This window comes from Pan troglodytes, chromosome 20 (assembly GCF_028858775.2).
Source record: "Pan troglodytes isolate AG18354 chromosome 20, NHGRI_mPanTro3-v2.0_pri, whole genome shotgun sequence".
Taxonomy (NCBI): Eukaryota; Metazoa; Chordata; class Mammalia; order Primates; family Hominidae; genus Pan; species Pan troglodytes.
In genome coordinates, this window is record NC_072418.2 from 46,060,950 (window position 1) to 46,205,128 (window position 144,179).

Genomic DNA, 144,179 nt, shown 5'->3' on the forward strand with positions numbered 1-144,179 from the left:
TTTGTGAGAAAATGGGGATAATAGATACCCCTGAGCCATTCTGGAGACATGTTTGGATGCCAGCCCAGTTATGTGAATATAGGAGAAAAAAGCTTTGAGCTTTTGGCACTAAGGTGCTACATAAATATTATTAGCAAGCTGCTGAGATTTTATCTTTGGAAACTAACAAGCATTTCTCCTCTAAAGCCTCATATCTTTAGCACCTGGACACATGTTCCTGATAGCTCTGTCTTTACAGAAATCCCCTTGGCTCCACAAGGATACAGATAGTGCTTTGCTGAGAGAGTCACTACCGCACACTCAGATGAAAGGTATTCATTCTGCTTGGCAGAGTCATCGGTAGAGTAGCTGCTGATCCCAGCAAGGTATGGTTGGTGATGGGAAGGGATTAGATTAGGAAGAAAAGGGATCCTCTCGTTCTCTCACTGAGAGGACTGTAAACCTGCAGAAGCACAACAGTGAGTGGACTACGTGTAAGTGCCAATGGGCAAAGACGATAGTGCACACGTTACAGGTTGGTGAGAGATGATGCCACTCAGACCTGAGTGCACTGTGGAACTCTCTTGAATTCCCTCTGCAAATGGGTTGCCCCTGGATGTATAGAGTTATTCTACAGGAGTCCTGCTCCTAACTCATCAGAAACGTAATGACCTCTGTTGATCTCAAAGGCATTTTCTTCTGTTAAAAGTATTCTCCATTCAGCAATATGGAGAAAGATCATTTGTGAAAATAAAATAGAGGTGTCTGATGGTAGTGGGGGTGGGGGGTGTAATTTCCTCCCTATGTGAGTAGCATTAAGTTCACTCTTAATTTTTTTCTTCATTTCTGTAATTGGAGACTGATTTATCAAGAGGATATAGAATTCAGTGGCTAATTCCATTAAATGCTTAAAGAATAAAATAAAAGTAGAATTCAAAAGGCTTACTCCTGATTAGTTTTCAAGATGTGTCTAGGCACAGGAAGTTAAAAATAATACCACAGTGAATGCTCTGACCCAGTGCTAACAAAAGCTTCCTTTTTCTGGTGAGACTTGGCATAGAAAATCACACATGTCATTCAGCAGTCCTGAAAAAAGATGACTGAGATTTGGACTGGTTTTCCAGGGAATAAAATTGAGTGACTTTTTAAGAAGTTATACTCCTAGAATCTGGGATCTAATCAACCCAATATCAACTTCAAGGGAATAGGCCAACAACCAAAGATGAAACTAGAAGACAAATAATTAGAATAGCAAGCATAGGTTGGTTTTCCATGCTATGATTCTGCAGCAAATGTGGTAATTTGGGAATACTGATTTGGGGAATCTCTTGTCATGGGAATAAGTTGTGTTTTGTCAGCTTTGCTGAGTGTCTCCGGTGAGCTAAAAGTGATTAAAACAGAGTGCTGGCCCTGGTATGTAAGCTGTAATCTATACTCCATATCTACCACTAGCCATTTTGAAGGAGGAGAGTTCCCTGATCTACCTCACGGGATGTGCAACGGGCGTGTGGCTCACCCGCTTAGTCGCTCAAACACCTGATGGGAGATGGAGCACACAGATGGGCAGGTGTAGGGGCTGGAGTGAGTGCTATGGGCTCCAGCCTGGCGGTACTGTCTGGGGGAGGGGTGGTGCCTGCAGCCCAAGTGTTACAATGCTCTTTTAGTCTTGCTGTCTGCAAATGGCTTAAGTGTTAACCAGCTCAATAGACCTTCTGCCATTTCACAAGGGCAGAGGGCCAGTGTGACAGCTTTCTGTATTCCCAGCTTTTGCCCAGTATCTCCGAAGAATCGGGTCACACACACAGGCTTGAAGGATGAATGTGGGGTTTTATTGAATGGTGGAGGTGGCTCTCAGCAGGATGGATGGGGAGCTGGAAGGGGGAATGGAGTGAGAAGATGATCTTCCCCTGGAGTTTGGTCATCCAGCAGCCAATCTCCCCTCTGACCACCCCCAGTTTAACTCCTGGCATTCACACGTTCCTTCCCTTCTCTCTTTCTCTGCTGTGTCATCTGCCATTTGTCTGCTTGTCTCCTCATCTCCTCATCTGCTTCTGGAGCCTGGGGTTTGGGATTTATATGGGTACAGGATAGGGGGACATGGCAGGGAAGAAGGCAACTTTTCCCACTTAGGGCCATGGGTCTCCAGGCTTGAGGGTAGGGCCTTTGCTGGGGAACTACCTTCTTTACCCAGTATTTCCCTGTCTCCTGTCCATATCAATTTCATGAATGTGTGGTCACAACATGAACCCAGAATTTGGAGGTTGGAAAGTAGGAGTGAATGTGCTCAATCTACTAGGGTGCCAATTCATAGCATCCAATATGGTAATGATGAATTAGCAATAGAATCTTTTGGTAGAGGCAGACTTAGTGAATCTTCAAATGTGGCAGGATTTTAAAATGAATCGAGTACTATCTCTCAGTCAATACAAATACCTCCACCACTCCCCAGTTCCTAATTCAAGGGTTATATTTTCAGTAACTTTATGTATTCAAAACTGTATTAGATGCTAGAAATACAAAGATGAGTAAGACATTATTAATCTCTGTCCCTAAAAAGATGAAAACTAGTGTGGAAGAAAGCCAAAAAATTAGAGATTAATCTTATCTAGAAAATTCTAGAAACAGGATGAAGCACAACAGAGGAGTATTTTAGGCAACCTCAAGGCATTTAACCCAACCTGGAGCCTTTACTTAGGTTAGAATATGGCCAGGAACAGGAAGTCAAGATTCAACAAATTGCAACACTGCAATGATAACTAACATCACTTTTTAATAGTGTTTATAGTGTTTTCTAATACGAAATCAAAATCTGTCTTTGGATAACTTTTACTCACTCCCTGGTCTTGTTTCTTTTCTCTGGGATGACACAGAATATATGGAATTCACTCTTACTCTGCTTAATACTGAGAAAGCAAAAATTAAATAAGGCATTCCAAATTCTTGTCTGTATAGGGGCCAAGGGAAAGCTTCCCCTTCACCCTCTGAAGGTTTGCTTATAACGAACTGACAAAAGGAAGATTCACAGGAGAAAAAGCTTAAATATTTATTTGATCACAGTTGTATATGACATGAGAGCCTTTAGAATGAAGGCCAAAAGATACAGGGGAAACCGTCCATTTTTATGCCTAGGTTCAACAAAGTATGGACAGCTATGTAGAAATAGGGTTGGATTCTTCTTGGCCTCTCTGAACAGTGCTTCTTCCTTCTGGGTGTGGGGAAAATTCACCATATTCCTTAGGTCCCCTCAAAGGCCCCTCTATTCACTCTTTTCAGGAAGGGCAAGAGGACCAATGAATAACCAACTTTCTGGAAAGGGGGGTCTTAAGACCTACAGTCAAACAAAGTAGGTCAGATCATTTCTTCTTTTGTTTTCTCTTTTCAAGAGGCAGGGTCTGATTCTGTCAACCAGGGTGAAGTTCAGGGGCCTGATCCATGGTACACCACAGCCTCAAATTCCTGGACTCAAGCAATCTGCCAGTCTCAGCCTCTCAAGTATGTAGGACTACAGGTGCGTGCCAACATGCCACACTAATTTTTAAAAATTTTTGCAGAGATGGAGTCTTGCAATGTTACTCAGGCTGGTCTTAAACTCCTGGGCTCAAGCAATCCTCCTGCCTTGGCCTTCCAAAGTTTTGAAATTACAGATTTGAGCCACCGCACCCAACCCAGATAATTTCTGTATGGCCAGCTTTTACGCAGAAATGTAGAGGGAAAATTAGAGTCCAATTTTTAGGTTTTATGGCTGGCTTTGGGGAAAAGGGGTTCTGATTTCTAGTACCCATCAGGGGGAAGAGGGATTCTCGTTTCTAAGGTGCCTCCAGGGAGAATGGGACTCAGAGACAGGAGGACAGAAGAAGCTCAGAGAGAAAGTTTTGCTTCTGAGGCTCTTTCAGAATGATTGCTTGAGCTCAGGAGTTCCATACCAGCCTGGGTAACATTTCAAGACTCCATCTCTACAAAAAATTTTGAAAAAATAGCCTGGCACATGGCATGTACCTGCAGTCCTAGCTACTTGAGAGGCTAAGGTGGGAGGATTGCTTGAGGTCAGGAGTTTAAGGTGTGGTGAACTTTCTGAGGCTTTGATTTTGGGGTATTGCTTTCTGAGCCTTAGACCTAGAACAAGCATTCAGGTCATGGGGGAAGTTCATACGAGAATCTCTATTTTTTAACTATCAAACTGTGACTCCCACATTGGCCACTTGGGGATGCTGTCACTCATAGGCCTGTCATACACCTTTGGTGGGTAGGGACAGGAAAAGAGATTGAGTTGCATAAGATAAAGTCCTCCCCACCCCACCCATTTCAATAATAGGATCCACATTTATCATATGCCGATCTGAGACCCTTCCTGAACTTCACGATTCATACAGTGTTAGAGAGTGGTCTATACCTTTCTCCATGACCTCCAGCCCACACGAGGTTCAGTGACCCTAATGCCTTGGAGGCCAGGATGCTGTGATTGAGATGAGAGCAGGGGTAAGGAGGGTCTTTTCTCTGCTCATGGAGCACTGGAAGGAAGTATCTTTTTGGGTGCTGGACAGTGGGGAGGTCAAGACTGTGGGCAGAGGAACACTGGAGCCAATGTTGGGGAATAATTCTCGTGCAAGCAAAGATGTGGTGTTTGGCTGGTCACAACCCCAGACCTTGAGACTCCAGTTCCACAGGGGTCCAGGATATTGTTTCCATGTACAAGATCCATCTGTGAGAATCCAGCACTTTCCACCACCTGCCGTGGTATGTCTGTGGTCCCATGCACCATCACCTTGGGCTTCAACTTCTGCAATGACCCCCTAATTGATAACCTGGCTCTTGAGTTGACCTTACAGCAAACATTCTTTTTGAAGAAAAGTCACAGGACTTCACCCCACTGGCCGAAACCCTCCACTATTAGCTGCCACTGCACACAGAGTCAAAGCCTAAGGCATTGAACTTACACATTTTCATGTTATATTATTGCATAGATGTTATTAGTTTCTGAGTAGCCAGGAGAGCATTTTTTCTGAAATTAAACATATCGAATGCACCACATTCTTTAGGTCCCCTCAAAGGCCCTTCTATTCCCTCTATTTCAGGAAGGGTGAGGGAACTGGTGAATAAACAAAGGTCCTTGCTTTAAAGGCTGTTATGACCATAAAGTCTGTGTATTTCACAGCGCATGACAGCAGCATCCTGAGATATTATTTATTGTCAAACTTCTCTCCTCAGGCCACACATCCCACTGCTATGGGGAATGGGACTGAGCAAATTGCAAGTTCTTGGTTCTATGTTCCAGTTGCAATCTTGCTTTCAGTTTTCCTGCTGTTAAAACAGCTTTTGCTGGTAGGACTGTGGGAAGTGAGAATAGATTTCCTTTTACCTGCTGTGCATCAGCAGAAAAAACAAGTCTTTCTTTTCTCCTGGCAGCTGAGATTTCTCAGAGTTCTTCCTAGAATTGGATGTTATATATGATCTACTTTACTCATGCCCACCTGCATACACACCAAAGCCTGATGAGTGGTACAAACCCACCCAATGTTTTCCCCCAAAACAGAAGTCACATGAGCCCATGTGGAACTGTCAGAGGTGTTTGAACCAGAGCAACTGCATCTTGAATAGGAGCAGGGTAAAATGAGGCTGAGACCTACCGCGCTGCATTCCCAGACAGTTAACGCATTCTAAGTCATAGGATGAGATAGGAGGTCGGCACAAGATACAGGTCATAAAGACCTTGCTGATAAAACAGGTTGCAGTAAAGAAGGTGGCTAAAACCCTCCAAAACCAAGATGGCCACAAGAGTGACCTCCGGTGGTCCTCATTGCTACACTCCCACCAGCGCCATGACAGTTTACAAATGCCGTGGCAACGTCAGAAAACTACCCTATATGGTCTAAAAAGGGGAGGCATGAATAATCCACACCTTGTTTAGCATATTGTCAAGAAGTAACCATAAAATGGGCAAGCAGCAGCCCTTGGGGCTGCTCTGTCTATGGAGTAGCCATTCTTTCATTCCTTTACTTTCTTAATAAACTTGCTTTCACTTTATGGACTCGACCTGAATTCTTTCTTGGTGAGATCCAAGAACCCTCTCTTGGGGTCTGGATCTGGACCCCTTTCCAGTAAAAGAACTATTCATTTTATCTTTTGGTCATCACCAAGCAAACACAATTATAAATAAGGAAAATAATACATGATTGTAATTTTACTCATAATCCCAAATGTCTCTCATGACCAGCACACCTTTGGTGTATTGGGTCTAAATCAAAGAAAAATTCGAGGAGTTGAATGAACAACGTTTTGATATCATAACGCACTTTGCAGAAAACCAACTGTTGCAAAAAGCTAAAGAAACAAAAATTCATTGTTTATAGATCAGGCCATGTGTTTTTCATTTCTGCAATGGTGATGTAGTTGATTCCTATGGAACACAATGAGAGTGTGGTCTTCTCCTTTGAGATTGTGTTTATTGATAAATGCAAAAATGCTAATGAATGCTAACTTGCTGGTTCTCCATGGCCTTCCTTCCTCCCGCCATTTCCAAGAAGGATGCAGTATCTGTCAGAGGCATTTGAACCAGAGTGGCTCCATCTTGGGTGAGGGCTAGGAAAATGAGGCTTGAACTTGCTGGTCGGCATTCCCAGAAAGTTAGGTGTTCCTAGCCTCTAGATGTTTACAGTTAAGGGAATAGACTGATAATGTTCACTAAACAGACCCAGAATTGGGAGTGTGCTATTGTTTCTGGAACATCACATATAAGTAAAGGAGGGATTTCCTCTTCTGACCAAGAAGGAATAACATAGACTGGCTTAACTCTCGTACCTGAAATAACCAGAAAAACAAACAAAATATATGAAAGGGTGGTTTTATGACTCTGGAAATAAGGCAATGAAGGACAGTGCTCCCTGAGAGCCAGGAAACTAACAAGGTGAACACCATGTTTGGCACAGCTGACTGCCTTGACAGGGCTGTAGGGCACACAACCCACTCTGGGGAAAGAACCATCTGAAATAGAGAAAATAGTGCATGGTGCTCACACAGGGCTGGAAAGAGTGCCTGTTTCCACCAGCCAGACTGAATAAAACCTTGTAATTCATAAGGCATTTGGCTAGACTACTCAGAAAGGTCTTGTGTGAATAGTGGGGAATATTTAGCTCCAGGCTGAGTCCTGCTCTGAAACTCCCTAATGATTCACAATAGCAAGGCTCCAACGTTGCCAATTGTCTCCAAGTAACTTAACCCAAACTGAGCAGATCGCTCAAAAGTATTTGCAGGAATATAAAAATATCTGGCATCCTAAAAAGAAGACTCACAGTGTTTGGCATCCAGTCAAAAATGTCTAGGCATGCAAAGAAGCAGGAAAAAATGATACATAATATAAGAAACTCATCAACAGACACTGACTAAGAATGGATGTATATGTGAGATCTTATTTTTGGTCTCAAGATTTTGCTGCTTGTTTGCTTCTTGAAGTCTCATGGTTTTAGGTTTTATATACAGGTCTATGGTCTATCTTGAGTAACATTAGGATGCGTGTATGTTTATTTGTAAGTATTATTTGTAGGCATAAACCGAAGTTCATTTTTTTTGCATATGAATATCCAGTTGTTCCAGCACCATTTGCTGAAAAGACTATCCTTTTTTCACTGAACTGTTTTGTACCTTTGCCAAAATCATTTGTGCATATATATGTGAGTCTATGCTGTTCCACTGATCTACTTGTCTATCTTTATGCCAATACCACACTGTCTTGATTACTGCAGCTTTCTAACACAGCTTGAAATCAAATAGCATTTGTCTTTCAACTTTGTTCTATTTTTCAAAGTTAAACATCTTAACATTATTAAGTCTTCCAACATGTGCCCAATGTATATCTCCCCATTTATTTATGTCTCCTTTTATTTCTCTCAAGAATTTTTTGCAGTTCTCAGAGTACGAGTCTTATACATATCTTCTCACATTTATTTTGAAATATTTCATATTTCTGAAGCTATTGAAAATAGTTTTGATTCTTCATTGTTAGTATATAAAACAGTACATGGTTTTTGTATATTAAGCTTGTGTCCTGTCACTTTGCTAAACTCAATTAATAATAGTTCAAGTAGCTTTTTTGTATATTCAATTGGATTTTTGTTTATGTTGTCTAGGCATAAAGATGGCTTTACCACCTCCTTTCTAATCTGAGTGCCTTCTATTAATTTTTGTTCTCTTACTGCACCGGTTCCGATCTCTTGTAAAATGTTGAATAGAATGGGGAGAGTGGGCATTTCTATTTTGTTCCTAAACTTAAAGAAAAGTGTTAAGATTTTACCATTAACAAGAATTTTAGATTTTTAGTAGATGCCCTTATCAGGTTGGCTGAAGGAGTTCCTTTCTATTCTTAGTCTGCTGTAGGGTTTAATAAGGGCTGGAGTTTGGGTTTTTTAAAAATGCTTTTTCTACATCTACTAAGATGATCACTTTTTTTTGTTTTTGTTTTTCCATTTTTTTAGTTTGACAATATTGTGGGTAACACTGATTAGTCTTCAAATGTTTTGAAACAATATTATGTTTCAGATTACTTCTTACTTCTGTGACATAACCTAGCCTTCTCTCTCTCTCTCATTTTTTTTTTTTTTTTTGAGATGGGGTCTTGCTCTGTCGCCCAGGCTGGAGAGCAGTGGTGCGATCTCAGCTCACTGCAAGGTCCGCCTTTCTGGTTCACGCCATTCTCCTACCTCAGCCTCCCTAGTAGCAGGTACTACAGGCGCTCGCCACTTCGCCTGGCAACTTTTTTTTTTTTTTTTTTGTATTTTTAGTAGAGACGGGGTTTCACCATGTTAGCCAGGATGGTCTCGATCTCCTGACCTCATGATCCACCGGCCTCGGCTTCCCAAAATGCCGGGATTACAGGCGTGAGCCACTGTGCCCGGCCGACATAACCTAGCCTTCTTTGTCTGAGTGTGTGTGCATGATTAAATAGATCACAGTATCACATTGTGCCAGGACCCACATGGCTGCAATGTATTCTTTTACCAGCAGAGTAGCACCTGAATCTGAGCAACGCCTCAGAGGCAATGGAACTGAACAGGAGTGAATCTGCCCAGGCATGAAGGGCTCCCTTACAAAACAGTGTGATTGCAGTTTGTGTTCTCGGGTGTAATTACCTAGGAGGATTTCTTCAGTCTTCCGTAAGGAGGAAGACAGTGTTCCCCACTACTCAGAGAACTGTTGTAGGTGTTCTTACAGCTTTTTGAAAAACTGAGAGCTGTGGCCAGGCTGTCAGAACATGTCCTCTTCTTTTGGGCATATTCAGGATTTACTTACTGGTCTGTTCACACTGATAGAAGTTACTCTTCTCTGTCTGCTATATAGATTAACACCACTCACTGGAACTTCCATTTCCCAAAATTCCAATTCTGTCTTAAAATCTTTTCTAAGCATGGCTTCTCTCTACATATTTGGCGCACCCTTCAGTGATTACAAAGATACTCCAAGGTCCTGCCATGATACTGAACAAAATTCAATTGTCGCAAAAGTGATCAAGAAGGCAGCAAAGGGTTATCATTGTGGGGATGTAGTACAACCTCCCAGCTGTGAAGCCTTGCACACATCACTGCATATATCTCTGCTTGACTTTTCTGAACCTGAATTACTCGGTGAACAGGGTACCTTGTAGTTTGAATGACCCTCAAGCTCTCAGAACTTCTCCAACTGTAAAGCGCCCTATTCTAAGGGAGAACTGTATTTGTTAACTCCAGGGAGACAAGCTTGTCACTTCAGCCTTCCCCTTATTTAAAAAAGGTAATTTGTGCTGATTCTCCAGTACAAAGCGCTTAAGTCAATTCATCATAGAAAGACCATTAGGTGTAAAGTGATAAATATACTATGTCAACTTTGAAAATGTATTTAGCACTTTTCACTGTAAAAACTTGAGATTTCACAGGTCAGCAAAGAGAGGCTTTTGTTTAATTGTTTTGCATCATCAGATATCAATCTGTAGGGTAGGGGACATCTCATTTAGGGAAACATGAAAGGGAAGGTAGGCACACCTCACTTTACAGAAATTTCTGCTGAAGCCCTAAATTAGTGCGTTGGTCTCCCCCATAAGCCTTCTGGCTTTTAGAGAGCAGAGACTGCTTACTCTTATATTAAACTGGGGAAGGTGTTCTATATTGCATAACCTCTCAGAAGTATAAATGTGTATTGTTTCTCTTTATCTCGACCTTCCAAGGGCCCCAGCAGCCTGCCCAAGGCTTCACTATCCTTGCAACAATCATGGCACGGTAGTGATGGGAAGAAAAGCTGCAGGCTCAGTGCTCCTTGCCTACAGGGAATGGTGCTGATTCTTGTTGCAAAGCAGACCCATTATCAGAGGCCCATCAAATCACACCATTCCTTTCCCTGCTGTCTCTTGGGCCTGCAATGACAAAGACATGGCAGAAATGCCACTATCCCTGCTCCTTTGCTTTGGCCAGATGCCACTGATGGATCGTTCAATTCTTCCCTGCAGAATCGTGCCCTCAGATCCTTCTGACAGTGTGCCAGATATCCAGCATCACCTTTGCAGTTTGGGAAGTGGCACCCATCATCCACCCAGCGTGCCTTTCTTGATTTTGTCCATGGTGCTGAGATTCTGTGTGGCCCCCATGCGGTTGGTCTCATTTCATGGGTCTCCATCCAGGGTGATGCGCAACCTCCTGCCACCTGAGAACATTTGGTAATATCTAGAGGCATTGCTGGTTTCCACCATTGGGAGCAGGTGCAACTGGCATCTAGTGGGAAGAGGCCAGGGATGATACTGCACATCCCATGTTGCATAGACCCCATCCTGCAGCCAAGAATGATCTTGTTAAGTGTCAGTAGTGCTGATGGTGCACAGACGATGTCCCACAGCAAAGAATAATCTTTTTAAATGTCAATAGCATCAAGGTTGGGGAACCCTGGTGTGTCTGACAAGGAAACGTGCGATTCTCTCTCCTCTAGGATTGGATTCTGTCCCATGGTGCTGTCTACAATGACTGGGATTTTGATACCTAAATCTTCCCTTAGGAAGAAATCTTTCCTCAGGAAACTTAATTATCCTGCCAATGCTCACCAGCTGGAGTTTGACTTCATATTTTTAGTGGTTTCCTGGAAACCTCTCATTGCATTCCCTCAGGTATCCATGATACCCAAACCATGCACATGTGTGACACACTGTGTTTAGCTTGCACAGCGTCTCATGCCAGAACCATTCCCGGCAGATTCAGCTCATTCTCCCATCGCAGCCCTGCTCCCCTATGTCCGCTTACCAGCAGGTCTCCCAGCTGAGCCTGCTGCTCCAGGATTAAACTGTGGCCATGAGCCAACACTGAAAAGTGCCACCTGCAGAAGTTGGCTCAAGTGCTGCCTGCTAACAACCGAATAAGTAAACCTTTGCTGCAGAACCTACCATGTACACAGGTGTCTTCTAATATTTCTCTGATTTTTCTGAGCTTATCCTAAGATAACTTTTTCACACTTCATTTGCAAAGCAGGAAGACATATATATGTGTGTGTGTGTGTGTGTGTATGCACACATATATATGAGAATATAGAGAGAATATATGTAAAGGAGAATACATATAAAGAGAATATATAATATATATGGAATATATCCTATATATTTAGAATATATAGGCTATAGTTATTCTATATATTGACTATAAACTACATTATAGTCTATATATAGACTATAGACTACATTATAGTCTATATATAGACTATAGACTACATTATAGTCTTATATAGACTATACATAGAATATATTATTTTCTATATATAGAGTATATTTTTCTATATATAGTTTATATAGATTATATATAGACTATATTATTCTATATGTAGTTTATATAGATTATATATAGACTATATTATTCTATATATAGTTTATATATATTTTATATAAAGTTTATATACTGTTTATATATCGTCTAAACTATGTTATTCTACATATGGTTTATATATAGAATGATATAGTCTGTATATTGTCCTAGCAAACTCATAGACTTTATTATTATTTGATATATAGTCTAGTACAGATAGACAATATTATCATTCAATAAAATATATAGATATATACAAGATACATAGTCTAGACTATACATCAAATGATAATATAGTCTTTCTGTACTACTATATATAGTCTATATATAGAATAATAATATAGTCTATATATTGCAAGGAGGAAGATAATGGCTTGTTTTTTATCCGGGGTGAAACTCATAAACATGTATTACTGAGTACAGATATCTCAATAGAGACAAGAAAATTCAAATTATTGGCAAGGTACTGTACATAATTGTATCCAAAAATATCAGGCTGTTTTGCATCCTAGCCAAGTTACTCTGCCCAGTCTCAAGATCACAAAGGCCAAGTTACGTGATCACTAAAGGTGGCATGAGAGGCTCCGACTCATCCAGGGAGTAAGAGAGTGAAGTCAGCAGTGGGAATGTGGGAGCAGCTGGTCTGTGTAAAGATGTTCTGGGGAAAAACTGGGTCAGGCTTAGAAGACAAGGGAAGTGGTACCAGAGAAATAAGCTTGACTGGAACGAGGCAGCAACAGAGGCATTGATGGAGCTCAGTTCTAGAGTTGTGGGAACTAAAAGGTACTCCGCTCGGCCAGCCACCAAATGAAATGGCTAAAAAGGGCTGCTTGAAATGTACAAACCACGTGACTGGGAAGATTTCATAAGCATCTATCCGTATGGGTTTGCCCCGACTGACATAAGAAAGTGCCACAGACCGGGCCGCTTACCACAGACATTGACTCTCTCGCAGTCCTGGAGGCTGGAAATCTGAGACAAGGTGTGAGCGGGGCTGGTTCCTCCTGAGGCCTCTCTCCTGGGCGTGGAGATGCTGTCTTCTCCCTGTGTCCTCACATGGTGGTCCCTCTCTGCGTAGGTCTATGTCCTCATCTCCCCTTCTTTTAAGGACACCAGTCCTGTTGGATTAGGGCCCACTCTAGTGACATTGTTTTACCTTAATCCAATTTTGTCCATTCTGCAGCCCTAGGGCCACATGCAGCCCAGGATAGCTTTGAATGTTGCTCAACACAAATTCGTACTTTTTTAAAACAGGAGATTTATACACGGACCTGATTTTTCGCTGATCAGCTATTGTTAGTGTATTTTATGTTTGGCCCAAACAATTCTTCTTCTTCCATTGTGGCCCAGGGAAGCCAAAAGATTGGACTCCTTTGCCTTAATCACTTCTTTAAAGGCCCTACCTACAAATACAGTCACATTCTGAGGTCTTGGGGACTAGCACTTCAATGTATGGTATGGGTGAGGGGGCCTCGACTCAGCTCATAACAGCAGACTTCTAATGGTGGTTCTCAGTCTTTATTTTGAGGAAAGTGGTCGCTTAAATAATGACATATGGAAAAGATACAATTTAAGTAATAGAGACTTCCCAGGCAAACCCCATGTAAGGGGAGGAATCGAACGTATCAAGGGCATTCCCCAAGCCCAAGGTGATAGAGGTGAGAAATGCTCACTTATTAGTGCCAATTTCAATCTCCTGATAGATTTTCATTTAGTATGCTGTAAAAGAAAATATCCCTGCAGACACTGGCACTTGAGGGATTACAGTGGTGGGGAGAAATTCCCTTATTTATTTGTGGAATTTAATGAAACATTTCACAGTCCACCTTCTGGGGATAACCTGTTCATTGCAATGGAGTAAATCAATAGCCTTCATTTAGATTCTTAACTGGCAATTTGATCTCATTCACTTTAACCAACACTCATCGGCTGGAGGAATGATGGAGACTGGGAGCAGGCTCCTAAAAAGGGTCTTGAAAATGTTATTTCAAGAAAGATTAATTTTGAGGCATTGAGAGTTTCAGAAAGGTTCACATTTTTTTTCTAAAGCTCTTCTAAGCCAATCTTAAATGAATCCTCAGAGGACTATTTCTGTGGGTATGTGTCTTCTTGTGTGTGTGTGCATGTGCATGTGTGTGTCTTGCCCCATTTCAGTTCTCCATCCCCATGCTGAGGAGGCTGGAGGATTCAGAATGCAGAATTAGGTGCATTAAAAAAAAATCATTATGTCAGTCCTCACCAAAACACTGGCTATTTCTATCATTCCTTCTCATTTTACTCTGCTATAGGAATCTAAGTAAATCATGTTTAGGAAATACCAAGACCTACCAGGGGTTTTAGATTCATGGCGGCCAACACAACCTAGTATTGATAGCCCATGTAAATGTTTGCCATCCAGATGACAAGAATAACGACAAGAGAAAACTAACATGACCTGCCCCATGGTGTGCTAGATCCACATCTCTTGGGGAATGTTTTGAAGCAAGTTAATACAAGCTACTTGATAAAAGGCTTCCATGATGAAATGAGATTGGGGAAGCTGAGTTAAACAAAATCAAAGTGTTCTGTGTTGGACGCTTCTCGAATCCTTAACCATGCTGAAAAGCTTAGAGTATTTCCAGGAGAATAGCATAGCACCCCGCATCCCAGACCTGCACAGCCCCTGCTCAGGCCATCTTGTGGGATGAACAGTATGCAAAACACACATTCTGGAACAGGCTTGAGGAGAGGGGAGGCCACTCTCTAGCTTGGGCACAGTTCTGCTCTGGCACACACTGACAAGGTGACACTGGGTGACTGATTTAGTCCCTCTGTAAATGGCCCTTCCTCATATGCGAGAGGCCATGGAACGTTGGCCTCTCAGGCGTTACTGGCTCTAACATTATTTTGCCAAAAATAAAATAATTAGGGTGGATGTGTTATAGGAAAGGGGTCTGTATACAGACCCCAAGAGAGGGTTCTTGGATCTCGCCAAGAAAGAATTCAGGTCGAGTCCGTAAAGTGAAAGCAAGTTTATTAAGAAAGTAAAGGAATAAAAGAATGGCTACTCCATAGACAGAGCAGCCGCAAGGGCTGCTGCTTGCCCATTTTTATGGTTATTTCTTGACGATATGCTAAACAAGAGGTGGATTATTCATACCTCCCCTTTTTAATCCATATAGGGTAACTTTCTGATGTTGCCATGGCATTAGTAAACTGTCATGGCGCTGGTGGGAAGGTAGTAGTGAGGATGACTAGAGGTCACTCCCGTTGTCTTCTTGGTTTTGGTGGAGTTCCACTGGCTTCTGTGCAACCTGTTTTATCAGCAAGGTCTTTATGACCTGCATCTTGTGCCGACCTCCTGTCTCATCCTGTGACTTAGAATGCCTTAAGTGTCTGGGAATGCAGCCCAGTAGGTCTCAGCCTCATTTTACCCAGCCTTTACTCAAGATGGAGTTGCTCTTGTTCAAATGTCTCTGACAGATGTAATAGGTAACGCTCAGAAACTGGCATCAGAGGCAATGCAACCTGAACAGAACTGGCTGACATATATCTCTGGGTATAAAGAAAGTCTCAGCTTTAACCTGAGATGTAATGATGAGTGTCCCTAAAGCTTCCTTCACCCTTCCATGCTAAACTCGCTCCACTGTTCCATCATCTGCTTTGAAGCCACAAGGACAGCCAGTTAGGCCTTTGTCATCATCACTTTTAACTTTTGTTTAACTTTTAACAAAGATTGGCCTTTTTAAAGGCTCAATTATATTTAAAAAAAAAACAAAACAAAACTTCCTGCCACTTACGCAGTCCATTGATTTTAAACAAAGTTGGCAATGCAAGTCAATGGGAAAAGAATAGTCTTTTTCAACACAGGGAATTGGAAAAACTGGATACCTATATGGATAAAAATGAACTTTGATCCCTTACTCCATACTCTGCACAAGCATTAAATTAAGATTAACTGAGATTTGACCTGAAAGTAAAATCTAAAATTGTGAAGCTTTTACAATAAAACAAAGGTAGACAAACACTCCTTCTACAAATACCTGGCACTAAACATTAAAAAATCATAAATTGTGCTTCATCAAAAATACATCTGCTCTTCAAGATAGATGAAAAGGCAATTCACTGACTTTGAAACCAAGTATTTGTGTTCAGAATACGTAAAGGAATCCTAAAACTCAACATAAAAAGACAAAAATAAAACAAAAACACATGCAAAAAATAAAAAAAAATAGAAAATGAGCAAATTATTTGGACAAAAAGCTCCCAAAAAAGGAAATGCAAATAGCTAGCAATCACAGGAAAAGATGCTCAATATTATTAGTTATCAAGGAAATAAAAAGTAAAACCATGAGATACTCATACACATTAGAATGGCTACAGTTAAAACGAATGACAATACTAAGTTTTGATGAAGATGTGGAGCAATTGGAATGCTCATGTATTGAGGTGAGAATATAAAATGGTGCAACCACTTTTCGTAACTAACCTATGGCTCAACAATTCCACTTATAGATATATACCAAAGAGATATGAAAGCATATATTCATCCACACAAAGACCTGAACACAGATATTCATTGTAGCATTATTCATGATAACTTCAAATGGAGCAGAACCCAAATGCTTACCAAAGGATAAATGGATAAACATACTGTTACATATTCATATAATGACATACTACTAACAGATAAAAAAAGGAATAACTATTGTTACCTGCAACGGAAACACATATAAATCTCAGAAATAGTATGTTGTTAAATAGGCCAGATACCAAATAGAATATGTTGCATGATTCCAGTTATATAAAGTTCTAGAAGAGATAACATGAAAGCCATGGTAATAAGAACAGCACTTGCCTGAAGTTTTGGGGTTTGGTGATATGAGGAAATTTTCTGGAGTGATGGAAATATTCTTTATCTTTATTAGGATGATGTTTTCACAGGTGAATATATTTGTGTAAATTCATCAGAATATATAAAGGATCCTACAACTCAAAATAGAATTTTAAAAAACCACAAAAAGTTATTGTGATGGTTAATATTGAGTGTCAACTTGATTGGATTGAAAGGATATAAGTATTGCTCCTGGGTGTGTCTATGAGGGTATTGTCAAAGAAGATTAATATTTGAGTCAGTGGACTGGGAGAGGCAGCCCCTTCCTCAGTTTGGGTGTGCACCATCTAATCAGCTGCCAGCGTGGTAGGATAAACGCAGGCAGAGGAACGGGAAAGGACTAGACTGGTTTGGTCTTCTGGCCTACATCTTTCTCCCAGCTGGATGCTTCCTGCCCTCGAAAATCAGACTCCAAGTTCTTCAACTCTGGGACTCGGACCTTTGAACACAGACTGAAGGCTGCACTGTCGGCTTCCCTACTTTTGAGGCTTTGGGACTTGGACTGACTTCCTGGATCCTCAGCTTGCAGATGGCCTATTGTGGGACCTCACCTTGTGATCATGTGAGTCAGTGCTCCTTAACAAACTCCCCTTTATATATACATCTATCCTACTACTTCTGTCGCTCTAGAGAACCTTGAGTAATATGATTATGCATTTTTATTAATGTAAATTATGCCTTAATTAACAATAAATATCTTCTCAACCCCCAAAAAGAGACTTTCTGTCTGAAACTTGAGAATAAGTCTAAAGTTTTCATTTAATAATGAATTTGTAAAAGACAGGAAAATTGATTTTGGCATTAATTTGTTCAAAAAATATCTGTTGCGCATGTCCTATGTGGCAGGGGCTGAGTGTGGGGTGTGGAGTGGGTGAATGTAATGAACATATAGTTCCTGGCTCCCTAGAGCTTATGGTCTAGGGGTTGGAGAGAATTGGTACATTGGGATTTTACAGGGGGTGCCAAAGGTGGTGATGACAAAGTTCAGGGAAGAAAAACTGGAGTGGAGGGAGGGCATCAACATGGATGCTGAACCAAGCCAATGTACTGCTAAGAGTGAGGTGGAAAGTATCATGCGAACCCCAGAGCTTCAATTGTCAATACGTATTGGGGTGTGACCAGCAGATTGATAGAAGACAGCAAAGACAGAGGGGTAAATGCCAATAGAGCAGAATAGCATGACTTGTCAAGAGACAGGACTTTTCAAGGTGAAAGGAAGGGAGATGGTCCTGAAGCAGCAGTCATGTCTATGACCCAACCAAGCCCTAAGCGATGACAGATAGGAACAGAGTCAGGGTCCTCAGAGGACAACTTAGTTTTAATTAAGGACAGAAGTTGAGAAGAATATTTTAAGAAACATTTGAGGGCCTATTACAGTTTGTTGGCTATGGGTTAGGGTAGGGTGGAAGAGAGAGATTTGGAATAAAGGGTATGGATGGGACAAGACAAAGCAGGGCACCAGCCCTACCTTGGACCTTTCCTTAACTTGAGAAAGTCATGTCCATGTTGATTCAGCGAATCTGACTCAGGTATTATGTAACTTGAAATTGAACCATCCCAACTGATATAAGTGGTGATACTGAGTAACACAAATGTGCTTTCTGGATTCACACATGCACTTTTTTTACATGAAAAGTTCAAACTTCTATGTGGAGATTTTTTTCAACAGTATCCTCAAGAAGTATTCATCATGCAACTCTTTCTAGGAAAGGTATTTTAAAAAGAAGAAAAATGTCATTTCTGGCCCCAGAATGTCAAGACACACATCTCTGAGAGATTTAGTTCTAATTATTATTGCAGAGTCTTGTGGGTGTTTCTTACAATTTTAATTTTTACAAAAAACAAATCTGTCCATCCATGCATCTATGTATGTATGTATATATGTATGTATCTATCTTCATCATCATCATAATTATCCATCTATGATCTATCTATTGTGTATCTATCTAATAATCTACCTATGCAGAACTGCAAAATTCACAGGACTGGCCCATACTGCCCTCTGCTCCCCACTTTGTCTGAACTTCAAAATGAAGTTTCTGGACACAGGGCTATGAAATGCAAAATGAAACAGCTCATGTCCAATGCTCTGACACTCTGCTGCTCATGAAAACCTGCAACATCCAACTGAGTTTTTCATTTTTAATATCAGCAGGTCTAGTTCTCTATCTTCATAGAGAGTTATTTTTAATTTTATTAGGGGATAAATTCTTTTTTTAATAAAGAAATTATTAGGTATCAAAGTACCACAATCTCTTTATGGATCCAACTAGATTATGTGTATGGGCAAAGTATTTTCAACTTAAGAATAACATTCCTGTTTCTTCAACACTATTTTGAAAGTTTGGATGAAGGGATATTAACTTCCTTAAGACAAAACAGACTCACAGTTGAAAACTACTCACCTTCTCTATAGAAGTTGCTTAATTAATATCAATGATTTTTATTGAATTGGAACAAAATAGACTATAACTTTTTATAAGATACATATGGGTTTGTTACTAAATATTATTAAAATGAATATAATGCTATAATATTCTTATTTTGAGGTAATACATATATAGTCTGCAAAAATTAGGTTTCCTGGTGTCATTAACCACTTATGCAATTATTTTTCTGAAATGAATACACATGCCGTACATGCAGTTTTGCCTGATCCAAGTTTTAAAACAAAGTATATTGGAATCTTGGAACTAAAAATGAGAAAATCAGTGTCCCCTTGATGTCAATTTCAGTTTCAACTACACTTCCTATTTTATTTTTAATCGGCTACTTACATTATCTCCACATTGTCACAGTTGATGGTATTTGTTTTCTTCTCTGTGACCATAATTTGCACAGATTTCACCATAATGCATCCTTAAAGATTACAAGAAATCTTTTAGACACAGCTCCTCTCAGTTGCTGAGGATCCAACCTTTACTCATTTGTTTTCTTCATGAATATATATTTCCTGAGTTGTATGTTTGTACATAGCTATTTGTAGCCTTTGAAGTTTATGGAAGTTTGTTTGGTTGCATTCTTGGGGCACATTTTCTTTCCCTGAGGACTGTTAAGGTTAGGATATTTGATCCTTCCAAAGCTCATGTTGAAATTTAGTCCCCAATATTGGAGGCTGGGCCTAATACAAGGTGTTTGGGTCATGGGGACAGATCCCTCCCATTGAATAGATTAATGTCCTCTCCTGATGGTGAATGAATTCTTCCTCTATTAGTTCCTGCAAGACCTGCTTCTTAAAAGAGTGAGCCACCTCCCGGTTTCTCTCTTCCTTCCTCTCTCATGTAATCTCTGCACATACTGGCTTCCCCTCCTCTTCTGCCATGAGTGGGAGCAGGCTGTGGCCATCACCAGATGACGATGCCCAATTTTGAACTTTCCAGCCACCAGAATCACAAGCCAAATCATCTCCTTTCCTTTATAAATTATCCCGCCTCAGGTACTCTTTATAGCAACGCAAAAGGGACAAGGACTTTTTATATCTTGCCCCACTGTCTTCTAGCATTTCATCTGTCACATAAACAAATCTTAGCCTCCTAGGTTTTTTTTTCTGAATATCCACAGAATTCTTTCCATAACTTCAAATACCAGGAATTTATTGGGGTATTTGTTAATTATTCAATATAAACACAGCCTTGTAATTCTTGGGCTATTTCTGTCTGCAGATTCAAATTTCATTGTATTTCAGGAATTTCACCTTGAACTGTATCTTTGAAAATTTGTTTTCATGTTCCATTCATTTTTTAACCCATGCAAGGCATTTAGTGTTATAGATATTTGATCTCTTCCCTACCACCCCCTCCCATCCCCCTCTTTTTCTCTATCTCTGTCTTCCATCTTTTACTTTTTGTTCTTTTCCATCTCACATGCTCATTTTTTCTTCTCAAAACCATCCTTTGAATTCCTTCAGTGGTGTCTCATCTCCCTTTTGCTGCTTCTATCATGACCTTTGATTTTGGTCTCTTTTTATGTCTCTCTCTCTCTCAGATTCTGAGGCTCTGCCTATTCTGTTTTTATTCTCATTTGTTTCTAATTTGTTTCCAAGACTCTGTCTACTCCCTTTTCATTCTCATTTATTACTAATTTATTTCTGAGGCTTTACCCATTCACTTTTCATTCCCGTCTAACCTAATGTATTATCAGTTCTTCCTTAAAGCCTTATATTGCTTCTTTAAATTCTCATTTCAGAGAAACAATATTGTCTTTAACTGATTCCTTAGAAATAACTTTGTTCATGGTTTTTGGCTCCGTTGTGGTATATAATCTTTCCAGGTGTTATCATCATAAATCATGTTCTGTTCTTTTTTTTCATTTCAGCATCATTTTAAAGGCCCCCAGCTGGCTCTACCCTTTTTAAGTAGCATTGTTCCTCATCTTTTTGGACTAGAATTTTGGGCAAAGTTCTGGGGAAAGAGGAAGAGGAATGTGCTAAACAAATGGGAAGATTGGGTTTCAATCTGTTATCTCTAGGATTTTTCTCAGCTGGACTTGGCCTGTGGGTTATCTGGTCCAGCATAGCAGGACATCTTCCAGGCTCACAAGGAGGCTGTGCATTTTACAGAACATTTTAATGTGATTATTTTACCTTGACTTATCTTCACCAGGCAGCTTTGGGCAAAGACGGCCAGGTAGCTTTTATCTTATTGACTCTTCCTTCTATCCTATGCCATGATTGAAACATGATGTAGGCTTCCAAAACCAGGCCATGAACCTTGATCTTAACTTTCTAAGCATGGGATAGACACATTTCCTTTCAATGTGTGCCACCCATCCACTTTGGATAACTACGAGCTGGGTCCACTCTGCCTGAGTCACACATAGAAAGACACCTTCTCTTGGATTTCCCAAATACCTCCATCCACTTCTCATACACTTGGTTATCTTCCTGCATCTACTGTGATCCAGGGTTATAGGGGATCTGTAGCTTCATCAAAGATAACATTTGTTTGTTTCTTCTTCTCTTGTTTGCTTTGGATTGGTTTCATAAAGGAAATTAGACAAAAATATACTTACACTACCATTTGAAAAGAAAAGATAAATTCCTTCTTTCAAATTCATTCCTTTTTGTTTCTTTCCAGTGAATCTCATGGGGTGAGGGGAGGACTGAAGAGAATGTCCCATCTACTCAAATCCAAAAAGTCACAGGTATAAGGCACAGAAAATTTTACCAGTATAATGATGGCAGTTTTAATGCTATATAAGGACAGACTATGCAAAAATGCTATTAATGAGGATGAGGAGCTATAGGAACAAACCTGATGAGGAACTGTAATTCTATTAGAGGGATGTATATAGCCATCATTTTTTTCTTTAATCCAAAACAATTAGATTGCTTATATCGACAGCCACACTGAATTCTAAGCTATTTGCTTGAAATGCACCAGAGGATGCAGATATATATATATCCTTTTACCTTAGTTTCCATTTTATTCTTTCCCTCCCATTTTACCAGTGCTATAGAGTATATTTTTCCCACTTGAGCTCAACATGTTGTTGTGCAGAAAGCCTTCTCTTGGGAGTTCCCAAAATGTTGGCCCAGATGAGTGCAGCAGACATTTGGCCTAGGTGAGCCTAGCAGGTATTTACGTGAAATATTAGGGAGCATCCATCTGGGCTATGTGACTTAGGTTGGCAATACACGAAAGAGGATTGCGATTTGTTGTATAAATCACCCTCAGAGCCCCCAACAGTGAACACATAGGGGGTTCTTTTCATTTTCATGATGCTTAATATAATCTTTAAAAATAATTAAAATTAGGTGAAGTGTGTAGATTTCTGAGAGATTACAGAAAGACACTAGTTTTGATACCTCTTGCTTGTAGCATTTGACTGACATAAACAAACTAAAAGGTTTAAAAAGAACAGGGATTCTCCCCATTAGTATAGTGCAATGGGTAGGAGAAAAAAGTTCAAAATTGATAAATAGACCAATATTATTCTCAAAACTCATACCATTGTGATTGGGAAGAAATGAATACATATTACTTAGTCACTTCATGTTACTATATACTTATATTAAAACAACAAAAAGGAAATTATAGGAAAAAAAGTCATAAATTTAAAGGATGGAAGAAAATCCTAGGTTTACTCAGAGCTCAAGATCCCATTGGGATGAATATTGTTCTTTCCTTGGATTGTTCCTTCATTTCATTCATTTACTTATGTATGCATTTATTTATTTAGAGATAGGGTCTATTTCTGTATTTCTGTATTTCTGTATTTATTTATTTATTCATGGAGTGTTACTCTGTTGCCCAGGCTGGAGTATAGTGGCACAATCATAGCTCACTGCAGCTTTGAACTCCTGGGCTCAAGTGATGCTCCTGCATCAGCCTCCTGAGTAGCTGGGACTACAGGTGTTTGCGACCATGCCCCACTAATTTTTAAGTTTTTTTGTATTGATTGGGTCTCCCTATGTTGCCCAGGCTGGCCTTAAACCTTTCAGCTCAGCGATCTTCTGCCCTGGCCTCCCAAAGTGCTAGGATTACAGGTGTGTCCCTTCATTTCTAATGAAGGAAGGTTTTCCTTTGAATATCTCACAACAGATATTTTTAAAAGAAAGGCAGATTTGAAGCAACCATCAACAAGGTTTATTTGAAAATTAATCTGATATTTACAAGTGCATTATGTAACAGAAATGTTACAGACTGAATTGTGCCACACCTACCCCAAAACTCTTATGTTGAAATCCTAACACCCAGTACCTGGAATGTGATTGTATTTGGAGATGGGTCATTAAGGAGGAAATTAAAGTAAAATGAGGTCACATGGGTGGGCCCTAATCCAATAGGACTGGTGTACTTATAAGTAGAGGAGATGAGGACACAGACACACACAGAGAGACGACCCTGTGAGGATGCAGGGAGAAGACACCATCTACAAGCCCAGGAGAGGGGCCTCAGGAGGCATCATCCCTGCTGACACCTTGATCTCAGACCTCTAGCTTCTAGAACTGTAAGAATAATTTCTGCTGTTTAAGCATTCGCATATGTGGGACTTTGTTATGGCTGCCTGAGCAGCCTAATGGGAGTGCAAAGACTTTCTTTAAATAATGTATAACAATGTTGGCTTGGAAATGACTATCCAGTGTTGAGTTCAAAACTTTATCTTTATGGGTGCTGCTATGAGTAAGTGTCTAATTTGGGGGCATAATAGTGACATTCTTCGGGAGAAATGCAGACTCCGATCACTGCAGAAAATGGCACAGAATAATGTTTAAAAATGCCCTCCAGGCCATAACATGGTTGGGTTAGGAGGAGGAATACTAACCATTCCCATCCTAAAACACAGAATTTTGGGTTTCTTTCATGAGTTCGTCACCTCTGACCTTCATAGGTAAGGGACCATCACACAGACATCTGCCATTTTCATATAACACTGTATCCAAACAAAGGCTGAAAATTCAGCATGGAGGAACTCTTCCAGCACCCGTGGTCAGCCCCTTGGCCTGCAACCCCACCCTGGGCAGTGGTGTGGGGGTGGGATTCTTTATGAACTTGGCCCCCAATTCTGCCTCCCCTGGAAAGCTGGACCCACACAACATCACCCTCATATGCAGACCCTCATGTGTGGGCACCTGTGCCTACCCGGAGCTGGTTCAGGACAGGATACTCCCATCCAATCTGTGCCCACCATAGAAAAGAGCCAGCCAAGTGCCTGCTACTACAGGGCTCTTCACACATGGAAAAGCTGCCCTGGGGAAGTGTCCCAGGAAAGGGCAGGGGGACAAAAAAAGGTCACAGTGATTTGCCTCCAGACACTGGACACTCTTCCCTGGAGAGTACAGGGCATGCTCCTCTCCAAACCTGATCTTGCTACATTTGTGCTGCCCACAGTAGGGGCTCCACTGAGTTTTCAAAGAAGACAGCAGGCCCTGAATTGTGCAAGGAAAATAAGTGCTTGAATTTTGTAGCATGCATGCAGTGTTCTACTTTTAAGAATGCTACTGGGCTCCTCTGATATTCAAGAAAGGCCCCCAACAGCTCAGATGGTAGTTTTCTAATCCTGTCTTCCCACATGCACATTTACCTCCTCCGCCCAAGAACTGAATAACAGACATGAGTGCTCGGGACATTATGCTGTCTACTGTCATCCCCTTCCTGAGACCTCCTCTCCAAATCTCTTGACAACCCTCTTCTTACCTCCCTGTTTCTTTCTGGCCTGTTACACTCAACCTCTCCAGTGTCCTAACAAGTACCCGCTCAAACCTACTTCCTCTCCTGCTGTGCTTCTTCTTCAAAAGTGCTTTGCTTCTCATCCTCCCCTTCTTTCCTTGCGCTCTTCCCTGCTTCCCTCTTCAAAGCACTTCTCAGCTACAAATGAGAAGGAAGCGATCTGATTAAACAGTTGATGAGCAGAGTCACGTTCTGAGGAGATTTGCATTTTTAAGAGGAGATTAATGACCACATCTGACAATGTGACCCTGGAATCTTATGCAGAGTGACAGGGGAGTGGGGATGAGCTCCGTTCAGGGCAGGAAGCGAGAGTTTGGATCTGAAGTACTTTTCAGATGCTGAAGTCATAGGAGCTTGCAGTTGCTTCCTGGGCAGAGCCATAAACAAACATCTCTTCTGCTGAGTGGGGGCTGAGAAGATAGAGGGAACGGTGACCCAGGAGCTCTGGAATTATCTGTCTGTGTTAAAGTTGCAGGACTACACAAATTTAACTGAAAAAAACTATGCTTTTCGTCCACCTGGCTGACCTCTTAGCCTGCTCTCCTCTTATTGTTCCCTCAAAGGCATCATTTTTTGAAAGAGAAATTTAAACTCTGTCCATCTCATCCCCTTTGGAAGAAAGTTAAGATTCCTTTCTGAGCTCTTTCATCATCTGGAGTTTAAAAGCTTCCCCTCCTCTGTCAACTCTCTTTGAATCCCTCATGTCACACCAAACTTCAAAAGAGACAAATACTTTTGCATGACTCCCTGCAGGCTCTGTTTTGCCCTGTAGTGACAGCCCTTCCTGATTGGAAAAACTTCTCAAGCTTTCTACATTCATGATCTCCACTTCTTCAGTGCAACCTTCTCCAGTTTGTCTCTGATCTCCAATGGTCCCTGCATTAATCCTGTCCAAGCCACAGGCGACCCTCATATCATCTCAGCTTCTACTTCCCAGTCTCTCTCTCTCTTTTTTTTTTTTTTTTTGAGACAGGGGTCTCACTCTGTTGCCCAGGTTGGTCTCAAACTGTTGGGCTCAAAAGATCCTCCGCCGTCATCTTCCTGAGTAGCTGGTAGGGGTGTGAGCCCTTCTGCTTGGTCTCCAGTCCTTTGCTTTTCTTTTTTGACCTACACAACATTCGGTGGTTGACGTCCATGTTCATGTAATAGTCTTCTCTGGCTTCTCAGGGCCACCATGCATTCCCTTCTCCCTCTTTTCATTTATTATCTTTTCATCTAGTAAGACCCATCTTCCCCTAAAGATGTATATTTTCCTCAAAGCAAGGATTGGCTTACCTTCACAAACTGAGTCTCCAATGACAACATAAACTGAAGTGCAATAGAAGTCATGGACAGATGTGAGCTCTTCTTCTACTTCCTGTGTCCTCTGCTGGTTCTTCTCACCAACATCACATCCTGCTAAGTAAGCAAGTGATGTTAAGTTAGAAAATGGACTGAGTCCAGTAATTCATTTGGCATGCTCCAAAATCCTTACCTGAGATCTATCTACTCTCCAAATTATACTTGTTAGAAATACAGGAAGATCCTTTTCACATGAGCTAATTAGGGCGAATACATGTAAGTGTTGGTAAGAAGTACTAGAAACACTGGAATTTGTGAGATTTCATTGAAGAACCAACTTCCACCCAGCCCTTCACATTGTTCTCTTTTGGTAGTTTCTTGTCATTTCCTCCTTTTATTAGCAATAGAGCTGCTGTGAACATGCATGTACAAGTTTCTGGGTGGACATATGTTTTCTTTTTTTGGGGGGGGTAGATATGAAAGAGTAGAATTGCTGGGTTATATGATGAATCTGTGTTCTAACTTTTCAGAAACTGGACTTCTACTCCTTCCTGATTTCACCTTCCACACCATTTCTTTAGTGAGGCCCACTCCTTGGCCTTACAAGACCTGAATTAAATTAGGTGCCCAGAGCCGTTCTGTCATCGACTCTGTTCTTTCCCTTGCTAGCCTGTGTAATAATTGGCAATCAGACCTTTACGTGAGCAATGGTTTCATATGTCTCCCCAACTATATTACAAGTTCCACGGGAGGCAGAGCTATGTCTATCTCCTTGACCTCTGTATCTGCAATGCCTGGCAGAGGGCTGTGAACACAGGTCACCCTCCATAAACACTGGGAGACAAACAAGGGAGTCAGTAGAGTTAGTTTTTTGCTTTTTTACCCCCAGAACTCTTAGAATATGATTTGAGCTTTTCCTTCAAGGAAGTCCTGGGGCAGGTGATCATTCGTAGATGACGTGAGGGAGTGCACAGCACATGAGTTTGCAGGAAAATGTAAACCCCACGTTGAAATTTGATTCCCAATGTTGGAGATGGGGATTTACGGGGAATGTTTGGGTCATGGGGGCGGATCCCTCATGAATGGCTTGGTGCTGCCCTCATGGTAATGAGTGGGTTCTCTATTCAATCCTGCAAGAGCTGATTGTTAGAAAGAGCCTGGCACCTTCCTCTCCTCTTTCTCTTTCTCCTGCTTCTTCTCTCACCATGTCATCTGTGCACACAACAGCTCCCCTTCCCGTTCCACCATGAGTGGAAGCTCCCTGAGGCGTCACCAGAAGCAGATGCTGGTGCAATGCTTCTTGTACAGCCTGCAGAACTGTGAGCCAAATAAACGTTTTCTTTATAAATTATCCAGCCTCACTCAGGTATTCCTTTATAGCAATGCAAAACTGACTAAGACAGGGTATCAGGAGACCTAGCTTTGCCTGAATCTGAGAACTTCATCAGGACTCTTGGAACAATTTAGCCCACAGGTCCAAGGCTGATTTTTGTCACAGTGAAGTTCAGGTAGTAAGAATTCTCACTGGTGGCTGTTGAGGGTGGTGGTGGTGGGGATGGGTCATATGGAGAATTAGCAGTGGGAGATTAGAAATTAAAGTGGATAAAGGGAAGAATTAAAAGTCAAAAACAGTGTGAGGGAGGAAAGCAATGGATATAACATCTCAGATCTTTATCCTTGAGAGGACTTAAAAAATCTACTTAATAATAATCAGATGCTATTCTATAAGAACTTTGAGACTAGATGTGATGACTTGTAGGAACCTGCACTGGGGCTGAAAATGCATGCAAATCTGGCTGACTCAGCTCCAGTCTTAACTGGCTCATAACTTGCTTCATAAACATGACTCTATGTTAGCAAGGAAATGAGAGAGAATAGCAGCACATCACAAAGGCATGAAAAGTATTTGCAAAGCAGCAGTTCCCAAAAATGACATTTTGCAGTGTTTTCCAGAAGCAGATTCAGAAAACTGAAGACCAAAGTAATGAGGGAGCCATCTCATGCCTAGATGAGCAGAAGCATACCAAAGGCTTAGTATTTCCCCAAGTAGTAGGCACCTCAAACTTATTTAAGGAAAATACTCTTCTTGATGAAACAGATACTGCAGTTGAAGCAGGAATGTGTTTGGTGTGCTGCCTTAAATAGCATGGGTAGATGTTCAAACATGTTAGGACTCACTGGCCCTAGGAAAGACCCACAAGTATCTGGTCTACACCAAGAAAGTGACAATGTAACACCAAACACCTTTTCTTGTCTAATTACCAAGAAAAGTATTTCTTTCCCAATGGTGGAAGACAATAATGTTGGGAATGATGAAGTTTTCTGGAGTGTGAAGTGGATATGTCTTATAAGTTTAATCCACAGCTTCACCACTTCATAAGTGGATAATCGAATTGTGCCTCAGTTTCCTCAGACTTGGGGATATTAAGAGTACCCTCAGTCACCACAAGGTGGGTACCAACATAAGAAAAGGGTGTAGCAAAATCCCAGGGGCACATGTTCTTAAAGTGCCTAGTGTGGGATTAGAATGACAAGTGGTAGATGACCTACTTGTGCAGAAATTGAGAGTTATTTTGTGATTTTCAGATGATCATGTGTGCTTTCCATATGCTGTCCAGACTGGGGGTGCTGCAGCTAGAAAGGGAAGGAGGTTTCCATATTTCCTGAGACTGGAGTCACATCCTCTCACCAATGCACTCACCTGCTGACTAACCAGTGTACTTCTGGGAATTGCAAATGCATGAAATGGCACCCATTCTAGACTAGTCACGGCACTGTTGGTGATGGCCACAGACCGGGAACGACTCTGATGTTTATCCGTAGGGAACTAGGTCATGAGCCATGATCCACATCATGGATACTGTGCAGCTGTGGCAAAGAATGAGGTATCCTTCTGTCTGTGAACCGGGAAAGGTTTCCAAGATACACCACACCACAGTGAGAAAAATAAGAAGCAGAACAATGCATGGTGTGCTACCTCTTACATTACAAAGGAGGAAATGTAAAATTAATTTACAAATGGCCAATAAGCACATATAAAGATGCTCAACATCACTAATCATTAGGAAAATAAAAATCATGGCTACAGTGAGATACCACCTTACATCCATTACGATGGTTGTTCTCAAAAAAGAAGAGAAAAACAGAAAAGAAAAGTGTTGGCGAGGAGGAATTGGAATGCTTGTGTAGTGTTTGTGGGTATGTAATATGGTGCAACCACTGTGGTCGTTTCTCAAAAAATTAATCATAGACTTACCACAAGATGCAGCAATTCGGCTTCTGGTGTATTCCAAAAAGAATGGAAAGCAGGGGCCCCAGCAGATATTTGCATGTCTTTGTTCATAGCAGCATTATTCACAATAGCTAAAAGTTGGAAACAAGCCCAGTGTCCATCCATCTGTGAATGAATAAACAAAACGTGGTCTATACGTACAAACGAATGGGATTCAGCCATAACAGGAAGGGTGGTTCTGATGCGTGCTTCAACGTGAATAAGTCTTGAGCTCTTTCTGCTAAGTGAAATAATCAGACTCAAAAAGACAAATATTGCATGATTCCACTTAACAGAGGTGCCTAACGTCATGAAATGCATAGACAGAAAATGAAAAGGTGGTTGTCAGTGGCTGGAGGGAGGAAGAGGAGTTGGTATTTAATGGGTACAGAATTCCAGTTGGGGAATATGAAAAAGTTCTGGGTGGGGATGGACAGTGGTGGTGGTTGAACAACAACCTAAATGTACTTCCTGCCACTGGATATACACTTAAAAGTGGTTAAAATGGGCCAGGCGAGGTGGCTCATGTCTAATCCCAGGACGTTGGGAGGTCAAGGCAGGCAGATCACGAGGTCAGGAGATCGAGACCATCCTGGCTAACATGATGAAATCCCCTCTCTACTAAAAATAGAAAAAATTAGCTGGGCGTGGTGGCATGCACCTGTAGTCCCAGCTACTCAGGAGGCTGAAACAGGAGAATCGGTTGAACCCAGGAGGTGAAGGTTGCAGTGAGCTGAGATCACCCCATTGCATTCCAGGCTGGGTGACAGAACGAGGCCCCTTCTCAAAAAAAAAAAAGAAAAGAAAGAAAAAGAAAAGAAAAAAAGTGGTTAAAATGGTGATTTCTATGTTATATATATTTTACCATAATTTACAATAATTCCTATTGTTTTGCGTAAAACAGCTGTAGAAAGCTTTGCAGGTCATGAACAGCAGAGCTGGCCACTGAGGCTGGTGTGGGGCTAGGACCTGGGTGCACAGGGAACAGGTATGAGACACAGGCTCTTCATGCCGGCACACATATACGGATACACACAGATGCAAATTTCTGAGCCATCTAAATACAACACCTATTCAAAAAATTAAACAGAAAAAGGAAATGTAATGGAGCTAAAGGATAAGGGTAGGTGGGTGGCTGCTCAGGAGGACTGTGGAGGCCACATCACCCAAACTTTGAGGCCTCTCTTAGCAGCTGGAGCACATCCGGGAACTTGGGAACTCTGGAAAGACGAGCAGGAGAGGGCCATGGCCAGAGGAGGCCTGAAAAAGATCATCTCTGACACAGAGAAGAAGCTGGCTCGGATGCTGCTGGCCCCTGTGGAGGCAGGGAGACCCGGGGAGACAACTGTGTTCATTCAAGGAGGAATGGGTGGTGATGCAAACCTAGGTGGAGGCCACAGGTTGCAGAAGACAGGACACAGCAGAGAGAGATGTAGGACATGGAAAGGACAGAAAGGAGTGATCACCGGACGTAAAGGGGCAAGGAAACTGGAAGCATGAGAGCATCTGCTGGGCATCCGGCTGAGGGGTCATGTGCCCAGGGTGCCCTTCCCTAAGGGAGAACCCAGGACAGGAACAGATTCAGAAAAAACCTCCCAGCTCACTCCAGCAAGAAACAGAAAAGGGACAGGTTAAAGGACAGGGTAGGAAGGTCACCAAGCTCCATTGGCCCTCATGAAGCCGGCTTGGAGGCCACAGGGCCCAGGGCGAGGACCAAACCACAGGCACAGGACAGCTCCGGTCAAGACATTCTGGCTACCGCAGGAGGCAGAAACCACACCCTGCACCCTGCACTGCTGAGGCTGGCCCTGGGGTCCAGAAGCTTCTACACCAGAAGCTTCTGTCCCCCATCCCTACTCAAAAAATTAAAACAAAAACAAAAAGCAAATCGGTGCCATGCACCCTCTGCTTCCTGGTGCTGTTCAGGATCCTGAGTCTTTCACGGGAGCACCTGATGGGGAAAGCCTGGACCCGTGTTGGTGTCCCTCCTGCAAGGAGTGCTGGGAAAATGAACTTTCCGGCTTCCTCCTTGGGAAGGCAGAACATTCCCCATGTGTACTGGTGGCATTTAAAAACTGCAGGGCAGCCAGAGAACATGCACCGTGTTCCACCAGGAGAGTTTCCGGCGGGATGTCCCGGTGCAGATGCCCGGCCCAAGGTGGGTATTTGAGCTGAGGAACTGAGAAGCTGTTTTCTGCCTAGAGTTAGAGATCCGAGAGGCATCAGCACATGGAAGGGAGGGAAGCTACGATGCCTCGAGGGTGGGAGATCAGATGAACCAGGAGAGGCAGGGCCCGGGAGGAACCCCGGGGAGCAGCCTCCTTTAAAGCCTGGGGGAAGTAGCTTCAGAGAAGGTGGGGTAGCTTGGGTGGGGGGTGCTGGAAAAATATAATTAAGAAACAAATTTCTGCTCATCCCAGAAACCCCCATCACATCCATAGAAGTAAAAGAAACCTGTCCTATGATTAAGCATTAAGCCAAAATGTGATGCAATCTGCTGAGAGATGACAAAGTCAGAAATAAATCCCACTTTGGATCCAGCCAAGCAGGTGCAACCCGTTACACACATGGTCTCCAGATACACGGTGACTAGTTTCCAGTTCAAAGGACTCAATGGCACCATTTGTCACACATAGTTCATCCTAAATTCACCTAGTAACTGGGTTGATTCTCTGTGTGGTTAATTGGCTTTATCCACAGGAAAAACAAACCTCTCATCTATGACAGGAGGTAGTTTTGCAACTGGGAGTGAGATGCCCCCAGAACTGAGGTTCCTTCCTTCTCACAGAAACTGGGAGACAGGGGCGCTTTCTGCCCGGATGCCTGCCTTTCAAAGAGAGGTCTCCTATGGCCTTGAGGAGGACAGTTCTGGGTTGTGAGGCAGGCAAGATGCTTATGTATGCTTTAGAAAGCTTTATATATATCTTCAAGGGATAGAGAAAGAATTTTCAATTACACCTCTTCTAAAAAATAAATGCTCTCAAAGTCCAGCCTAGGCAACATAGCAAGATCCAATCTCCACACACACAATAATAATAATCAATTTGCTGGGCATAGTGGGGTGTGCGTGTAGTCCCAGCTACTCAGGAGGCTAAGGAGGGAGGATCACCTGAGCCCAGGAAGTTAAGGCTGCAGTAAGCTTGGATGGCACCACTGCACTCCAGCCTGGGTGACAGAGGGAGGCTCTGTCAATAAATGAATGAATGAATAAATGAATGAATAGAAAATGCTCTGAGCGAAAAGAGGAGAGTCTCTTTATCTTTTTGCAACAGGCTAAACAAAATTTTTAAAAATGTATATTTGCCTCACAGAGATTATTCCAGGAAAAGAAATGGCCCTCAGTGTCAAAGGATGCAAAACTAACCTGTGAGTTCCTGGCAGGTTTAGCAATAAAGGAGGATGTTGCTGATCTCAGTACAAGCAATGTTAGAGAAAGGGGAAGATGGAAGTGGATGAGGACCAGTGAGTGGAAGGCGACAAATGGAAGCAAAGAAACCCATCCAGACCATTGAAAGTGCTTGAGTGAGAAGAAAGAGGCAGTGGAGGGAATGGAAGCCCGAGGAAGTCATTTTTTGCAATAGGGGGCCTCAGAGCACGTGTAGGGTGCGGGGCAGAGCCCATGCAGAGGGGCTGTGGAAGGCTGGCAGGGTGCAGGTGGCCCCACTCTCTGTCACCCTGAGGAGTATGTGGTCAGAGTTAAAGCTCAGTCTGTTTCTGGGATCAGGTAAGAGGTCAGCGTCCGGAGAAGAGAGGCGGATCTTCAGATCCTGCAGACCTCCACCGCGCCCTCTGTCCCTCTCGACTGCTTTTTCTCCATCTCCATTGTCTGGCTCACATTCCTGTCACGTCTTCCTTTCTCCCTACCCCTCTTTTCTCTTTTCTCCTCTCTTTTTCTTAACCCTTATACCTTTGGAAGTCCCACTAATAGAATTTAAACAGCTTTTCAAGTTGGTTTTTTGTTCCCAGAAATTGACTTTAGACTCTCCATGAATAATGTGGAAATCAAACGAGTATAAGTTGATTCATGTCTCTGCAAATGAACAAATAAAATCTATATTCCAATGCTTTCTTTTTCCAGAGTAGCCCACATTTGATTTTTTTTTTAATTACTGTCACTTGCAATAGATTTTTAAATCTTGTAAACTGGTTACACAAGTACCATGGGGCCAAAGACTTACTTCCTGTAAGAGGAAACCAGCCTTGACTAGCCTCATGCTGGCTTTGAAGAAGTAAAATCAGGGGTTGATGAATTTGCATAGGGTAAATACCAAAGATCGAAAGTAAACAATAGGTGGTAGAGGGAATACCCAAAATTATAAAAAAAGAAACTGTTTAAGCCACAATAGAATTATCGTAGAAATAAACCACGGTCCTTCCTGCTAAAATATTCCACTTAGAATTGTAAAATATTCTTCTCAATAACTCCTGAAAGAGCCTATTAAGAAATTAATGAGGCTGGGCATGGTGGCTCACACCTCTAATTCCAGCACTTTTGGAGGCTGAGATGGGTGGATCACTTGAGGTTAGGAGTTTGAGACCAGCCTGGCCAATATGGTGAAACCCCGTCTCAACTAAAAATACAAAAATTACCCAGGCATGGTGGCAGTCACTTGTAATCCCAACTACTCGGGAGGCTGAGGCAAGAGAATTGCTTGAACCCAGGAGGTGGAGGTTGCAGTGAGCCAAGATGGCAGCACTGCACTCCATCCTGGATGACAGAGTTAAACTCCATCTCAACCAAAAAAAAAAAAAAAAAGAAAAGAAAAGAAACTAACAAATGTAAGAGCGTCTATGTTCCAAATCCGGTGTATTATTTTATGCAGCCTTTCACAAGCTCTAAAAGATTCACCGTGCAGAACTGGAGGTTCTAGAGAAAGACCACGCTTCCTCCTACAGGTAACTCTTGATTCAGGAAGCAGCTCTTGTCTTATCCCTGGGTTTAGTGGAATTCAAATACCTGACCATAGGACACCAAGGGCTTTGGGACCTGAAAGGCACATCATGTCCTGGTGACATCTGAGTTACCTGGGGCATGCACAGCAAGCCTCCAGCATCCCAGGGAGAGCTGTGTATGGGGTCAGGCTCAAGCAGGTCCCAGGGCACCAGTGACCCAATGGGTGACTCAGACTCCCATGGCACCTGCTCCTTCTGTTTCTCCCTCCACCATATATATGTGCTCATGGGAAACGCTGTGAACTCTTACAGAGGAGGAAAGTGCATGGACTTCCAGTTTCTAGAACTGTGATACAATAAACTCCTGTTGCTTATCTACTCCTCTACAGTATTTTGTCATGGCAGCCCTAGCAAACTACTACAGGGACTGTGAGGGTTAAGATGACACCAAGCATCAAATGCCATTCCCTGTTCCAACACTGAGGCCATTCCACAGCCTCTGAATGACAAGACAGGCCTTCAAAATCAAGACTACCTGGCTAGGTAAGAAGTACTTTAGTCACACCACTTCTGAACTTTCTCGCCTACCTGCAGGGAAGGAATTTTTACCATTTTCAAATGAGGACACTGAAGCCCAGAGAAGTGATGCTATTTCCTGATGGATAAGAGGTGATATATTTCAGTCCTCAGACCAACTCTGAAGTAGCAAGGTTGTAGTCTTAAGAGTCAAACTTGGCTGGGCATGATGGTTCAAGCCTGTAATCCCAGCAATTTGAGAGGCCAAGGCGGGTGGATCACCTGAGGTAAGGAGTTCGAGACCAGCCTGGCCAACATGGTGAAACCCTGTCTCTACTAAAAATACAAAATTTAGCCGGGTGTGGTGGTGTGTGCCTGTAATCCCAGCTACTTGGGAGGCTGAGACAGGAGAATCACTTGAACCCAGGAGGCAGAAGTTGCAGTGAGCCGAGATTGTGCCATTGCACTCCAGCCTGGGGGACAAGAGCGAGACTTCATCTCAAAAAAAAAAAAAAAAAAAGAATCAACCTTGAGCCAGGCATGGTGGCTCATGCCTGTAATCTCAGCACTTTGGGATGCCGATGAAGTCAGGAGTTTGAGACCAGCTGGGCAACATGCTAATACCCTGTCTCTACCAAAAATTAAAAAATTAGCTGGGTATGGTGGCTCATGCCTGTAATCCCAGCTATTTGGGAGGCTGAGGCACAAGGATGGCGTGAACCCAATAGATGGAGCTTGCAGTGAGCCAAGATTGTGCCATTGCACTCCAGTCTGGAGTGCAAAAAAAAAAAAAAAATCCATCTCAAAAAACAACACAAAAAGAATAAATATGTGGCTTCATGACTGTATATTACTGGGCTTCTGACCTAGACTAAAAGATCAGGGAAGACTTTCCTGAAGAGAAAGTGACCTATGATGGGCCCACTGTACTCCAGCCTGGGCAACGTAATTAGGCTCTGTCTCAAGAAAAACATGCAGAATAAAACCACAAAAAGATACCACTACAGAACTATTAGAATGGCTAAGATTAAAAAGAGTGACCACGCCAAGTGTTGGCAAGGATGGGGAGGCACTGGAATGTTCATGCTGCTGGTGGGGATGTAAGATGGTACAACTGCTATGGAAAGCAGTCTGGCAGCCTCTAAAAATTTCAGCATACACCCACCATGCAACTCGGCAATTCCATTGCATTCCCACATTTTTAGTTAAAGGAAAATCAAGTGGAATGATCTTTAAAGCATTTTTGCCTGACAAATAGATGAAATGTGGGTAGTAGCCCAACACCCCCTGGTCAGTCTATACAGGGCATATGTGGCCTCGTGGCCCCCAGGAAATATGGCTCTTTCCACAAGTGCTGAGTCCACTCTCTCCATCAATCGTAAGATGTTAGTTCCACAGCACTGCCAGCACTGGGCTTTGTCTATTTCTTTCTTTCTTTGTCATTTTTGAGAGGGGGTCTTGCTCTGTCAACCAGGCTGAAGTGTAATGATGCAATGTTGGTGGTAGTAGCTCCCATTTCATTTCTAATTGATCTTATTTGGCTCTTCTCTCTTCTTTTCTTGGTTAATCTTGCTAATGGTCTATCAATTTTATTTATTTTTCCCAAAAATCAGCTTTACATTTTATTTATATTTTGTATTATTTTGTTTCAATTTCATTTAGTTGTACTCTGATGTTGGTTATTTTCTTTCTTCTGCTGGGTTTGGGTTTGGTGTGTTCTTGTTTCTTGAGTTTCTAGAAATGTAACCTTAGATTGTCTATTTCTGCTCTTTCAGGTTTTTTGATGTAGGCATTTAAGGCTATAAACTTTTAGCATGCTCTTTGCTGTATTCCAGAGATTTTGATAGGGTGCGTCTCTATTGTTCAGTTCGAAGAATTTTTAAATTTCCATCTTGATTTCATATTTGACCCAATGATCATTCAGGAGCAAGTTATTTAATTTCCATGTGTTTGCATGGTTTTGAAGGTTCCTTTTGGAGTTGATTTCCAGTTTTATTCTACTGTTGTCTGAGAGAGTACTTCATATAATTTTAATTTTCTTAAATGTATTGAGACTTGTTTTGTGGCCTATCATATGGCCTATCTTGAAGAAAGTTCCATGTGCTGATGAATAGAATGTCTATTTTGTGGTTGTTGGGTAGAATATTCTGTAAATATCTCTTAAGTCTATTTGCTCTAGGGCATAGTTTAAATCCATTGTTTCTTCCTTGACTTTCTGTCTTGATGAACTGTCTAGTGCTGTCAGTGGAGTACTGAAGTCCCTCACCATTATTGTGTTACTGTCTATCTCATTTCTTAGGTCTAGTAGTAATAGCTATATAAATTTGGGAGCTCCAATGTTAGGTGCATATATATTTAGGATTGTGATATTTTCCTGTTGGACAAGTCCTTTTATTATTATATAATGTCCCTCTTTGTCTTTTTTAAGTGCTATTGCTTTAAAGTTAGTTTTTTTGATATAAGAATAGTTACTCCTGCTCACTTTTGTGGCCATTTGCATGGGGTATCTTTTTCTACCCTTTTACCTTAAGTTTATGTGACACTTCATGGTTAGGGGAGTCTCTTGAGGGCAGCAGTTACTTCCTTGGTGAATTATTATCAATTCTGCAATTCTGTATCTTTTAAGTGGAGCATTTAGGCCACTTACATTCAATGTTAGTATTGAGATGTGAGGTACTGTTCCATTCATCCTGCTATTTGTTGCCTGAATACCTTGGTTTTATTCATTTATTTATTGTATTTTTGTTTTATAGGTCCTGTGAGATTCATGCTCAAAGAGGTTCTGTTTTGATGTGTTTCCAGGATTTGTTTCAAGATTTGGAGCTCCTTTTAGCAGTTATTGTAGTGCTGGCTTGGTAGTGGCAAATTCTCTCAGCATTGGTTTGTCTGAAGAAACTGTTATCTTTCCTTTATTTATGAACTTTAGTTTTGCTGGATACAAAATTCTTGACTGTTAATTTTTTTTTTTTTTTTTTTTTTTTCTGAGACGGAGTCTTGCTCTGTCACCCAGGCTGGAGTGCAGTGGTGGGATCTCGGCTCACTGCAACCTCCACCTCCTGGATTCATGCCATTCTCCTGCCTCAGCCTCCGGAGTAGCTGGGACTACAGGCACCTGCCACCAGGCCCGGCTAATTGTTTTTGTATTTTTAGTAAAGACGGGGTTTCACCATGTTAGCCAGGATGGTCTTGATCTCCTGACCTTGTGATCCGCCCACCTCAGCCTCCCAAAGTGCTGGGACTACAGGAGTGAGCCACCGCGCCTGGCCTGATAATTTTTTTTTTAAGGAGGCAGCAAATGGGTATGCATGGTCATTTCAAGTGTTCTTCCCTTATTGAAGATTACTAAAATCACGTGTTGAAAAACATTTGGGATTATTTACTTAATTGATGAGTACTCATTTATTTTTACATTAATTTGATACCACATATAAGCAATATATAAACATGGGTAGGGACATATACATATGTGATATGTGATACAACATAGAACATATACATGTGCACATAAAGATAGAGGGAGACAGAAATACTTCAGAATTTTGATTTTAAAACTTTATGCATGAACCCAAAAAACTCACTGTTAAAAAAAAGACAGCTGGATTTAAATTGTGCATTTGTAAATAGAAAAAGATAACATTTATCTGAGGAAGTCCTTGCTGAGTTTTAGAGAAAGTAGATAGTAAATTTACATCTCAAAGCACACGCACACAGAGAGAGAGAGAGAGAGAGAGAAGGAATTTGGGTGTGCTCAAGGAAGATTAAAAGTAGATGCCAAGGTAACACAAAAATGATAGAAATTTATAACAGCATTTTATAAGGAGACCAGTTTTATTTACATACATAGCTTTTATTTTGGTCTCTGTTTTCCAACTGTACTCCAGGAAACACACTACACAGGCTCCCTTTTTAAGTGCTGGTGGGCCACTGCACATGCAGACAGCCCACTTTAAGGGAAGAATCAGGGGAGAAGAGATGCAGACCCCAGAATTACGCTAACATAAAAAAACCTAAGTCAAAGGTCAAACCACACACTTGAAATCTCATTGCCTGTTTCACCCTGTTTTCAGTGTACTTTACTTTCTTTAATTTCTGCTCTAAAGCTTTTAAATAAACTTTCACTCTTGCTCTAAAATTTGCCTAAGTCTCTTCTTCTGCCTTATGACACTTAGTTGAATTCTTTCTTCTGAAGAAGCAAGAATTGAGGCTGCTGCAGACTTGTATAGATTTGCTGCCATTAATATACTTTAGTGCCATTCTACATGATAGAATATATGTATTCTTATATTTATACATATATATATGTAATATATGTATTCATAGAGGCCTTGAATCTACATTCTTGCTTCAGTTTATGTAAACAATCCAGGTATAAGACTAAAACTTATTTTGGAAATACATTGGTCCCATATGATTTCTATTTCATAAAAATGGGAGACAGGAGGGGGAAAATTATTTTTCAGAAGAAAACAACAAAACAACGGCTATTAAATTTGTTCATTTTTAAAAAAATGTTGTTATTTACCTACAATTTGGACTGAATCCTAAATTTTTTCCTGGCTACAAATTTCAAAACTAATGGTTTCAGAATTTTCTTCCATTTTTCTTCCATTTTGGTATATTATAAATTAAAACTGTGCTTTTTAAATTTTTATCTTTTTTACATTACACTTTTAAGTTCTGGGATACATGTGCAGAACCTGCAGGTTTGTTACATAGGTATACACGTGCCATGGTGTTTTGCTGCACCCATTAACCCATCATCTACATTAGGTATTTCTCCTAATGCTATAACTCCTCTAGTCCCCCACCCCTCAACAGGTCCCAGTGTGTGATATTCCCCTCCCTGTATCCATGTGTTCTCATTGTTCAACTCCCACTTATGAGTGAGTACATGCGGTGTTTGGTTTTCTGTTCCTGTGTTAGTTTGCTGAGAATGGTGGTTTCCAGCTTCATCCATGTCCCTGCAAAGGATATGAACTCATCCTTTTTTATGCCTGCATTGAATTCCATGGTGTATATGTACCACATTTTCTTTATCCAGTCTATCATTGATAGGCATTTGGGTTGGTTCCAAGTCTTTGCTATTGTGAATAGTGCTGCAATAAACATATGTGTGCGTGTGTCTTTATAGTAGAATGACCTATAATCCTTTGGGTATATACCCAGTAATGGGATTACTGGGTCAAATGATATTTCTTGTTCTAGTTCCTTGAGGAATCACCACACTGCCTTTCACAATGGTTGAACTAATTTACACTCCCATCAACAGTGTAAAAGCATTCCTGTTTCTCCACATCCTCTCCAGCATCTGTTATTTCCTGATCTTTTAATGATCACCATTCTAACTGGCATGAGATGGTATCTCATTGTGGTTTTGATTTGCATTTCTCTAATGACCAGTGATGATGAGCTTTTTTTCGTATGTTTGTTGGTCACATAAATGTCTTATTTTGAGAAGTGTCTGTTCATGTGCTTCGCCCACTTTTTGATGGGCTTGTTTGGTTTTTTTTTTCTTGTAAATTTGTTTAAGTTTCTTGTAGATTCTGGATATTAGCCTTCTGTCAGATGGATAGATTAAACCTTGCAAGCTGAAACTCAACAATTTATGTAAACTTCTGGAGAACTCACAGCAACTTACATATAAACAACCCTTGTGCCTGCTGATGTGTGGACTACAGAAAAGGTACACATGAACACTGTATTCAGACTGCAATTTAGAGCAAGGTTGTGTCTCTAAAAGAAAAAAAAAGGAAAGGAAAAGAACGGGGTAAGCAGGAAAGCCAAAGATCTCGGGCATCTCCAGATGATTGCCTGAACAAATTGTTTTTTCTTGCCTTCAAAACCTTTCAAGATGTATATATCTTTGTAAAAGAAAGACATGCCAATTGTAACTTTAAGTGAGCAATCAAAATCCAACTCCTAAAACTGAAGTATTTTAACTCTCATTCTGATAATATTTATTTTCTGAGGCAAAGAAGAAAGACAAGATTAGATCAATTGTTTCTCTGCCCACTCCATCTCTTCCAACCTGCCTTCTCCCCTTTAATCAAATGTATAAATACTAAGCCTCCTGAAATCTCTTCAGAGAAAACACAAGCCACAGAGATTTTTTGCTACTCATGTTTTCCCAGGGTGCACTCTCAAGCTCTGGCTCAATAAAACTCAATTGGTCAAGACCCTTACCTCAGTCAGTCATTCTGGATATCCACCATGAGTCCTGAAAAGCCCTTCAGTAATCTATTGCCTGCCTAGGTGATGTGTACCCAGGTGAGTCAGGTCTTCATGAGTCAAACACTCATCTTCCTTTTCTGTCTTTCCCAACCCTACCACTCAGTGCTGTGTGCTCTGATCTGACCCCAGCTCCCAGGTTGTTTGTATTGGTCTAAGAAAGCAAGACCAGGAGGGGCAGGTTGAGAAGGAAGCAAGAGGCCAACAGCCATGGAAAGTGGCAGGTGGGGCTGTCATTGCTCAAAGCCACACACCCTGGGTGCATTTTATGAATTTTTCTGGATTCATAATCTTTTCCCTGTGTGTCTATCTAGAAAATCACCCTCCTCCTACTTTCCTCTCATTACACTTTCTGTTTCAAGTGCACTCGTTTATGGCCAGAGAATGGCCATGCAAATAGTTGACAATAGAATTAAAAATGACTTTTTGTGAGATTTGGAACTTGGCCTTTCTTTTTTCCAAAAGAGATTGAGGTTTCTAAAAGCTAGCTTTTATGCACAGCTGTGCAGTTTTGAGTGTAGTTTTAGGGAACAGGTGCATAAGTGAAGGGTGAGACAGAAAACTAAATGCTGGCTGTTTGTCAAATCCTGAAAATAATTTTTGAAGGTGGATATCATTCAGGAGACCTTGTAAATCTTAGAGTGTCCTCTTACCAGACGAAATGGAGGATGAGGTTGAATTATGGAGTTAGGTGACAGTGGGTACATACTTCTCTGCCTCAGTTTTTTTTTTTAATCTGTAAAAATGGGGATGGAGGCACTTGGGGTATTTTGTGAGGAGTGTAGTTACCTGGAAAGCTCTCAGGATAGTGCCTGGTGCATAGTGAGTGCTGCATCTGTGTGAGCTATTATAATTATGGGAATAGACAAAGGTGCTGTTATGCCCAGACTGTTAGTTCCCCAAAGAAGACCACCAGAGTCCAGAGTCAAAGCCAAGCGGCAAGGATCTTTACTACAAGTTCGAACCTGGTCCCTCCATTCCACAGCATACAAGAGGGCCCTGAACAATGCGAGTGTTTGCTTTTTATAGCCTGAAAGTTACAGGGGAACAAAGGAATTCTTTTGGTTCCCGCTCTTTCAGTAAAACTTTGAATGGCTGTCCCCTTATCGGAGACTTTCCTGGTGGTGTTTGTACTGGGCTCAGGAAGTTTGAGAGATATATGGCGATATGTGGTGGGATGGGAGGATGGGATGTGTTTGTACTGGGCTTGTTTGTTTTGAGCCCGGGGCTGAGGAATGTGCCCGGCTCCTTTCATTCCCCCCTTTCTTTTCAGGTATTTTTTAGAGCCAATCTTGGGTCTTATAAGTCTGATTCTGTTTCAGCGTTTACAGGTTGGTATTGGGCTCTGAGGACCATGAGTTGTACAGTGTTAAACCTTTCTTTAATGAAACGCAAAATTTTGTTAACAACACAAGGTCCTACGGTAAGCAGAAATAGTAGACTCAGCAGGGGTCCAAGGAAGGGGGCTAACAGAGAAAACATAGATGAGTTCCACCATTGGTCTGCAGCTGAAGCAAACTGCCGTGTTCTTACTTCTGTGCTTAACTTGCGTAACTGTTGGACCCGGTCTTCCACGAGCCCTTATTCATTTATGTAGAAACAACAGTCTTCCTTCAGAAACATACACGTTCCCCCTTTTTCAGCAGTGAGTAGGTCTAAGGCCCTCCGGTTCTGCAAGGTTACCTGTGCTAGGGACGTGAGCTGCCGCTGGAGGGAGGCAAGGGACTCAGCTGACTCCTCCATAGCAACGGCAAATTGTTGGTACAGCTTGTTACTTTCTATGAGGGTGTGACCTAGGGTTCCCCCAGCCAGTCCGGCCGCCATGAAGGATGCAGTGAGGGAGATTCCTGCAATGAGGGGGAGAAATATGGCTCGTGCAGGTCTCGGTCTAGGGTCTGGGTGAATAACAGCACTAGTCCAGTTACCGGTATACCCTAGGAACTCGCCGGCAGTAAGTAGAGTTAACCGGGGAACTAATGTGACAGGAAGACACAGTAGGTTGGTAACAGAGGGGCTTGATAGGTTTTTAGATAATGTTCCATTACACCAGAAGAATATGCCTGACAGAGCCCTTAAGGTGATGTTAGGGGGCGTTGCAGTGATGTTGCAGAGGCTGGAATTAGTTCCTGAGAAACAGTAGGGAAACTTTTCTTGACTGGGGTTTAGGTATAGTGGCACGTTAGGGATAGGGGCATATGAGAGGTTTCGGTGGTTGTTAGCTTGGGCAGAGGTGGAGGATCCCCATGGCAGGGGGACAGCGGTTAGCGGTGGACACCCTAGAGTGGCACACAGAAAGCAGCCAGACAGGCTGTGAAGTCCTGTAAGGTTGGCAAGTTCTAATCCTTCTTGCAATAATTTTAACCCGGAAAAAGGACATAAATCTTGTGTCAGGCGGTTTTCTTGTCGCTGGATATTTCCATGGACCAGGGGCCGTACCTGCACTAGACCCTGCCACAGATAGAGGTGACTGCTAGGCCATGTGGAGGCGGAGGAGTAGTATACAGCCCCGTGTTGAGGCGTGGTCCAGCGGGAGTTCCAGGGGTCTCTAACTATCCATGTATATGAAAGGTCTCTATCTCGTCTGCGATGGAAGGGCCATCTGGGACCTATCTGTTCTTTTCCACCCCACCATTGGTATTTATGGATGTTACAATAGTTATAAGGGCAGCCGGCACTTTGGTGCCACCAATAGTGCTTACAGTTGTATTCAGTCTGATCATACTCGAAGCATATTATTGGTGCCACTGGTTTGGCTACTGGGAAATCGGTAAAATTTAGTAAAATTGGGCTATTGCACCCTGAGGAGGGGCAATCTGCACTGGCCACTAGTTTCCCGGGCTTATGAGGTTGCCCAGGGTGGGTTTGGTTTTCATAAAGCCAGAATCTCCAGACAAAGGGATTAGGAGCTGGCTTTATGTTTTCCCCAGCGGCCACTAGGGCAACCAATGTTAGAGTTAGACTACCTAACTGCATGTTTGCAGTGAGCTATGCTGCCGGCGCAGGGTGAGTTTTAAGGGGTTGTTCTTAGCTCTGTCCACAGTCCACGTGTCCGGTGCTTCAGCTGCCGCCGTGATTGGCCCCAGAAGGTCGGAGGTTGGGTCCACTGGCTTGACGTGGGTGTAGTGGATCCACGACGCAATGCCTTCTACCTTCAGGGCGGTGGGTGTGGTCAGGAGTACTTGGAGTGGTCTTTTCCACCTGGGCTCTAGGGTCTCTTGTCGGTGTCACTTAACCAGGACCCAGTCTCCCGGCTGGTACGGATGGGGTGTCGGTGGGGGACTGGTCTCATATAGCTCTTTCAGCTTGGGCCAGATTTCTTGGTGAATTTTCTGTAAGGCTTGTAAGGAAAATAAGAATTCAGAGACATTTTCTGTTTCAGACTTAAGCAGGTCATCTTTTAAGCTAGGAACCAGGGGTGGAGGTCTGCCATACGTGATTTCATACGGGGTAAGGCCCAGTTTGTAAGGGGTATTATGGGCCCGGAACAGAGCATAGGGGAGAAGGACTACCCAATTAGCGCCAGTCTCTATAGTCAATTTAGTTAAGGTCTCTTTTAAGGTCCGATTCATCCTTTCTACCTGTCCTGAACTCTGGGGCCTGTAAGCGCAATGTAGTTTCCAATTTGCCCTAAGGATGGAAGCCAAGTCCTGACTTACCTTAGCGACGAAAGCGGGCCCATTATCTGACCCTATCTGGATGGGGAAGCCATACCTGGGAAGGATATCTTCCAGAATTTTCTTTGCTACGACCTGAGCAGTTTCTCTTTTGGTTGGGAATGCTTCAGTCCACCCTGAAAAAGTATCTACAAAGACAAGTAAGTACCGGTACCCGTACTTTCCTGGCTTTATTTCAGTAAAATCTACTTCCCAGTAGATACCGGGCCTGGTTCCCCTGAGCCTTGTTTCTGTTGCAGCTTGAGATTGGGGGTATGCGTTGTTAAGCTGGCAGACTTTGCAACTTGTCACGATACTGCTGGCCGTCTCAGCTATATGTCTGATTTTGAGCTTGGAGCATCTGATCAGGTCTATCATCTGCCGGGCCCCCAGGTGGGTGGTTCGGTGGATGTGTTCTAACACCTGTTGTCCTAATTTTTCTGGTAGGATGGTTTGGTCATTAGTATCAGTCCACCACCCATTCTGGATTTGTTTCAGGGGAAGTTTGTCAATCCACTGGAGATCTTGTTCTGAATATTCAGGGAAATATGGCAAGTCCCGGGGGCCCGGGTCAGGGAGCTGGAGTGCAAGGAGTCGGCTGGGAGCCTTCGCCACATTCCTTGCAGTTTGGTCTGCCAGAAAGTTGCCTTGAGCAGTTGGAGTAGTTAGTTTCTGATGCCCTGGGCAATGTACAATGGCGAATTTTTCTGGCCTCCATAGGGCTGTTAGCAGGGCTAGGATCTCTTGCTTGTTTTTTATCTCTTTTCCTTCAGCCGTCAGTAACCCTCGCTCCCTGTAAATGGCCCCATGTATATGCGCTGTTGCAAAAGCATATCGGCTGTCTGTATATACTGTCAGCTTTTTCCCCGCCCCTAAGGTAAGGGCTTGGGTGAGCGCTATCAGTTCGGCCTTCTGGGCCGATGTCCCCGGGGGCAGGGGTTCCGCCCAGATTACCTCAGTCTCTGAAGTTACTGCCGCTCCAGCGTACCTCTGGCCTTGATGCATGAAGCTGCTCCCATCAGTGAACCAGACGAGGTCGGCGTCAGGAAGTGGGCGGTCCTGCAGGTCTTCTCGAACTCTGTGCACCTGAGCTAGTATCTTGGTGCAGTCATGGAGTGGGGTGTCTAGGTCCGGGTTGGGCAGCAGCGAGGCAGGGTTTAAGGTCGTTGGGGGCAGGAAAATTATCCTGAGAGGATTTAGTAGTAGTCCTTGGTAGTGGGTGAGCTGGGCGTTACTCATCCATCGATTAGGTGGCTGTTTGAGTACACCTTCGATGGCATGTGGAGTAATGACCCGCAATTCTTGCCCCATGACAAGTTTATCAGCATCTTGCACCATCAGAGCTGTGGCCGCAATCATTTGGAGACAAGGGGGCCACCCGGCAGCTACTGGGTCTAACTTCTTCGACAGGTAGGCAACTGGCCTCCGCCAGGGGCCTAAGTTCTGAGTTATTACCGCCTTGGCGACACCCTTATTCTCATCCACGTATAAGTGGAAGGGCTTGGTAACATCAGGTAGTCCTAGTGCAGGCGCGGAGAGTAGGGCGGTTTTAATCTGTTGGAAGGCCAACTCAGCTTCGTCTGTCCAATTAAATGGCTGTTGCCCCCGTGTTGCCTGATACAAGGGTTTAGCCAGTTCTGCGAACCCAGGTATCCATAGTCTGCAAAATCCTGCCGACCCCAGGAATTCTCTCACTTGTCGGGTGGATTGTGGCCTGGGGATCTGCAGAACAGTTTGTTTCCGGGCATCTGTTAGCCAGCGCTGCCCTCCCTTAAGCAGGTACCCTAGATATGTTACCTCTGGCTTACAGATTTGAGCTTTCTTTGCCGAGGCTCGGTAGCCTAGATTCCCCAGAGCTTGTAAGAGACCCTTGGTCCCTTGGATGCAAGCTTCTTGGGTCTCAGCAGCAATTAGGAGGACATCAACATACTGTAGTAAAATTATTTCAGGGTGTTTACGTCGGTACTCACCCAGGTCTTCATGGAGGGCCTCATCGAACAGGGTAGGAGAGTTTTTGAATCCCTGCGGCAGCCTGGTCCATGTCAGTTGGCCACTTATGCCCCTATCAGGGTCATTCCACTCGAAGGTGAAGAGCTTTTGGCTCTGAGGGGCTAAAGGCAAACTGAAGAAAGCATCTTTCAAATCTAAAACAGTGTACCATTGATGTTTAGGGTTTAAGGTACTTAGGAGGATATACGGGTTAGGTACAGTTGGATGTATGTCCACAACCCTGTTGTTGATTTCTCTTAAGTCTTGTACAGGTCTGTATTCTCCACTATTAGGTTTTCGTACCGGCAACAATGGAGTATTCCAGGGTGAGTGACATGGGCGAAGGACCCCTTGGTCAAGGAGCCGGCAGATATGTGGGGCAATCCCTTTCTTGGCCTCTAGGGGCATCGGGTATTGGCGTACCCGCACGGGGTCTGTCCCAGGCTTAAGTTCAATATATAAGGCAGGACGGTGTTTTGCTAGACCTAAGCCCCCCGTTTCCGCCCATGCTTCTGGATATTGCTGGAGCCAGGTTGCTATGTCCTGGTCAGGGGCCGCTTTCTCCTGGTGGAGCCGGTACTCATCTTCTAGGTTTATAGTCAGGACAGACACGGGTCAATTGTGGGAGTTGGTCACGACGGGCCCCTCAGGGAGGAAATGGATCTGTGCTCCCATTTTAGTTAGCAGGTCTCTCCCCAATAGGGGACAGGGGCTCTCAGGGATGACCAGGAAAGAATGGGTTACATTCTTGGCTCCGAGGTTTACTGTTCTTTGTGTTGTCCATGGGTATTTCTTAACTCCTGTGGCCCCTTGTACCCACGAGGATTTGGAGGATAATTTCCCATTAGTTTTAACTAAGACCGAGTGCTGTGCTCCCATATCAACCAAGAACTGGACTGGGGACCCCTCCACTTGCAAAGTTACCCTAGGTTCGGGGAGGGGGTCTGAACCCCGTCTTCCCTAGTCTTCATCTTGAGTGACTAGTACGGGTGTAGACCTAGGGGGTCCGGGTCCCTGTCCTCGTGGTTTCTTTTTGGGGCAGTCTCTTACCCAGTGGCCAGCCCCCTTACAATAGGCACATTGGTCTTTGCTCAGATTATCATGCCGGGGGGGCCACCTAGGTTGGGTGTACTCTGGCTGTAGATGCTCTTTCTGTACCACTGCTGCCAGGACCTTGGTCATTTTTTCAGTGGCCTTAAATTGTTTTTCCTCTGGAGTATCTCTGTTATTGTAAACCTGCTGGGCTATCTGAAGGAGGTCCTGAATCCGCTTTCCCTCCAAGTCTTCTAATTTCTGGAGTTTTCTCTTAATATCTGGGGCTGCCTGATTTACGAAAGACATTACAACAGCTGCCTGACTTCCTGGAGCCTCTGGATCTATGGGGGTGTACTGTCTAAAAGCTTCCATTAATCTTTCTAAGTAGGTAGCTGGGCTCTCTGTCTTTCCCTGCAGAATAGAATATACTTTAGCCAAATTAGTGGGCTTGCGAGCAGCTGCCCGGAGACCTGCCATTAGAGTCTGGCGATAAAGGTGTAGCCGTCCCCTACCTTCTGCCGTGTTGTAGTCCCACGCCGGCCTGGTCAGAGGAAAGGTTGCGTTTATGAGGTCGGGGTTGGCAGTCGGTTGACCGTCGTCCCCCAGGACCAGCTTTCTAGCTTCTATCTGTATTCTTTCTCGCTCTTCCGTGGTGAACAAGATTCGGAGGAGCTGCTGACAATCATCCCAAGTGGGCTGGTGGGTGAACATGACACTATCTAGTAAAGCCAGTAAATCTTTGGGGTTGTCTGAAAACCGAGCACTCTGAGTCTTCCAGTTATACAGATCACTGGTGGAGAATGGCCAGTACTGGAGCCTGGGGATTCCTGTGTCATCCGGGGGTCCTATTTCCCAAAGGGGTAAAGCCACCGTGGAGTCAGGCGGCTGAGGGGGGCTAGTCCGCGAAGTGCGCCCTCGCGTCCTCCCCGCTGGCCCTTCAAAGTTACTTTCCCTTTCAGCGGGCCCGTGTGTGCCGGCCGCCTCCCGTCCGCCTGCTCCCTCCCGCAGCTCAGCCAGGGGGGCTGGGGCCTGGGGCCCGGAGGGGTATGGAGGGGGTTCTGTGAACAGTGGGTCCCTGCTCTCAGGTAGAACAGGATGGTGGGGGGGGCAGTTGGTTGCTTGGATTTTAGTGGTCGAGCAACCAGTGCCTTACAGGGTTCAGAGGCCAATTGGAAAGGGGACAGCCAAGGAGGCGGGTTCTCAACAAGGTCCTGCCATATGAGGATATATGGGATTTGATCTAAGTGGCCCGCACGCCCAGGTAGGAAAATCTTGGACTTTACCCTAGTGATGACAGCAAGTTGGAAGGTCCCTTCGGGCGGCCACCCCACATCAAAGGCAGGCCATTCGGAGTGACACAGAGTAATTAGCTTTCCTTTCCTGATTTCTATACCAAGATCATGGCCCCTTGCTCTAACTTCTTTGAAATTACTCATAAGGAGAGATAGAGGAGTGCTCTGGGTATTACCCATCCTGTAATAATTTGTAGTCTCTTCCTGTAAAGGAATGTGGGTTTGAATCCCTGTGAAGGAAATCTGATCTGACTTATTAATGATATCTAATCGCAGGCGCACTTTGGCAGCCCTGGTCAGAGTTAGCTGCCTGGATTGCAGTCGCGCTGGGGCAGCCCAGATTAGAGACAGCTGCTGCCCGCCAAACCGGGGCAGTTCAGATCGCAAGCGCACACCGGAAGCCCGGGTCAGAGTTAGCTGCCTGGATCGTGGTCACGCTGGGGCAGCCCAGATTAGAGACAGCTGCTGCCCGCCAAACTGGGGCAGTTCAGATCGCAAGCACGCACCAGAAGCCCAGGTCAGAGTTAGCTTCCTGGATCGCGGTCGCGCTGGGGCAGCCCAGATTAGAGACAGCTGCTGCCCGCCAAACCGGGGCAGTTCAGATCGCAAGCGCGCACTGGAAGCCCGGGTCAGAGTTAGCTGCCTGGATCACGGTCGCGCTGGGGCAGCCCAGATTAGAGACAGCTGCTGCCCGCCAAACCGGGGCAGTTCAGATCGCAAGCGCGCACCAGAAGCCCGGGTCAGAGTTAGCTGCCTAGATTGCGATCACGCTGGGGAAGCCCATATCAGAGACGGCTGCTGCCCGCCAAACCGGGGCAGCTCAGATCAGAGACAGCTGCTGCCCACCAAACCAGGGCAGCTCAGATCAGAGACAGCTGCTGCCCGCCCAACCGGGCAGCTCAGATCAGAGACAGCTGCTGCGTGCCAAACTGGGGCAGCTCAGATCAGAGACAGCTGCTGCCCGCCAAACCGGGGCAGCTCAGATCGCAATATAGATCAGATGAGAGCCAGGGGACATCTCCCACCGGTCTCCACTGGCCGTCCTATAGCACGTCCGCCAGGACTGTGCCAGCTACAGTTTCAGACCTCGCGAGTCACAGATTCGGATTCAGAACAGACACAGACAGACAAACGGAGACGAGCCAGCTCACCTATCAGTAGATCGATCCTAGCAGATCCATTGACCAGGGGTCTGGTGGGCTTGGGGAATCCTGGACGAGCCCCCAGATGTTATGCCCAGACCGTTAGTTCCCCAAAGAAGACCACCAGAGTCCAGAGTCAAAGCCAAGCGGCAAGGATCTTTACTACAAGTTCGAACCTGGTCCCTCCATTCCACAGCATACAAGAGGGCCCTGAACAATGCGAGTGTTTGCTTTTTATAGCCTGAAAGTTACAGGGGAACAAAGGAATTCTTTTGGTTCCCGCTCTTTCAGTAAAACTTTGAACGGCTGTCCCCTTATCGGAGACTTTCCTGGTGGTGTTTGTACTGGGCTCAGGAAGTTTGAGAGATATATGGTGATATGTGGTGGGATGGGAGGATGGGATGTGTTTGTACTGGGCTTGTTTGTTTTGAGCCTGGGGCTGAGGAATGTGCCCGGCTCCTTTCAGTGCCACCCTGGCCATCCAGAGTGGGGAGGTATTTTCCTTTCAGGGTCCAGGCAGGCCAGCTGGAGATGAAGCTGATTAGTTGGGAAGCTTAACTTCCAGGAGTGGAAGAATTTAGGAGGAGTAAACAGAATGCACAACATTCTGTAAACATTCCTTTACCCAACAGTAGGAATATTCAGAGTGGGTGTGGCTTCCATGGCAATCATTATCTCCTGGGAATCTAAGAATGTGTCCTAGAGTCAGATGGCTTTGATGTAAGCCAAACCCAGAAATGGGCTTCAGGGCTGCCTTGCACATAGCATTCATTCATCTTGAAAAAGGAAAGCATTCATCTTGCTAAAGGAATCCCCTCTTCTGGCCCAGGCCATTATTTTTGTTTTTGTACTATCCTAATTTTTAAGGTATAAGGAGAAAGACCGAAGAATAAAATAATGAGGTACATGTATGAAATAACAGGGTAGAATTGAGACTGGTACGTGTAAGTTAAGAGAAATTGTGTATAAATTTTGTGTGAACAGAAAAAGGATTTCTTGTTGCAAACAGACCTCTCCATATAAATAATACCCATTGCCTTTAGTGGATAGCAGACGGCATCACAAGAACGTTCCAGCAGAATCATGAGAGAATGGGTAGTGTGGCTTCTTTAATTGGCACATTAGACTGAGTAAGTTACTGAAGAGAAAGGAGTTGAAGGAGAAGATGGGTGAGGGCAAGAAAAATGGGAAGGTGAAAGGAAAGGACTGAAAGGAATGTGACTAATGTCTCACACATGTTAATTTACTCTTCCACTGTCATTTTCTGATGCAGTAAGAGTCAGCCTTACACTGCAGATGAGGAAAGAGGCTGAGGGAGGTCAAATGAGTAGCCCAGGGTCATCCAGCCACTTCATAGCAGAGCTAGTGTGTTTCACTGTGGTTTGTGCAGACAGAAAAGTGAGACGTGGAAGGAAGGCAAAACATTTTTGCTGTGGGTGATGTTTATGAAAGTGAGCTGTTTCACTGCCACTGCACTCCAGCCTGGGCGACAGAGCGAGACTCCGTCTCAAAAAAAAAAAAAAAAAAAAAAAAAAAAAAAAAGAAAGTGAGCTGTATGAGGCAGAATAATGGCCTCTTAAAAAGTCCACATCCGGGCCAGGCACGGTGGCTCACGCCTGTAATCCTAGCACTTTGGGAGGCTGAGACGGGCAGATCACGAGGTCACCAGTTCGAGATCAGCCTGACCAACATGGTGAAACCCCGTTTCTACTAAAATGTAAAAACTAGCTGGGCGTGGTGTCGGGTGCCTGTAATGCCAGCTACTTGGGAGGCTGAGGCAGGAGAATCATTTGAACCTGCGAGGCTGAGATTGTAGTGGGCCAAGATTGTGCCACTGCACTCCAGCTGGGGCAACATGAGGGAAACTCTGTCTCAAAAAAAAAAAAAAATCCACATCCTAACTCTTGGAACACATGCATTTACTTTTCTTGGCAAAAACACTGTTCAAAGGTGATGAAGTTGAGTACCTTGAGATGGAAACCTTATTCTGGCTTATCTGTGTGGCTCCCAGTGTCATCATAAGGGTCCTTTTAGTGAAAGAGAAAGGCAGGAGGGTCAGGGTGAGAATGATGCAGCCTGAGAGACTCCACTGGCCATTGCTTTCTGTGAACATGTGTGATAAGACAAAATTACAACGAATTTAGTAATAGATGTAATTGGCTTTTATTTTTGATTTATGATTTGGGGCAGCTCTCCCTCTACAGATGCCTCAGCATCCCAAGTAGCTGGGACTATATTGCGGGATCTGGCCAGCAGCCTGCAATGCAACAGGGCTCTTTCTTCGTTCCCAGGCAGATCGGCAGGTTGAGAAATAAAAGACACAGACAAGATAGTGAAAGCTGGGTCCAGGGGGGTCACTGCCTTCTGATCCTGCGATGCTGCCAATGCACTGGATATACCAGCATTTATTATTAAGTTTAGTGAGAGTGGCGGTAGGTTAGTGAGGGATTTAGTGTCATTTATATGCTCTCCGTAAGGGTCACATTCCATTCCCAGAGCTATGGACATCTGCTTTTCTGGGATGGGAATCTTGGTGATGTGAAACCTCCCTGACTGCATGTCTATTCATAGGCTCTCTGCAGGGGGAAGCACATCACGTGCTGTTGGCTCATTCTGGCAGTCTAACCTTGCATTTGTCTTTTCACAATCCTGCATGCAATTTTGTGTTTACAATAATCAGGTGTATTTCATCTTTTATTCCATAGCAATAGTTTAAGGGGGGTCTTCCTACATCTCTCCCTTTTCTCTGATTTAAATGAACCATAGCAATCATAGCTTGGCACTGATCACGATTGGATTGAAGAGTATTTTTTCCAATTTTACACATGAACAATAAACCAATAGCACAAATTATACACAGAACAAAATTAACGATTGTGGATCCTCCCAAAGATTTTACCTATTGAATGGGGTTGAGATTAGATAACCCCTCAGAGACACTGTCTAAAACTTCAGCACTGGGTAAAGCAGTTAAGTGTGCTTGAGAGGCTTCAAAAATCTGTTCTTTCAGCTTGCTTATGCCTAAACTTAAATTATCTTCACTTCCTTGTAAATGGGATTTTACTGATTCCCAATTGTGAACAGACTCATTATATTGGAACGGAGTTATACAAAAATCAGAAGTATTCCAATCACGGTGCATTTGTAATCTATGTTCTAAACTCATAATTCTATCTCCCATCCATATAACAGAAGCACATCCCGCGCTGTAGGTACATTCTGGCAGCCCAACCTGGCATTGTCTTTACACAATCCTGCATGCGATTTTGTGTTTACAATAATCAGGAGCATTTCATCTTTTATTCCATAGCGATAGTTTCAGGGGGTCTCCCTACAGGACTACAGGTGCACGCCACCATACCCGGCTAATTTTTGTATTTTTAGTAGAGACAGGGTTTCACTATATTGACCAGGCTGATCTTGAACTCCTGACCTTGTGATCTGCCTGCCTTGGCCTCCCAAAGTGCTGGGATTACAGATGTGGGCCACTGCACCCAGCCCATAAATCAAACATTTCTTTGAGTTTTTGTAATTCCAGCCCAAGAGAAACCATTTGATATTTGAAGAATGGCTGCACACAAACATTTGCACACAAATAAAAACATCTGTAGATTGCACCACACGAGGGAGACTACCAGTATGACTATCAGGAGGAAAATATCAAGAGTTTGGAATATGCACCTTAGGCAAGATGTAAACCAACTACAACAGGATAGATCAAAGAAGAAGCCAGAAGAGTCTAGTCATTTTAACCAGGCAGCACATTTATTGATTTTTACAACTGAGTCTCTATAACACCGGATGTATTTATCTATGTGCAACAAGAAAGGTCAGAAACTGCACAGGCTCCCAAATGTTCAGGTGGTAGAGAGCAATTCTATCATCTAGCATTGCATGTCTATGTTAAATTAAAACAGGCAGTGAGAATAGGCAAGTATAGAAGTGGAAGCCTAAAAAAAACTCCATATATTTGAGGAAAAAGTTGTGTTACAGATGCAGCTAACGTCAGCCTTTGGGTGGATTAAAGGATCTCTTGTTATGTAAAAATGTGTGGGCCAGGTGTGGTGGCTCATGCCTGTAATCCCAGTACTTTGGGAGGCTGAGGCATGCGGATCACCTGAGGTCGGGAGTTTGAGACCAGTCTGACCAACATGGAGACACCCTGTCTCTACTGAAAATACAAAATTAGGTGGGCATGGTGGTGCATGCCTGTAATCCCAGTTACTCGGGAGGCTGAAGCAGGAGAATCACTTGAACACAGGAGGCGGAGGTTGCGGTGAGCCAAGATTGTGACATTGCACTCCAGCATGGGCAACAAGAGCGAAACTCCATCTTATAAAAAAAAAAAGTGTGGTTGACATGATATATCTGACACTGTTAACTTACTCTCAGAGGCTACTTCTTGTGAAATCCTAAGTACAGCATTATTCTGGGAAGCAAAGGAGACAAGCATTAGCAAGGACAAATTCAGAGAGGTAAGAGTCTCATCATGAGTGACAGTCTTGTTCTGACATCTTCAGAAAAGCTGTCCACAGTGTAAAGTCATCATCTTGTCGTGGTTTGCAGTTTGAGTGTCTCTAAGTTATGGTGTTGAACATTTAGTGAGCTCTTAGTGGCCCACACCTCAGACATGAGGGTTTTCCCATGAAATTTACATTGAGTTGTCCACCTCCAACTTATATGGCTTCAGGAACAGAGCTGCTCTTGTTCTTAATGATTTCATTGGAGAAAATTGAATTGGAAGAACTAAAAGAATTCAGGGTCCAGTCCAGTCTACCAGTGGATTATAAATACTCAAAGATAATGAACAGTGGTTCAATCTGGTAACAGGTGTACTACAGTTTTTCTTTTCAACATAGTTTTTCTGTCTATAGGAGTCTCTATTTTTACCAAAGATAATTCCAGTAGGATGAATTTGCTTGCAAAATAGGTTGAGTCTCACCGAACTTGCCCAGATTTTTTACCTAAGTGTGGCAAGAGTAGCAATGGACCATAGAGGCTCTTTTTAAATTTCTCTTTGCTAGAAGTTTTTAATAAGAATCTCAGATGAAACTTCCAAAAACCTCTTGAAACTAGGAAGCCAAACCAAGGCCCACTTCAGACTTTGCCTGCATTCCCTATGGGTTTATTCTATGTATATTCTCAAATATAACATCCCAGTCAAAGCCTTGGTAATATAACCAATGTTTTCAAATGTGTCCTGTTATAAAGAGAGCAGATCCTTACTGAACTTGTGCAAATAACTTTATTACCATAAACATATGAATACTCATGAATAGTTTCCCAATTCTGGGGCACTCAGAGAACAAAAGCAAATGTTTCAATTTTTGTTTACAAAAGTATACTTTACCAATTGCTGAAGAAAAAAAGTTCATAAATCTGGAGAATAAAACATTCAAAGAATCAGCACATTTTCAAATAGGAAATTATGAAAACATTATGCTTTTGATTATTTAGTCCAATAACATTGAGTTTTTTTCTTCTTTGTCTTGAATTTCATGAAGGTATCAGCCTGTTCATTAAAATTTTGAAAGCCCTTAGTCCAGTGGTATGATCTTGAAGTTATCAGGAGCTTGTATTCAAGAGTCCTTGTCAGAGTCTTTTCCATAAATCTCCTTGAAGAAAAAGCAATTTTGGACTGTAGCTGATTGTAAGTAGTTTGAGGAAGAATCAAAGCAACTGTCTCGGAATGACAAAGATTTAAACTGACTATGGTTAAAAATCTAATGAGAACTTATTATGGTAAAGACACAGCTCACATAGAAATCCGGTTACTTCTGTGGCATATGACACTATGATAACATATTTGATTTCCAGAAATTTCATATAATTTTTAGAATACTCATTAAAAAAAATTTTTTTTTTGAAATGGAGTCTCACTCTGTCACCCAGGCTGGAGTGCAGTGATGCGATCTCAGTTCACTGCAAGCTCTGCCTCCCGGGTTCATGCCATTCTCCTGCCTCAGCCTCCTGAGTAGCTGGGACTACAGGTGCCTGCCACCACGCCGGGCAAATTTTGTTTTTGCATTTTTAGTAGAGACGGGGTTTCACCATGTTAGCCAGGATGGTCTCGATCTCCTGACATCGTGATCTGCTCACCTCGGCCTCCCAAACTGCTGGGATTGCAGGCATGAGCCATCGCGCCCAGCGTAGAATACTCATATTAACATTCCCATAAATATTATTTAGACAAGGTTTAGCCTCACTTATCCCTTATTTGAAAATGTTTTCTACACAATTTAATATATCAAATAAGGTGGTTTTTCCATTCAGCTTCTGTTTCTCAAGAGGATTACTGAGTTCTTGGTGTAGCCCATTCATAAATAGGGCCAAAAAAGTATAGTCTTATGTATGTTGAAAAAGGTCCTTAGGTAATTCCAGTACTTTTAGCTGAAAATCATTGATTTAGTTTTAAGTTCTACCTATTGCAACAGGAGTTCTCCATCCTTGTTACATGTTAGTAGTGTCAGGGAAGACTTAAAAATTACCAATGCCTGGGTCCCTCTCCAGACCTTTGAACTGGAACTAATGGGTGGGGCTTGAGCATCCACTTTTAGAAATGTTTTCCAGTGATTCCAATGTGTAGCTGTATTTCCCATCAGATTTCTCTGATTTCTTGTGGCATTCTATTTTTTCTATTTTGGTATCATGATTATTTTCAGGTCTCATTTCCTGTCTTAGGCTTTATGTCTCCTGGGGTAGGGACCTTGCCTTCTTCATTTCTGTATGTTTTTTGAACACATGAACTGGTCATCAGGAAAAGATCTCAACCACACATAGGTTGTGTCCTGAGTCTCAGGTTCACATGTTAATCCTAAAGTCTTCGTTCTCCACGAGGTCAGATGTTGCTTGTGATGAAGGGTGTGGTTAAGTCTGCAGTGCAGATGGTGGAAGGGATTTCACTGTTTTTAGACATAGCATTGGAACTAAGAATTTTATGTCTATATGGGTGAAGGGGCAGGGATGTGTAGGAAGACAGTTCTAATTAGGATGAAGGAATTATACTGGGAAGTAGAGGTAAAGGAAGTGAGAAGCCTTAGTAAATAGAAGAAATGTGAACTTATCAAACAGGCTAGTGTATAGCCCTGGAGATTCTTGATTCAGTGAATTAACTAGATTTTAGAAAGGTAATGAGGCAGTCATATGCAAGGAAGATTTCAAAGTCTGGAGACAAGAAGTCAAGCAATACTTTGAGAAGTGGTTGAGCTTTATGGGAGTGTAGAGAATTACAGTATTGAGAGATGTTAAAAATAATGAAGAGGGTTTCACCATGTGAAATTGTGTTTCTCATTTGAATCTGAGAAACAAATGAGCAGAGGCTGGAGATAATTATGTCTAAAAGACAGTGGGGTACAGGGAGCATAAAGGCCAGGGAGAAAGGGAACTGCAGGAATTAGTGCTGAGAAGCAGGAGTTTAGTGGAGGAAGGAGGAGATGCAGTCCCAGATACAGGCAAATAAGTCTTTTCCCTCTCCCAAGCATGGCAGTCAGCCCTGCAGGAACCAGGATAAGAGGAAAGGCCATCATACCTGCCAGTCTTCCTGAAATACAGAAATGACATCACGGCTGCTATATTGGAGTAAAGAAAGGAAGACGTCCTATTCCTGGAGGAGCTGTCATGGAAAGAAAAGAAAAGAAGGAATGAAGGTGATGTTATTTTACATGGGGGAGCGTCAGGAACAGGCATGTAGCATGAGGTACTCTATAATTGTTTCTTCAAGGACTACATTATTCCTCTTGGACAATTGATGGGAGATGATTATATTCTTGCAGTTTTTTTTCCCTCTCACCATACTTCTAGGTTGGTGATCAGTCCTCTGTCAATTCTCTACTGCACTCAGATATTTGGAAGGCTTTCAGACATAAGAAAGGCTGATTGCTATTTTCTATGTCATTAGAACTTGCCACCTTTTCACGGTTGCATCTTTTTCTCAGTGTCTCTGTTGTGGCAGTCATGAATGAGACCCTGCCAGGTCTCCATGGCAGGGAGCTGATTGACAGAAGGCCCAGGTCAGTGCATTTCAAATTCATCACCTCCTTTGCACAGAAAGCTTCTTTCCCACAGGCTCCCAGGAAGGGCGTGAAAGCAAGCCTAGTTCTCTGAGGCTCTCTTTAACTCTAAAGGGTGACTGGTTGGAGGACTCCCCATCAGACTTGCAAAAACTCTTAGAACTGCATTGGTACCTAAAACTTCTTTCTCTTTCTTTTTCACAGGAATCAGCTCTGCATAGTGGTCTGTGGGTTCTCCCATACTACCTTCATGCCTGCCCCACATTCCCTCACAGGTGTCTTCCCTGATAAATTATCTTGTATGTCTAATCCCATCTTGGATGCATCTCAGTTGGTAAAAACTAACATATCAGGCTTGATTCTTTGCACTTAGCTTTTTTTCCTTCTCTCCCACAGTAACCATGTCCTAGTGTTTTATGTGTTACCTCTTTTTCCATATATATGGAAAAAGGTAGGTACTGTTGACGGGCATTTCCTATGTGCCAGGCCCTGTGCTAAATATTTTACCTGTATCTCATTTAATCCACACAATAACCCTGTCAGGTAGAAATTATTTCCACTTTGCTGATGAAAAGACAGAAGCTTATCATGGTGTAAAAATTTTCCTGGTGTCATATGGCTAGTGACAGGTGGATCTGAGATTTGATTCTAGGACTATTTGACCTCAAGGCTAATGATGATGGTAGTAATATAGCAGCTGACATTGGATCCTCTGTGTGGCATCTTGTTTCATTGATTGCATTAAACCTTTAAAAGAATGGTATGAAGAAAGCACACTCATTGCAATTTTCAGGTGAGGAATCAGAGGTTCAGAGAAGTTGAGTCTTGTGCAAGAAATTTATAACTGTAAACTCTTACATTAAAAAAGAAGAAAGATCTCAGGTCAACAACCTACTTTAATACTTCAGGATATGAAAGAAGAACAAACTAAACCCAAGCACAGAGAATGAGGGAAATAATAAGGATTAGAGTGGACATAAATAAAATGGAGAATGGAAAAAGAATAGATGAAATTAATGAAACCAAAAGTTGATTCTTCAAAATAAAATCAACAAAATTGACAACCATTAACTAGATTGACTAAGAAAAAAAGAGAAAAGTTTAAAATTACTCAAATCAGAAATGAAAATGGACTCTGAGCATGGTGGGTCATGTTTTAATCCTAGCACTTTGGGAGGTCACAGCAGAAGGATTTCTTGAGACCAGGTGTTTGGACCAGCATAGGTAACCTGGGGAGATGCTGTCTCTACAAAAAAATAAAAAACCAATTAACTGGGCATGTTGACATGAACCTGTAGTCATAGCATCTTGGGAGGCTGAAGAAGGAGAACTGCTTGAGCCCAGGAGGTTGAGGCTGCATTGAGCCATAATCACACCACTGTATTCCATCCTAAACTGGCCTACATAGTGAGAACCTGTCCCTCTCTTCAAAAAAAAAAAGAAAGAAAGAAAGAAAGAAAAATGAAGTGATTACTACAAATTCTAATAAAATAATGATTATGAAAGTACTATAAATAATTTTATGCCAATAAATTGGATAACCTAGATGAAATAGACAAAATCCTAGAAACACACAAAAATATGAATATAACTATAATCAGTAATAAGATTGAATCAATAAAAGCAGTTGATGAAATTCAATATTTTTTCATAATGAAAACATCCTAAGAATGGAAGGAAACCACCTCAACATAAAGGCAATATGTGAAAAACCCAATGCTAGCATCATACTCAACTGAGAAAGACTGAAAGCTTTCCCTGTATGAGCAGGAACAAGACAAGGATGCCTGCTTTTGACACTTTTATTCAACGTAGTATTGAAAGGTCTAGTCAGAAAAATTAGGCAAGAATTGAAAAAAAGACATTCAAATTGGAAGGAAGGAGTAAAATTATTTCTGTTTACAGATAACTTGAACTTATATGTAGAAAATCCTAAAGGTGGAACAAACCAATTAGAATTAATAAATAAATTCAGTAATGTTGCACAATACAAAATCAACATTCAAACATCAGTTGTATTTCAATACACTAACCATGAACAATCTGAAGGGAAATTAAGAAAAATAATTTCAATTTATATTAACATCAAAAAGAATAAAATATTTAGGAATAAGTTTAACAAAGGAGGTGAAATAATTATACTTGATATCTATAAAATATTGCTGAAAGAAATGAAAGAAGACATCAGTAAATTGAAAGACATTTTGTTTTCATGAATTGGAAGACTCAGTATTGTTAGGAGGACAGTGCTGCCCAAAGTGAGCTGCAGATTCAATACAATTCCTGTCAGAATCTCAGTGACATTTTTGCAGAAAAAGAAAAATCTGTCCTAAAATTTATATTGCATCTCATGACTCTAAATAGACACATAGCTTTGAAGAGGAAGAATGAAGCTGGAGGACTCACACTTCCTGATTTCAGCATTTACTACAAAGCCCCAGTAATCAATACAGTGTGGTACTGGCATAAAGGAGGACATAGAAATTCATGAAATATCATAGCCCAGAAAGAAATGCTTGCATATATGGCCAAATGATTTTCATGGAGTGTTCCAAGATCATTCAATGGGGAACGGACAGTGTTCTCACCAAATGATATTGGGAAAGCTGGATATCCAAGGGCAAGAGAGTGGAACCTTTACCTAACACCATGTATAAAAATTAACCCACAATAGATCAAAGATCTAAATGTAAAAGTAAAAATTACACAACTCTTAGAAGAAAAGCTTCATGATACTGGATTTCACAATGATTTCTTGGTTGTAACAACAAAAGCATAGGCAACAAATAAAATGGATTAGTTGGACTTCACAAAAATCAAAACCTATTATATATTAAAGAACATTATCAAGAAAGTAAAAAGGCAACCCATGAAATGATAAAAATATTTGCAAATTATATGCGTGATAAGAAATTAATTTCCAGAATACATGAAAAGCTACAAGTCAACAACAGCAATCATCCAAAAACCCAATTAAAAAATGAACAAAGGACTAAAATAGAGTTTTCTCCAAGGAAGATATACAAATATCCAATAAGCCCATGCAAAGTTCCTCAGCATCACGAATACTTAGAGATATGCAAATCAAAACCACAATGTCACACCACCTCACACACTTTAGGATGGCTTTGATAAACAACAACAATGACAGCAACACAAAATAACAGGTGTTTTCAAGTAGATGGAAAAATTGGAGCTCTAGTGCATTGCTGATGGGAATGGGAAATGTTATAGCCACTGTAAAAAGTGGTGTGGCTGTTTCTCAAAAAATTAAACAATAAATTACCATTTGATCCATCAATTCCACTTCTGGACATACTCCCCATAGAATTGAAAGAAATTTGAACAAATATTTGTGCACTGATGTTCAGAGAAGCATTACTCACACTAGCCAAAAAATGGAAACAACTGAAAAGTCCATTGAAAGATAAGTGGCTAGGCAAATGAGGTGTATCTACAATTAAAATGTTATTCAACCTTAACAAGGAATAAAATTCCAATACATCGTGCAAAATGGATGAACTTTAAAGATATTATGCTAACTGAAATAAGCCAGACACAAAAGGTTAATTATCATATAATTCCATTTATAAAAGATAGTTAGAATAGCCAGTTACATAGAGACAGAATGTAGAATGGTGGGTGCTAAGGGTCATGGGAGAAGGAGTGAGTTACTGTTTATTGGGTACAGAGGTTTAATATGGTAAGAGGAAAAAGTTCTGGAAATGGATAGTGTGATGGTTACACAACACTAAATTGCACACTTAGAAATAGTTAATGGTAAGTCTTATATTAGATATATATAAAGTATCTGGTAGTCTTACCCTCTCTATAATTACACACTTTTTGGCACTGCCCCTTTCCTGCCATGCGGAGCCCCAGGGGTGAATCTCTCTATTTCTCCAGCTCTGCATCAGTCACTATCCTCCGTGCTGTGTCCCACGTGCTGTGCCCACAGCCTCATACAACCGGTGACTTCAGAGCCAGGATGCAGCTCAGGAGTCTGCCCTGAGGCTCCCTCTCTTCTTATTTCCCTGCAGCCTGGCCTGGGGGAGGCTTGGCTTCAACTGGCAGCTCGATTTAGCCAAATTCAGGACAGGCCACCAGGGCTCTTCCTCCACACATGCTGGTCCCACCCCAGGTGGAGTCAGGCAGGGCCAGTCACCAGAGGAGCCCGGAGCAGAGCAGGAAGCAGAGTCTGAGCTGCTCCTCCCTCACCCAAGGGGCTTCCTCCTCTCATTTGGGGGAAAAGTGTGAGCTTGTTTCAAAGCCTCAGATGTTCCTTGTAGGTCATGGAATAGGTACAAGGAAACAAAGACGTGGCAGAAGGGGATGTGTTGGTGACATCGAGAAGCAACTTGATCTTGAGGGCTCTCCTTCTCATCCCTCTCTGAAGTCTCTTCTACCACATAGGGCTCAGGGCTGATAAAGCCCCCTCCCTAACTTTCTTAGGCCAGACACAAGGTCAGCCATGAGAAAACAGAAAAACAAGGAGAAGAGAGTCTGTAGAGACAAATTGGGAGGGTTCAGGAGGAGAATTTGGGATTTGCTTGTGCCCATGGGACAGAGGCTGGGAATAAAAATGTTTTCCTAACTCTTCTCTGAAAGCCAGATAGACTCCACCTAAAACCCTATTGCCAAGGATGCTGGGATCCACTTACCAGAGACTTCGACTGTCATGGATTTGGAGCTTTCCTTGCCAGTGGCTGAGTTATGAACAGAGCAAGCATAGAGCCCTCTATGCTTTGTAGTAATTTGGGAGATGGAGAGCTTTTGTCCTGATAGCTGAAACTTCCCATTAATTGTCCAAGAATACTGTGCCGGTGGGTTAGAGTCCGCGAAGCAGGACAAGTCGAGGTTTTGTCCTGAACGGTAATAGGTGAATGAAGGGTAAATTCTGGGGAGGTCTGGACCATCTGGAGCAAAGAGAATAAAGCCACAGGTGATGTCATCCAAGGGAAGGGGATGCTCCTGGTCTCTTAAAGGGACACAGTGACCCTCTGAGCCAAGGCACACCCTCAAGTCCCAGCCAAACCCCCTCTATGTTCACTGAGCTGAAGCCTGAGGTATTCACCTGTTTCTCCCATCACAAGCTATGGGCACCAAGTCTCCCATGACAAGAGCGTCCCCTCCCCTTATATTCTTGGTTAAGGCTGTGCCTACCCAGGATTTCCCAGGGCAGGGAGTCATGGCCGGCTCGGATGTCCAGAAGTAAAGGTGTCTGTACTTGGACCGGAGAAAGACTGAGAGGACTGGCTTGTGGTCATTTAGATTTAAGCTGGTGTCCTGGCCCACAGAGGAACAAAAGATACTCACAGAGGACATTCAGGGTGACTGGGTCACTGCGCATGCCACCATCTCCATCCCGTATTTCACATTCATAGGGTCCTGTTTCATTTCTCGTGACACTGGGTAGAATGAGGATCCTGTTTTCAATGGGTCGCTTTACCCTGGGACTGACCGGGAGGCTCTGACCATTTAGCCACCACGTGTAGGTGTAGTTCTCACTCTTAGGTTCACAGGTGAAGGCTAAGACATCCTTATTCTCCCTGGGTTTTGAGTTGTTGATGGTGATGTAAGGCTTGGGCAGCTTCACTGTGTGGATAACAGAGAGAAGATTGTCCTGTGTGGCACCTTTGATTCCTCCACAGGCATACTTCAATCAGAGTTGGCATCTCTCACCTGTCAACTCACCAGAGTCCTTGAAAGCCAATAGCTGATGCGTGTGTCACAAGATAGGTGCATGATGATCTAAGGGCTCAAAGACTGTGAGGCCACCTGCTCTGTTTTAGGGAAGCACAGACTTTCTCAAGTGTCAATTGAGCAGCAATGTTGGGTCATGGACAGACACATCAGTGGCAGTCACAGCCCCTTGTACCCCTCCCAGTCCCTCCCTAATCAGTTGACTGGCTGGCTCACCTTGGGTTCCTTACCTGGAATGTGCAACTGCTGGGCCCCTTCCAAATTCCATCCTACTTTGTCCCCCTATATGTGATTTCTTTGCAGCTCCCATTTCCAAGGACATTCTAGAGATGAGTAATAATGGGACTTCCCATGGTCCTGAAACCCTGAAGATACTGAGCAGTCTGGCCTGGGACTGGATGTTTCAGCAGAAATAACACAGGAGAGACCAGAGTCAAGCCTGGAGGTCTGTTCAGTCATCAGCCAGTGGAGGCAGAAAGTGGGGCAGTTTTTTGCAGGTGTTTCATGATGACTTACTTGACCCAGTGACCTCTAAAGATAGAGCAGAGTGCAAGGAATGATCTAGAAAGAGTGAAGGGGACACGCAAGAGCTGGTGGCTTTGGAGCAGAACCATGTTTCCTGGCCTGGGTTCTTTAAGTTTCTTCTCCTTCTGCAGAGGGCAGGTGAGGACCATGTGGATCTTTCCAGAAATATATGTGGACATTTGCAAATGCAGAACTGATTGGTAGAAAGGGTGGGAATGAACTGCTGGAAATCTTGTCCTCATGGACCATGTGTGTTTGATGGATATGAGACAAATTTGAAGAGAAGTTTTGGGAATATTTTCTTTCACTGGACATTCTACTCTCTGATTCCATGGATTTGACTACTCTAGGGACCTCATGTAAGTGGATTCCAGAGTGAATATGAGAAGAGACCACTGTTTGCCAGGAGCTGGGAGTGGGGAGAATCAGAAATTGTTCATGGGTGTGCAGTTTCAGTTATGCAAGGTGGGGAGGTTCTAGAGATCGGCTGTAGAGCTTGATGCCTATAGTTCACACAGATTGAGTATTTCTTATGCATAAGACTTAGGACAAAAAGTGTTTTGGATTTCTGAAATTTTTTGATTCTGAAATATTTGTCATATACTTACTGGTTTAGCATCCCAAATCTGAAAGATTCAAAATCTAAAATGCTCCAGTGAGCATTTCTTTTCAGCATCAGATTAGTGGGCAAAAGTGGGAGGCGATAGGCCAAATATATTCCTGCCCCTTTTTTTTTTAATCTCACCATGTTTCTACCATGGTGATTAGTTTTCAATCAACTCCACACTGGCCATGCTGCACTCGTATGTTTTTGAAGGCTTTTGGATGTGAGAAAGGCTAATTGCTGTCTTCTATGTCATGAGAACTTTAAACATTTTCATGGTTGCATCTTTTTCTCAGTGTTTGTGTTGTGGCAGTCATTAATAAGAGCCTGTCAGGTCAGATTTAAGACAGAGTTTTCTAATTCTGCAAAAAATGTTACTGGGATTCTGGTAGGGGTTGCATTGAACCTGGAACTTGCTTTGGGTAGTGTCTTTCTAACAATATTGATTCTTGCAATCCTGAAAATGAAATGCCTTTCCATATATTGATATCATCTTTAATTCCTTTCAGCAATGTTTTGTAGTTTTCAGGGTATAATTATTTGACCTTTTTGGTTAAACTTACTCCAAAATATTTTATTCCTTTTGATGTTAATGTGAATTGAAATTCTTTTCTCAATTTCCTTTCAGATTGTCCATTGTCAGTGTATAGTCTAAAGAATGATCTAGAAAGAGTGAAGGGGACAGGCAAAAGCTGGTGGTTTTGGAGCAGAAACATATTCCCTGTCCTGGGTTTTTGATTTTCCCTCTCCCTTTGCAGAGGGCAGGTGGCTCTTCCCTGATAGCTAGATAGACTTCACTGGAAAACATATTGCCAATGCTCCAAGGATCCACTTACCAGGGACTATGATCCTCTTGATTATGAGATTTATTCCATCAGTGGCTGAGTTATGGATGAAACAGACATAGATCCCTCGATATGTTTTGGTGATTTGGGGAATAAAGCACACTTGTGCTGATTGCTGGAACTTCCCATCAATCAGCCAAGAATGCTCTGCCAGTGGGTGAGAGTCTGTGAGGCAGGAGAGCTTGGGGAATTCCCCTGTATGGTAACAGGTGTATGAGGAAGAAATGGTGGGGGCATCCAGGCCATCTGGAGCAAAGAGAATAAAGTCACAGGTGACATTGTCAGAGGGCAGGGAAAATCCTGGTCTGTGGAAGGGCCACAGTGACCCTGTGAGCCAAGTCGCAACACTGAAGTCCCAGCCAAGTCCCCGCTGTGTTCACTGATCTGGAGCCTGAGACCTTCACCTGTTTCTCCCATCACAAGCTGTGGAACCTGAGTCTCCCATGAGAGGAGCAGCCTGTTTTCTCCTATTGTGGATCAAGCCTAGGCCTACTCTGTTTTGCCTGGGGCAGAAAGTCATGGCCAGCTTTGATGTCCAGGGGTAAAGGTCTCTGTACTTGGACCTGAGAGGGACTGAGAGGCCTGGCCTCTGGCCATGTGTATTTGGGATGGCAGCCTGGCTCACAGAGGAACAGAGGATACTCACGGAGGAGATTCAGGGTGACAGGGTCACTGCGGCTGGCACTCACTGGGTTCCGTATTTCACATTCATAGGGTCCTGCAATATACTTTGTGACACCCAATAGAAAGAGGGTCCTGTTGGTTTCAGACAGCTGCAACCTGTGAGTCATAGGGAGGCTTTGACCATTCATCCACCACAGGTAGCTTGTGTCTGGAGCCACAGGATCACAGGTTAAGATCACAGCCTCCATGCCCTCCCTGGGGTTTAAGTTGCTGCTAGAAATGGAGGGCTTGGGAGTCTCCACTGTGCAGAAAACAGAGAGAAGATTGCCCTGTGTGGCACCTTTGATTCCTCCAAAGGCATTTTTCAATCAGAGTTGGCATTTCCCACCTCTCAGCCCACCCAAGTCCTTAAAAGCCCATGGCAGGTGTGTGTGTTACAAGACAGACGCATGGCAATCTGAGGGCTCAGAGATTGTGAGGCTGCCTGCTTTATGTGGGAGAAGTACAGTCTTTCTCAAGTGTGAATTGAGCAGCAGCATTGGGTCATGGAAAGACATAGGACCAGCAGTCACAGCCCCTGGTGCCTCTCTGAGTCCCTCCATCTCCAACTGTCTGCCTGGCCCACCTTGTGGTCCTCACTTGGAGCATGCAGTGCTGGAATCTTCTTAGTTTCAGTCTTATTTTGCCCCCCAAGGTATGTTTTCTCTGCAGCTTCCCTTGCCAAGGACATCCTAGAGATGGATGATGGAACTTCCCATTGTCTTTAAACCCTTTGGGTACTGGAAAGCCTGGCCTGGGACTGGGTACTTCAGCAGAAATAACACAGGGGAGACCAGAGTCAAGCCTGGAGGTCAGTTCAGTTATCAGGCAGTGGAGCCACAAGGTGGGGCAGTTTTCCCAGGTGTCTCATAGTGAGTGACTTGAGCCAGTGACTTCTAAAGATAGAGCAGAGTCCAAGGAATGACCTACAAAGAGTGAAGGGGACAGGCAAGAGCTGATAGCTTTGGACCAAGACCACCTTGTAGAGGGCAGGTGAGGACCATGTGGATCTTTCTAGAAATACATGTGGATGTTTGCAAATGCAGCACTGACTGTTGGAAAGGGTAATCATGAACTGATGATGGAAGTCTGGCCCTCATGGACCATATGCATTTGGTGGATATTATACCAATATTTGGGAAGAAGTCTTGCAGATACTTTCTCTCATTAGACATTCTACTCTCTGATTCTGAGTTTGACTACTCTATGTACCTCATATCAGTGGATTCCAGAGTGAATCAGAGAGTAGAATAGTAGTTTGCAGGAACTGGGATCAGGGGAATAGGGCGTTGTTCCATGGGTGTGCGGTTTCAGTTATGCAGGACGAGGAGGTTCTAGAGATCTCCTGTACAGCCTCGTGCCTATAGTTCATACAGATAAAGTGCTCCTTATGCAGAAAGCTTAAATCCAAGTGTTTTGGATTTCTAATTTTGTTTTGTTTTGTTTTGGAATATTTGCCGTATATGTACTGGTTTAGCATCCCAAATCTGAAAAATTTTAAATCCAAAATGCGCCAGTGAGCACTTCTTTTTAGCATCACATCAGTGGTCAGAAGGGTTGAGTTTTGAGCATTTCAGATTGTGGATTTCTGGATTTCCGATGCTCAATTTGGAATGCTGTAATTTTCCCATAAAAAGTTGTCAGGAGTTTAGACCTCATGTTATGTTCTGGCTCTAGTAACAAAAAAAATTTTGGAGGAAACATTAAAATGTTTTCATAAGTGGAAATTTTTACTGATGATCCAAACATCTAAGATCAATTGCTGGTAGTAGTATTTCTCTTGAGACCAAAATAAGGTTTAGGTGTGCCGTGAATTCCGGCAGGATCACATTATGCTCAAAGAAAGATGCCAAAGGTGATTTGAAATTAGCAGCTCCTTAAGTAGAGAGAGTCCCGTTAAAAGGACAGAACTGGTCAGTGTCTCAATTACATAAAGGGAGGAAGGATGCCAAATTAAAAGAAGTGATGTGTGTTATGTTAGTAAATATAGAAAGAACTCCCTGCTTCTAATTTCTGTGCAGAGTTAGGAAAAATGGGGAGGACCCCAAAACAGGTATGTGAAATGCTTTCTTCATTTTCTCTTAAGCTCACGAAACACCACTAAAGTTTAATTTTGTGTGAATTAGGAAGAATCTAAGTGAGATGACAATGGCTCGTGTGTCTCCCCACATGCACAACTCCAACTTATGAAAATGGCATCATCATGAGGAAACAGTTTTATGTGGCACAGGCAGTAAAACCATTAGATAGCACACACCTGGCCACCTCCAACTGGTCCCCAAAACCACCAATATTCACATTACGTGTATCTGACAGCCTTTGCAGTTGTCCACAACTACAAAATTTAAAAATTGCTATTGCCAAAACAAAATATTAAATGTGAAGTTGAATGTGTTGTTCCACTTTTTTTCCCCCACTCTTCTTGAACTTTCCTTTTTCAGTTTTGGAAGTTTCTATTGACACATCCTCAAGCTAGAGATCCTTTCCCCAGCTATGTGCAGTCTACCAGTAAGCATCAAAAGCATTCTTCATTTCTCTAACAGCATTTTTTTTTCTGAGACAGAGTCTCTCTCTTTCACCCAGGCTGGAGTGCAGTGGCATGATCTCAGCTCACTGCAAGCTCCACCTCCTGGGTTCACGCCATTCTCCTGGCTCGGCCTACCAAGTAGTTGAGACTACAAGCATCCGCCACCATGCCCAGCTAATTTTTTGTATTTTTAGTAGAGACGGGGTTTCAACATGTTAGCCAGGATGGTCTCCATCTTCTGACCTTGTGCCCGCCTCGGCCTCCCAAAGTCCTGGGATTATAGGCATGAGCCACTGTGCCCAGCCATCTCTGAGGGATTTTAATGAGTTGCTGACTTTTGAGTTTGTTCAACTTTTTACTTACTGTTAGAACCCAGTGACAAATTTCAAGCTTGTTAAATGCCTGACAGGAAGCCAGAAGTCTCTAAGAAGTGACAGGAGAATGTGAGCTCCATAGTAGTTTGAGGATGGAGTCACAAGTGAAACAGTTGAAATGAGTCCATGGGCGCTGGGGACTGCAGGCCTGTCCAGCCTCTGACACCCTGGTGAGTCAGTCCAGACATTACAACAGTGACAGCAAAGTAGCATGTCTGACTCCATCTGGCATCTAGTCTCAGGCTGGCTATCCTCACTCATTCCTGGGCATAGGCCAGGCTAACCTTGGGAGGAATTTAGTTTATGGTTTGACTTTGAAGCAAGAATCACAAAACTTCCTCCATGAAACTAACACCCTTACTTTGCCCAGGGACGGCCTTTGTCAAACTAGTAAAAGACCATGAGATTAAGATTATAGGAGGGAACTGAATTCTGCTAAAATGTTGGCACAGTTTCTATAATCCCTGACTGCTCCAATGTCGTTTGGCCAGAGTTTACATAATTTGTAACTAATTGCTCCTATAGATAACATCACTATTGTAGAACGTGAGATTGGTCTTTTGAGATGTTTCTCATTCTTTTGCATTCTGGCAACCGGCTGACCTCATCCATACCTATGACTAATGGCTCAGCCAGTCATATGGTCCCTACCTGGAGGCAGATTCTAGCACAAACAGATCATTTCCCTCTGCCCACATGATTCCATCACCAAACAATCAGCAGAACTAATTTTTTAGTCCTGTGACCCTGAAACTATCCTTGAAAATCTCTAACCCCTGATCCACTGGGGAGGCTGATTTGAGTAGTAATAAACCTCTGTCCTCCTGTTTGGCAGACTTGGAGTCATTAAAATCTTTCATGACTAGAAACCAACATTTCAATAATTTTTGTGTGTGTGTGTGTGTGCAGGAGGCCAGAACAACTTACCTGGAAATTATGAGTGGATGGAGGAACTGCCTATCCCTGTCCCATTGTCTTGTCCACAGGTCAGCCTCACAAAGGGAAAGAGCCCTGGATGGGAATACAGTGGAAGCTCATTCTCTTAGTGACCTGGGGACATTGGCTCGAGATGAAGCCTGGCAGGAGTGGCGACTCCAGGTGATTTCTGTGCCTTTCCTATTTCCTGGGAGGTGGGCCAGGCCACAGTGTTAGCGGGAAGGGAACCGAACAGCCAGCCTAGTTAGAGGCAGTGTCTGGGGAAGGCCTAGGGGTGGGGGAAGAAGCTATGCAGGACAGGGCTTGCCAGTCAGAATGAAGTGGGAGGAAGATGAGGGACACAGAGAAGCAGAGAGAGGCAGAGACACCATGGCAGTGAGCAGTGAGGGCTACACTGACTTCAGAGACCCCAGGGACCACGTGCCCCAGTTCCACAGTCCAGGACAAAGGAGCCCTGAGAACCCTCTGGTGGCCAAAGAGCTTCAGAGTTACATGAGATGGGGTGGCTTTAGGGGCAAGAGGTAGTGGGGGGATGAAACATGGGTGTCAGCCTCTGAAGGACAAGGGACAGGTGTGGCTAGAACCTCCTAGGATTCTGCATCCAACATCCAGTCCCTAAGAGGTTTTGGATCATTCATTTCTTCATTCCATTCCTTCATTTGTTATGTGAGAGCTCCCGAGTGTGTCTCTCTCACTGGGCCTGTGCTGGAGCAGGGTCTGAGTGGGGAAAGAAAACAAAGTCCTCTCCTTGATCCTTTCATGACAGTGACATGGGCACTTTGGGAAACACAGGATTTCAGGTTCAGTGATGGGGGGTTAAGATCTGAGGGGGAGGCCTGGACATTTTTTTTGCACTGACTCTGACAGTTGAGGCAGGTGATTTAGTTCTGGAGTATAGACTAATCAGCTGACCATTTGCTCTCACTCCTCTGAGGTTTGGATGCCTAAGAAGAGAGGATTTGAGCCAATAAATGACTATGGGGTCCTTGGAACCCAGTAAGCCCTCACTTCTGGTGGAGAAGATGGGCCTGTGGCTGCAGACAGACCTCATGTGACCCTGATCTCCCCTTTGGGTTTGTGTGACTCTGGTTCCATGACTGTGCCTTCCTGTGCCTCAGTTTTCTCTCAATCAAATAAGCTAAGTGGCAAATGGACTGTGGCTTTTCATGCTATCTGTGAATAAATGTTAAATGATTCACAGTCACCTGACCTAATGCTTGGCACAGTGGAGGTTTCACACAAGCAGCATTTATTATTAATTTGCTTCCATGAGAAAGCACCTTTACGTCAGATCCCTGTGGACAAGCTGCTACCAGGTACATCTTCTCTCTTCTGTTTCTGCTTCTGGGGACATTAGACTTTCTATGGACTGTCCTAAGCCTCCTAAGGCAGTTGGCTGATGTCCTACAAAGCTTGTCTTTCTGTCCTCTCCACTCTGAGTGTCAGGTGAAGAAAGCTCTGTCTTTGCCCAGATGAGGCTCTGAGGACTGAGCCCTGGCTGGTGAGCAGCTCCAGGAGACACAGTCCTCAGACAGCTGGTAAATTCTTGGTCCCAGTAAGGCCTGCCCAAGAAGCCACAACCCAGCACTGGCACAGGCTCCTCAGCTTAACTGGAGCAAGGATTTAGGGACAGAGGTCTGGGGTTGAGGCTTCTAGGGCTGAGCTTCTGTGAGGATATCTCAGGGGGTCCTTCAGGCCAAGCCCTACTCAGTTCTCCAGGGTCTTTCTCAGGGTCAAATTTATGAAGAGGGCATGAGGTGCTTGGCTGAGACTGATCTCCTCCTGCTGAGTCCCCCCATCAGACTGTCCTTCCTCTGCAGCAAGTGTCTGCAGGGTCTGGATGCAGGAATGGAATTTTGATCTGTTGAAATTTGTCTCCTCTGTGTGTGTCCTGCACTAAATGCCAAAACCCCAGCATGGGACATAGTGCAGAGAGGGACACAGGCACAGTCCAGGCCTGACAATCCTGTGTGTGTGAAGTAGAAGTGACCCCTGTCCCGCAAAACCCAGGGATCATGTGGAATCACTTACGGTATAAGTTGAAGGTGAAATATCCAGTTACTCCTCTAGTCCTATCACCTCGCTTTATGATGTGTAAGGTGTAGGATCCTGCATCCTCCCGGGTGACATTCTGGATCAGCAGGGATGCATTGGAATATACTGTTTCTCGTCCAGTGTATGCAGGCCCATATATATTTATTTGACCGTCTACTACATATGATGTAATGTAATGGTAGAGGTCCATCAGTTGTCCTTTGTACCAGATGTAGCCAGCTAGATTCTGGGGCAAATTGTGGACAAGTAGAAGAACATCCTTCCCCTCAGACACTTTGGGTGGCAGGGCTTCAATCGTGACTTGGGCAGTGGTAGGCAGGTTCCAGAAGTTTAAAAGTGATGCTAGGAGGTGGAGAAAGCACCAGTCAATATTGAGACCTGTGTATTGGGGTGAAAAGATGGAGCCCTGGGTCCTGAGAAGGTCTCTTCAATCCTCAGCCTTGAAGACACACACACACACAAACACACACACACACAAAAGGTGCATGTTAGTTTGTATGTGTGTATGTGTGTGTGTCCTACTGTCCTACTAGGTCAAGGTCAGTAGCATGACCCCTATTCCTTCAACACTTCTGACCTTGGCATTTTTGTTTGGAATCCTCTTCCCCAGGGGTCTGCACGCCCCCCCCCCCCCACACTGCCCTCAGGTCCTGCTTACATCAGGGCATCCTTAGACTTCTTTCCTGACACCTCCTTCAGAGACCCTGGGTCTTCCCTTTCTGACCTTTCCCTGCTCTGCTCCCTCCAGGGTTCTTGTCAACACCTGACCTCACATTCTAGATCTCTTTGCATGTCTGTCTTCCTCCCCATGACAGCGTGAGCTCTGTGAGGACAGGGACTTTTGTGATCTTCGTTGCACCCCAGTGCCTGGAACAGGCTGCAGACTCCTGTAGATGTGAGAGTTCTCAGGGCCCTCCACACCCTTGGTGTTTTATTTTCCCCCAATTGTTGAGGATTTTGCTGAGGACAGTGTTTCATGTCCTGCTTATACTTTTATTAGAAGTGTCATCTGATATAGTTATTATTATCATTTTTCAAAATGTGGTGGCCCCTGATGATTAATCAGGAAAACAGAACACTTAAGATTTTCCTACCTCTTACCAATTCCAGCTCAATGTGACTTTCCAGTTTTGACCTCTGTCCCTCTCTGGTGTATTTTGCCCTATCCAGGCTCCAACAGAGCCTTCTTTCCTTTTTTTTCTTTTTTCTTTTTTTTCTTTTTATTTTTTTGAGGCAGAGTCTCGTACTGTCACCCAGGCTGGCGTGCAGTGGTGCTATCTCGGCTCGCTGCAACTTCTGCCTCCTGGGTTCATGTGATTTTCCTGCGTCAGCCTCCAGAGTAGCTAGGATTCCAGGAGCACACCACCATACCTGGTTAATTTTTTGTATTTTTACTAGAGACAGGGCTTCACTGTGTTGGCAGGACTGACCTTGAACTCCCGATCTCGTGATCCACCCACCTCGGCTTCCCAAAGTGCTGGCTTCTTTCATTTTTTAGAACCCCATCCTCTCCAGGAGACCCCATCCAGTCACTCTGCTTCCTCCTCCTGTCCACTCCCAGGAAGTTCTCTCCTCACCTGTGAGCAGGAGCCCCTTCCAGGTGATGCGCTGTGTGCAGGGAGGGGCTGAGAGGGGCCCCATGGTCTCTGTGCCTGCGTGTTCTCCTCTGTGGAGATGAGCCTAGGATCCAGAAACTTCCTGAGCAGGGCTGTCAGGTGTGCTGTCCTTCCTCCTTCTGTGCTGAGCCTCTCTCCAGGGCAGGAGCACTTCTCAGGCTCATGGGTGGGGTCAGGCCCAGAGCACCTCTCTGTCCCCTCCTCTCTCAGTCCTGCCTCCTTGTCCCTCCTTCTGTTTTTCCTTTTGTCTGTTTTTCAGGTCCCTGGGAATTGTGGAGGCCTCTGAATTTTTCAGCACTGATTCTTTCACCAAACCTCAACCACACTTTGTGCAGACACACACACACAGAAGAGACACACACAGACCCACACAGTCACACACATACCCCGCAGGTTGGGCAAGCAGAGTCCTGGGCCTCAGCCTCCTGCTGTCCCCATGGCTCTGGGTCGGGGTGCGCATTCACGCCCTTTGCCCTCTTTCATCCCCATCTGGCTCTCCCCTTCAGTGCAGGAGGCTGAAGCTGCAACGGGTCCCTGTCACAGTGAGGCCCCATTGTGCTGTGGGTGAGCTGTGTGTTGCCTGGTGAGAGGGACCCTTCCTTTCTCTAATCGTGTCTAGCTTGGCTGCAGCTTCCAAGGATGGACATTCAGGACCTGGGTGTCCCAGAGGAAACTGTCCTTCCTGGAAGTGTGCAGGGTGAATCTCTCATGCCTCTTGGGAGGAGAGGCCTGTGCTGGTTGCTCAGTGGGGACTGTGAGTCCCATAGTCAAGAGGACAGTTCTTGGTCACTCTATGGCTCCCTGGGGTCTGGCGGCTGAGCTGGAGCTCATGGTTTCTCATGTTCTTCCTGACCATCTTTGATGTCCTCTCTTCTCTGCCCAGCTGACTGTCCTGTGGTCACCACACCTTCCCCGTGGTGGTGCAGGAGGAAGTGGGGAGTTACCCAGGAACCCCGCGGGACATGGCTCGTTGAGACGCAGGAGGGGGAGCCTGGGACAGAGCAGGGGTTCAGAGCTGGAGAGATTCATCCCGACTTACTCCGTGGCCATGATGGGCTCAGCCCTCCATGTGCTGACATACCCAGGGGTCTGTCCTGAAGATTTTGACCTGGCCAAGCTGCTCTCTGTAGAGGAGGAACAGGCCTTGGCCAGAGATCCTGTCTGGAGGGAAGTTGCTCACACCTGAGAGGGCGGGTGGGGGTGAGTTGTGTTCTGGGAGCAAAGAGCAATAACACCCCCCTTCTCCCCGCAAGCACACAAGAGAGGTCTGTCTTCCCAAGGGACAGCTGGTGGTAGGTGGCCACATCCCGGATGGTGCCTGTGTGTGACCATCACACGCTCTCTGGGCCCCCTGGGCTGCAGCGGGCAGGCAGGTCACAGGGTGCCTGGCTGATTCCCGGGGAGGCTGTGGGCCCTCAGGCAGCCGCTGTTCTGTGTCAGCACTAGGCTTGGCCTGGGATGCCCCAGAGAACAGGACAGATGGAGCAGGGGCGGGCATTTAGGGAGCAGTGACAGAAAGAGTTGATAAGGATGGAGGGAGGTCACGAGGGGAAAGAGCTCAGCGTGGCGTCGCGTGCACCAGCGCTGCCCTGGGAGATGCCTTTAGCTGGGCCCAGGGAAGGAGCAGGTGTGTGGAGCTGGAGCTACCTACAGAGGGAGTGGTGTTAGGTTGGCGGCCGCCAGGTCAGAGAGGAGCTGACAGAGTCCGTGTGGGGAGCATGGAGGGCGCTGAGGACTTGAGCCGAAGTGACTCTGGTGAGGGTGGACACTGCTGGGCTGTGGGTTCCGCTGAGGAACGTTGGCATCCCCTGGGAAGGCTCCAGGCTGGGAGGGACTCTGTCGCCCTCTGGTGGACAGGGAGGGAAGTGTGAACGGCAGCAATCCCAGGCCAGGCTGCATGTTTTATTCCACATGGATCTGCACACTTCACACGAGTCACACTTATGTTATGTTACAGCTCCTTCACCTTCCAGCCCCGTAAGTCCCAGTCTCTGTGGCTCTACGTTCACTGTTCTCCCTCTTTCACAATCAGATGTCCCAAATGCAGATTTTTGTCACCTTCTGTGAGTTTGTGTTTGTGTGCAGTAGGCGGCACTGTGTATACCCTGGGGGCAGTGATGTCTGGGGCTGAGCAGTGCACGTGGGCTTGGAAGCAGAAGAGGGAGCAGCAGGATGGGAAGACCAATATCAGGGGGGCAGGGACAAGTCATTTTCATTTTCTCACTCCCAGGGACCAGAACCCAGGATTCTGACTCCAGGGCACAGTATCACACCCTTCTGGTGTCCCTGGATGTCGTGACGCTCATACTGTCATGTTGCCTTGGCATTCATTTTTTAAGGTGTAAGTTAATTTGCCTCAAATCAGAGGCAGGGCTTGGTCACCATGGCAGTTTTCAATACTGTATCTGGTTCAAGTGACTCCAGTTGGTGGCCAGAGATAAAATCTTAGAGGCATCTCTCCTGCTTGGTGTGCTGGACTCCCGTCTCTCCAGCTGCTTTCCTTAAACTGATAATTCTGACATTCGCCCTCACATTTAAAGTGACCACCTCTCAGTCACAGCGTGAGCTCCTGGTCCCAGTGTTTGTTGCTTGCTTTGAACACATCCATTAAAGCTCCCTGCTGGAAACGTGTCAGATAACACCCTGGACTTAATAAAGCCATTCGCTTACAGGTCTCTTCTCTCCTCCCTGCCTGGGCTCACTGACCTCTGTGTCTCTTGTCTCCAGGTGTGCCAAGTGCTCCCCAGTGTCTGTAAGTAGTAAAAATCTTACAATTTCACATTGTGGTTGTATTGCTGTTGCCTCACATGCCATCCAGGGCCTGATATTGAGGCTGCCTTATGGGACCTGTGCTGGCTGAGCCCCTGCTGGAGCTCTTGTTTTGGGGCCTCTGGTTCTCCTGGATACAGGAGCTTCCAGCTAACTTGATTGAAAACTGATGCCTTTCATTGAAAACACTGGGTCAGATGATGTATTCATGGGCTTCAGCTGCCATAACAAACACCTTAGCCTGGGTGAATTAAATAATAGAAATCTATTTTTCACAGTTCTGTGAATAATGTGCTATTTTAACCACTTTAAAATAAACAATCAAGTGAAATTAACCACATACACAGTTTTAAATTACCATCACCAGTATTTTTCCTAGAAAATTTTTATCATTTTAAACTGAAACTTTGTATCTTTTAAACAATAACTCCCTGTATGTTCCACCCTAGACCTTGATCATCTCTACTCTGTCTCTATGAATTTGCCTATTCTTAATGTTTCATATAAATGCATTATACAATGGTGTTATTTTGTTTCTGACATATTTCACTTAACATAATGTTTCCAAAGTCCATGCACGTTCCAGCGGGTGTCAGAGCTTCATTCCTCTTTATGGCAGATTAACATTCTGTTGTATGTGTCACCATATTTATTTATTCATGTGTTGATGAGCACTTGGATTGTTTTCATATTTTATATTTTGTGAATAATGCTGCAATCAACATTCCCATGCAAGTACCTGTTTGAGTCCCTGGATTTAATTTTTTGGGTATATACCTAGGAATGGATGTTGTTTCAAATGAGAATTCTATGATTAGCTTTTTGAGGAACAGCAAAACTGTTTCTCCTAGTGGCTGTACCTTTTTATATTCTCACCAGCAATATATGAGGATTCCAAATCCTACATAATGCTGCTACTTGTTATTTAACATTGTAAAAGAATGGTAGCCAGTTTTGTAGGTGTGATGTGGTGTCTCATTGCAGCTTTGATGTTGTATTTTCCTAATGACTAATGATGTTGAGTATTTTTTCATGTCCTTCTTGACTATTTGTATATCTTCTTTGAAGAAATGTCTATTTGAGTCTTTTGCCCATTTATAAATTGCATGGTTTGTCCTTTTGTTATTGAGTTGTAGCTGGTTCTTGATATTATCTGGACATGGAAACTGCCTATATGTGGTTTGCAAATATTTTCTCTCATTCTGTGTCTATTAATTATTTTCTTGATAATTTCCTTTGATGTACAAAAGGCTCACATCTTGATAAAGCCCAATTTATCTTTTTTTCTTGTTTCTCATGCTTTTGTATCATATCTAAGAATCCACTGCACATTTGAGATCATCAATACTTACCTCTATGTTTATTTTAAGATGTTTTTATGATTGTAGGTCTTATATTTAACTCAGTGATCAATTTTTTAGAGAATGGTTTGATATGGTGGGAGGTAGAATTATCTAAATTCACTGTTTTGCATGTGGTTATCTAGTTGTTTCTGCACTATCATTTGAAAGGAGAATTGTTCCTCCATTAAATTGTCTTGATACCTCCTTCAAAGAGTAATTGACCATAAGTGTCAGGGTATATTTCTAGACTCTCAATTCTATCCCATTTGTCTTTATGTCTATTCTTTTGCCAGCAGCTTCTGTTTTAATAATTGTACTCCTTTGTGAGTTTTCAAATAAGAAAGTTCAAGTCCTACAATTTATTTTGGCAAGATTGTTTTGGCTATTCAGGGGTCCTTTTTGAAAGTTGGGAAGGCCAATATTTTACAATTGGGAAAGGCTTTTCTGTCTTCTTCAGGGGGAAATTTGGGAGAACCTTCAAGAAACTTAATCTAAGTAGGTAAACTGTCACCACTTTATTTGCTGAAGTGCTATGTTAAAGTGTGCATTGCCTCTTGTGGAAGAATTGTGAGACCCTGGAAGCACTTGCCCATGTGGTGAGAGACAGTGAATTCCACGATGAGGGGCGGAGAGAACATTGTTTTGGGACACCGTGTTGTTGGGGAGTTGTATACATCTCTACTTCTTTATGTCTCTGTACAGTGGGTGTAGGGACCAGCCCCACAGGGTCGGTGGGTTTTTCTCCGCATGTACAGAGATGAGAGATTGTAGAAATAAAGAAACAAGACAAAGAGATAAAAGAAAAGACAATTGGGCCCAGGGGACCACTACTACCAAGACGCGGAGACCGGTAGTGGCCATGAATGCCAGGCTGCACTGATATTTATTGGATACAAGACAAAGGGGCAGGATAAGGAGTATGAGCCATCTCCAATGATAGGTGAGACCACATGGGTCACGTGTCCACTGGACAGGGGGCCCTTCTTTGCTTGGCAGCTGAGGCAGAGAGAGAGAGGAGAAAGAGCTTACGGCATTATTTCTGCTTATTAGAGACTTTTAGGACTTTCACTAATTTGCTACTGCTAACTAAACGGCAGAGCCAGGTGTACAGGATGGAACATGAAGGCAGACTAGGAGTGTGACCACTGAAGCACAGCATCGCAGGGAGACGGTTAGGCCTCCAGATAACTGTGGGTGGACCTCACTAACATCAGGCCCTCCACAAGAGATGGAGGAGTAGACTCTTCTCTAAACTCCCCCGGGGAAAGGGAGACTCCCTTTCCTGGTCTGCTAAGTAGTGGGTGTTTTTCCTTGACACTGAGGGTACCTCTAGTCCATGGTCCACTTGGCAATGGGTGTCTTCCCAGACGCTGGTATTACCACTAGACCAGGAGCCCTCTAGTGGCCCTGACTGGGCATAACAGAAGGCTCGCACTCTTGTCTTCTGGTCACTTCTTACTATGTCTCCCCAGCTCCTATCTCTTTATGACCTGGCTTTTCCTAGGTTATGATCATAGAGTGAGGATTATTATAATATTGGAATAAAGAGTAATTGCTACCAACTAATGATTAATGATATTCATATATAATCATATCTAAGATCTATATCTGGTATAACTAATCTTCTTTTATATTTTATTATACTGGAACAGCTTGTGCCCTCGGTCTCTTGCCTCGGCACCTGGGTGGCTTGCCGCCCACAAGTGGGCATCTCCGTTGGACACAGTAGGTTTTGAAATCTTTGTTTATGCTCTGGGGTCTGGGTCTTGGCTTACCTGTTAGCTGCAGCTGAAAGAGGTGTCTGCTAAGGCAATGACACCTGTGGGGAGAAGAAGGATTCAGCAGAGTGAAAGTAGCTGGGACTCAGAGAAGCCAGGAAAGTCTGACTCTTAGAAACTGTGGGTCAGCAGATGGGTGTCCTCAGGGATAAATGGGCCATGCCGGTAGCCACTGCAGTGGACTGGAAGAAGGTAAGTGCTGCTGGGTATCCCATGTTCTGTCTCAGCTCTGCAGCTGAAGATTTGGGCCCTGGGCTAGTACAGCCCGGCAGCAGGGGAAGGGTATACAGGAATGGCTGCATATCAGGACCAAGTCCATGTCATCTTCTTAGGCATTGTTACTGCAGATGGAGGATTCTTTTCAGAGACCTGGCCTGGACACATGGGAGGGCCCACCCCATTCTTTTAAAATTATTTTAAGAGAACAGTATTAGCAAATGTGGTACATGTTTTATTCTGCTAGAATCAGTATTACTGTCAAGTTTTACAACGTATCTCTTAGGAAATGGTGAGAGCCATCCACACAATGTGCATTTAAAGGAGACTCTACTATAATTTCAGCTTCCCTACTCTTTATAGAAACCATCTTCTCTGCAAACACACAGGCAATATCTCTGTGTTCATTTCTATTGGGAGCCCTGTATGCAAGATGGAGAGAGCCACATTTCCCCTGAGATGTTATGTAAAAGTTTGAGGTTGAGATGACATATCTGACACTCTGTTGTTACCCTCAGAAGCTACTACATGTGAAATTCTAATGACTGCATTATCCTGCCAAGTGAAAGAGGCAGGCATGAGCAAGAACAGTTAAGAGGGGTGGGAGCCTTATCATGATGGGGAGTCTTGTTCTGACATCTTGGGAAAAACTGTCCACAGTGTGAAGTCATCAACTTGTTATCCTGGTTTACAGTTTGAGTAGCTGTCGTTATGGTGTTGAACATTTTGGTGAGTTCTGAGTGGCTCAAACGTCAGGTACAAGGGTTTTCCCATGAAATTTACATCAAGTTGTCCACCTCCACCTTATAGGGCTTCTGGAACAGAGTGGGTCTTGCTCTTCGTGATTCCATGGGAGAAAATGGAATTGGAGGAACTAGTAGAATTCAGGGTAATATCCAGTCTACAGGTGGATAATAAAAACACAGAAACAATGAACAGAGGTGCAATCTCATAACCGGTGTACTACAGTTTTTATTTTCCACATAATTTTTCTCTCTATGGGCATCTCTAGTTTTACCAATGATAATTTCAGTAGAATAAGTTTGTTTGCAAAATAGGTTGAGCTTCTTCAAACGTGGTCTGATTGTTTACATAAGTGCAGCAAGAGTAGCAATGGACCGTGTAGGCCTCTTTTAAAATTTTCTTTGCTCTAAGTTTTTATAAGGACTCTCAGATTAAACTTTTACAAAACCCTTGAGAATAGGAAGCCAAACCAAGGCTGACTTCAGACTTTGCCTGCAGTTCATATTGGTTCATTCTATCTATATTCTTGAATATAACATCCCAGTCAAAGCCTTGGTAATATAACCAATGATTTGAAATGTGTCCTGTTACAAACAGAGCAGATTGTTACTGTACTTGTGCAAATATGTGTATTACCATAAACATATCAATACTCATGAATAGTTGCCCAATTCTGGGGCAGTCAGGTAGAGAGCAAAAGTAAATGTTTCAATTACGGTTCCCAGAAGTATAGTTTATTGAACTGCTATAAGCTATAGATAGATTAAAAGAAAAAAATTCCATAAATCTAGAAAACAAACCATTTAAAGAATCAGCAAATTTTCAAATAAAAATCATAAAAATATTATCCTCAATATTGTCAATTATTTCAATGAAATCAATGTTTCTCCTGCTTGGTCTAGGCTGGGAATTTTATAAAGATATCAGCCTGTTTGTTAAAGTTTTGGAAGTTCTTAGACAAATTGGGAGGGTTCAGGAGGAGAATTTGGGATTTGCTTGTGCCCATGGGACACAGGCTGGGAATAAAAATGTTTTCCTGACTCTTCCCTGAATGCCAGATAGACTCCACCTAAAACCCTATTGCCAAGGATGCTGGGATCCACTTACCAGAGACTTTGACTGTCATGGATTTGGAGCTTTCCTTGCCAGTGGCTGTGTTACGAACAGAGCAAGCATAGAGCCCACTATGCTTTGTAGTAATTTGGGGGATAGAGAGCTTTTGTCCCGATAGCTGAAACTTCCCATTAATTGTCCAAGAATACTGTGCCGGTGGATTAGACTCGGCGAAGCAGGACAAGTAGAGGTTTTCTCCTGAATGGTAATAGGTGAATGAAGGGTAAATTCTGGGGAGGTCTGGACCATCTGGCGCAAAGAGAATAAAGCCATAGGTGATGTCATCCGAGGGAAGGGGATGTTCCTGGTCTCTTAAAGGGACACAGTTACCCTCTAAGCCAAGACACACCTTCAAGTCCCAGCCAAACTCCCTGTATGTTCACTGAGCCGAAGCCTGAGGTATTCACCTGTTTCTCCCATCACAAGTTTTAGGCCCCAAGTCTCCCATGACACGAGCGTCCCCTCTCCTTATATTCCTGGTTAAGGCTGTGCCTACCTAGGTTTTCCCAGGGCAGAGAGTCATGGCCACCTCGGATGTCCAGAAGTAAAGGTGTCTATACTTGCACCGGAGAGAGACTGAGAGGCCTGGCCTCTGGTGGTTTGGATTTAAGCTGGTGTCCTGGCCCACAGAGGAACAAAAGATACTCACAGAGGACATTCAGGGTGACTGGGTCACTGTGGATGCCACCATATCGGTCCCGTATTTCACATTGATAAGGTCCTGTTTCATTTCTCGTGACACTTGGTAAAAGGAGGATCCTGTTTTCAATGGGTCGCTTTACCCTGGGACTGACCAGGAGGCTCTGACCATTTAGCCACCAAATGTAGGTGTAGTTCTCACTCTTCGGTTCACAGGTGAAGGTTAAGACATCCTTATTCTCCCTGGGGTTTAAGTTGTTGATTGTGATGTAGGGCTTGGGCAGCTTTGCTGTGTGGATAACAGAGAGAAGATTGTCCTGTGTGGCACCTTTGATTCCTCCACAGGCATACTTCAGTCAGAGTTGGCATCTCCCACCTCTCAGCCCACCTGAGTCCTTGAAAGCCAATAGCTGGTGCTTCTGTCACAAGAAAGATGCATGATGATCTAAGGGCTCAAAGACTGTGAGGCCACCTGCTCTGTTGTACGGAAGCACAGACTTTCTCAAGTGTCAATTGAGCAGCAGTGTTGGGTCATGGACAGACACATCAGTGGGAGTCACAGCCCCTTGTACCCCTCCCAGTCCCTCCCTAATCAGTTAACTTGCTGGCTCACCTTGGGTTCCTTACCTGGAATGTGCAACTACTGGGCCCCTTCCAAATTCCATCCTACTTTGCCCCCCTAGATGAGATTTCTCTGCAGCTTCCATTTCAAGGACATTCTAGAGATGAGTAATAATGGGGCTTCCCATTGTCCTGAAACCCTGAAGATACTGAGAAGCCTGGCCTGGGACTGGATGTTTCAGCAGAAATAACACAGGGGAGACCAGAGTCAAGCCTGGAGGTCTGTTCAGTCATCAGCCAGTGGAGGCAGAAAGTGGGGCAGTTTTTTGCAGGTGTTTCATGATGACTTACTTGACCCAGTGACCTCTAAAGATAGAGCAGAGTGCAAGGAATGATCTAGAAAGAGTGAAGGGGACACGCAAGAGCTGGTGGCTTTGGAGCAGAACCATGTTCCCTGTCCTGGGTTCTTTAAGTTTCCTCTCCTTCTGCAGAGAGCAGGTGAGGACCATGTGGATCTTTCCAGAAATACATGTGGACATTTGCAAAAGCAGAACGACTGGTGGAAAGTGTGGGAATGAACTGTTGGAAATCTAGTCCTCATGGACCATGTTTGTTTGATGGATATGAGACAAGTTTGGAGGGAAATTTTGCAAATATTTTCTTTCATTGGACATCCTACTCTCTGATTCCATGGGTTCGACTACTCTAGGGACCTCATGTAAGTGGATTCCAGAGTGAATATGAGAAGAGACTGCTGTTTGCCAGGAGCTGGGAGTGGGGAGAATCAGAAGTTGTTCATGGGTGTGCAGTTTCAGTTATGCAAGGTGGGGAGGTTCTAGAGATCTGCTGTAAAGCCTGATGCCTATAGTTCACACAGACTGAGTATTTCTTATGCATAAGACTTAGGACAAAAAGTGTTTTGGATTTCTGACATTTTTTGATTCTGAAATATTTGTCATATACTTACTGGTTTAGCATCCCAAATCTGAAAGATTCAAAATCTAAAATGCTTCAGTGAGCATTTCTTTTCAGCATCAGATTAGTAGGCAAAAGTGGGAAGTGATAAGCCAAAGATATTCTTGCCCTTTTTTTCTCTCACCACGTTTCTAGCTTGGTGATTAGTTTTTGGTCAATTCCATACTGGCCATGCTGCACTCATATATTTTTTAAGGCTTTGGGATGTGAGAAAGGCTGATTGCTATTTTCTGTCATCAGAACTTTCCACGTTTTCATGGTTGCCTCTTTTTCTCAGTGTTTGTGTTGTGGCAGTCATTAATAAGAGCCTGTCAGTTCAGATTTAGGACAGAGTTTTCTAATTCTGCAAAAAAATGTTACTGCGATTCTGCTAGGGGTTGCATTGAATCTGCAACTCACTTTGGGTAGTATTGTCTTTCTAACAATATTGATTCTTCCAATCCATGAAAATGAAATGTCTTTCCATATATTGATATCGTCTTTAATTTCTTTCAGCAATGTTTTGTAGTTTTCAGGGTATAATCATTTGACCTTTTTGGTTAAACTTATTCCAAAATATTTTATTCCTTTTGATGTTAATGTGAGTTGAAATTATTTCCTTAATTTCCTTTCAGATTGTTCATTGTCAGTGTATAGTCTAAAGAATGATCTAGAAAGAGTGAAGGGGACAGGCAAAAGCTGGTGGTTTTGGAGCAGAAACATATTCCCTGTGCTGGATTTTTTATTTTCCCTCTCCCTTTGCAGAGGGCAGGTGGCTCTTCCCTGATAGCTAGATAGAATTCACTGGAAAACATACTGCCAATGCTCCAGGGATCCACTCACCAGGGACTATGATCCTCTTGATTATGAGATTTGTTCCACCAGTGGCTGAGTTATGGATGAAACAGACCTAGACCCCTCTATATGTTTTGGTGATTTGGGGGATAAAGCACACTTGTGCTGATTGCTGGAACTTCCCATCAATCAGCCAAGAATGCTCTGCCAGTGGGTGAGAGTCTGTGAGGCAGGAGAGATTGGGGAATTCCCGTGTATGGTAATAGGTGTATGAGGAAGAAATGGTGGGGGCATCCAGGCCATCTGGAGCAAAGATTATAAAGTCACAGGTGACATTGTCAGAGGGAAGGGAAAATCCTGGTCTGTGGAAGGGCCACAGTGACCCTGTGAGCCAAGTCGCAACACTGAAGTCCCAGCCAAATCCCCGCTGTGTTCACTGATCTGGAGCCTGAGACATTCACCTGTTTCTCCCATCACAAGCTGTGGAACCTGAGTCTCCCATGAGAGGAGCAGCCTGTTTTCTCCTATTGTGGATCAAGCCTAGGCCTACTCTGTTTTGCCTGGGGCAGAAAGTCATGGCCAGCTTTGATGTCCAGGGGTAAAGGTCTCTGTACTTGGACCTGAGAGGGACTGAGAGGCCTGGCCTCTGGCCATGTGTATTTGGGATGGCAGCCTGGCTCACAGAGGAACAGAGGATACTCACGGAGGAGATTCAGGGTGACAGGGTCACTGTGGCTGGCACTCACTGGGTTCCGTATTTCACATTCATAGGGTCCTGCAATATACTTTGTGACACCAAATATAAAGAGGGTCCTGTTGGTTTTGGACAGCTGCAACCTGTGAGTCTTAGGGAGGCTTTGACCATTCATCCACCACAGGTAGCTTGCGGCTGGAGTCGCAGGATCACAGGTTAACATCACAGCCTCCATGGCCTCCCTGGGATTTAAGTTGCTGCTAGAGATGGAGGGCTTGGGAGTCTCCACTGTGCAGAAAACAGAGAGAGGTTTGCCCTGTGTGGCATCTTTGATTCTTCCAAAGGCATTTTTCAATCAAAGTTGGCATTTCCCACCTCTCAGCCCACCCAAGTCCTTAAAAGCCCATGGAAGATGTGTGTGTTAAAGACTGATGCATGGCAATCTGAGAGCTCAGAGATTGTGAGGCTGCCTGCTTTATGTGGGAGAAGCACAGACTTTCTCAAGTGTGAATTGAGCAGCAGCATTGGGTCATGGAAAGACACAGGACCAGCAGTCACAGACCCAATGCCTCTCTGAGTCCCTCCGACTCCAACTGCCTTCCTGGCCCACCTTGTGGTCCTCACTTGGAGCATGCAGTGCTGGAATCTTCTTAGTTTCAGTCTTACTTTGCCCCCCGAGGTATGTTTTCTCTGCAGCTTCCCTTTCCAAGGACATCCTAGAGATGGATGATGGAACTTCCCATTGTCCTTAAACCCTTTGGGTACTGGAAAGCCTGGCCTGGGACTGGGTACTTCAGCATAAATAACACAGGGGAGACCAGAGTCAAGCCTGGAGGTCAGTTCAGTCATCAGGCAGTGGAGCCACAAGGTGGGGCAGTTTTCCCAGGTGTCTCATAGTGACTGACTTGAGCCAGTGACCTCTCAAGATAGAGCAGAGTCCAAGGAATGACCTACAAAGAGTGAAGGGGACAGGCAAGAGCTGATAGCTTTGGACCAAGACCATGTTCCCTGTTCTGGGTCCAAGATGCTCCCTTCCCCCTGTAGAGGGCAGGTGAGGACCATGTGGATCTTTCTAGAAATACATGTGGATGTTTGCAAATGCAGAACTGACTGGTGGAAAGGGCGAACATGAACTGATGATGGAAGTCTGGCCCTCATGGACCATATGTGTTTGGTGGATATTAGACCAATATTTGGGAAGAAGTCTTGCAGATACTTTCTCTCATTAGACATTCCACTCTGATTCTGAGTTTGACTACTCTATGTACCTCATATCACTGGATTCCAGAGTGAATCAGAGAGTAGAATAGTAGTTTGCAGGAGTTGGGATCAGGGGAATAGGGTGCTGTTCCATGGTTGTGCGTTTTCAGTTATGCAGGACAAGGAGGTTCTAGAGATCTCCTGTACAGCTTCATGCCTATAGTTCATACAGATAAAATGCTCCTTATGCAGAAAGGTTAAAACAAAGTGTTTTGGATTTCTAATTTTTTTAATTTTGGAATATTTGCCGTATATGTACTGGTTTAGCATCCCAAATCTGAAAAATTTAAAATCCACAGTGCGCCAGTGAGCACTTCTTTTTAGCATCACATCAGTGGTCAGAAGGGTTGAGTTTTGAGCATTTCAGGTTGTGGATTTCTGGATTTCCGATGCTCAATTTGGAATACTGTAATTTTCCCGTAAAAAATTGTCAGGAATTTAGACCTCATGTTGTGTTCTGACTCTAGTAACAAAAAAAAATTTGGAGGAAACATTAAAATGTTTTCATAAGTGGAAACTTTTACTGATGATCCAAACATCTAAGATCAATTGCTGGTAGTAGTATTTCTCTTGAGACCAAAATAAGGTTTAGGTGTGCCGTGAATTCCAGCAGGATCACATTATGCTCAAAGAAAGATGCCAAAGGTGATTTGAAATTAGCAACTCCTTAAGTAGAGAGAGTCCCGTTAAAAGGACAGAACTGGTCAGTGCATCAATTACATAAAGGGAGGAAGGATGCCAAATTAAAAGAAGTGATGTGTGTTATGTTAGTAAATATAGAAAGAACTCCCTGCTTCTAATTTCTGTGCAGAGTTAGGAAAAATGGGGAGGACCCCAAAACAGGTATGTGGAATGCTTTCTTCATTTTCTGTTAAGCTCAGGAAACACCACTAGAGTTTAAGTTTGTGTGAAATAGGAAGAGTCTAAGTGAGATGCCAATGGCTCATGTGTCTGCCCACATGAAGAACTCTAACTTATGAAAATGGCATCATCATGAGGAAACAGTTGTATGTGGCACAGGCAGTAAAACCATCAGATAGCACCCACCTGGCCACCTCCAACTGGTCCGCAACACCACCAGTATTCCCATTATGTGTATGTTACAGTCTCTGTAGTTGTCCCACAACTACAAAATTTAGAAATTGCTATTGTCAAAAAAAATATTAAATATGAAATTGAATATGTTGTTCCACTTTTTTTCCCCACCCTTTTTAAACTTTCCTCTTTCAGTTTTGGAAGTTTCTATTGACACATCCTCAAGCTAGGGGTTCCTTCCTCAGCAGTGTGCAGTCTACCAGTAAGCATCAAAAGCATTCTTCATTTCTCTAACAGCATTTTTTTTTTTCTGAGACAGAGTCTCGCTCTGTTGCCCAGGCTGGAGTGCAGTGGCATGATCTCAGCTCACTGCAAGCTCTGCCTCCCGGGTTCATGCCATTCTCCTGCCTCAGCCACCCAAGCAGCTGGGACTACAGGCATCCACCACCAAGCCCGGCTAATTTTTTGTATTTTTAGTAGAGACAGGGTTTCACCCTGTTAGCCAGGATGGTCTCCATCTCCTGACCTTGTGCCTGCCTTGGCCTCCCAAAGTCCTGGGATTATAGGCATGAGCCACTCAGCCCAGCCATCTCTGAGGGATTTTAATGAGTTGTTGACTTTTTACTTAGTGTTAGAATGGAGTCACAAATTTTAAGCTTGTTTTATGCCTGACAGGAAGCCAGAAGTCTCTAGGAAGTGACAGGAGAATGTGAGCTGCATAGCAGGTTGAGGATGGAGTCCCAAGTGATACAGGAGAAATGAGTCCATGGGCTTTGGGGACTGCAGGCCTGTCCAGCCTCTGACAACCTGGTGAGTCAGTGCAAAGATTACAGCAGTGACAGCAAACTAGGATGTCTGACTCCATCTGGCATCTAGTCTCAGGCTGGCTGTCCTCACTCGTTTCTGGGCATAGGCCAGGCTAACCTTGGGAGGAATTTAGTTTATGGTTTGACTTTGAAGCAAGAATGATAATAGTTCCTCCATAAAACTAACACCCTTATTTTGCCCAGGGACTGCCTTTGTCAAACTAGTGAAAGACCATGAGATTAAGATTATAGGAGGGAACTGAATTCTGCTAAAATGTAGGCACAGTTTGTATAATCCCTGACTGCTCCAAAGTCATTTGGCCAGAGTTTACAAAATTTGTAACTAATTGCTCCTATAGATAACATCACTATTGTAGAAAGCGAGATTGGTCTTTTGAGATGTTTCTCATTCTTTTGCATTCTGGCAACCGGCTGACCTCATTCATACCTATGACTAATGGCTCAGCCAGTCATGTGGTCCCTACCTAGAGGCGGATTCTAGCACAAACAGATCATTTCCCTCCGCCCGCATGATTCCATCACCAAACAATCACCAAAAAATGAGCAGTACTCAATTTTTAGTCCTGTGACCCTGAAACTATCCTTGAAAATCTCTAACCCCTGATCCACTGCTGATCCACTGGGGAGGCTGATTTGAGTACTAATAAACCTCCGTCCTCCTGTTTGGCAGACTTGGAGTCATTAAAATCTTTCTTGACTACAAAACACCATTTCAATAATTGTTTTGTGTGTGTATGTGCGGAAGGCCAGAAGAACTTGTTTGGCAATTATGAGTGGATGGAGGAACTGCCTATCCCTGTCCCATTGTCTTGTCCACAGGTCAGCCTCACAGAGGGAAAGAGCCTTGAAGGGAGTACAGTGGAAGCTCATTCTCTTAGTGACCTGGGGACATTGGCTCGAGATGAAGCCTGGCAGGAGTGGCAACTCCAGGTGATTTCTGTGCCTTTCCTATTTCCTAGGAGGTGGGCCAGGCCACAGTGTTAGGAGGAAGGGAACAGAACAGCCAGCCTAGTTAGAGAGAGTGTCTGGGGAAGGCCTAGGGGTGGGGGAAGAAGCTGTGCAGGACAGGGCTTGCCAGTCAGAATGAAGTGGGAGGAAGATGAGGGACACAGAGAAGCAGAGAGAGGCAGAGACACCATGGCAGTGAGCAGTGAGGGCTACACTGACTTCAGAGACCCCAGGGACCAGGTGCCCCAGTTCCACAGTCCAGGACCAAAGAGCCCTGAGAACCCTCTGGTGGCCAAAGAGCTTCAGAATTACATGAGGTGGGGTGGCTTTAGGGGCAAGAGGTAGTGGGGGGATGAAACATGGGTGTCAGCCTCTGAAGGACAAGGGACAGGTGTGGCTAGAACCTCCTAGGATTCTGCATCCAAGATCCAGTCTCTAAAGAGGTTTTGGATCATTTATTTCTTCATTCCATTCCTTCATTTGTTATGGGAGAGCTCCTGAGTGTGTCTCTCTCGCTGGGCCTGTACTGGTGTAGGGTATGAGTGGGGAAAGAAAACAAGGTCCTCTCCTTGATCATCTCATGACAGTGACATGGGCACTTTGGGAAACACAGGATTTCACATTCAGTGATAGGGGTTAAGATCTGAGGGGGAGGCCTGGACATTTTTTTTGCAATGACTCTGATGGTTGAGGCAGGTGATTTAGTTCTGGAGTACAGACTAATCAGCTGACCATTTGCTCTCACTTCTCTGAGGTTTGGATGCCTAAGAAGAGAGGATTTGAGCCAATAAATGACTATAGGGTGCTTGGAACCCAGTAAGCCCTCACTTCTGGTGGAGGAGAGGATGGGCCTGTGGCTGCAGACAGACCTCATGTGACCCCGATCTCCCCTTTGTGTTGGTGTGACTCTGGTTCAGTGACTGTGCCTTCCTGTGCCTCAGTTTTCTCTCAATCAAATAAGCTAAATGGCAAATGGACTGTGGCTTTTCATGCTATCTGTGAATAAATGTTAAATGATTCACAGTCACCTGACCTAATGCTTGGCACAGTGGAGGTTTCACACAAACAGCATTTATTATTAATTTGCTTCCATGAGATAACACCTTTACATCAGATCCCTGTGGACAAGCTGCTACCAGGTACATCTTCTCTCTTCTGTTTCTGCTTCCGGGGACATTAGACTTTCTATGGACTGTCCTAAGCCTTCAAAGGGAGTTGGCTGATGGCCTACAAAGCTTGTCTTTCTGTCCTCTCCACTCTGAGTGTCAGGTGACGAAAGCTCTGTCCTTGCCCAGATGAGGCTCTGAGGGCTGAGCCCTGGCTGGTGAGCAGCTCCAGGAGACACAGTCCTCAGACAGCTGGTAAATTCTTGGTCCCACTAAGACCTTCCCAAGAAGCCACAATCCAGCCCTGGCACAGGCTCCTCAGCTTTATCTGGAGCAAGGATTTAGGGACAGGTGTCTGGCGTTGAGGCTTCTAGAGCTGAGCTGCTCTGAGAGTATCTCAGGGGGCCCCTCAGGCCAGCCCTACTCAGTTCTCCAGGGTCTTTCTCAGGGTCAAATTTATGAAGAGGGCATGAGGTGCTTGGCTGAGACTGATCTCCTCCTGCTGAGTCCCCCATCAGACTCTCCTTCCTCTGCAGCAAGTGTCTGCAGGGTCTGGATGCAGGAAAGGAATTCTGATCTGTTGAAATTTGTCTCCTCTGTGTGTGTACTGCACTAAATGCCCGAACCCCAGCATGGGACTTAATGCAGAGAGGGACACAGGCAGAGTCCAGGCCTGAGAATCCTGTGTGTGTGAAGTAGAAATGATCCCTGCCCCCCAACACCCAGGGATCATGTGGAAGCACTCACGGTATAAGGTGAAGGTGAAATGTCCAGTTACTCCTCCAGTCCCATCACCTCGTTTTATGATGTGTAAGGTGTAGGATCCTGCGTCCTCCCAGGTGACATTCTGGATCAGCAGGGATGCGTTGGAATATACTGTTTCTCTTCCACTGTATGCAGGCCCATATATAATTCTTTGACTGTCTACTACATATGATGTAATGTAATGGTAGAGGTATGTCATTTGCCCTTTGTACCAAATGTAGCCAGCAAGATTCTGGGGCAAATTGTGGACAAGTAGAAGAACATCCTTCCCCTCAGAAACTTTGGGTGGCAGGGCTTCAATCGTGACTTGGGCAGTTGTGGGCAGGTTCCAGAAGTTTAAAAGTGATGCTAGGAGGTACAGAGAGCATCAGTTAATATTGAGACCTATGTATTGGGGTGAAAAGATGGGTCCTGAGAAGGTCTCTTCAATCCTCAGCCTTGAAGACACACAAACACACACATACAAACACATACACACACTAAAGGGGCGTGAGTGTATGTGTGTGTGTCCTACTGTCCTACTAGGTCAAGATCAGCTGCATGACCCCCATTCCTTCAACACTTCTGACCTTGGCATTTTTCTGTTTGCAATCCTCTTCCCCAGGGGTCTGCACGGCCCCCTCCACACTGCTCTCAGGTCCTGCTCACATCAGGGCATCCTTAGACTTCTTTCCTGACACCTCCTTCAGAGACCCTGGGTCTTCCCTTTCTGACCTTTCCCTGCTCTGCTCCCTCCAGGGTTCTTGTCAACACCTGATCTCACATTCTAGATCGCTTAGCATGTCTGTCTTCCTCCCATGACAGCGTGAGCTCCGTGATTACAGTGACTTTTGTGATCTTGGTTTCACCCCAGTGCTTGGAACAGGCTGCAGACTCCTGTAGATGTGAGAGTTCTCAGGGCCTTCCATGCCCTGGGTGGTTTTTTTCCCCCAATTGTTGAGGTTTTTTGCTGAGGACAGTGTTTCATGTCCTGCTTATATTTTCATTTGAGGTGTCATCTGATATAGTTATTATTATCATTTTTCAAAATATAGTGGCCCCTGATGATTAATCAGGAAAACAGAACACTTAAGATTTTCCTACCACTTACCAATTCCGCTTCAATGTGACTTTCCTGTTTTGACCCTCTGGTGTATTTTCCCCCATCCAGGCTCCAACAGAGCCTTCTTTCCCTTTTTTTCTTTTTTCTTTTTTTCCTTTTTTCGTTTTTTTTTTTGAGACGGAGTCTTGTCCTGTCACCCAGACTGGTGTGCAGTGGTGCTATCTTGGCTAGCTGCAACTTCTGCCTCGTGGGTGCACGTGATTCTCCTGCCTCAGCCTCCTGAGTAGCTATGATTACAGGAGCACACCACTATACCTGGTTAATTTTTTGTATTTTTAGTAGAGAGAGGGCTTCACAGTGTTGGCCAGACTGATCTTGAACTCCTGATCTCGTGATCCACCCAACTCAGCCTCCCATAGTGCTAACTTCTTTCATTTTTTGGAACCCCATCCTCTCCAGGAGACCCCATCCAGTCACTCTGCTTCCTCCTCCTGTCCTCTCCCAGGAAGTTCTCTCCTCACCTGTGAGCAGGAGCCCCTTCCAGGTGATGAGCTGTGTGCAGGGAGGGGCTGAGAGGGGCCCCATGGTCTCTGCTGCCTGCGTGTTCTCCTCTGTGGAGATAAGCCTAGGATCCAGAAGCTTCCTGAGTACGGCTGTCAGCTGTGCTGTCCTTCCTCCTTCTGTGCTGAGCCTCTTCCCGGGGCAGGAGCACTTCCCAAGCTCGTGGGCGGGGTCAGGCCCAGGACACCTCTCTGTCCCCTCCTCTCTCAGTTCTGCCTCCTTGTCCCTCCTTTTTTTCCTTTTGTCTGTGTTTCAGGTCCCTGGGAATTGTGGAGGCCTCTGCATTTTTCAGCGGTGATTCTTTCACCAAACCTCAACACACACTTTGTGCAGACACACATACACACACACACAGAAGAGACACACACAGACCCACACAGTCACACACATACCCTGCAGGTTGGGCAAGCAGAGTCCTGGGCCTCAGCCTCCTGCTGTACCCATGGCTCTGGGGTGGGGTGCACATTCATACCTTTTACCCTCTTCCATCCTCATCTGGCTCTCCCCTTCAGTGCAGGAGCTGCACAAGGTTCCCGTCACAGTGACGTCCCACTGTGCTGTGGGTGAGCTGTGTGTTGTCTGGTAAGAGGGACCCTTCCTTTCTCTAATCGTGTCTAGCTTGGCTGCAGCTTCCAAGGATGGACATTCAGGACCTGGGTGTCCCAGAGGAAACTATCCGTCCTGGAGGTGTGCAGGGTGAATCTCTCATGCCTCTTGGGAGGAGAGGCCTGTGCTGATTGCTCAGTGGGGCTGTGAGGCCCATAGTCAAAGGGACAGTTCTCGGTCACTCTATGGCTCCCTGGGGTCTGGCGGCTGAGCTGGAGCTCAGGGTTTCTCATGTTCTCCCTGACCACCTTTGATGTCTTCTCTTCTCTGCCCAGCTGATTGTCCTGTGGTCACCACACCTTCCCCGTGGTGGTGCAGGAGGAAGTGGGGAGTTACCCAGGAACCCCGCGGGACATGGCTCGTTGAGACGCAGGAGGGGGAGCCTGGGACAGAGCAGGGGTTCAGAGCTGGAGAGATTCATCCCGACTTACTCCGTGGCCATGGTGGGCTCAGCCCTCCCAGTGCTGACATACCCAGGGGTCTGTCCTGAGGGTTTTGACCTGGCCAAGCTGCTGTGTGTAGAGGAGGAACAGGCAGTGGCCAGAGATCCTGTCTGGAGGGAAGTTGCTCACACCTGAGAGGGCAGGTGGGGGTGAGTTGTGTTATGGGAGCAAGGAAAAATAACACCCCCCTTCTCCCCGCAAGCACACAGGAGAGGTCTGTCTTCCCAAGGGACAGCTGGTGGTAGGTGGCCACATCCCGGATGGTGCCTGTGTGTGACCATCACACGTTCTCTGGGCCCCCTGGGCTGCAGCGGGCAGGCAGGACACAGGGTGCCTGGCTGATTCCCGGGGAGGCTGTGGGCCCTCAGGCAGCCGCTGTTCTGTGTCAGCGCTAGGCTTGGCCTGGGATGCCCCAGAGAACAGGACAGATGGAGCAGGGGCAGGCATTTAGGTAGCAGTGACAGAAAGAGTTGATGAGGATGGAGGGAGGTCACGAGGGGAAAGCATCCAGTGTGGCTTCGCGTGCACCATCGCTGCCCTGGGAGATGCCTTTAGCTGGGCCCAGGGAAGGAGCAGGTGTGTGGGGCTGGAGCTACCTACAGAGGGAGTGGTGTTAGGTTGGCGGCCGCCAGGTCAGAGAGGAGCTGACAGAGTCCGTGTTGGGAGCATGGAGGGCGCTGAAGACTTGGGCCGAAGTGACCCTGGTGAGGGTGGACCCTGCTGGGGTGTGGGTTCCGCTGAGGGATGTTGGCATCCCCTGGGAAGGCTCCAGGCTGGGAGGGATTCTGTCGCCCTCTGGTGGACAGGGAGGGAAGTGTGAATGGCAGCAATCCCAGGCCAGGCTGCATGTTTTATTCCATGTGGATCTGCACACTTCACACGAGGTCACACATATGTTATGTTACAGCTCCGTCACCTTCCAGCCCCGTGAGTCCCAGTCTCTGTGGCTCTATGTTCACTGTTCTCCCTCTTTCACAATCAGATGTCCCAAATGCAGATTTTTGTCACCTTCTGTGAGTTTGTGTTTGTGTGCAGTAGGTGGCACTGTGTATACCCTGGGGGCAGTGATGTCTGGGGCTGAGCAGTGCACGTGGGCTTGGGAGCAGAAGAGGGAGCAGCAGGATGGGAAGATCAATATCAGGGGGGCAGGGACAAGTCATTTTCTTTTTCTCACTCCCAGGGACCAGAACCCAGGATTCTGACTCCAGGGCACAGTACCACACCCTGCTGGTGTCCCTGGATATCATGACGCTCATAGTGTCATGTTGCCTTGGCATTCATTTTTTAAGGTGTAAGTTTATTTGCCTCAAATCAGAGGCAGGGCTTGGTCACCATGGCAGTTTTCAATACTGTATCTGGTTCAAGTGACTCCAGTTGGTGTCCAGAGATAAAATCTTAGAGGCATCTCTCCTGCTTGGTGTGCTGGACTCCCCTCTCTGCAGATGCTTCTTTAAGCTGATAATTCTGACATTCGCCCTCACATTTAAAGTGACCACCTCTCAGTCACAGCGTGAGCTCCTGGTCCCAGTGTTTGTTGCTTGCTTTGAACACATCCATTAAAGCTCCCTGCTGGAAACCTGTCAGATAACACCCTGGACTTAATAAAGCCTGGGCTCACTGACCTCTGTGTCTGTGGTCTCCAAGTGTGCCGAGGGCTCCCTAGTGTCTGTAAGTAGTACAAGAACTTACATTTTCACTTTGTGGTTGTATCATTGTAGCCTCACATGCCATCCAGAGCCTGACACTGAGGCTGTCCTATGGGACCTGTGCTGGTTGAGCCCCTGCTGGAGCTCTTGTTTTGGGGCCTCTGGTTCTCCTGGATACAGGAGCTTCCAGCTAACTTGATTGAAAACCTGATGCCTTTCATTGAAACACTGGCTCAGATGATGGATTCATGGGCTTCAGCTGCCATAACAAACACCTTAGCCTGGGTGAATTAAATAATAGAAATCTATTTTTCACAGTTCTGTGAATAATGTGCTATTTTAACCACTTTAAAATCCACGATCAAGTGAAATTAACCACATACACCTTGTTAAATTACCATCACCACTATTTTCCCTAGAAAATTTTTATCATTTTAAACTGAAACTTTGTATCTTTTAAGCAATAACTCTTTGTAAGTTCTATTCTAGACCTTGATCATCTCTACTCTGTCTCTATGAATTTGCCTATTCTTGATGTTTCATATAAATGGAAGTATACAATTATGTTATTTTGTTTCTGACATATTTCACTTAGCATAATGTTTCCAAAGTCCATGCATGTTCCAGCGGGTGTCAGAGCTTCATTCCTCTTCATGGCAGATTAACATTCTGTTGTATGTGTCACCATATTTATTTATTCATGTGTTGATGAGCACTTGGATTGTTTTCATATTTTATATTTTGTGAATAATGCTGCAATCAACATTCCCATGCAAGTACCTGTTTGAGTCCCTGGATTTAATTTTTTGAGTATATACCTAGGAATGGGTGTTCTTTCAAATGAGAATTCTATGATTAGCTTTTTGAGAAACAGCAAAACTGTTTCTCCTAGTGGCTGTACCTTTTTATATTCTCACCAGCAATGTATGAAGATTTCAAATTCTACATAATACTGCTACTTGTTATTTAACATTTTAAAAGAATGGTAGCGAGTTTTGTAGGTGTGATGTGGTGTCTCATTGCAGCTTTGACTTTGTATTTTCCTAATGACTATTGATGTTGAGTATCTTTTCATGTCCTTCTTGACTATTTGTATATCTTCTTTGAAGAAATGTCTATTTGAGTCTTTTGCCCATTTATAAATTGGATGATTTGTCCTTTCTTTATTGAGTTGTAGCTAGTTCTTGATATTATCTGAACATGAAAACTGCCTATATGTGGTTTGCAAGTATTTTCTCTCATTCGGTGTCTATTAAATATTTTCTTGATAATTTCCTTTGATGCACAAAAGGCTCACATCTTGATAAAGCCCAATTTATCTTTTTTTCTTGTTTCTCATGCTTTTGTATCATATCTAAGAATCCATGGCACATTTGAGGTCATCAGTATGTACCTCTGTGTCTATTTTAAGATGTTTTTATGGTTATAGGTCTTATATTTAACTCGCTGATCAATTTTTTAGACAATTGTTTCATATGGTGGGAGGTAGAGTTATGTAAATTCACTGTTTTGCATGTGGTTATCTAGTTGTTTCTGCACTATCATTTGAAAGAAGAATTGTTAATCCATTAAATTGTCTTGACACCCTCTTCAAAGAGTAATTGATCATAAGTGTGAGGGTTTATTTCTAGACTCTCAATTCTATCCCATTTTTCTTTATGTCCATTCTTTTGCCAGCAGCTTCTGTTTTAATAATTGCACTCCTTTGCGAGGTTTCAAATAAAGTTCAAGCCTACAATTTATTTTGGCAAGATTATTGTGGCTATTCAGCGTTCCTTTTCTGAAAGGTGGGGAGGCCAATGTTTCACCATTGGGAAAGCCTTTTCTGTCTTCTTCAGGGGGAAATTTGGGAGAACCTTTTAAGAAACTTTATCTAAGTAGGTAAACTGTCACCACTTTATTTGCTGAAGTGCTATGTTAAAGTGTGCATTGCCTCTTGTGGAAGAATTGTGAGACCCTGGAAGCACCTGCCCACGTGGTGAGAGACAGTGAATTCCACAATGAGGGGCAGAGAGGACGTTGTCTTGGGATACAGTGTTGTTGGGGGAGTTGTATACATCTCTATTTCTTTGTCTCTGTACAGTGGGTGTAGGGACCAGCCCCACAGGGTCGGTGGGTTTTTCTCCCCGTGTGTGGAGACAAGAGATTGTAGAAATAAAGACACAAGACCAAGAGATAAAAGACAGCTGGGCCCGGGGAACCACTACCACCAATATGCGGAGATCGTTAGTGGCCTCGAATGCCAAGCTGTGCTGATATTTATTGGATACAAGACAAAGGGGCAGGATAAGGAATGTGAGCCATCTCCAATGATAGGTAAGGTCACATGGGTCATATGTCCACTGGACAGGGGGCCCTTCCCTGCCTGGCAGCCAAGGCAGAGAGCTAGAGGAGAAAGAGAGAGAGAGCTTACACCATTATTTCTGCTTATTACAGACTTTTAGTACTTTCACTAATTTGCTACTGCTAACTAAACGGCAGAGCCAGTTGTACAGGATGGAACATGAAGGTGGACTAGGAGCGTGACCACTGAAGCACAGCATCACAGGGAGACAGTTAGGCCTCTGAATAACTGCGGGTCGCCCTGACTAATGTCAAGCCCTCCACAAGAGGTGGAGGAGCAGAGTCTTCTCTAAACTCCCCAGGGAAAGGGAGACTCCCTTTCCCGGTCTGCTAAGTAGTAGGTGTTTTTCCTTGACACTGAGGCTACCACTACATCATGGTTCGCCTGGAAACCGGCATCTTCCCAGACGCTGGCATTACCACTAGACCAAGGAGCCCTCTAGTGGCCCTGTCTGGGCATAACAGAAGGCTCGCACTCTTGTCTTCTGGTCACTTCTTACTATGTCTCCCCAGCTCCTATCGCTGTATGGCCTGGCTTTTCCTAGGTTATGATTATAGACCAAGGATAATTATAATATTAGCAATGCTACCAACTAATGATTAATGATATTCATATATAATCATATCTAAGATCTATATCTGGTGTAACTATTCTTTTATATTTTATTATACTGGAACAGCTGGTGTCCTCGGTCTCTTGCCTCGGCACCTGGGTGGCTTGCCGCTCACAAGTGGGCATCTCCATTGGACACAGTAGGTTTTGAAATCCTTGTTTATCCTCTGGGGTCTGGGTCTTGGCTTACCTGTTAGCTGCAGCTGAAAGAGGTGTCTGCTAAGGCAATGACACCTGTGGGGAGAAGAAGGATTCAGCAGAGTGAAAGTAGCTGGGACTCAGAGAAGCCAGGAAAGTCTGACTCTTAGAAACTGTGGGTCAGCAGATGGGTGTCCTCAGGGATAAATGGGCCATGCCAGTAGCCACTGCAGTGGACTGGAAGAAGGTAAGGGATGCTGGGTATCCCATGTTCTCTGTCAGCTCTGCAGCTGAAGATTTGGGCCCTGGGCTGGTACGGCCCTGCAGCAGGGGAAGGGTATACAGGAATGGCTGCATATCGGGACCAAGTCCATGTCATCTTCTTAGGCATTGTTACTGCAGATGGAGGATTGTGTTCAGAGACCTGGCCTGGACACATGGGAGGGCCCACCCCATTCTTTTAAAATTATTTTAAGAGAACAGTATTAGCAAATGTGGTACATGTTTTATTCTGCTAGAATCAGTCTTACTATCACGTTTTACAATGTATCTCTTAGGAAATGGCAAGAGTCATCCACACAATGTGCATTTAAAGGGGACTCTACTATAATTTCAGCTTTCCTACTCTTTGTAAAAACCATCTTCTCTGCAAACACACAGGCAATATCTCTGTATTCATTTCTATTGGGAGCCCTGTATGCAAGATGGAGAGAACCACATTTCCCCTGAGATTTTACGTAAAAGTTTGAGGTTGAGATGACATATCTGACACTCTGTTGTTATTCTCAGAAGCTACATGTGAAATTCTAATGACTGCATTATCCTGCCAAGTGAAAGAGGCAGGCATGAGCAAGGACAGTTAAGAGGGGTGAGAGCCTCATCATGATGGGGAGCCTTGTTCTGACATCTTGGGAAAAACTGTCCAGTGTGAAGTCATCAACTTGTTGTCCTGGTTTACAGTTTGAGCGGCTGTTGTTATGGTGTCAAACATTTTGGTGAGTTCTGAGTGGCTCACGCTTCAGGTACAAGGGTTTTCCCATGAAATTTACATTGAGTTGTCCACCTCCAGCTTATAGGGCTTCTGGAACAGAGTGGGTCTTGCTCTTAGTGATTCCATGGGAGAAAATGGAATTGGAGGAACTAGTAGAATTCAGGGTAATGTCCAGTCTACAGGTGGATAATAAAAACACAGAAACAATGAACAGAGCTGCAATCTCATAACCGGTGTACTACAGTTTTTATTTTCCACATAATTTTTGTCTCTATGGGCATCTCTAGTTTTACCAATGATAATTTCAGTAGAATAAATTTGTTTGCAAAATAGGTTGAGTTTCTTCAAACGTGGTCTGATTCTTTACATAAGTGCAGCAAGAGTAGCAATGGACCATGTAGGCGCTCTTTTAAAATTTTCTTTGCTCTAACTTTTTATAAGGAATCTCAGATTAAACTTTTACAAACCTCTTGAGAATAGGAAGCCAAACCAAGGCTGAGTTTAGACTTTGCCTGCAGTTCATACTGGTTCATTCTATCTATATTCTTGAATATAACATCCCAGTCAAAGCCTTGGTAATATAACCAATGATTTGAAATGTGTCTTGTTACAAACAGAGCAGATTGTTGCCGTACTTGTGGAAATATCTGTATTACCATAAACATATCAATACTCATGAATAGTTGCCCAATTATGGGGCAGTCAGGTAGACAGCAAAAGTAAATGTTTCAATTACGGTTCCCAGAAGTATAGTTTATTGAACTGCTATAAGCTATAGATAGATTAAAAGAAAAAAATTCCATAAATCTACAAAACAAACCATTTAAAGAATCAGCAAATTTTCAAATAAAAATCATAAAAACATTATCCTCATTATTATCAATTGTTTCAATGAAATCAGTGTTTTTCCTGCGTGGTCTAGGCTGGGAATTTTATGAAGATATCAGCCTGTTTCTTAAAGTTTTGGAAGTTCTTAGACAGTCCAGTGCTATAATCTGAAAGTTATCAGAAACTTGTATTAAAGAGTTCTTGTCAGCATCTTTTCCATAAATCTCCTTGAAAAGGAAGCAATTTTGGACTGTAGCTGATTGGAAATGCTTTGAGGAAGAATAAAAACAACATCTGTGAATGACAAAGATTTTAAATGACTATGGTTAAAACTCGGATGAGAATTCATTATGATAACACAGCTCACATAAAAAGTTAGTTACTTCTGTGGTATATGACATTATGGCTGATAACATATTTAATTTCTAGGAATCTCATACAATTTCTGGAACAATCATATCAGTAACATATCCATTAATATAACATAGAGAAAGTTTAGCATCCTTTACCACTTATGATTTGAAATGCTTTTCATATAATTTTACATATCAAATAAAGTGACTTTTCCATGTAGCCTGTGATTCTCAGCAGGATTACTGAGGTCTTTGTGGAGGCCATTAATGAATAGGGCCAGGAAAGTATAGGCTTATGTATGCTGAAAAATTTCCCTAGATAATTCCAATACTCCCAGCTAATAAGCATTAATTTAGGTCTAAGTTTTACCTATTAGAACAGCTGTTCTTTATCCTGGTTACACATTAGTAGCATCTGGGAAGACTTAAAAACTAACAATGCCTGCCAGATGCAGTGGCTCATGCCTGTAATCCCAGCACTTTGGGAGGCTGAGGCAGGTGGATCATGAGTTCAGGAGATCGAGACCATCCTGGCTAACACGGTGAAACCCTGTCTCTACTAAAAATACAAAAAAATTAGCCGGGTGTGGTGGTGGTTGCCTGTAGTCCCAGCTACTTGGGAGGCTGAGGCAGGAGAATGGCGTGAACACAGGAGGTGGAGTTTGCTGTGAGCTGAGATGGTGCCACTGCACTCCAGCCTGGGCAACAGAGTGAGACTCTGTCTCAAAAAAAAAAAAAATTACCAATGCCTGAGTCTCACTTTAGACCATTAAATTGGATCCTCTGGGTGGGGCTTGGGCATCCATTTAAAAAAACATTTTCCAGTGATTCCAATGTGTAGCTGTATTTCCCCTCAGATTTCTCTGATTTCTTGTGGCATTCACTTTTTTTCTATTTTGGTATTATAATTATTTTTCTGGTCTTATCATCTATCTTAGGCTTTATGTTCCTTGGGGTAGAAACCTTGCCTTCTTCATTTCTGTATCGTTCATGAACATATGAGCTGGTCATCAGGAAAAGGTTCTCAATCACAGGTAGGTTGTGTTCTGAGTCTCAGGTTTACACATTAATGCTGGAGTCATTTTCCTCTGTGAGGTCAGAGGTTGCTTGTGATGAAGGCTATGGGTAAGCCCATAATGCAGATGGTAGATGGGAGATCACACTGTTTTTAGCCATAGCATTGGAACTAAGCATTCTATGTGTATATCAGGTGGAAGGGAAGGGATGTGTAGACAGACAGATTTAATTAGAATGGAGGAATTACACTAGGGAATAGAGGTAATGGAAACAGTAAAAATTAGTAAAGAGAAGAAATGTGAACTTATCAAATAGACAATAGTAGATCCCTGAAGATTTTTGAATAGGGGAGTTAACTAGAATTTAGGAAGGTAACAAGGCAGTCACACACAAGGAAGATTTCAAAGACTGGAGGTAAGTCAAACAGTACCTCTAGCAGTTATTGAGGTTGTGGGAATGGAGAGAATGACACAAGTGAGAGATGTTAAAAAAAAGGATCAAGAGGGTTTTATAAGGTATTGAATCTGGGAAACAAATGAGCAGAGGCTGAGGATAATCATTTGTAGGAGACAGTGGGGTACAGGGAGCATGAAGAACAGGGGAGAAGAGACCTGCAGGAATAAGTGCTGAGAAGCAGGAGTTTAGTGGGAGGAGGAGGAGATCCAGTCCCAAATACCGGCAAAGAAGTCCTTTCCCTCCCCCAAGCATGGCAGTCAGCCCTGCAGGAAACAGGACAAAAGGAAAGGCCATCATACCTGCCAGTCTTCCTGAAATAAACTACGCCAGGGCTGGTAGATCAGAGCCACACTGGCCAGTACTCCAATCAGGATGCCGACAGTGGCTCTACCTGAAAGGCCAGGAGTACTTCTTGTACTGAAGTATCTGTCATGGAAAGAAAAGAAGAGAAGGAATAAAGGTGATGTTATTTTACAGTGTGGTACCTTAGGAACCATCACTAAGTATGAGGTAGTTTCTACTTGTTCCTTCAGGGATTAATTTTGTGGGAGGGTTGCTGATAGATGATTAGCCAACTATATTCTTGCAGTTTTTTTTCTCTCTCAATGTGTTTCTAGGTTAGTGATCAGTCTTCTGTCAATTTCATCCTGACCATGCTGCACTCAGACATTTTTGAAGGTATCATAAAGATGTGAGAAAGGCTGACTGCTATTTTCTGTGTCATTAGAACTTTGTACCCTTTCATGGTTGCATCTTTTTCTCAGTGTGTCAGTTGTGGTAGGCATGAATAAGACTGTCAGTTCTCCATGGCAGCTTGTGTTTCTCAAAAGGATTATTGAGTTCTTGGTGGAGCCCATTAATGAATAGGGTCAAGAAATTATAGGCTTATGTATGTTGAAAAATTTCCCTAGGTAATCCCAATACTCCCAGCTAATAGTTGATTAATTAATAATCAATTGACTTGATTGACAGAAGGCCCAGATCAGCACATTCCAAATTGACAACCTACTTTGCATAGAGTCCTCACTTTCCTGAAGCTCCCAGCAGGGATATGAAAGCAAGCCCCGTTCTGCAAGATTCTGTTTTACTCTCTTGGGTGACTGGTGGGAGGACTCCCTGTCAGCCTTGCCATGCTCTCTTTGAACTGAAACTAAATCTTCTTTCTCTTTCTCCCTCACAAGAGTCAGATTTGCATAGTGTTCTCAAGGCTCTCCCAGACTTTTTTCATGCCTGCCCCACCTTCCCTCACAGATATTTTTCCTAATAAATTATCTTGCATGTCTAATCCCATCTTGGATGCATCTCAGTGGGTATAAACTAACATACCAGGCTTGATTTTTTTGCACTTAGCTTTTTTCTGTCTCTCCCACATGTAGCCAGTAACTGTGTCCTAGTGTTTTATGTGTTACCTGTTTTTTCTTGTGTATAGGAAAAATATATATATTTCCATATACTTATTTATATATAATATATAACAAAATATATAATAATATAAAATGTATAATAATGTAAAACATATACACATTTCCATATATGTATATGGAAAAAGAGGTAACACATAAAACACCAGGACATTTATATATAATAAAACTGACATATTATATATATATATATATATATATATATATATACATATATATGGTGTCTGGTAGTCTTACCCTCTCTATAAATACACACTTTTTGTCACTGCCCCTTCCCTCCCATGCAGAGCTCCCATGGCCAAATCTCCTATTTCTCCAAGTGTGTGTCCCTCACTGTCCTCTGTGCTGTGTCCCATGTGCTGTGTCCACAGCCTCCTAGTGTTTTATGTGTTACCTCTTTTTCTATATATACATATGGAAAAAGCATATACATATTTACCTCTATATATTTATTTATATACAATATATAATCTAAAAGTATATATATACAACCATTTAAAATATATACATATTTCCATATATATGAAAAAAGGTTACACATAAAACACTAGGCCATTTATATGTAAAATTCACATATGTAATATAAATGCCAATTTTATCATATATAAATGATAAGTATATACACGATAGACTTATCATATATAAGGTGAATTTGGAATGCTCTGACCTGGGCCCTCTGTCAATCAAGTCCCTGCCATAGAGGCCATTCATTGCTGCCACAACTGAGACACCAAGAGAAAGATGCAACTATGAAATGGTGAAAAGTTCTAAAGTCATAGAAAATAGCAATCAGCCTTTCTCACATTCCAAAACCTTCAAAAATATCTGAGTGCAACATGTCCAGGATGGAATGAAAAACTTCAATCTTGAAAAGGAAAAAGGAAGCTGGAGGACTCACACTTTCAGATTTCAGCATCTACTGCAAAGCTACAGTAATCAATACAGTGTGGTACTGGCATAAAGGAGGACATAGTAACTAATGGCATAGAATAGAGAACCCAGAAAGAAAGCTTGCATATATGGCCAAATGATTTTTGTCAAGAGTGCCAAGACCATTCCATGGGGAAAGGACAGTCTTTTTAACATGTGATACTGGGAAAGCTGGCTATCCATGGACAAGTATGAGTTGAACCTTTACCTCACACCATATCCAAAAAAATGAACCCACAATGGATCAAAGACCTAAATGGAAGAGTGAAGACTACCAGACTCTTAGAAGAAAGCATGAGGAAAAAGCTTCATGATATTGAATTTCAGAATGATTTATTAGTTATAACTACAAAAGCATAGGCAACAAAAAAGGGATAAATTGGACTTCATGAAAATTAAAAACTTTTATATATCAAAGGCCATTATCAAGAATGTAAAAAGGCAAACTATGACATAGGGAAAATATCTGCAAATCATATATCTGATAAGGGATTAATTTCCAGAATACATGAAGAACACTACAAACCAAAAACAGCAAAAATCCAAGAACCCAATAAAAAATGGAGAAAAGACTAAAATAGAGATTTTATTAAAGAAGATATACAAATGGTCAATGAGGACATGCAAGGATTCTCAATATTAATACTTAGAGATATGCAAATCAAAACCGCAGTGATACATGACCTCACACATTAGGGTGGCTTTGATAAAAACAACATGAACAACAACATCACAAAACAAATGTTTTCGAGTACGTGGGAAAATTGAAGCTCTTAGCGTATTACTGATGGCAATGGGAAATGTTATAGCCACTGTGGAAAAATGGCATGGCATGGCCAGCTCACGCCTGTAACCCCAGCACTTTGGGAGGCCAAGATGGGTGGATCTCTTGAGGTCAGGAGTTTCAGACCAGTCTGGCAAGCATGGCGAAACCCCATCTCTACTAAAAATACAAAAATTAGCTGGGTATGGTGGCATGCACCTGTAATCCCAGCTACTCGGGAGGCTGAGGCACGAGAATCACTTGGACCTGGGAGGTGGAGGTTGCAGTCAGCCAAGATTGTGCCATTGCACTCCAGTCTGGGTGACAGAGCAAGACCTGTCTCAACATCAACAACAACAGGAAAGAAAATGGTATGTCAGATTCTTAAAAAAATTAAAGAATTACCACTTGAACCAGCAATTCTACTTCCGGACATACAGCCAAAAGTATTGAAAAAAATTTGAACAGATATTTGTACACTGATGTTCACAGCAGCATCACTCACAATAGCCAATGGGTGGAAACAACTGAAAAGTCTATTGAAAGATAAGTGGATGAATAAAAAGGTATATCCATGCTTTGGAATGTTCTTCAATCTTCAGGGGATAAAATTTTGACATATGGTGCAAAATGGATGAATCTTGAAGACATTATGCGAAGTGAAATAAGCCAGACACAAAAGGATAATTATTATATACTTCCATTTATGTAAGATAGTTAGAATAGTCAATTACATAGAGACAGAAATTAGAATGGTGATTACCAGGGGTTAAGGGGAGAAGGAATGAGAGTTATCATTTATTGGGTTCAGAGGTTTAGTATAGTAGGATAAAAAAAGCTATGGAAATGGATAGTGTTGATAGTTACACAGCACTAAATTTCACGCTTAGAAACAGTTAATGGTGAGTGTTAGATATATAGTGTCTAGTACTCTTACCCTCTCTATAAATACACACTTTTTGTTGCTGTTCCTTCCCTGCCATAGAGAGCTTCTGTGAGTTAATCTCCCTATTTCTCCAAGTGTGTGTCACTCACTGTCCTCTGTGGTGTATTCCATGTGCTGTGTCCACAGACTCAGAGAGGCAGTGACTTCAGAGCCAGGACACAGCCCTATTCCCATTTTTTAAAGCCTTACTCATGGGAGGCTTGGCTTCTACTGGCAGCTCGATTTAGCCAGATTCAGAACCGGCCACCCAGGCACCTTATCCACATGCCCTGGCCCCAGCCCGGGTGGAGTCAGGGTAGGGTCAGTCACTGGGTGAACCCACAGCAATGCAGGGAGCAGAGTCTGAGCTGCTTCTCTCTCACCCAAGGGGCTTCCTCCTCTTGGGGAAAAGTGTGGGCTTGTTTTGAAGCCTCTGATGTTCATCGCAGCTCATGGAGTACACACACACAGACACACACACAAAGGAGACAGAAGGGATATTTTGGTGACAGAAACAGCTTGACCATGAGGACCCTCCTCTTTCTCCCTCCATGAAGGCCTTTATACTGCATAGTGCTTGGGGCTGATAAAGCCATTTCCCTACATTTCTCAGGCTGGACCCAAGGTCATCCACCAGAAATCTGGAAAACAAGGGGAAGAGAATCTGTAGATATGAATTGGGAGGGTTCAGGAGAAAAATTTGGGATTTACTTTTGTGCATGGGACACAGGCTGAGAATAAAAATGTTTTCCTGGCTCTTTCTTGGAAAGCCAGATAGGCTTCACCTGAAAGCATATTGCCAATGCTCCAGCGATCCACTTACCAGGGACTCTGATTTTCTTGGTTGCGAAGTTTTTGCCATTAGTGACTGGGTTATGGACATAACACAGATAGTCCCCACTATTCTCTGTAGTGACTTGGGGGATAAAGAGCTCTTGTCCTGTTTGCTGGTTATTCCCATTCAGCAGCCAAGAATGCTCTACTGATGGGTTAGAGCCCGCAAGGCAGGAGACATTGAGGTTTGACCCTGGATAGTAATAGGTGTCTGAAGAATAAGTTGTGGGTTCATCTGGGCCATCTGGAGCAAAGAGAATAAAGTCACAGGTAATGTTATCAGAGGGAATGGGAAGCTCCTGGTCTGTGAAAGGGACACAGTGTTCCTTTTTGCCAAGTCACAACCCCAAAGTCCCAGCCAAACTTCCTCTGTGTTCACTGAACTGGAGGAGTCAACGACATTCACCTGTTTCTCCCATCACAAGCTGTGGAACCAGAGTCTCCTAAGACCGGAGAAGCCCCTCCCTTCCTGGGCCTACCCAGGTTTGCCTGGGACAGGAAGTCATGGCCAGCTTGGGGGTCCAGGGGTAAGTGTCTTCATACTTGGACCTGAGAGGGACTGAGAGGCCTGGCCTCGGGTTATGTGGATTTGGGCTGGCAGCCTTGTCCATGAAGGAAAAGAGGATACTCACGGAGAACATCCAGGTGACTGGGTCACTGTGGCTGGTACTCACTGCATTCTTCCTTTGACATTCAAAGAGTCCTGTGTCACTCCTTGTGACACTGAGTAGAGCAAGGATCCTGTTATCATTGGACATCTTTAGCCTGGGACTGAGTGTGAGTCTATGACTATTTACCCACCACATGTAGATTGTGCCATGAGTATCAGGTTCACGGGTTAAGACCACAGCCTCCTCATCCTCCACGGGGTTGCTGGTGACATAGGGCTTGGGCAGATTCACTGTGCAGATAACAGAGTAGATTCCTCTGTGTGGCGCTGTGTCCGGAATTGGTGGGTTCTTGGTCTCACTGACTTCAAGAATGAAGCCGTGGACCCTCGCAGTGAGTGTTACAGCTCTTAAGTTGGCGCGTCTGGAGTTTGTTCCTTCTGATGTTTGGATGTGTTTGGAGTTTCTTCCTTCTGGTCAGTTCGTGGTCTTGCTGGTTCAGGAGTGAAGCTGCAGACCTTCGTGGTGAGTGTTACAGCTCTTAAGGCGGCGTGTCTGGAGTTGTTCATTCCTCCCGGTGGGCTCGTAGTCTCATGGTCTCGCTGGCTTCAGGAGTGAAGCTGCAGACCTTCACAGTGAGTGTTACAGCTCATAAAAGCAGTGTAGACCCAAAGAGTGAGCAGTAGCAAGATTTATTGCGAAGAGCAAAAGAACAAAGCTTCCACTATGTGGAAGGGGACCCCAGCAGGTTGCCACTGCTGGCTCAGGTAGACTGCTTTTATTCTCTTATCTGGCCCCACCCACATCCTGCTGATTGGTAGAGCCGAGTGGTCTGTTTTGACAGGGTGCTGATTGGTGCGTTTACAATCCCTGAGCTAGACATAAAAGTTCTCCACCTCCCCACCAGATTAGATACAGAGTATCCACACAAAGGTTCTCCAAGTCCCCACAAGAGTAGCTAGATACAGAGTGTCCATTGGTGCATTCACAAACCCTGAGCTAGACACAGGGTGCTGATTGGTGTGTTTACAAACCTTGAGCTAGATACAGAGTGCCCATTGGTGTATTTACAATCCCTGAGCCAGACATAAAGGTTCTCCAAGGCCCTAGCAGAGTAGCTAGATACAGAGTGTCGATTGGTGCATTCACAAACCCTGAGCTAGACACAGGGTGCTGATTGGTGCGTTTACAAACCTTGAGCTAGACATAAAGGTTCTCCACATCCCCACCAGACTCAGGAGCCCAGCCGGCTTCACCCAGTGGATCCCGCACTGGGGCTGCAGATGGAGTTGCCTGCCAGTCCCACGCCATGTGCCTGTGCTCCTCAGCCCTTGGGTGGTTGATGGGACTGGGTGCTGTGGAGCAGGAGGTGGCACTCCTCAGGGAGGCTCCGCCCGCACTGGAGGCTCGGGCCGCACATGGAGGGGGTGGGAGGCTCAGGCATGGCGGGCTGCTGGTCCCGAGCACTGCCCTGCCAGAAGGCAGCTAAGGCCCGGTGAGAAATCGAGCACAGCGCCGGTGGGCTGGCACTGCTGAGGGACCCAGTACACCCTCTGCAGCCGCTGGCCCGGGTGCTAAGCCCCTCATTGCCTGGGGCCAGCAGGGCCAGCTGGCTGCTCCGAGTGCGAGGCCTGCCAAGCCCACGCCCACCCGGAACTCCAGCTGGCCCGCAAGCGCCGCGCGCAGCCCCGGTTCCCGCTGGCGCCTCTCCCTCCACACCTCCCTGCAAGCTGAGGGAGCTGGCTCTGGCCTTGGCCAGCCCAGAAAGGGGCTCCCACAGTGCAGCGGTGGGCTGAAGAGCTCCTCAAGTGCTGCCAAAGTGGGAGCCCAGGCAGAGGAGGCACCGAGAGTGAGCGAGGGCTGTGAGGACTGCCAGCATGCTGTGACCTCTCAGCACCACTGATTTCTCCATGAGCATTTTCCAATCACAGTTGACATCTCCCACCTCTCAGCCAATCCAAGTCCTTAAAAGCCCACAGCAGGTCTGTGTGTCAAAAGACAGATGGATGCATGATGATCTGAGGGCTCAGAGGCCATGGGGCCACCTGCTCTGTGTGGGAGATGCACAGACTTCTGAAGTGTGAATCGAGCAGCAATGTTGGTGAAGTGTGAATTGAGCAGGGTCAAACAATTAGAGTTTGATTAACTTTGTTTAAATTGGGCAGAGTACAAGTGAGGCAGCAGTGGCTCATGCATCTCCCCACCCGAAGGACCCCACCTTATGACAATGTTGTTATTATGAATACACAGGTGTGTATGAAACAGGCAGTAAATCAGACAGCACCCACCTGGCCAGCTCCACCTGGTCCTAGGAACCACCAGTATTCCCATTATGTGTATGTTACAGCTTTTTAGGCTGCAAAATATAAAATACAACTTCATAATATAAAATATGCTATTGTCGATACAAAATATTGAATATGAAGCTGAATATGTTGTTCCACTTTTTCTCACTCTTGTTAAACTTTGCTGTTTCAGTTTTGGAAGTTCCTATTGACACACACTTAAGCTAGAGATTCTTTCCTCAGCTGTGTGCAGCCTACCAGTAAGCCCATGGAGGGCATTCTTTATTTCTCTTAAAGTGTATTTAATCTCTAGTATTTCTTTTGCTTCTTTCTTAGAATAGCCACCTCTGTTTAAGTCACCCATCTATTCCTGAAAGGTGTCTCCTTTTTCCATCATAATCCTTAACCAGAGTTGTTTTAAATTTCCAGTCTGATAATTTCAACATCCCTACAACATCTGTGTCTGGTTCTGATCCTTGCTCTGTCTTTCAAACTGCATTATTATTATTTTTTTTTTTGCCATAGTCTGTCTTGTATTTTTTTGAAAACTACACATGATGTACTGGGTAAAAGGGACTTGAGTGAGCAGGCATTCAGTGACATGGTGGTGAGTGTTGGGAGGGAAGGGTTCTGTGGTTCTGGATGAGGTCTGTGTCCTGGGCTGTGAATGTCACAAGTGCCTCTCAGGTTTTTCTTTCCATTAGGTGGGATATGATGACTTGAGGCTGGAGTTGGATATTTCCCCTCCCCCTGGCCAGTTAAGCTCCCATCAAACTCCAGCTAATTAGGCGGCAGTGAAATAGTTTCTCTTAAATGTAGGTCTTACCAAGAAGAATATAATTCACTGACAACTTTCCAAGTGTTTTTTTCCCTTCTTCCTACAAGAAGGATGCAGGGATTCTTGTTTGATATTGACTGTGAGAACCTGGTAGAGCTCCAGGAGGTAAAAGTCATAAAACTGTTCCCCTACTCCCAAGACTAACCCATCCACTGTTGTGTTTATCTCTGTGCTGTGTCCACACTGAGCCTCCAGAATTTCCTCAATTAGAGTTCAGGTGTTCTGACCCCAGCACTGGTTCCCACTGGGGTTTCTGTGCCTGTGTTTCTGCTCAGGTACGGTGCACTGCTCTGTATTTGCCTGTGGGTCTCTCCAATATGTGGGCCAGTTAGCACTGAGACCTTGCTTCCTGAGAAATCTAAACGAGTTGTTGATTTTTCAGTTTGTTCAGCTTTTTACTTGTTGTTAGAACTGAGTGAAAATTTTTAAACTACTTACATACCTGATGGAAATTCGAAGTCTCTAGGGCATGACTGGAGGATATGAGTGCCACAGCAGGTTGAGGATGGAGTCATGAGTGAAATGGGTGAAATGAGCCCATGGGCTTTGGAAACTGCAGGTCTGTCCTTCTGCCTCTGACCCCCTGGTGAGTCAATGTAGAAAGTGAAACCACCTTTGCAAAGCATACGATGATGAGAGAAAGCTAGCTTGGCTGACCCCATCTCACCTCTAGCCTCAGGCTGGCTGTCCTCTCTGATTCTTGGGCATAGGCCAGGGTAAGCATGGGAGGAATTTATAGTTTAACTTTGAAGCAAGGATGATAATAGTCCCTCCTGAAAATTAGCTCCCTCCTTGTCGGGGACTACCTTGGTAAGTCTAAGAAAAGACCATGAATTATGGAGGGGCCCAAATTCTGCTAAAATGCAGGCATAGTTTCTATAATCCCTTACTGCTCAGGAGTCATGTGTCCAGAGGTCACAAGATTTGTGACTTTCCTAGTTGCTCCTACAGATAGCAAGACTACTGTAGAATCTGAGATTTATCTTTTGAGATGTTTCAGACTTTTGCATTCTGGCAACCAGCTGACCTCATCTAGACTCATGACCAATGGCTCAACCAGTCATGTGGCCCCCACTCAGAGGCAGATTCAACAAATACAGACCATTTCCCCTACGTGCATCATTTCATCTCCAGCCGGTCAAGAGTACTTATTCCTTAGACCTTTGCCCCTCAAAGTTTTTGAAAAACTCTAACCTCAGAGCCATTGGGGAAGGTGATTTGAGTCATAATAAACTTCTGTCCTCCTGTTTGGCAGCCTTGGGCTAAGTAAAACCATTGTTTACTGCACATCGCCTTCTCAATAAATTGGCTTTGCCTGTGCAGAGGGCAAGAACCTGTCAGGTGATTATAAGAATGGATGGAGGAGCCACTGATCTCTTTCTGTTGGCCTGTTTCATGAGTCAGCCTCTCAGAGGGAAAGAGCCCTGGACTGGGACACAGTGGAAGCTAATTCTCTTGGTGACCCGGGGACATTACCTTATTATGGTTCCTGGCAGGGGTGGCTGCTTTGGCTGATTTTGGTGCATTTTTCATTTACCAGAAGGCAGGACGGGCCTCAGTGTGAGCAGAAAGGAAACGGAGCAGTCAGCTTTGTTAGAGAGGGTGTCTGGGGAAGTCCTCAGGGTGGAGGAAGCTGTGCAAGAAAGGGCTCATCAGGTAGAATGAGAGAGGGATGCACTTTTTTCACTGAACACCTTTCAGACATCTCACCAACTCTGGCCTCACTGGGCTGTGCCTTTCCTCCTGAGCCCTGAGCCCTGATTCCTGGGAGGGAGGGAGGGAGGAAGGGTGAAGCTGGGATGTGTGCTGTCCAGGTTTCTTCCATCTCTGGAATCTTGACAGCGAGGGACCCTAATGTGTTACCTCAGAGGAGACCGTGGGAAAAAGCTGTTTCACAGGGGTGCCTGGCTTATGAAATGAGGGAAATTCAGACTGAGTTGGACTCATGAACTACTGGGACCCTGTCCCATGTCAGCAAACAGCTTTTCTAGCTCAGCGTTTCTCTCTGTGGCTAATTCCTTTGTGTGATTTCTGAGCCCACGCTAGAGTCCTCCTCACGATGCCTGATGGTCAGACCTGTGTGGGGAGACCTAATGATGGGGTGGGGGTGGTCTTGTGTGTCACACAGAGTGTCCAGGGAACAGGCTTTGTGACTTTCTCTGCCCCAGCCCCACAACAAGATCTGGATAGTGGACTTGGTCAGATAAAGTCAGAATCCATGGGGGAGGGTATGTGTCCTGGCAGTGCTGAGGTTCGTACCTCCAGGTTTGCTCTCAGTTTCTGCAAATACATTTATGTTGTGCATGTGCCGTTTCCTGGACTGTTTCATGTCCTTAAATCCTTGAACCTGTCTGCAGATAATGTCATGAGAGGTCTGCATGGACGTATATGAGGGCTATCTGATTAGGGTGGGTGTGTTTTACATAGTGGGTTTTTTTTTTCACCAAACACTTTTCAAAAAATTGTGGTTGAGTGTATATATAGAAACACATACATACTTATATTCGTTAGATGTGAGCATATATTCATATAAATTTAATATGTAGATACATATGTCTATAAATATACACATATATGTGTGTATGTATATGTGTATATATGTATACATATATATGTATATGTGTATGTGTGTGTGTGTGTGTGTGTGTATATATATATATATATATATATATAATGTGCCATTTTAACCACTTCACTTAAGGGGAGAGAGAGAGAGAAGAGAGTTTCTGCTAATACCAAATCTGGGTTAAATAAGGGTGGTCCTATTTCCTGGGGTTGGGCTTTTGCTAGATGTGTCAATTCCTGTTGGAAGTGAGCTAGAGAGGTTACATGCTTAACCAATTTAGAGATTTTCTATATGAAAATCATCTGTGAGCACATTGATAAGTTCTATCCTTTCCTAGGTGAAAAGCTTGGTGTAGGATTTTAAGGACTTCCCATTGACTGAAGGCTGGCAAATGGAGTTTGCCATCCTCTGACTACAGCCATTCTGAGGACTGGAAAGAATACCCTGAGAAGTGGCCTATTTTATTTCTGCAGGAAGGTACTGAGGTTTAATTTATCTTACGGAGTCTTCCTAGATTAGAAGGCTTTGAGGTGTGTTGATGCCTTGCCAGTGACTTAGCTGCCTGATCAGCGAAACTATTTCCTTTGGCTACTTCATCTGATCCCTTTTTGATGTTCCCTATAATGTATCACTGCTATTTCACATGGAAGAAAACTGAGGATAATAACCTGTTAATTTTTTGGTGATATTTCATAGGAAATCCATTGGTGGTAAGAAAATGCCTTTTATTTTAAATGGCAGCATGAGCATGAAGAACTCAAAAAGCATACTTGGAATCAGTGTAAATGTTAGCTACCTTTCCCTTGCTTAATTTAAGTGCTATTGTAATAACTATTTGTTTAGCTGATTGAGCATCTGCACCTGAAGAGAGATGTTATTTAGAGTGACTACTGCTTATCCTACTTTACGTATTTCTTGCTTTACCAGCTGATTGTTAGCTAAGAGCTCCCTCTAGAGGAAAGTAATTCTGCCACATTAAGTGGGGTGTAAACCGTTTTTTCCTAGGGTTAATTTGGAGGCTTTTCTGATTAGTAGAGCTATTGTGACAGTGGTTTGGAAGCAGGTGTAAAAAATAGGTCCTCCTAACTGCAAATAAGAGGTTGAGAAAAATATTGGATTAGAATTTTTCCTGAGACACCCCTTATGGTTGTGCTATGGGAAGAGGGGAGGCCTGGATAAGAAAGGAGAAAAGAGAGAGACTGGATCTAGTGTTTAGAAGGAGGTCTACTTTCCTTCCTATAATTTCCAGAATCACCTGTGTGTCCTGTGCTGTAATGGCAGTTTGAGCTGCTGGAGCCAGGGGTTTGAGCCCCAGGACCCCTCAGTCCTGCTGGACCACTGTGAGACTGGTTCTGAACCCAGTGACCTCCATCTCTGGGAGCAGTTGCATCTCCAGTGGTCTCCACCACAGGCTGGACAGGGTCAAGGTGGCTTCCTCTTGCTCTTTGGACACTCCTTCCTAAAATGCCCTGGCTTGCCACACAGAGAGCAACTAGTGGATACACCTCTGGGATCCTGGACTTGCAACTCTGCAAAGCAGCTACTAGAGGCTTTGTCCTTCTCTTGAGCTTTCTCTCTTTCTTCTGGGCCTTCTCCTAGTCCCTATTATAAAAGACTGAAGTGGCTACCCTTAGAAGGTTTTCCAAGGTGCTATCTGCTACTATAGCTTGCCTTTTATAGGTTCCTTCTAATATTGGGAGCTTTCTGTATAATAAAACTCATCTTTCAGAATGGGCTGTCACTTGACTGAATCAGGAGATAAAAAGGTGTGCACTAATAGTGCCCCTCTCAACCTATCCATAAAGGCTGCAGGATTCTCATCTGGCTTTCAGTCTATCATAGACAGTTTAGAGGAATTAAGAGGTCTGGCCTTAGTTTTTCTTTTCCATTCATCTGCAGAGCTATTGGGGTTTCAATCAGGGTTGTCAAGAGGTACTGCTTCACTTCTTATTTGGAATGGTGTTTCTGCTATTTCTTCACTTTCTGTATCTCCTTCCTTCCCTTTTGGTGTATTATAGGAGATATGTTGCTCATCTCCAAAATTCTCTGCTGCTTCCAGAGCTGCCTGTTTTTCAGCTACAGTTAGGGTTTGGTTTAGGAGCAGCATAACATCCTTCCATGTGAGGTGAAACACCTGACTTAAATTCTGGAAAGCTTCTATATACCTATCAGGATTGTCTGAAAATTGGCCTAAGTCTTACTTTATTTGCCTAAGGTCCTGTAATGAGAAGGGAACTTGGAAGGACCCCAAATTATGGAGATTCTTCTCAGATGGTTCCCTTGGAAGTTGCTTTTCTAATTTGAGGGGATTATTCTTTATAGGCCTGCCTGATATGGCTGTTAAAAAAATCTGGGTTGCTGTTACAATGCTTGTAAATGTTTAGTAAAAATGCCCTGTCATTGTGCAAAATAGAATGAGTTGCTTTTCTCTTGAAAGTCCTGAGGTTAAAAGAGTTCTAGTGCCTCAGAGTGCACTCCAGAGGGGTGCAAGCTGAAGATGCTCTGTTAGCCATCTAGAAAAAGAAGTGAGAATGAAAGTGTCCTTATAGTCCTCCGTCTTTCATTGTGACCCAGAGTGGAGTGGAAGACAGTGGGAGCGTCCCCCCAACTGTTTTCTCTCCTTGGTTCCTGAGTCCTGGCACTGTGTTAAATGTGCCGCCCATGGTTGTAGGTGTGGCCCTGTAAGCCATGGAACTGGATAAATGAAGTGATGGGATTAGCCACACTTTACCCATGCAACCTTAGCTTATCTGCCTGTGATCTGCCTGGCTTCCTGAAAAATTGATCTCTGGAGAAACTGTAGCAGTTGCCTTTTAGCAAGCTTTCTTTAAGAGAGGGAATGTGCCAGTTGCCAGTTATGGCCCGTGCTAAAATATTTACCCTCAGAAAAGTGGTCCTGGTTAACTCTGTTCTTAAAATGTCCTAACTAATTAAATCATGTTCTAATTGGAGATAGACTAAGTACCTTAAATGAACATAGGGACCTAATGGCAGTTTTTCCTGCTGATGGGACAATATTGGAACTAAAATTTGGCTATGGAAGACATTTTACCTCTAACTGTTGAAAGCAGAGTTTTCCCATTCACAGAAAGGGCTTTTCTATCAGTGCAAAAAGAGACAATTGAAAAAGTGCAGTGTTATGGCAAAGGACCAACAAAGTGCCTCATGAGGAGGATTTCTGTTTCCCCTAGGTGACACTGTTGGCTTAGAAATACCATGTGCTTACCAAAGGAAGGAGAGAGAGAGAGACAGAGAGAGAGGGAGGTACCTATTGTGTTAGTTATTATAGCATGTACCGATCCTTCCTAACAGAAGTGTTTCCCTGAACTGTAAAAATTTCTACATATTGCATACACAGAAAGAATAGGAGACATAGAGACCATGGATAGAAAGGAAGAACAAATTTGCAACAGGATAGCAAATTAGGAGACCCATTACCAACATCTGGATGGGATGCCGGAGGCTGTGTTCAGTCCAGAGCCTTTGAATAACATCAGGGTGTGTCCTGGCCAGAAATTCTCAGCTGCTCCAGGACATCCCCCAGCCTCATGTGATGGTGAGGTTCTCCATGAAAGGAAACTAGTTGGAAGAGAACCTTGAAATTAAAGGACAGATTTGAGGTTTGCTCCATACTCACCATTCTGATGTTTCTGTCTTCTCTTCTGATCACAATCCCAGATGAGAACTCCCAAATAAAATGGCTCTGTTTGGGAATCTATCCATGGTTCTTTGTCACACACTGAAAAAGAATTCAGGACATGGAAACACATGAAGAGTGGGTTTAGGAGTGAAAAATTTAACAGACAAAAAAGAAGAGAGAGAGGAAAAGCTTTCTCATATTGAGAAAACAGTCACCCAAGAGAGGGTCTCCAATTTGGGGTGGAATGCAATTGATTTTGTACAGAGACTTGAGGAGGCAGTGACTGATTTACATAGGGTCCAGGGGATTGTTTTGACCAGGTGTGCCGTTTAAATAGCCCGAGAAAAGACTGGCCCTCCCACCCTAATCTTTTATTATGCAAATGTGACTTCTACCTGGTGGTTACCATGACACCTGCACATGTGGTGACAAGGAGAAAAGAGCAGGAACCGCCATATTGGGAGTACCTGGCTCTTAGTTGCCTGCAGCTATATATGCATATCTATGCTTGCAGCCTGATCATTCAGTCTGTTTTCTGTTAGAAATGGTTTGGGGGCTGCATTTTATTAAAGGAAAATTCCACCAAGAATTCTTTTACCCTTTCTAGCTGCCTAAAAATAATTTCTGAATAACTCCTGCATTAGGACCCCTTTAGGAAAACAGAAAAGATGACACAGACTCTCCTGTAGGGGAGTAACCATAGTTTTTTTTCTCATGGAACCCCAAGAGTTGCAAGTGAACGGATTTCTCTCAGGTCTAAAACTCTGCTCTTTTCTCCATTGTGTTACCTGACCTCTTTGCCTTTTACATTACTTTGTACTGTAAAAGTATTTGACCTTGTGTGTGTAATGGTTGCTGGGTCAGTGGTAAGAGCTATGGTTTTGAAGGTGACTAACAGTGGTTATAATAAATTATTCTAGCTTCAGAGGGCTACTCATTTCTTTGCATATATAGATGCAAAAGACACAGTTTAAACAATTAAGGAAATATCTTTGTAGCAAAGTACTCTGTGGAAGTGTTGCAAAGTATGGTCCCCATTGCATTTTCCTCTTCTTGGGGACCTGGGATTCAGTGAAATCCTTGATTTTTAATGTCTAAATGTTGTCCCTTCCAATTGGTTCTCTTTTTTACATATTTAAATGATTAGAATCTAAAAATTGAAAATACTTTGTTGGCCCTCTTGCTTAATGGGCTCTATCTTCAGCACAGTGATTCAGTTGAAGAACAGAGACCAAATTAAAAGCTTCGTCTCTAAATAAACAACGGGTGCTGCAGAGGATGTGGAGAAATAGGAACACTTTTACAGTGTTGGTGGGACTGTAAACTATTCCAACCCTTGTGGAAGTCAGTGTGGTGATTGCTCAGGGATCTAGAACTAGAAATACCATTTGACCCAGCCATCCCATTACTGGGTATATACCCAAAGGATTATAAATTATGCTGCTATAAAGACACATGCACAGGTATGTTTATTGTGGCACTACTCACAATAGCAAAGACTTGGAGCCAACCCAAATGTCCAACAATGATAGACTGGATTAAGAAAATGTGGATCATGCACACCATGGAACACTATGCAGTCATAAAAAATGATGAGTTCATGTCCTTTGCAGGGACATGGATGAAGCTGGAAACCATCATTCTCACCAAACTATCACGAGGACAAAAAATCAAACACCGCATGTTCTCACTCATAGGTGGGAGTTGAACAGTGAGAACACATGGACACAGGAAGGGGAACATCACACACCAGGGCCTGTTGTGGGGTGGGAAGAGTGGGGGGGGATAGCATTAGGAGATATACCTAATGTTAAATAATGAGTTAACGGGTGCAGCACACCAACATGACACATGTATACATATGTAACTAACCTGCACGTTGTGCACATGTACCCTAAAACTTAAAGTCTAATAAGAAATAAATAAATAAAACCCCATGGTAAATTTCTGTTATTGTTGTGTTACCTTGGCATCTTTTTAATCTTCCTTGAACACACCAAATTTTTTCTTGAAAAAGCTTAAGTTATTTCTCTCTCTCTTTGCTTTGAGATGTAAATGTGCTATGTATTTTCTCTAAAACTTGGTAAAGCCCTCCTCAGATAAATGTTAACCTTTACCATTTACAAGAAAGCAATTTGAATCCAACTATCCTTTAAAATGATGGGTTTTACTGATCTCATGCCTAAAGCCCTAAAATCAAAATTCTAAAATCTTTTTGTCTCTCTCTATCTTTATGTGAACATATATATGTTATATGTTTTATCACATACATGTTTATGTCACACATTTATATACTGTTGACACATAGTATCAAATTAATGTAAAAATAAATGGGTACATACAAATTAAGGGAATAAGCCCAAATGCTTTTCTATATATGTGATTTTAGTAACCTTTGGTGAACATAGATAGTTTTAAAATTGTTGGTAAAATAAAGTAGAAATGTCTTCATAATTTAATTTATACATTTTTGCCTATGTCTGTTGGCAGGCAGGTTTATATTGTCTTTACTAGATGTTTTAAGGTCATCAAAGAGTTTCTTCTGTATATATACATTTTCTTAATTTGTCTGTGAGCTTATGTCTTTATATTTGAAGCTTTAAATTCTGAGTTCTAGATGAGTGACCATAGTAAGAACTGGGGACAAAACCCATCCCATCCTCCGGCTGTGCCTTTTGGCCATGCTGGGAGAGGTGAGATTATCCAGGCATTTTCTTCATAGCTCTGTTCTTTGTCTTGGGCTTTGCATCTGGTACATAGTTAGAATGATTTACTCCCTAGTTTTTTTTCTACTGAGAATAAGGCTGTGTAAGTCTGTTTTTACATTGCTACGGACAAATACATGAACCTGAATGATTTATAAAGAAAATAGGTTGAATGGTCTCATGATTCAGCAGGTTGTAGAGTAAGCATGATTCTGGCATCTGCTCAGCTTTCGAGGAGGCCTCAGAAAACTTACAATCATGGAGAAAGCCAATGGTGGAGGAAGACATCTTATATAATGGGAGCTGGAGGAAGAGAGCAAGGGTTGCACACTGGTAAACAACCAGATAAAACTCACTGTTGCTACAACAGCACCAAGGAGAAGGGTCTTAAAATATGAGAAACCACCTCCATGATCCAATCACATCCAACCAGGCTCCACCTCCAACTTTGGAGATTACAATTTGACTTGAGATTTGGGTGGGGGTAAAGTTCCAAAAAAGTATTATTCTCTCCATCGTCCCTCCCAAATCTCATGTCTTTCTCACATTTAATAATATAAGAATGGCTTCCCAACAGTCTCCAGAGTCTTAACTCACTCAGCATTAACTCAGAAGTCCAAAATAGCAAGTTTCATCTGAGACAAGGCAAGTTCCTTTTACCTATGAGCCTGTAAATTCAAAAACAAGTTAGTTACTTTCAAGACACAATGGAAGTATAGGCATTGGGTAAATACTCCCATTCCAAAGGGAAGAAATAGGCTGAAGGAAATAGGATACAGGCCCCATGAAAGTCTGAAAGCTTGCAGCACAGTCTTTAAAACTTAAAGCTCCAAAATAATCTCCTTTGACCCCATATCTCATATTCGGGGCACACTGATGTAAGGCTTAGTCTTCCAAGGTTCTGGGCATCACAGGAACATTCCAAGAGAGTCACAAAAGAATTTGTAGTGTGGCTTTTGATGCTAAACAGTGTATTAGACCGAGTAAGTCACTGAAGAGAAAAAAGTCAGAGGAGAAGATGGGTGAGGGTGACAGAAATGGAATGGTGAAAGGAAAGTTCTGATAAAAATGTTTATCAGCTGGGCATGGTGGCTCACACCTGTAATCCCAGCACTTTGGGAGGCCGAGGTGGGCAGATCACGAGGTCAGGAGTTTGAGACAGCCTGACCAACATGGTGAAACCACATCTCTACTAAAAATACAAAAATTAGCCAGGTGTGGTGGCACACACCTGTAATCCCAGCTACTCAGGAGGCTAAAGGCAGGAGAATCACTTGAACTTGGGATGTGGAGGTTGCAGTGAGCTGAGATCATGGCATTGCACTCCAGCCTGGGTGACAGAATGAGACTCCATCCCAAAAAAAAAAAAAAAGTTTACCCAAGGGCTCATCTGGTACCTTGCTCTTTGACTAATATCTTACACATTTTGATTTACTCTTCCACTTTCATTTTCTGATGCACAAAGGGTCACACTTCTGCTGAAGATGAGAAAAGAGGCTGAGGGAGCTCAAATGAGTGGTCTAGAGTCATCCAGCTACTTCATTGAGCTTGTGTCTTTTACCTTGACATTTGTGCACAGACAGAAAAGTGAGACACAGAAGGAAGGCAAAGGAAGTTTTTGTTGTGGGTGACATTTATGAAAGTTACCTGTGTTGGCAGAATAATGGACTCCTAAAATGTTTGCACCCTAGCTCTGGAACATGTGCATTTACTTTTCTTGGTAAAAACATGGTGCAGGGGTGATAAAATTAAAATCTTAAGATGTGGACATTGTTCTAGATTATCTGGGCGAGCCCATTGTAATCAGAAGTGTCCTTGTAAGTGACAAAGAAAAGCAGGGGCATCGGTGTGAGAATGATGAGCCTGTGAAACTCCACTGGCCAATGCTGGGTGTGAGCATGCATCAGAAGACAAAATTACAACTAATGTAGTTACAGATTTTATTTTTCATTTATTATTTGAGGCAGCTCTTACTCTGCAAATATAGTGACAGCCCTCCCTGGGCTATACAATAACAAAACAGTGGGTTTTGTCAAGTGGGAACCAGTAAACAATGTCATATAAATAAATAAATTGGTGAACATTAGGGTACTTCAGGTCTCTTTTCTGTAAAAGTTAAAGCAGAGGAAACTTTTTATGCTGTCTCAGGTAGAGTGGAATCTCCTCTTTTCAACAAAAAACAAAGGTCTGTTCTGGTATCTCTTTGCTTCATTAAAATTTCAGTTGTAGACTGTAGCATTTAGCAGGAGTGGTTCTATTTTGGAGTCTCTAGGCTCTCACTTAGGTGAGAGTGTGACCAAAATTTAAAGCATTGGCATTCATCTCGGTGACCATCATATTGGGCTTCCATCATTTATAAGTTTATGATGTCTTCCTGATCACACATTTCTTTGAGTTTTTGTCATTTCAGCCAAAGAGAGACCCTTTGGTATTTGTTGATGGCTGCACACAAAACTTTTTAAGAACTTTTGTAGAATTCACCACACCAAAATATAGAATTTAAAAACCTATAGAATTTATCACACCAGAGATGCTACTAGTATGACTATTAGGAGGATAACACCAAAAGTTTGGAGTATGCACTTTAGGCAAAATGCAAACCAAGTAAAATAGAATAGATCAAAGAGTGAGCCAGAAGAGTCTAGCAATTTTAACCAAGTAGTATGTTTGGTAACTTCTGTGATTGAGTCATTATTATACTCGATATATTTCTTTATGTGCAACAGTCAGTGTCAGAAACTGCACAGGCTTCTCCCTCTTCAGCTGGTAGGGAACAATTTTATTATGTAGCATTCAATGGCTCATTAAATTAAAACAGGGAGTGAGAACAAGTGAGTCTGAAAATGTAACTTTAAAAGGGACCACTGTACATTTGAACAAACAATTGTGTTAAAGATGCTGCTACTGTCAGCCGTTGGGTGGACTAAATGATATCTTACGTAAAAATTTGAGGGTGACATGATATATCTGTCACTCTGTTACGCTACTCTCAGAAGCTACTTCATGTGAAATTCTAATGATACCATCATCGTGCCACGTGAAAGAGGCAGGCATAAGCATGGACAAATTAAGAGGGCTAAGAGCCTGATTTTGATGTGGAGACTTGTTCTGACAACTTGGGAAAAGCTTTTGACAGTGTGAAGTTGTCAACTTCTTATCCTGGTTTTCAGTTTGAGTGTCTGTAGTTATGGTGTCAAACATATTGGTGAGCTCTGAGTGACTCATACCTCAGGCACGAGGGTTTTCCCGTGAAATTTACATTGAGCTTTCCACCTCCAACTTATAGGGCTTCAGGAACAAAGCAGATTTTGTTCTTACTGATTCAATAAGAGAAAACTGGATGGGAGGAACTAGAAGAATTCAGGGTCTAGTCCAGACTACTGGTGAATAATAAAAACTCAAAAACTGTGAACAGAGCTGCAATTTCATAGCAGGTATACTACACTTTTTATTTTCAACATTATTTTTCTCTCTATAGGCATATCTATTTTTACCAAAGAGAATCCCAGTAGGACAAATTTGTTTCCAAAGTAGGTTTAGTCTTATCAAACTTTGCCGGGATTCTTTACATAAGTGCATCAAGAGTAGCATTGGACCACAGAGGCTCTTCCTAAAGTTTGCTTCCCTAGAAGTTTTTATAAGGAGTCTCAGATTAAACTTTTACAAGCCTCTTGAGATGAGGAAGCCAAATGAAAGCCATCTTCAGCTTTTGCATGCAGTACTTATGGGTCCATTCTATGTATGTTCTCAAATATAACATCTTAGTCAAAGCCTTGGTGATATAACCAATGTTTTGAAACGTGTCCTTTTGTAGAGAGAGAAGATTCTTACTAAACTTGTGCAAATAACTGTATTAGCATAAACATATGAATACTCATGAATAGTTTCCCAATCCTGGGACAGTTAGGTAAAGAGCAAAAATAAATGGGCTTCAAGTATTGTTTCCAAAAGTATACTTTACCAAATTGCTTTAGATATAGATAGCTTAAAAGAAGAAAAATTCCATAAATCTGGAAAAAATCATTTAAAGAATCAGCAAATTTTCAAATAAAAATTATAAAAACATTATCCACATTATCATTTATTTCAATGAAATTATATTTGTTCTGCTTGGTCTTGGTGGGCATATTTCATGAAGGCATCAACCTGTTTGTTAAAGTTTTGGAAGTCTATAGACAGTCCAGTGATATAACCTTGAACTGCTCAGAAACTTGTATGCAAGAGTACTTGTCAGTATCTTTTCCATAAATTTTTTTGAAATAGAAGCAATTTTGGACTGTAGCTGATTGCAGATGCTTTCAGGAAGAATCAAAACAACTATCTGTGAATGACCAACATGTAAAATGACTATTGCTAAAACTCTGATAAGAGTTTGGTATAATAAAGAGAGTAACTCTGGCCAGTACACCAGTCATGATGCTGACAGTGGCCCCAACTGAGAGACCAAAAGAACTTTCTTGTCCTGAAGCAGCTGTCATGGAAAAAAAAAAAGAAGAGAAGGAATAAATTATAAAGACAGCAAGGGTTTTAGCCAACTATTTTTTGAGATAGGGTCTCACTCTGTTGCCTAGGCTGGAGTGCAGTGGCACAATCTCAGCTCACTGCAACCTGTGCCTCCCAGGCTCAAGCAGTCCTCCCACCTCGCTCTCCTGAGTAGCTGGGACTACAGGCACACACCACCATGCATGCTTAATTTTTGTATTTTTTGTAGAGATGGGCTTTTACCATGTTGTTGAGGCTTGTTTTGAACTCCTGGACTCAAGTTATCCACCCGCCTTGGCTTCCCAAAGTGCAGGGATTACAGGTGTGAGCCACCGCTCCTGCTGGTTTCATGCTTTTTATAATAAGAATGAACTCCTTATGTAATAATAAATAAAAAGAAATTATTTGCTTTGGATGTAGCAAATGTAGATTTAGATTATCCAGAGTCAGGAGCTAAGCCTCATATTTTTTTTGGCTTTAGCTCAGTGTAGAGTGCATTGAAGGTGTCCTAAAAATAATTCCATATAGTAAGCCAACTTTAAACCCTGCTCACAGCCAGATCTGCCAAGTATGAACCAGGTAAAATTACCAAAAACGGTGGTTCTGACTGACTCCTTAACAATAACGTGGCTTACAAACAAAGACTGATATGAAATAGTTGATCCAACCCAAACACTTTGCTCATTTCCCAAAATTTTCTATACAAACATATACAACGTATCACAACATAAAGAACATAATGAAAGGTTTGCCTTTTATTCCTTTAAATGACCATATGTTTAGATCTGATGTACTGACAGCAATAATTCTCCATTAAGCAGAAACCTAATAAAATTTGAAAAATAGTGTTTTTATCTTTAGATGGTACTCAGATCTTCTGATACATATGAGGAAAATGGAATCATTGCTAGAAACATTGTTTAAAGATTAGGGTATGAAAGGAGTATTAGGAAGTCAGGAGGTTCTTTCTTTAGGAAGCAGCTTATCTGGATTCATTCAAAGAGCTTTATGCGAGTTTGAGGTCTTTCTGCAAAATGTAAATTGCTATCTGAGAAACCATATATAGTCCAATGATGAAAGAATACAAAGCCTTAGAAGCACAGGAGACAATTCCAGTATCTTCCCTAAAGTTCTGACAAAAAGGAAAATAACTATCAAATTATTCAACTCAAATGCTTACTATGTATGTATAAGTCAGTCGGCAGATGAAGAGAGGAGGGAAATATGACTTCCACCCCTAAGGAACACATAGTCTTGTGGGGGCCACTAGGGGTGGTGGTGTGACCTGCCTGGAGCAGCGCTAAATATGGACTTGTGAGTCAAGGGCTATCAAAACCTAAGTAAACTGATGGCCGTTCAGAGAAGGTAGAGTTCCATTCCACAGTTTGCAAGAAGGACTGTTTCATGGAGGAGGTCACGTTGGACTAGACCTTAAAAAGTTGGTAGAATTTAAAAGCAAGGATATGGAAGCAGGAAGAGTGAAAGTGAGCAGAGGTACAGGAGTGAGGCAAGGGTGAGCAGTTTTAATTTTTTAATGGTGGTATTATAAAATACACATCAATATTTGCCATATTATTATTATTATTTTGGAGACAGTGTCTGGCTCTGTTGCCCAGGCTGGAGTGCAGTAGCTCAATCATGGCTCACTGTAGCCTCCACCTCCTGGACTCAAGCAATCCTCGTACCTCAGCCTGCTGAGTAGCTGGGACCACAAGCATATACCACCATGCCCAGCTAATTTTTATATTTTTGGGAGTGACGAGTTCTTCCTATGTTGCCCAGGCTGGTCTCGCACTCCTGGACTCAAATGATCCTCCTGCCTTAGCTCCAAAGTGCTGGGACTACAGGTATGAGCCACTGCACCTGACCCCATCTTAAAAATTTTTAAGTGCACCGTTCAGAAATACATTTGCATTGTGCAACCATCAGCGCCACCCATCTTCAGAGAGTATTTTTCATCTTGTAACAGGGAAAGTTCATATCCATGAAACACTAACTCCTCATTCTTCCTCCTCCCCACCCCAGGTAACCACTATTTCAGTGTCTCTATGATTTTGACTGCTCTAGGGACTTCTATAAATGAGATCATACACTGTGTATCTTTTTGTGACTGGTTTATTTTACTTAGCGTAATGTCCTCAAGGTTCATTCATGTTGTAACATATGTGAGAATTTTTTTCCTTTTGAAGGCTGAATAACATTTCACTGTATGGATAGACCACATTTTGTTTATCCATTCATCTATCCATGGACAATTGGGTTGCCTTCACTTTTTGGCTATTGTAAATAATGCTGCTATAAACATTGAGGTACCAAAATCTGTTTGGGTCTCTGCTCTCAATTATTTTGGCTTTATACCCAGGAGTGGAATGGCCAGGTCATACAGTACCTCTAGTTTTAGTTTTCTGAGGAACCGCCATAATGTTTTTCACAGTGGTTGCACCATTTTAATTCTTATGAATAGTGCACAGGGGTTCCAATTGTTCCACAGTCTCATTAACACTTATTATTTTCTGGGGTTTTTGCTTTGTGCTTAAGAGTAGCCATTTAAATTGGCATAAGGTATAATTTCATTGTGGTTTACATTTTCATTTCCTTAATGATTAGTGATATTGATCAATATTTTATATGCTTGCTGGCCATTTGTACATCTTCTTTGGAGAAATGGGAGGGACAGATCCCTCCCATTGAATAGATTAATGTCCTCTCCTGATGGTGAATGAATTCTTCCTCTATTAGTTCCTGCAAGACCTGGTTGTTAAAAGAGCGGGCCACCTCCCCGGTTTCTCTCTTGCTCCCTTGCTCATGTAATCTCTGCACATGCTGGCTTCCCCTCCTCTTCTGCGATGAGTGGGAGCAGGCTGTGGCCATCACCAGATGAAGATGCCCAATTTTGAACTTTCCAGCCACCAGAATCATAAGCCAAATCATCCCTTTTCCTTTATAAATTATCCAGACTCAGGTATTCTTTATAGCAACACAAAAGGGACAAGGACTTTCTATATCTTCCCCCACCCCATCTTCTAGCATTTCATGTGTCACATAAACAAATCTTAGCCTCCTAGGTTTTTTTTTTCTGAATATCCACAGAATTCTTTCCATAACTTCAAATACCAGGAATTTATTGGGGTATTTGTTAATTATTCAATATAAACACAGCCTTGTAATTCTTGGGCTACTTCTGTCTGCAGATTCAAATTTCACTGTACTTCAGGAATTTCACCTTGAATTGTATCTTTGAAAATTTGTTTTCATGTTCCATTCATTTTTTAACCCATGCAAGGCATTTAGTGTTATAGATATTTGATCTCTTCCCTACCACCCCCTCCCATCCCCCTCTTTTTCTCTATCTCTGTCTTCCATCTTTTACTTTTTGTTCTTTTCCATCTGACATGCTCATTTTTTCTTCTCAAACCCATCCTTTGAATTCCTTCAGTGGTGTCTCATCTCCCTTTTGCTGCTTCTATCATGACCTTTGATTTTAGTCTCTTTTTGTGTGTCTCTCTCTGAGATTCTGAGGTTCTGCCTATTCTGTTTTTATTCTCATTTGTTTCTAATTTGTTTCCAAGACTCTGTCTACTCCCTTTTCATTCTCATTTATTACTAATTTATTTCTGAGGCTTTACCCACTCACTTTTCATTCCCGTCTAACCTAATGTATTATCAGTTCTTCCTTAAAGCCTTATATTGCTTCTTTAAATTCTCATTTCAGAGAAACAATAGTGTCTTTAATTGATTCCTTAGAAATAACTTTATTCATGGTTTTTGGCTGCGTTGTGGTATATAATCTTTCTGTTTCTCATCTTCATAAATCATGTTCTCTTCTTTTTTCATTTCAGCATCATTTTAAAGGCCCCCGGCTGGCTCCACCCTTTTTAAGTAGCATTGTTCCTCATCTTTTTGGACTAGAATTTTGGGCAAAGTTCTGGTGAAAGGGGAAGAGGAATGTGCTAAACAAATGGGAAGATTGGGTTTCAATCTGTTATCTCTAGGATTTTTCTCAGCTGGACTTGGCCTGTGGGTTATCTGGTCCAGCATAGCAGGACATCTTCCAGGCTCACAAGGAGGCTGTGCATTTTACAGAACATTTTAATGTGATTATTTTACCTTGACTTATCTTCACCAGGCAGCTTTGGGCAAAGACGGCCAGGTAGCTTTTATCTTATTGACTCTTCCTTCTATCCTATGCCATGATTGAAACATGATGTAGGCTTCCAAAACCAGGCCATGAACCTTGATCTTAACTTTCTAAGCATGGGATAGACACATTTCCTTTCAATGTGTGCCACCCATCCACTTTGGATAACTATGAGCTGGGTCCACTCTGCCTGAGTCACACATAGAAAGACACCTTCTCTTGGAGTTCCCAAATACCTCCATCCACTTCTCATACACTTGGCTATCTTCCTGCATCTACAGTGATCCAGTGTTATAGGGGATCTGTAGCTTCATCAAAGATAACATTTGTTTGTTTCTCCTTCTCTTGTTTGCTTTAGATTGGTTTCATAAAGGAAATGAGATGAAAATATACTTATACTACGATTTGAAAAGAAAAGATAAATTCCTTCTTTCAAATTCTTTCCTTTTTGTTTCTTTCCAGTGAATCTCATGGGGTGAGGGGAGGACTGAAGGGAATGTCCAATCTACTCAAATCCAAAAAGTCACAGGTATAAGGCACAGAAAATTTTACCAGTCTAATGATGGCAGTTTTAATGCTATATAAGGACAGACTATGCAAACATGCTATTAATGAGGATGAGGAGCTACAGGAAAAACCTGATGAGGAACTGTAATTCTATTAGAGGGATGTATAGAGCCATCATTTTTTTCTTTAATCCAAAACAATTAGATTGCTTATGTAGACAGCCACATGCTATTTGATTGAAATGCACCAGAGGATGCAGATATATATATATATCCTTTTACCTTAATTTCCATTTTATTCTTTCTCTCCCTTTTTTTCATTTATTATTATACTTTAAGTTTTAGGGTACATGTGCACATTGTGCAGGTTAGTTACATATGTATACATGTGCCATGCTGGTGCACTGCACCCACTAACTCGTCATCTAGCATTAGGTATATCTCCCAATATTATCCCTCCCCCCTCCCCCCACCCCACAACAGTCCCCAGAGTGTGATGTTCCCCTTCCTGTGTCCATGTGATCTCATTTTTCAATTCCCACCTATGAGTGAGAATAGGCGGTGTTTGGTTTTTGGTTCTTGTGATAGTTTACTGAGAATGATGATTTCCAATTTCATCCATGTCCCTGCAAAGGACATGAACTCATCATTTTTTATGGCTGCATAGTATTCCATGGTGTATATGTGCCACATTTTCTTAATTCAGTCTATCATTGTTGGACATTTGGGTTGGCTCCAAGTCTTTGCTATTGTGAATAGTGCCACAATAAACATATGTGTGCATGTGAATTTATAGCAGCATGATTTATAGTCCTTTGGGTATATACCCAGTAATGCGATGGCTGGGTCAAATGGTATTTCTAGTTCTAGATCCCTGAGGAATCCCACACTGACTTCCACAATGGTTGAACTAGTTTACAGTCCCACCAACAGTGTAAAAGTGTTCCTATTTCTCCACATCCTCTCCAGCACCTGTTGTTTCCTGACTTTTTAATGATTGCCATTCTAACTGGTGTGAGATGGTATCTCATTGTGGTTTTGATTTGCATTTCTCTGATGGCCAATGATGATGAGCATTTTTTCATGTGTTTTTTGGCTGCGTAAATGTCTTCTTTTGAGAAGTGTCTGTTCATGTCCTTTGCCCACTTTTTGATGGGGTTGTTTGTTTTTTTCTTGTAAATTTGTTTGAGTTCATTGTAGATTCTGGATATTAGCCCTTTGTCAGATGAGTAGGTTGCGAAAATTTTCTCCCATTTTGCAGGTTGCCTGTTCACTCTGATGGTAGTTTCTTTTGCTGTGCAGAAGCTCTTTAGTTTAATTAGATCCCATTTGTCAATTTTGTCTTTTGTTGCCATTGCCTTTGGTGTTTTAGACATGAAGTCCTTGCCCATGCCTATGTCCTGAATGGTATTGCCTAGGTTTTCTTCTAGGGTTTTTACGGTTTTAGGTCTAACGTTTAAGTCTTTAATCCATCTTGAATTGATCTTTGTATAAGGTGTAAGGAAGGGATCCAGTTTCAGCTTTCTACATATGGCTAGCCAGTTTCCCAGCACCATTTATTAAATAGGGAATCCTTTCCCCATTGCTTGTTTTCCTCAGGTTTGTCAAAGATCAGATAGTTGTAGATATGCGGCATTATTTCTGAGGGCTCTGTTCTGTTCCATTGATCTATATCTCTGTTTTGGTAGCAGTACCATGCTGTTTTGGTTACTGTAGCCTTGTAGTATAGTTTGAAGTCAGGTAGTGTGATGCCTCCAGCTTTGTTCTTTTGGCTTAGGATTGACTTGGCGACGTGGGCTCTTTTTTGGTTCCATATGAACTTTAAAGTAGTTTTTTCCAATTCTGTGAAGAAAGGCATTGCTAGCTTGATGGGGATGGCATTGAATCTGTAAATTACCTTGGGCAGTATGGCCATTTTCATGATATTGATTCTTCCTACCCATGAGCATGGAATGTTCTTCCATTTGTTTGTATCCTCTTTTATTTCCTTGAGCAGTGGCTTGTAGTTCTCCTTGAAGAGGTCCTTCACATCCCTTTTAAGTTGGATTCCTAGGTATTTTATTCTCTTTGAAGCAATTGTGAATGGGAGTTCACTCATGATTTGGCTCTCTGTTTGTCTGTTGTTGGTGTATAAGAATGCTTGTGATTTTTGTACATTGATTTTGTATCCTGAGACTTTGCTGAAGTTGCTTATCAGCTTAAGGAGATTTTGGGCTGAGACAATGGGGTTTTCTAGATATACAATCATTCTGTCTGCAAAGAGGGACAATTTGACTTCCTCTTTTCCTAATTGAATACCCTTTATTTCCTTCTCCTGCCTAATTGCCCTGGCCAGAACTTCCAACACTATGTTGAATAGTAGTGGTGAGAGAGGGCATCCCTGTCTTGTGCCAGTTTTCAAAGGGGATGCTTCCAGTTTTTGCCCATTCAGTATGATACTGGCTGTGGGTTTGTCATAGATAGCTCTTATTATTTTGAAATACATCCCATCAATACCTAATTTATTGAGAGTTTTTAGCATGAAGTGTTGTTGAATTTTGTCAAAGGACTTTTCTGCATCTATTGAGATAATCATGTGGTTTTTGTCTTTGGCTCTGTCTATATGCTGGATTACATCTGTTGATTTGAGTATATTGAACCAGCCTTGCATCCCAGGGATGAAGCCCACTTGATCATGGTGGATAAGCTTTTTGATGTGCTGCTGGATTCTTTTTGCCAGTATTTTATTGAGGATTTTTGCATCAATGTTCATCAAGTATATTGGTCTAAAATTCTCTTTTTTTGTTGTGTCTCTGCCAGGCTTTGGTATCAGAATGATGCTGGCCTCATAAAATGAGTTAGGGAGGATTCCCTCTTTTTCTATTGGTTGAATAATTTCAGAAGGAATGGTACCACTTCCTCCTTGTACCTCTGGTAGAATTCGGCTGTGAATTCATCTGGTCCTGGACTCTTTTTGGTTGGTAAGCTATTGATTATTGCCACAATTTCAGCTCCTTTTATTGGTCTATTCAGAGATTCAACTTCTTCCTTGTTTAGTCTTGGAAGAGTGTATGTGTCGAGGAATTTATCCATTTCTTCTAGATTTTCTAGTTTATTTGCATAGAGGTGTTTGTAGTATTCTCTGATGGTAGTTTGTATTTCTGTGGGATCGGTGGTGATATCCCCTTTATCATTTTTTATTGCATCTATTTGATTCTTCTCTCTTTTTTTCTTTATTAGTCTTGCTAGCAGTCTATCTATTTTGTTGATCCTTTCAAAAAACCAGCTCCTGGATTCATTAATTTTTTGAAGGGTTTTTTGTGTCTCTATTTCCTTCAGTTCTGCTCTGATTTTAGTTATTTCTTACCTCCTGCTAGCTTTTGAATGTGTTTGCTCTTGCTTTTCTAGTTCTTTTAATTGTGATGTTAGGGTGTCAATTTTGGATCTTTCCTGCTTTCTCTTGTGGGCATTTAGTGCTATAAATTTCCCTCTACACACTGCTTTGAATGCATCCCAGAGATTCTGGAATGTTGTGTCTTTTTTCTCGTTGGTTTCAAAGAAAATCTTTATTTCTGCCTTCATTTCGTTATGTACCCAGTAGTCATTCAGGAGCAGGTTGTTCAGTTTCCATGTAGTTGAGTGATTTTGAGTGAGATTCTTAATCCTGAGTTCTAGTTTGATTGCATTGTGGTCTGAGAGATAGTTTGTTATAATTTCTGTTCTTTTACATTTGCTCAGGAGAGCTTTACTTCCAACTATGTGGTCAATTTTGGAATAGGTGTGGTGTGGTGCTAAAAAAATGTATATTCTGTTGATTTGTGGTGGAGAGTTCTGTAGATGTCTATTAGGTCTGCTTGGTGCAGAGCTGAGTTCAATTCCTGGGTATCCTTGCTGACTTTCTGTCTCATTGATCTGTCTAATGTTGACAGTGGGGTGTTAAAGTCTCCCATTATTAATGTGTGGGAGTCTAAGTCTCTTTGTAGGTCACTCAGGACTTGCTTTATGAATCTGGGTGCTCCTGTATTGGGTGCATATATATTTAGGATAGTTAGCTCCTCTTGTTGAATTGATCCCTTTACCATTATGTAATGGCCTTCTTTGTCTCTTTTGATCTTTGTTGGTTTAAAGTCTGTTTTATCAGAGACTAGGATTGCAACCCCTGCCTTTTTTTGTTTTCCATTTGCTTGGTAGATCTTCCTCCATCCTTTTATTTTGAGCCTATGTGTGTCTCTGCACGTGAGATGGGTTTCCTGAATACAGCACACTGATGGGTCTTGACTCTTTATCCAATTTGCCAGTCTGTGTCTTTTAATTGGAGCATTTAGTCCATTTACATTTAAAGTTAATATTGTTATGTGTGAATTTGATCCTGTCATGATGATGTTAGCTGGTTATTTTTCTCATTAGTTGATGCAGTTTCTTCCTAGTCTCGATGGTCTTTACATTTTGGCATGATTTTGCAGCGGCTGGTACCGGTTGTTCCTTTCCATGTTTAGCGCTTCCTTCAGGAGCTCTTTTAGGGCAGGTCTGGTGGTGACAAAATCTCTCAGCATTTGCTTGTCTGTAAAGTATTTTATTTCTCCTTCACTTATGAAGCTTAGTTTGGCTGGATATGAAATTCTGGGTTGAAAATTCTTTTCTTTAAGAATGTTTAATATTGGCCCCCACTCTCTTCTGGCTTGTAGGGTTTCTGCTGAGAGATCTGCTATTAGTCTGATGGGCTTCCCTTTGAGGGTAACCCGACCTTTCTCTCTGGCTGCCCTTAACATTTTTTCCTTCATTTCAACTTTGGTGAATCTGACAATTATATGTCTTGGAGTTGCTCTTCTCGAGGAGTATCTTTGTGGCATTCTCTGTATTTCCTGAATCTGAACATTGGCCTGCCTTGCTAGATTGGGGAATTTCTCCTGGATAATATCCTGCAGAGTGTTTTCGAACTTGGTTCCATTCTCCCCGTCACTTTCAGGTACACCAATCAGACGTAGATTTGGACTTTTCACATAGTCCCATATTTCTTGGAGGCTTTGTTCATTTCTTTTTATTCTTTTTTCTCTAAACTTCCCTTCTCACTTCATTTCATTCATTTCATCTTCCATTGCTGATACCCTTTCTTCCAGTTGATCGCATTGGCTCCTGAGGCTTCTGCATTCTTCACGTAGTTCTCAAGCCTTGGTTTTCAGCTCCATCAGCTCCTTTAAGCACTTCTCTGTATTGGTTATTCTAGTTATACATTCTTCTAAATTTTTTTCAAAGTTTTCAACTTCTTTGCCTGTTGAAACCTTTTTCAAAGTTTTCAACTTCTTTGAATGTCCTCCCGTAGCTCGGAGTAATTTGATCGTCTGAAGCCTTCTTCTCTCAGCTCGTCAAAGTCGTTCTCTGTCCAGCTTTGTTCCGTTGCTGGTGAGGAACTGTGTTCCTGTGGAGGAGGAGAGGCGCTCTGCTTTTTAGAGTTTCCAGTTTTTCTGTTCTGTTTTTTCCCCATCTTTGTGGTTTTATCTATTTTTGGTCTTTGATGATGGTGATGTACAGTTGGGTTTTTGGTGTGGATGTCCTTTCTGTTTGTTAGTTTTCCTTCTAACAGACAGGACCCTCAGCTGCAGGTCTGTTGGAGTACCCTGCCGTGTGAGGTGTCAGTGTGCCCCTGCTGGGGGGTGCCTCCCAGTTAGGCTGCTTGGGGGTCAGGGGTCAAGGACCCACTTGAGGAGGCAGTCTGCCCATTCTCAGATCTCCAGCTGCCTACTGGAAGAACCACTGCTCTCTTCAAAGCTGTCAGACAGGGACATTTAAGTCTGCAGAGGTTACTGCTGTCTTTTTGTTTGTCTGTGCCCTGCCCCCAGAGGTGGAGCCTACAGAGGCAGGCAGGCCTCCTTGAGCTGTGGTGGGCTCCACCCAGTTCCCTCTTCCAGCCTGCTTTGTTTACCTAAGCAAGCCTGTGCAATGGCGGGCGCCCCTCCCCCAGCCTCGCTGCCGCCTTGCAGTTTGATCTCAGACTGCTGTGCTAGCAATCAGCGAGACTCTGTGGGCATAGGACCCTCTGAACCAGGTGCAGGATATAATCTCATGGTGCACCCTTTTTTAAGCCCGTCGGAAAAGCGCAGTATTCGGGTGGGAGTGACCCGATTTTCCAGGTGCCGTCTGTCACCCCTTTCTTTGACTAGGAAAGGGAACTCCCTGACTCCTTGTGCTTCCTGAGTGAGGCAATGCCTCACCCTGCTTCGGCTCGTGCACGGTGCACGCACCCACTGTCCTGCGCCCACTGTCTTGCACTCCCTAGTGAGATGAACCCGGTACCTCAGATGGAAATGCAGAAATCACCCATCTTCTGTGTCGCTCACGCTGGGAGCTGTAGACCAGAGCTGTTCCTATTCAGCCATCTTGGCTCCTTCCCCAGTTTTTTTTTTTTTAATCTGTAAAAATGGGGATGGTGGCACTTGGGATTTTTTGGTGAGGACTGTACTTACCTGGAAAGGCCTTAGGATAGTGCCTGGTACATAGTGAGTGCTGCATCAGTGTGAGCTATTATAATTATGGGAATAGACAAAGGTGCCACCCTGGCCATCCAGAGTGGGGAGGTATTTTCCAGTCAGGGTGCAGGCAGGCCAGCTGGAGATGAAGCTGATTAGTGGGGAAGCTTAACTTCCAGGAGTAGAAGAATTTAGGAGGAGTAAACAGAATGCACAACATTCTGTAAACATTCCTTTACCCAACAGTAGGAATGCTCATAGTGGGTGTGGCTTCCGTGACAATCATTATCTCCTGGGAATCTAAGAATGTGTCCTAGAGTCAAATGGCTTTGATGTAAGCCAAACCCAGAAATGGGCTTCAGGGCTGCCTTACACATAGCATTCATTCATCTTGAAAAAGGAAATAATTCATCTTGCTAAAGGAATCCCCTCTTCTGGCCCAGGTCATTATTTTTGTTTTTGTACTGTCCTAATTTTTAAGGTGTAAGGAGAAAGACCGAAGAATAAAATAATGAAGTACATGTGTGAAATAACAGGGTAGAATTGAGACTGGTATGTGTAAGTTAAGAGAAATTGTGTATAAATTTTGTGTGAATAGAAAAAGGATTTCTTGTTGCAAACAGACCTCTCTATATAAATAATACCCATTGCCTTCAGTGGATAGCAGACCGCATCACAAGAACATTCCAGCAGAGTCACGAGAGAATAGGTAGTGTGGCTTCTGTAATTAGCAGGTTAGACTGAGTAAGTTACTGAAGAGAAAGGAGTTGAAGGAGAAGATGGGTGAGGGCAAGAAAAATGGGAAGGTGAAAGGAAAGGACTGAAAGGAATGTTTACCAAGGGCTCTTCAGGTACCAGGCTCTGTGATTAATGTCTTACACATGTTAATTTACTCTTCCACTGTCATTTTCTGATGCAGTAAGAGTCAGCCTTTCACTGCAGATGAGGAAAGAGGCTGAAGGAGGTCAAACGAGTGGCCCAGGGTCATCCAGCCACTTCATAGCAGAGCTAGTGTGTTTCACTGTGGTTTGTGCCGACAGAAAAGTGAGACATGGAAGGAAGGCAAAACATTTTTGTTGTCGGTGATGTTTATGAAAGTGACCTGTATGAGGCAGAATAATGGCCTCTTAAAAATGTCCACATCCAGGTGGGGTGCGGTGGCTCACGCCTGTAATCCCAGCACTTTGGGAGGCTGAGAAGGGCAGACCACGAGGTCAGGAGTTCGAGACCAGCCTGGCCAACATGGTGAAACCCCGTTTCTACTAAAAATGCAAAAATTAGCTGGGTGTGGTGGTGGGCGCCTGTAATGCCAGCTACTTGGGAGGCTCAGGCAGGAAAGTCATTTGAACCTGCAAGGCGGAGATTGCAGTGAGCCCAGATTGTCCCACTGCACTCCAGCCGGGGCAACATGAGTGAAACTCTGTCTCAAAAAAAAAAAAAATCCACATCCTAACTCTTGGAACACATACATTTACTTTTCTTGGCAAAAACACTGTTCAAAGGTGATGAAGTTGAGTATCTTGAGATGGAAAGCTTGTTCTGGCTTATCTGGGTGGCTCCCTGTATCATCATAAGGGTCCTTGTAAGTGAAAGAGGAAGGCAGAAGGGTCAGGGTGAGAATGATGCAGTCTGAGAGACTCCACTGGCCATTGCTTCCTGTGAACATGTGTGATAAGACAAAATTACAACTAATTTAGTTATAGATGTAATTGGCTTTTATTTGTGATTTATGATTTGGGGCAGCTCTCCCTCTACAGATGCTTCAGCATCCCAAGTAGCTGGGACTATATTGCAGGATCTGGCCAGCAGCCTGCAATGCAACGGGGCTCTTTCTTTGTTCCCAGGCAGATTGGCAGGTTGAGAAATAAAAGACACACACAAGATAGTGAAAGCTGGGTCCAGAGGGGTCACTGCCTTCTGGTCCTGCGATGCTGCCAATGCACTGGATATACCAGCATTTATTATTAAGTTTAGTGAGAGTGGGGGTAGGTTAGTGAGGGATTTAGGGTCATTTATAGGCTCTCCATAAGGGTCACATTCCATTCCCAGAGCTATGGACATCTGCTTTTCTGGGATAGGAATCTTGGTAATGTGAAACTTCCCTGACTGTATGTCCGTTCATAGGCTCTCTGCAGGGGGAAGCACATCACGTGCTGTTGGCTCATTCTGGCAGTCCAACCTGGTATTTGTCTTTACACAATCCTGCATGCAACTTTGTATTTACAATAATCAGGAGCATTTCATCTTTCATTCCGTAGCAATAGTTCCGGGGTTCTCCCTACATCTCTGCTTTTCTCTGATTTAAATGAACCATAGCAATCATAGCTTGCAACTGATCACGATTGGATTGAAGATCATTTTTTCCAATTTTATACATGAACAATAAACCAATAGCACAAATTATACACAGAACAAAATTAACAATAGTGGATCCTCCCAAAGATTTTACCTATTGAATGGGGTTGAGATTAGATAACCCCTCAGAGATACTGTCTAAAACTTCAGCACTGGGTAAAGCAGTTAAGTGTGCTTGAGAAGATTCAAAAATCTGTTCTTTCAGCTTGCTTATGTCTAAAATTATCTTCACTTCCTTGTAAATGGCATTTTACTGATTCCCAATTGTGACCAGACTCTTTATATTGGAATGGAGTTTTACAAAAATCAGAAGTGTTCCAATCAGGTTGCATTTGTAATCTATGTTCTAAACTCATAATTCTATCTCCCATCCATATAACAGAAGCACATCACGCGCTGTAGGCTTATTCTCGCAGCCCAACCTGTCATTGTGTTTACACAATCCTGCACGCAATTTTGTATTTACAATAGTCAAGAGCATTTCATCTTTTATTCTGTAGCAGTAGTTTCTGGGGATCTCCCTACAGGACTGCAGGTGCACACCACCATGCTTGGCTAATTTTTGTATTTTTAGTAGAGACAGGGTTTCACTATATTGACCAGGCTGATCTCGAACTCCTGACCTTGTGATCTGCCTGCCTTGGCCTCCCAAAGTGCTGGGATTACAGATGTGAGCCACTGCACCCAGCCCATAAATCACACATTTCTTTGAGTTTTTGTAATTCCAGCACAAGAGAAACCATTTGATATTTGAAGAATGGCTGCACACAAATATTTGCACAGAAATAAAAACATCTGTAGATTGCACCACATGAGGGAGAATACCAGTATGACTATCAGGAGGAAAATATCAAGAGTTTGGAATATGCACCTTAGGCAAGATGCAAACCAACTACAATAGGATAGATCAAAGAAGAAGCCAGAAGAGTCTAGTCATTTTAACCAGGCAGCACATATATTGATTTTTACAACTGAGTCTCTATAATACCCGATGTATTTATCCATGTGCAACAAGAAGTGTCAGAAACTGCACAGACTCCCTGCTGTCCAGCTGGTAGAGAGCAATTCTATTATCTAGCATTGCATGTCTATGTTAAATTAAAACAGGGAGTGAGAATAGGCAAGTATAGAAGTGGAAGGCTAAAAAAAACTTCATACATTTGAGGAAAAAGTTGCGTTACAGATACAGCTAACGTCAGCCTTTGTGTGGACTAAAGGATGTCTTGTTATGTAAAAATGTGTGGGCCAGGTGCGGTGGCTCATGCCTGTAATCCCAGCACTTTGGGAGGCTGAGGCATGCAGATCACCTGAGGTCAGGAGTTCGAGAACAGCCTGACCAACATGGAGAAATCCTGTCTCTACTGAAAATACAAAATTAGCTGGGCATGGTGTTGCATGCCTGTAATCCCAGCTACTGGGGAGGCTGAAGCAGGAGAATCACTTGAACCCAGGAGGTGGAGGTTTCTGTGAGCCAAGATTGTGCCATTGCACTCCAGCATGGGCAACAAGAGCGAAACTCCATCTTAAAAAAAAAAAAAAAACGAAGTGTGGTTGAGATGATATATCTGACACTGTTAACTTACTCTCAGAGGCTATTTCTGGTGAAATCCTAAGTACAGCATTATTCTGGGAAGCAAAGGAGACAGGCAGAAGCAAAGACAAATGAAGAGAGGTAAGAGTCTCATCACGATTGATAGTCTTGTTCTGAAATCTTGAGAAAAGCTGTCCACAGTGTAAAGTCATCATCTTGTCGTGGTTTGCAGTTTGAGTGTCTCTAAGTTATGGTGTTGAACATTTGGTGAGCTCTTAGTGGCCCACACCTCAGACACGAGGGTTTTCCCATGAAATTTACCTTGAGTTGTCCACCTCCACCTTATATGGCTTCAGGAACACAGCCGCTCTTGTTCTTAATGATTTCATTGGAGAAAACTGAATTGGAAGAACTAAAAGAATTCAGGGTCCAGTCCAGTCTACCAGTGGATTATAAGTACTCAAAGGTAATGAACAGTGGTTCAATCTGGTAACAGGTGTACTACAGTTTTTCTTTTCAGCTAGTTTTTCTCTCTATCGGAGTCTCTATTTTTACCAAAGATAATTCCAGTAATATGAATTTGCTTGCAAAATAGGTTGAGTCTCACCGAACTTGCCCAGATTTTTTACCTAAGTGCAGCAAGAGTAGCAATGGACCATAGAGGCTCTTTTTAAACTTCTCTTTGCTAGAAGTTTTTAATAAGAATCTCAGATTAAACTTCCAAAAACCTCTTGAGACTAGGAAGCCAAACCAAGGCCCACTTCAGACTTTGCCTGCATTCCCTGTGGGTTTATTCTATGTATATTCTCAAATATAACATCCCAGTCAAAGCCTTGGTAATATAACCAATGTTTTCAAATGTGTCCTGTTATAAAGAGAGCAGATTCTTACAGAACATGTGCAAATAACTTTATTACCATAAACCTATGAATACTCATGAATAGTTTCACAATTCTGGGGCATTCAGATAGACAGCAAAAGCAAATATTTCAATTTTTGTTTACAAAAGTATACTTTACCAATAGCTGAAGAAAAAAAGTTCATAAATCTGGAGAATAAAACATTCAAAGAATCAGCACATTTTCCAATAAAAAATTATGAAAACATTATCCTTTTGATTATTTAGTCCAATAACATTGAGTATTTTTCTTCTTTGTCTTGAATTTCATGAAGGTATCAGCCTGTTCTTTTTCTCAGTGTCTCAGTTGTTGCAGTCATGACTGAGACTCTGTCAGGTCTCCATGGCAGGGACCTGATTGACAGAAGGCCCAGGTCAGTGCATTTCAAATTCACTACCTCCTTTACACAGAAAGCTTCTTTCCCACAGGCTCCCAGGAAGGGTGTGAAAGCAAGCCTAGTTCTCTGAGGCTCTCTTTAACTCTAATGGGTGACTGGTTGGAGGATTCCCCATCAGCCTTGCAAATACTCTTAGAACTGCATTGGTACCTAAAACTTTTTTCTCTTTCTTTTTCACAGGAATCAGCTCTGCATAGTGTTCTGTGGGTTCTCCCATACTACCTTCATGCCTGCTCCACATTCCCTCACAGGTGTCTTCCCTGATAAATTACCTTGTATGTCTAATCCCATCTTGGATGCATCTCAGTTGGTAAAAACTAACATACCAGGCTTGATTCTTTGCACTTAGCTTTTTTTTTTCTCTCCCACAAGTAGTCAGTAACCATGTCCTAGTGTTTTATGTGTTACCTCTTTTTCCATATATATGGAAAAAGGTAGGTACTGTTGAGGGGCACTTCCTATGTGCCAGGCCCTGTGCTCAATACTTTACCTGTATCTCATTTAAGCCACACAATAACCCTGTCACGTAGACATTATTTCCATTTTGCCGATGAAAAGACAGAAGCTTAGCATGGTGTAAAAACTTTCCTGGTGTCATATGGCTAGTGACAGGTGGATCTGAGATTTGATTCTAGGACTATGTGACCTCAAGGCTAATGATGATGGTAGTAATATAGCAGCTGACATTGGTTCCGCTGTGTGTGGCATATTGTTTCATTGACTGCATTAAACCTTTAAAACAATGGTATGAAGAAAGTACTCTCATTGCAATTTTCAGGTAAGAAATCAGAGGTTCAGAGAAGTTGAGTCTTGTGCAAGAAATTTATAACTGTAAACTCTTACATTAAAAAAGAAGAAAGATCTCAGGTCAACAACCTACTTTAATACTTCAGGATATGAAAGAAGAACAAACTAAACCCAAGCACAGTGAATGAGGGAAACAATAAGGATTAGAGTGGATATAAATAAAATGGAGAATGGAAACAGAATAGAGGAAATTAATGAAACCAAAAGTTGATTCTTCAAAATAAAATCAACAAAATTGACAACCATTAACTAGATTGACTAAGAAAAAAAGAGAAAAGTTTAAAATTACTAAAATCAGAAATGAAAATGGACTCTGAGCATGGTGGGTCATGTTTTAATCCTAGCACTTTGGGAGGTCACAGCAGAAGGATTTCTTGAGACCAGGTGTTTGGACCAGCATAGGTAACCTGGGGAGATGCTGTCTCTACAAAAAAATAAAAAAAAATTAGCTGGGCATGGTGACATGCACCTGTAGTCCTAGCATCTTGGGAGGCTGAAGAAGGAGAATTGCTTGAGCCCAGGAGGTTAAGGCTGCAGTGAGCCATAATCACACCACTGTATTCCATCCTGGGCTGGCCTACAGAGTGAGAGCCTGTCTCTCTCTCTTAAAAAAAAAAAAAAAAAAAAAAAAAAAAAAAAAAAAAAAAAAAAAAAAAACGAAAGAAAGAAAAATGAAGCGATTACTACCAATTCTAATAAAATAATGATGATGAAAGTACTATAAATAATTGTATGCCAATAAATTGGATAACCTAGATGAAATAGAGAAACTCCTAGAACCACACAAAAATATGAGTATAACTATAATCAGTAATAAGATTGAATCAATAAAAGCATTTGATGAAATTCAATATTTTTTCATAATGAAGACATCCTAAGAATGGAAGGAAACCACCTCAACATAAAGGCAATATGTGAAAAACCCAATGCTAGCATCATACTCAATGGAGAAAGACTGAAAGCTTTCCCTGTATGAGCAGGAACAAGACAAGAATGCCTGCTTTTGACACTTTTATTCAACGTAGTATTGAAAGGTCTAGTCAGAAAAATTAGGCAAGAATTGAAAAAAAGACATTCAAATTGGAAGGAAGGAGTAAAATTATTTCTGTTTACAGATAACTTGAACTTATATGTAGAAAATCCTAAAGGTGGAACAAACCAATTAGAATTAATAAATAAATTCAGTAATGTTGCATAATACAAAATCAACATTCAAACATCAGTTGTATTTCAATACACTAACCATGAACAATCTGAAGGGAAATTAAGAAAAAAAATTTCAATTTATATTAACATCAAAAAGAATAAAATATTTAGGAATAAGTTTAATCAAAGAGGTGAAATGATTATACCTGAAATCTACAAAATATTGCTGAAAGAAATGAAAGAAGACATCAATAAATTGAAAGACATTTTGTGTTCATGAATTGGAAGACTCAATATTGTTAGGAGAACAGTGCTACCCAAAGTGAGCTGCAGATTCAATACAATTCCTATCAGAATCTCAGTGGCATTTTTGCAGAAAAAGAAAAGTCTGTCCTAAAATTTATATTGCATCTCATGACTCTAAATAGACACACAGCTTTGAAGAGGAAGAATGAACCTGGAGGACTCACACTTCCTGATTTCAGCATTTACTACAAAGCCCCAGTAATCAATACAGTGTGGTACTGCCATAAAGGAAGACATAGAAATTAATGAAATATAATAGCCCAGAAAGAAATGCTTGCATATATGGCCAAATGATTTTCATCGAGTGCGCCAAGATTGTTCAATGGGGAAGGGACAGTGTTCTCACCAAAGGATATTGGGAAAGCTGGATATCCAAGGGCAAGAAGATTGGAACCTTTACCTAACACCATGTACAAAAATTAACCCACAATAGATCAAAGATCTAAATGTAAGAGAAAAACTACACAACTCTTAGAAGAAAAGCTTCATGATGCTGGATTTCCCAATGATTTCTTGGTTGTAACAACAAAAGCATAGGCAACAAATAAAATGGATAAATCGGACTTCACAAAAATCAAACCTTTTATATGTCGAAGAACATTATCAAGAAAGTAAAAAGGCAACCCACGAAATGATAAAAATATTTGCAAATTATAAGTGTGATAAGAAATTAATTTCCAGAATACATGAAAAGCTACAAGTCAACAACAACAAACATCCAAAAACCCAATTAAAAAATGAACAAAGGATTAAAATAGAGTTTTATCCAAGGGAGATATACAAATATCCAATAAGCCCATGCAAAGTTCCTCAGCATCACGAATACTTGGAGATATGCAAATCAAACCCGCAATGCTACACCACCTCACACAATTTAGGATGGCTTTGATAAACAACAACAATGACAGCAACACAAAACAACAGGTGTTTTCAAGTAGATGGAAAAATTGGAGCTCTAGTGCATTGCTGATGGGAATGGGAAATGTTATAGCCACTGTAAAAAGTGGTGTGGCTGTTTCTCAAAAAATTAAACAATAAATTACCATTTGATCCAGCAATTCCACTTCTGGACATACTCCCCATAGAATTGAA

At 43.0% G+C, this 144,179-nt stretch overlaps 3 protein-coding genes across 7 annotated transcripts; all 3 read right to left on the reverse strand.

The window, feature by feature from the left end:
* Window positions 1-42,426: 42,426 nt before the first annotated feature.
* Window positions 42,427-44,436, reverse strand: LOC134809049 (ERV-BabFcenv provirus ancestral Env polyprotein-like). The gene is made up of 2 exons (XM_063800759.1): window positions 42,694-44,436; window positions 42,427-42,590 (listed from the first exon to the last, which is right to left on the reverse strand). Exons 1-2 carry the CDS (start codon window positions 43,981-43,983, stop codon window positions 42,552-42,554), a joined length of 1,329 nt encoding a protein of 442 aa, XP_063656829.1. The 5' UTR covers window positions 43,984-44,436; the 3' UTR covers window positions 42,427-42,551.
* A 10,911-nt stretch (window positions 44,437-55,347) lies between these two features.
* On the reverse strand, window positions 55,348-93,282 carry LOC100613994 (pregnancy-specific beta-1-glycoprotein 5). Of its 4 annotated transcripts, XM_063800760.1 has the most exons (8): window positions 93,219-93,251; window positions 73,940-74,070; window positions 72,339-72,704; window positions 66,454-66,732; window positions 63,447-63,725; window positions 62,792-63,046; window positions 57,650-57,733; window positions 55,349-55,804 (listed from the first exon to the last, which is right to left on the reverse strand). In XM_063800760.1, the coding sequence occupies exons 2-7, from the start codon at window positions 74,001-74,003 to the stop codon at window positions 57,690-57,692; spliced, it is 1,287 nt and encodes a 428-aa protein (XP_063656830.1). In that variant the 5' UTR covers window positions 74,004-74,070; window positions 93,219-93,251; the 3' UTR covers window positions 55,349-55,804; window positions 57,650-57,689. The 4 variants fall into 4 exon arrangements, with proteins under 4 accessions (XP_024207615.2, XP_063656830.1, XP_063656831.1 ...); XM_063800761.1 differs by lacking the exon at window positions 63,447-63,725 and having other exon boundaries at window positions 93,219-93,282; XM_024351847.3 differs by lacking the exons at window positions 66,454-66,732; window positions 93,219-93,251 and having other exon boundaries at window positions 55,348-55,804; window positions 73,940-74,134.
* Window positions 80,299-93,254, reverse strand: PSG4 (pregnancy specific beta-1-glycoprotein 4). Of its 2 annotated transcripts, XM_063800762.1 has the most exons (6): window positions 93,089-93,254; window positions 91,508-91,873; window positions 85,594-85,872; window positions 82,591-82,869; window positions 81,936-82,190; window positions 80,299-80,985 (listed from the first exon to the last, which is right to left on the reverse strand). In XM_063800762.1, exons 1-6 carry the CDS (start codon window positions 93,150-93,152, stop codon window positions 80,969-80,971), a joined length of 1,260 nt encoding a protein of 419 aa, XP_063656832.1. In that variant the 5' UTR covers window positions 93,153-93,254; the 3' UTR covers window positions 80,299-80,968. The 2 variants fall into 2 exon arrangements, with proteins under 2 accessions (XP_063656832.1, XP_009433990.4); XM_009435715.5 differs by lacking the exon at window positions 80,299-80,985 and having other exon boundaries at window positions 81,898-82,190; window positions 93,089-93,232.
* Window positions 93,283-144,179: the final 50,897 nt, after the last annotated feature.

Bases quoted from the DNA above. Each gene is read 5' to 3' on its own strand.
- LOC134809049 (XM_063800759.1), bottom strand. From the start codon at position 43,983: ATGCAGTTAGGTAGTCTAACTCTAACATTGGTTGCCCTAGTGGCCGCT. The intron at 42,591-42,693 runs GTAACCTTGCAG...TAAATGAATAAG, and splicing joins AGCTCACGTCCCTAGCACAG to GGCTCGTGGAAGACCGGGTC.
- LOC100613994 (XM_016946912.4), bottom strand. From the start codon at position 74,003: ATGGGGCCCCTCTCAGCCCCTCCCTGCACACAGCGCATCACCTGGAAG. The intron at 72,705-73,939 runs GTGAGGAGAGAA...TCCACCTCCTAG, and splicing joins GAAGGGGCTCCTGCTCACAG to CATCACTTTTAAACTTCTGG. The intron at 63,726-66,453 runs GTGAGTATCCTC...TTATCCACACAG, and splicing joins TGTCACCCTGAATCTCCTCC to TGAAGCTGCCCAAGCCTTAC.
- PSG4 (XM_009435715.5), bottom strand. From the start codon at position 93,152: ATGGGGCCCCTCTCAGCCCCTCCCTGCACACAGCTCATCACCTGGAAG. The intron at 91,874-93,088 runs GTGAGGAGAGAA...TGTACCTCCTAG, and splicing joins GAAGGGGCTCCTGCTCACAG to CATCACTTTTAAACTTCTGG. The intron at 82,870-85,593 runs GTGAGTATCCTC...TTATCCACACAG, and splicing joins TGTCACCCTGAATCTCCTCC to CAAAGCTGCCCAAGCCCTAC.